The sequence below is a fragment of the Anopheles ziemanni genome, chromosome 2, assembly GCF_943734765.1.
Source record: "Anopheles ziemanni chromosome 2, idAnoZiCoDA_A2_x.2, whole genome shotgun sequence".
Classification (NCBI taxonomy): domain Eukaryota; kingdom Metazoa; phylum Arthropoda; class Insecta; order Diptera; family Culicidae; genus Anopheles; species Anopheles ziemanni.
This window is the reverse complement of record NC_080705.1, coordinates 18,125,474-18,265,934: the sequence shown is the minus strand read 5'-3', so window position 1 is coordinate 18,265,934 and position 140,461 is coordinate 18,125,474. Positions and strand designations below refer to the sequence as shown.

Genomic DNA, 140,461 nt, shown 5'->3' with positions numbered 1-140,461 from the left:
CCGACTTCATCCTCAATTCGCCGCTCGGCATGAGCGATGGGGACGTGTACCGACATATGGAGTCGGCCATCATGCAAGCGCCGGAGGCGCTCGAACGTCCCAAGTGGTGGCGCGACGTGGTACACCGAGATTATGTGCAACAGTCGAAGCTGTAAGCAACCGGTGGTGGAGTTTATATGGGTTCGCGGGATAACATTTTCGATTATATTTTAATGCGCTGTGGGTATGGCCGGGCAAAGAAAAATGGCATTCGCTCATAATTTGGGCTCGATCTTCCTTTTGTTAGGTTTTACTACGCATAATTTCGTTTCGACTTCTTTGGTATTGTAGTTTGTTATAATTATATAGCGTTGTTTTTTTTTTGTAATAAAAAAAAGACCAACTTCGAGCGGGCCCTTGGGTTAAGATTTTATGACTAACACTATCGATTTCTGCTTCGTCCCGCTGCGTTAAATATATCACCAAAGTTTATTACGATCGTTCGAAACAGAAAAATATTTCTGCATGGCTGCCGTTATGAGCCATTGTGCAGAAAAAAAGGCAGCACTTTTTTAAACGCCTCTCCCAGCCCATTCCGGCTACCCGGCCCACTCTCTCCAGGACAAGACTTTTGCTAACGGATTTCGTAAACAAACCATAAAACGATTGCTTTGATCGTTTCCCGGTCAGCGGGCTTGTTGCCCGCTGGTCTTAGGATGCTGTGATTGGATCCTTTTTTACGACCTACCTTTTTACCGAAAATACTCCGGTTGTGTTGGGGAGGTCCTTACGGGTCCAAGTATCATAAAAAGTAAAAAAACCGACGACGGTTGAACAGAAGAACATCCAACCGCTAGCTACCCTTAGGCCCAATTACCCCCGGGGGAAAGGTAACCGGCTTCGGTGGGCCAAAAGAATGATGGGTGGAGATTGTTTACGAAAAGCATCAGCCGAGTGGAAAAGGTAACAGTGGCTGGTGGGGGTAGCGGGAAAATGTGTAGTTTTTGAAAAACAACACATTTGCCAAATGGTAAACTGGACATGGTTGCTGGCTGCATGGATGGCAAAAGCGTACCTTTCGCGATACCAACATCCTGGGGAAACCTGGACATCCATCGCAGACATCCCAAAAGGCATGTATAATCCATGCAAATTGAACCTATTAAAATTAGCATTTGTATCCGTCCGTCACGGTACTCGCGACATCGACAGAGCACCGAAACTTTATTTATCCTTATGACCAGGTAGCTGTAAATCGAACACTGCGTTAAATCAGGCCAAAATATACGACCGCTGCTTACAATAGACACATACGGGAGCGAAATGAGTCCGGGCATGCGACATCGAGACACGGTCTGCACCGTTCCCAGCCTAAGCCAATAGGTTTATGGGTTTATGATCTGTTTACGCCATGCGGGGTGACGCCCTTCCGACGGCCAGTGGCCGTAAAATCCTCTTACGGTGACGGTTCAAGATGGTCACTTTCCTAAATGTCCCGTTGAACGTCACCTTGCTATCAACCATTTTCTGCAAAAATACAAAAGATGTTTCGATGTGGTGCCTGCTTGCCGAATATATTCGCCACATGGGAGCAGCAAATTTAAGAGATTTTCGGAACGGATGCCCGGCAGCGGAAGGGAGATGGAGATGACGATAAGTAATCCTCGTCCGAGAAGGTGACTGATTGGAACTACCTGGCACCCTAGCGGTAATAGTTCGGTGCGAATTTACGGTACAGTGCAGCTTTATAATCCTATTAATTTTTATAGACTACGGCGAAAAAGGCTCGTGCCCGGACAAACAACAATCGGACCCCCGTCGATCCGAGGCTAGACACCCGACCGGGATCCCGACTGATGAATCAACGGCGATAGGGTTTGCAAATTTGTCGATATCCTTTTGTATGATTAGGTAACATAACGTAATTTGACGTAACCGAGTGAGAGCTGAAGGAGTTTTGTAGACCGGAGGATTTCCATTTCTCCAAGTTACATAATGTAATGTATGTCGATGTTTCTCAGGAGGTGTCTAGAACTACTAGGATCGGTAATGTCCTTCGTTTGGCTACAAATTTGACGCCGACAGGAAGAGTTGTGGGACTTTCCCGTCAGGCTGCTATAGACAGAATCCTTTTCCGTCGCATCCTGTCGCTGTGTTGGTTACGTAAATAATTGGGCGCACTTTTTTTTTCGTAAAAGCATCACTTCCGGCGCCATTTACTAATTTCACCGTAGACCTCCATTATGGTGAAGGGTTTTTCCAAACTAAGGCGCAATGTTTTCTTGGGGGCAAACCAATGCCGACGCGTGCATTTGGTGATTGTGGAAATTCCCCATTCAAACTGACCGCCGGAAGATGTGTCCCTAAGATGGTGAGCTGAACGAGGAAGTTTGGATAGGATGATCATTAAAACGAGGAAGTTTAGGAAAACACCAGCACCAGCTTCCTGTCCGCACTTTAAGGGCAGGAAGTTCAAGATTGTTAGGTGCACTTCCTTCCAGGGTTACGAAAAGAGGTAAAATAATAGCAAGTTGTACTCTGAATTTCATTCCACGTCCGTTGGATCGAAGATATTCCGTGGGACGTTCTCGGCCATAGCGATGGCAAACTTGATGTTGTGTCTGATCGTCTATTATTCTTAGGACGAAACAACACCTCAGTCTGTCCTGTGAATTTGGCGAGAGAAATTCGATCCCAAAAACATAATTCGCCGGTGGGACTAGAGGCGAATGGAGTCGGGTTTGGGATTTTACGCGAACGCTTATGAATTAACGACCGCCGGCAACAAGACGCTACCTATTTTTTGCCCAGTAAAACTTGCCGACATTTTTCGTACCCTTTGGCGGTAGCTTCAGGCTCGAGAATCATGTGAGAGAGCATAGGAGTGGGTAGTCGCCCTTCGGCCAAAATTATTTTACGGGGTACGACGGAGTGGTCAGTGGGCGAGACTGACCAGCAGGTATTCGGCGCTGGACTGGAAGATCGAACGGGACAGGTAATGGAGGCAGGCAAGCAGACGGGCAGCAGTTTAGGACCCGATTGGGAATTCATTTTTCGGGAAATTACTTTTCGAAATCCCAAGCGAGCATCATCTCGGCCCGTCTCGACGCAATTGGATGGAATTCACGAGACGCTGGATTGGATTGGCGCGCAGTCACTTAATTAAGCCTAGTCTTTGGCCAACCGCTTGGCCACATTTAAAAGCAAGCCGAAGTCGCACAGGAGCATCACTTGTGTTCGATCCCGCCAGTCATCAACATCCGTCATCGATTTTCCGTGAAGTTTGAAAGGAGCGAACGTTTGAAGTAATGTCGCACGTGCCATCACATTATCAACCCTTGGGAGTCCTTAGAGGAGCGCTGCACGAAGGAGCTTTCCGACGGCCATACGATGGCTACTACAACCGTTCCGAGCGGCCACAGTCTTACTGGAATACGGAAACCAGAGTGTACGATCTTCGCTCGAAAAACAAATTCAACGGACGCAGCGGTACACCTTTCCCCGATCAATCCAGAGCCTACCAAGGATCGCAGTGGAATACGTACAACAGCTTTCAGCCAATTGCAGGACAGATCCAGCAATCCGTTGCCCCTGGTAACGCACCTAGCACCAGCAAAAAACGTCGCCTCTCTACCGTTCCCGACGACGAACCGTTCATAGACATCATAAGCAACAGGGTGGAAAGCCATGGTGGTCAGCCAAAACGGAAAAAGGTCTCCAATGGGCAGCCTCGTTCGATCCGGTTGATCAGCAGTTCGCCAAAATCAAAGCCAGTACCTCGGAAGTCTCCAATCTCGAACCAGCCCGTTGCGGTTCGGATCGAATCCATCTTCCGCAATGTGGAGTTGCTGGCACAAAGTTACTGGGACACCGGAAACGCGTTAAAGCAACAATCTGGCATGCGGGCTGGTGTGGTGTTGAACAATACTCGAATACGGACAGTGTAGGCGAAAGCTCTTTGTTGGAAAACTCTGTTTGAACGATTGTGTTCCTTAGCTAACAACTGTGTGTGGTGTCCGTCGATAGAGCGATAAGTTTGTAAATTACTTGTGGTTCGTAAAATGTATAAGATTAAAAATAAAATTTTATGTTTCTAGATTTAATTCATAAGACTTTGAATTGGAAGTATGAAAATGTTGTGCCAGAGAAAGAATGTAGCATTAGGGAATAAAATTTTCATTTGATTATGAGTGCTTAATTCCTGGCCCTGTTTTAAATGCTCCACCTTGATCATTTTTTTTCGATATAATAATTTTTACAGGTTTGTCAATTATTCAAAAACTGTTTACGTTTTTTTAAAGATTAATTTAAACTAATTGAATTAATTGTTTACCGAAAACTGGTTGCACAACCTAGCACTAATTTATGTTTAATTAGAAAGATGCATCCAGATCGAGAGGTCGAACCATTTCGAGTAGGGATTAATGAATAAAGATCAAAACAACTAGAAACGCTAGAGCGGCACACTGCACGACAATATTGTAACACGTTCAAATGGTTTGATACTCGTTTTGAAACACTCTTCTGAACTCTTCCTTGGTTGATCACCTTTCCACCGTATTTTAGATGACCATTTCATCTCCGATATCTGCGACATTCCCATACGGATAGAGTACATCCGAGATAGAGATGGAGATAAATGTGCCAGAAAAACAAAGGATAATTCTTTTGTTTTGTGCTACATCTGGCAGATTTGAATGCCTTTTGTGCCATGCCTTGCTCCATGCGAGAACAATACTCCCAGAGAAGCTGTGGCTACTTGGACTCGGGCGAAGTCGATCATTTTGCGCAAATCAGTGGTCAGTTTAACATCAACCGTCGAGGAAAGTAATGAGAACCAAACCGTGTGCACGTTACGTGGCCAGAGTGGTAGATCTGAGCCACGCGCATCATCCGGAGTCGCAGAACGGTTCACATTTGGTGCCACATCCAGTACAAATGGCCCCTATAAAGTCGCAATATACCACACCGGCGGTGGGCAGTCAGCTGGTACCGTTACCGATCGGGACGTTTTCGACCGCGGAACCGACCGCTGACTTGAGTGTGTCCTTGAGACAGCATCGCAAGAGAAAGTCCCCGGTGAAGGAACCACGGGTCACTCGCACGAAGCAGCGCACAAAGGATGGCAAAGTGTCAAAGGATGTGGGGCCAATGGCCGCGGGCGCTACCACCAACATACCGGCGTCTCTAGTGCAACCAAACACCAGCGGTGGTCTGTATAAAATTGACTTTTCCCGTCTGATCGAGCAAAATCTACAGAGTAGCCTGCTGCAGCAGCGATCAGCGTTGGCGGCGCACGGACACCCGATCGGCCGCGGAGGACCGGTGTTGGATCCTAGGATTGTCCACGCCGAACACACGCTCACCATGTGGAGGCAGCTTATGATGGCATCGGTTGCACTGCAGCGGAACCAGCAAGCGATCATGCGACCCCCGCATTCCTCACCGGCCGGCGTTGGCGTTCCGTCACCGCCAGTGGCCAGCAACGGCGAACGGTTCTCGATATTCCACAGCGTGGAGCTGATGGCACAAAGTTCCTGTCCGTCCGCGACGGGAAGGAAGTGTTAGTTGGAGTGTCCGTTACCCGTTTATGCCGTGGGAAACACGTTTCCATGGTTACAGCGCCTGGCGAGAAAAAGTGCATATTTATTTCAATTTATCGAACAAATGTAAACGATACTCAAATTTGTTTTGCTTGACGCAAAAACAAAACCGTTTTGCACAAATAGTAGCAGAATGGAGATGTAGGAAAAACGAATGTGAATTTCATAATTATCGAACAAATGTAAAAGATTCTCAAATTTGTTTTGCTTGACGCAAAAAACAAAAACAGTTTCTCACAAACAGTACGGGAATGGTAATGTAGGAAAAACGTTTCTATAGTTGAGACCTCGTGAGTATTGAATAATTATCGAACTAATTTAAACGATTTTCAAATCAGTTTTGCTTGACGCAAAAACAAAACCGTTTCTCTTATTTTCTAACAAAGCAGGAAAGTGGCGCTACGTAAGAGCGATTCGAAGAAAAATAATTTAAATTACAGAAGAAGTAACTAAGCACATTCATGAGCAGTAAATTTATAACTTAACAAGAACAACATGGTCAATATGAACCAGTAAATGTATGTAACGAACGATTTTACAAAGATAATGTTACATCAATTCGCCGGAATTGCACACAAAGAAATAAAAGAAGAATTTACGAACTATTTTAATTTTTCAAAAATTTATCTTACTCATTCCGACTACAAAAAAAAAAAAAATACATGTAGAACGCGAATTTTAAATACCCTTATTCAATTGTCTTCATTTTTCTTGATTTCGAGTATCTTATACCGCCGCTGGTAAACCCCTTCTCCCAAAATTGCCGCAATTCCCCTGGCAATGCTGTTTGTTTTAACGCTGTCTAATAAATGCGATCCCAACGGCCATTGTGTGCTGCCGAACCTGGCCGATTCCCTCCGTTCCCTCCGGACCAAGGACCAAGGAAATGGGTAGGGGAGGGCAGTGAAAGTGAAATTGACTTTTTCTTTGTTCGCCTCTTGCCGAAAAGGAAACAATAAATGAGCCCCGACTGACCCTCGGGAGCGTTAGGAGAGATGAGTTCTGTAATGTTGCTAATGGCTCAAGCCGATCGCGAAGGATTAGGGTGCGAAGGAGAGAGAGAAAGAGAAAGTAGTATAGGACATTTTAACGAGGCCTGGCCAAGGCCAGGTATAAAAGAGCGGATCGTCCCCAGAGTCCCGCATCAAATGACCATATCCAAATGGCCAATGTTTACATGAGAAATTAACTCTTTAAACCAAAAGGATAACATGTAATACTCGCCCATGCAAAAAAGGGGGTGGGTCGGTCCACGGGATCGAATTCATCGCTCCCTCCTGCGGGAGTACCTTCGAGGCGGTTCCACCAGGACGACCCACGGAGCAATGTGCACTGCGTCTGAGTCTGGGCCTCTGTACCTGCGCTCCTATCCTCCACCGATGGATACCTGAGTCGGGGGCACGCTCGCTAGCCCCCGAGGACACATAAGGAAATTAAGTGCGTGCGAAAACTAAACCTACCTCAGCGTTGTGGTTTTCTCCTTTTTTGGGAGGCGGATCCACCGATGTACCTATAACTGGGAGTTTTAACGGAAATTCACTAAGGTAAGTCCAAGAGGCCGAGAGAAAAAGTACTCGTACGGGACGAGGGGAAACTTAGGTACCGGCGGCATCTGTGCGGGAATGGCCGCGGGGCGTTGCGCGTAAATTGAAGGACAAAGGCATCTTTTTGCGGCGAACCGTGCAGTGGCATCGGGATAAGCTGGCCACAGCCGAGATACTGAGTGTGGTTCTGTACCTCTACCGAGCATGCCGAGAGTGCTTCTGAGATAAGTTTGTCACAAAAAGTATTGGATGATTCACAAGGTATAAGCTTTAAAACAAAAACCAAATGGGAATATTGAAAACACGACCCAGAGTTACCAACGTGTATGAAACGAACTTTAAATGTTTCAACACTTTTCATATTTTATTTGCGTAAGTTAGTTAAAATTAGTTAGTTTACTTGAGTAACCATGTCAATACTAGTTTTGATACCAAGCTTATGATTTTTACGACATATTAATCGGTTGCATTTTGCAAAGCATCTGATAGACTAAAAAACTAATAAAAACGAACATTTGCTGACATTTGAGAAGCTGAAATTAAATTACTGACTTTTGTCGATTTATTACCGCAAAAGAGTAATTTAGGTAAGTAACGCAGCTTTAAATTATCCAAAAACAGTAATTTAGATAAGTAAAACTAATTTAAATCCTTCGCTCATGGTACGAAAATTTAAATTTTCATAAAACTTGACGATTTGAAACAGCCGCCAATTCGCGAAACGCTGACAAAATTAGATTGTAATAAATTTATTCAAAAGATAAGTTTATAATTTTTTTTATCATATACATTTCAAGTCTTCAAATGCTTAACATGCGGGTAGCTGGCATTCGACGAAGAGCTTATATTTACATGCGCGTCTTTTTTCGTTGAGCAGTGATGTGCCGGCAGTGTTTGCGGCTTGAGAGTGTAATTTTTCTTGGTTTCTTTAAAATTCACAATTGCAAATTTTATCAAAAGATACTTTTTGCAAAGTGCAACAACCAGCATTTTGCCTTGTTTGTAATAATTGCATTAGAACTTTAAAAACACACACATTCAATTTAAAATGTGTAAAACGGAATGAGTGTACTAAGTATAGTGCAATAGAGAGCACAGTTTAACACGGGAAAGTATAAAAATAAAATTCAGGACATGTAAGAAACGAAAGTTCAGAAGAGTTTGAGAGAAAGCGGTTGTTTCTTGGAAGGGGTTTATCATTATGATTTTAATCAAGTTAATGATGCAAAAATCGAAGCGGACAAGGAACCATCGAATACTTAAAATAAATTCTGGCTATGGGCTGAATCACATCACAACCGGAAGAGTTGTGCACGGAAGATTAGGGTTCTTTATTGGAAGAATTAATGTCTCCACCCTGGGTACCCCGGCTAGTTGTTCGATCGGCATCGGATCTTTCTTCCCGCTGCCCACCGTGGCCAAAACTGGGGTACCTGCCCAGATAGGCAGAAGCAATAAAACCGAGCGGACGGTTTTAAAAAAGAAAGAAAGCAGAACGCGTATTTTAAAAACTACCCTACAGCAACAAACAGGTAAAAAGGATAACACGTCCATGTTCTGGTGGGTTTTTTTTTTTGTTTCTGCAGCTTGCTTGCTGCGGTTGGCGGAGTGTTGCCGCTAGGATGGGTCACTTTGTGCCAGAGTACCTGTGAGGTCGGTATAAATTACTGTAACACCGACCAGCAGCATCACAAATCAGCTTGAGCAGTCGAGGAGGAAACATATCGTCAGTAAAAGGATCGTAGCAATCCACGGATTACTCACGTGAAATGTACAACCAGCAAGGATACAACGGTGGTTCAGTGTACGGTGCGAGTTACGGCATGGATTACCAGCAGTATTACTATCAGCAACAGCAACAGCAACAACAACAAGTTCCCCAGCATCAACAAAGGATTGCCGGTGTTATGGGATACTATTCACCGGACGCGGCCGCCATGTTCTACAATCCGTACGTGTACGGCGCTCAACAGCAGATGGCACAGCCGCAACAGCCCGTGGACTACCAGCTAACCCCAGCTCTGTATCTGCTCAACCAGCAGGCCGAACTGCTGCAACGGTCACTCCATCGAACCACTCCGCCGCAGTCGCGCCCGGCAAAGCGGAACACATCCAAAGCGAAGGACCAAGGACCTTCCACCAAGGCACTTCCCAGGAAAACCCGAGGTCCCTACAAGCGACGTGCCAACAAGTCTCTCTCGCCGTCGACGTCACCGGCGCCCGAGCAGCCGGACACGTCTTCGGATCGCCTTTCCACCTCGGACGTCTCCGGAAGCAACAACCGATCGTCGTCATCGATACAGTCGTTGGACCAGCAACAGCAATCGGCGGAGCGGAAGCGGAAAAGCGATTCCTTCCTCGAGCTCGAGCAGCAGACGAAAAGGCAGTTCATCGATCAAACACCCTCCCCGATCGGCGCCAACAGTGGTTTGCTGCGGGAACGAAGACAGTCCATCTTCTGCAGCGTGGCACTGATGGCCGAAAGCTCCTGCACCAAACAGCGATAGGAACGAACCGGCGTCGATTACCACCAGAAGGGGCACGTTCCTTAACGCATCCATCGGCCGTGAAATGTGATTTTAGACGATGGATACACACACACACAGTCATGTTAAGTTATTAAGTTGCGAAAACAAAAACGATATCAAGGAGATTAAACTAATTTTTATGAATACAAAACAAAGTTTATGTGTTATTAATTTGGTGCATGGTATTTCTTTGGGGCGTTTCGGGTTTTGTTTCGTGGTTTCGAGATGTCTGCAGTTGCAAAGTTTTACTTTTCTTTAGCAAAACGAAAGGCGTATGTTTTCATTTCTCAACCTTTTTTGCTGTATTTCTGTATTTCTCCACCTTTTTTGCTGTATCCAAATATTCTTTCAAATGGTTTAATTGGTCGGTTAGTAATTTTTATGCATGAAAGTCAACGTTGTCTGTATATTTTCTTCCCTCGGCGTTGATGTACCAATTTGCATCAAGCATAACTATAAGGGAACACATTTTTCAACTGTAAATTGTCCAACATTCTTATACCTCCCAGAACAAAACCAAAATATGAACCTTCTGCTGGTAAGGTAATTCGACATTTGTTTATACAGTCGGACTTCGATTTTCAGGGGCCGAATTGACCTGGAATACAACTCCCGTATGCGAAATTTATTAAACTGTTTAAATATCAGCATTATTTAATGAAGTCGTCCTTACGAAACGCTTCACTTTCAACGAATGATTTAAGCAAATATTGCAATATATTAATAAAAGATATTCAATAATAAACGCTGCTAATTTTCGGCATAAACTAATTGCGTATTCGTTCACAATGCATTCGTTTGATATTTGACTATTTATTTAATTTAGCTTCACTTCCTAGCGCGATCTTGATCTAAGTCATTGATTATGCTGAGTTTATTCCGTACTGAGTGTTGATTTTTGGAAGTCGGTTCGACACCTCTACTTTCGGTTGTAGCCATCAATTGTGGCTTCGATCGCATTTTCGTAGAGTAGATAGTTATATTAGTTTGTTTAAGTGTAGGGGGACTAGAGTAAAGCTGAATTACTGAAGGAAATACAAACCAATGGTAGAAGTAAGATACAAGATAGTTGAGCAGTCATGAGTACGAACCCACGAACGCGAAGATCGTGGATCAACAATTTGATTAATCGCCGATCGTGAGTCTCATGGTAGTCGGTCACTATGCGTAGTGGAGTACGCGCAAACAGCAGTCAAATGCATTATTTACTTATCCTTGCTCGTGTCCTTCTCCTCCGAGCCGTTATCCTTGACCATCACGAGCAGCTGTAGCATGAGCAGCGCCTCCACCTTGTCCAGAGGATCCATGAAGCCACGCTGCAACCACTTGGGGATGGTTGTGCGGGCGTGGCTGAAGCCGAGCTTGTTTAGGATGTAATCGATACCGTACGGTTCGATCGATTTGCCCGCCCATGAGAGGAGTCTGCACGGGGAACGAGGAGAGGTACTGTCAGTAAACACGGTTAAACTCAACACAATACAAAGTTACTTACCGCACGGTTGGTTCCAGATGCCACGTCTTGCAGTTGAAATGCCTCCAGTCGGTGCGCATGAACGACTCGAGATCAGTCTTTTCCACCACAATGTTGACGTGTTTCCCCCCGGATCCTGCTCCACTGCTTCCGGTCGTGGTCGATGGAACACCCGTGGCTGTACCGACGGCACTACCACCTTTCTTCGATCCCAATTCCTCCGTCACCAACCGGTGCACTTTGGTACCCGCGACGGATGCCGCCATCAGCCCCGGAGTGGTAGAGGTGGTGGTAGGACCAACACCGGTGCCGCCATTATTGAGTGTCGTACTACTGCCCAGTTCGTTCAAATCAACCGCACTGCCACCGGCACCGATGGCAATCGATTGACTGGAGGTCGAATCTTGCGTGCCAAGTGACGACATCGATGGTGCCGGTCCCATCAGATTGCTCGTGCTGCTCTTGAGCTGCGCATGGGCCGTTTTAAGCCCGACCGAAAGCCCGGCCGAACTGCCCGCGGACGGTGGGGGTGGCGTGACTGTGGCGGGATTCGGCGACGACGACCGATTGTTGGTGATCGTGCCAAGCTACATGTGGAAAGTGGAGTCATTACTGTACCAGTGAAATCTTTTGATTTGATTTTGAATAAGCAAACACAAAACGTACCACTTTTTCCTTCTCGCTAAGGTAGGACGTAATGAGATCATGCAAGAAGAAAAAGGCATCCGCATCCACCGTCACGAAGATATGATCCTCGAACGCTGTTATGAAACTGCACTCCACCATTGGTTTATCTTCTGTAGAGCATAACAAAAGTACGGTTTTTTAGTAAATAAACAAACTAGCACTCGACTGCAGCCGAAGGACAGAACAATGCTTACGTGAAGTATCCGGCGTTGAAATGCCCTGCAGGTGTTCCGTTTTGAAGTGCAGCTGGAGGGTTGGCAGGGCGAATATCACCTCCCGATTGTGGTTAGGATCCTGCAGTTTCGGATGGGACGTCGAGCCCGGTCCCGAGCCGCGCGCACGTTCGATCGAGTTTGTATTGTGTTCTTTGTCGCGTTCGATCACCGGAAATCGGTCCACTGCTGAAAAGTTAAAATAGATGTAAAACAATCACACGAATTAGAAAAGTGTATAGACAGCTGCATCAAAACATGCAATACATTACAAGAAATTAGAACACGCGAATGATCAAAACCATTTAAGAAAGTGTTGGAAAAGTTAGAAACGATAACAAGTCGATACTTTATACGCTTTTTGCAATATGTAGTTTACTTTTTGCAATAATTAGAATATCTTTACTCTTTGATACCTCATAAATCTATCCAGTGAAGGCACTACTTACCATCGATTTCGCTGTTGGCAAACGCATAGTGGAACCACTCGTGCAGAGTCTTGAATTGCGGCGGAAAGATCACATTCCGCGACATCCGGACGACGGTCGCGTTCGAGTGGTGTTGCGGTGGCGCCTGGCTGTTCATGCCAAGTCCGAACGTGAGCGTCTGGATGATGTGCACCTCCTCGGTCGACTCGACGTGCTGCGCCTCGGTGGCAAAGTCGATGCACGGTTCCTTCAGGCTAAACAGTGCCCAGGACTTCGCCTTGAAGTTGATACCGTGGAAACAGGCGAGCGAGATGTTCTGTCCGTGTAGCTCCATCGTGCCGCCGAGCACGGTACCGATGTTGGACAGCGGCACGCCCAGCGTCGACAGCCACAGTCCCTTGGTTTGCTTGAGCGGCCGCTGCCAGTGGCGGTGGTGCCGGGCATCATGGATCGAGGCCGACGCTGACTCCGCACCAAACGCTGCCTTCTTCTCCTCCCGCCTGCGCACACTCGCCCGCAGCGAAGGGTTGGCCAGCCGTGGTTCGAGACTGGAGAAGACTCGCTTCGACGATTTGAACTGCTGCGAGAAGAACTCCTCCAGCTTGTAGAACATCTTCAGTATGTCCGCGGTGGTCGACTTGGAGATCATCATCTGCAGCTGGTCCCAGGAGAGATCGCCGTGGATGAGAATGATCGCTGGATAGTTCGTGGGGAGTTTGTTGCTGAAGTCGTGATCCTTGGAGAACTTCCACTCGTCACGTAGCTGCGCGTTTAGCGAACTAACCCGCGTCATCAGAACGCTCGTGCCCATGTAGTCGAACTTGAGCTCGAGGGCGTTCAGCTTGATGCCCACCTTGTGGTCGGGCTCCGAGCCGGGATCCTCCCGAATGTGTATGTATGTATCGATGCGATTCAAATCGATGGTGCCTCCCACGATTCCTCCCTTCGCGTCGAGCGATGAACCACCGAGGCCGACCCCGATGTACATGTTCTTGTGGCCCGTGCTCCCGATGCTCAGCCGTCCATCGCTACGGAAAGCCTTAGTCAACCACACGATGTTCCCCATCACGTTGCCCATGTTCATCTGCACGTTCAGCTTGGTAAAGTTGATCGCGAACAGCACCAGCGTCTCCCACGACGTCACCTGATTCACATCGGATGGAGACGACGTCGAGTCCAGGCTGGACGACTTCTGATCCTTAATGCGGGCCGTCGAAGATGCACTGCTGGCGCCACTTCCGCCATTCGTACCCAGCCCTCCGAGATGGTGCTTGTGAAGATCGCTTTCCAAACTCAACCGCAGTCGATCGCGACTCATCGTTTCCCCTTTGCCCAGCCCCAGACCTAAGCCAACATTGTCAGAGTCTCCACCAACACTGCCAACACCGTCCGTCGTGCCGGTTCCTTCCGGTATGGGCACTTCCAGGTCACACATGCTGGTCTGCTGCATGCCCAAATCACCGAGGAACATCCGCCGTACGATACTACGCCTGTACCAAGCCTTCGGAAAGGCGAGTATCTCCGTAAGCCGGCGCATATCGTACTTGAACGATGCCGAACCAATGTCCACGATGGTCGAGAAGCGTATCGTCGCCTTCGACGACTGGTCGGAGTGTTTCCGCGAGATGCCCGCCGTCTCGATGATGTTGATCTTCTTCGAGCGCGTTATGTGGAACTTTACAAACTCCACGTTGATGCTGAGCGAGTCCTTACGCTCACTGTCGGCCAGCGGGGAAAATTGGTGCGCCTCCTTCAGGTTGCTTTTCTTGCCCCCGTACGGATGGAAGATGTACACGTTGAAGTCGGCGAGGCAACCGGTGACGCTTAAGCCACCCGCTACCTTTCCTTCACCACCCGCGGCGCTCGTCGGGTTCGTCGCATCGCTCGGATGACTGGCCGTATCATCGCCATCCTGCCGGTTCGAGCTGAAGATGATGTCAAGACTCGGCAGCTGGAGCATGCACTCCACTCGAGACACCGGCAGGCAGGAGAAGCGGAAGGTGGAGGGCTGCATGTGGAAGTACACGACCACGTCCACCGGGAAGCTGGCGTAAACGGCTGCATAGTTGTGTTCCAGCATCTGCAGGTTCACCGGGTTAGAGGAGGCCCCACCGGGGACTGCTCCTGGTCCGGATCCGCCACTTCCACCACCACCACCACCACCTGCGCCACAGCTACTGCTGCTCAACCCCGCAACGCCTCCACTAATCTTCGACGAAGGGATCGGTTCGAGCGTTTGCTCCAGGAACTCCAGGATGTGCGGCGATATGATCGTTTCCTCCGGAATGCTCTGCAGAGTCATCCACGCGAACAGCGTGGCGCGTTTGGAGGCTAACTTGCGCGACACACCAAATGGATCGTTCGTGCTTAACCGCGGCGAAGCGTCATCTCCGCCGAGCGTTTTCGATTGATACTGGAGCTTCACGTCCAGCCCAGGAATGTGGAATATCGTCAGATCGACCAGGGCGGTATACGGCGCAGTGTTGTACTTCAGCCGGGACTTGTCCTTATTCCGACGCGGTGGAATCGGGCTGCCCCAATCCGTCGCACCGCCGGTCGAACGTTCCCGCTTGTGGTGCTTTCCGACCCCCGATGCCGAAGTGTTACTGTTCCCACCGACACCCGTCGTCGATGCAGTCGTCGATGTGGTCGTCGTCGCGTTCGTCGTGGAAGACAGCCGCTCGTCGTGAATGTCCTTGGTGTGCAGGACACACTTGCCCGAGTTCACCAGCACCTTGATGTCGAGCTCGAAGTCAATGTTCGGTTCCTGCTGCTTCTGCGGGTGGCTCGGGCTTTTCTTGCGCAGTTCCACCTGCTCACCATCGATCTCGAGCAGATGCGGCACGTCCGAGGTGGCCGAGCTCGAGTCGTACCGAGGCCAATCGAGCCCGGAGTCTGAATACGCCGCCACGTCCGAATCGGCACTGGGGAGCGACGATTGGCGCATCGTTTCACTGAACGTTACACGGGACGAGTTGGGAGGAATCTTCACCCTGAGGGACGCTGTCCGCGAAGGCCCAGAACTGGGCGATTCCTGCAGGCTACTCATATCGTCGCTTCCGGTGAACGGATCCATAACGCTACTACTAGTTCCGGCGCCACCAGCACTGATCACACCCGTTCCTCCGGGACCACCAATTCCATCGATGCAGCCGGCATCGATAAGATCTTCCCGGGTGGGCGATGGCGCAACAAAGGAACGGGAACGATTGGCGGCCTTTAGCATCGGTTTACGCATCGCGGGGCGTTTCCATTTCTGTAAGGAGACAAGGTGTTATAATTTAGAAAATGACCACATCAACAATCAACAGAGAATGGATTTCTGTTTGTGTAACGCTATGACTTTAACAACCGTAATTTTTATTATTTGCTGTAATTTTTAGAAAGTGTATGCTCATGATGTTTCATCGGTGATCGTCGCTGAATTTTCATTATTTCAATTTTAATTTGATTTCTCTACACAGCTATGCGTCAATCCTTCTGACATACTTCTTTCACACGAACAAACCGAGTCGTTCTGCTCCTCTTCCTGGCCAGTCTCAATCGAACAATCCCGTTTTTCGAAATCTTCATCGCAACTAGTAACTGCCAGGTTACAAGTGTCCACTGAATTATCCGTCGTGCTGTTCGGGTAGCCACTTTCGGAAGATTTGGTCTCCAACCCTTCGGGAGCAATAGAGCCAGCATCGATCGACTGCTGCGTATCTCGTTTATATGAAAGGGCATAACCGGGTCCTATGATGGCTGAAATCGGAAGGCTCATATCGATGTTACCTTCTGGTGATTCGTGCTGGGTCAACAGGTACTGCACAAAGGGACAGTTGCTCTCTTCGGACGAGCGAATTTCATTGATTCCAACACTTGGTCGATCCATCATTACGGATGATTTGCGTGGTATTGTACGTCCCTTTTGAACCTCCATACTGTTGCTATCATGCGTGAATTGCAATCGCTCTTTCAGCTCCATCAACAAAGCTTTGAGCTCCTTCAATTCATTTACTCTGTCGTCGGTATGCTTAACATCGTCAGATTCCTTGGACATATCCTTGGTCTCCTTCATAATGGACTTGCGAGCCCGAGGTTTTTGCTTCTTTGAGGTCTTCGATTCTCCTTCATCCTCCGTTTTTCGTTCGTCCTGATCCGACTCGAGCTTCGATATCACCGGTAGGCTGAGCTGGGCGCGCTGTGACATCGGTAGCATCGAGGACGAGTACGATGCGTCCAACGGCGCGATGCGTTTCAATTTGATTATTGCTTGCAGAGGAATCTTAATTTCTTCGATATCCCCGTCCACTTCATACATTGACCGCCGTAGATGCACCTGACACTGGTGTCCATCATCAACGTTTTGGCACAATAATTTTAGCACGATTTTAACGGACGGCATTGTATGTAATTTTGTCTAAACAACTTCTGTACGAAATTTGACTTTGCGAAAATGGTTAGTGACTTTAAATAAAATGCTTATGCAATGCTTACTTGGATGATTTTCCAAAAAGCCGTACATGAATTTGTGTGAATCTTGAAGTTCTGCCTTTTGTACTGCATAGGAAAGTAAGTGGAAAAAGTAGGCTAGCTCACACTAAATTCCGACATGCGTTTCATGTGTAGCCAATATTATTTAAAACAACAGAGTTACACAAACAGATTTTCATGAGATCATTAGAGAAAATAGTTTAAAATTCCGCATAGGGATATTCAATGTACCAACCTGTATCATATCGCGCCGGAAGTATTTGTAGTACACAGCTTGCAACTCCTGTAGGCGTCGCTCTTCGTTCTCGATCGTTTTCACCGACGCACCGAGCGTCCGGAAGTCGTTCACTATCTTCGTCTGCTCGTTGATTTCGTTTTCCATCAGCAGCGATCGTTTCTTCGGATCCAGCGTCGTATCAAACAGGAATGATGGCAGCGAGTCTACCGATTTGCGCGACTTGGCGTCCTTGCCGGCCGTCTGCGGCCCACCGGCATCGATGTCGTCACTATCTGGCGTGTCGGACGATATAGGCTCATCGTCTTCCGACCCGGTAAGCATCGTGAGCGTATGCCCCAAGGCCGACAGCTGCTTGCCGATGTTTACGTCCAGATGGATATCGACGCCCTCCATCTGCCACTTGACGTTGAGGAACCACTTAGCGTTGTCCGGATGTTTGGCAGCGATCGTGCGCGAGCAAACCTCGTACGTACCCTCGGACACCACGCAAAGGTTCATGATGCTGGCGTCGCCCATGTTCGGCTTCCACTCGTCCAACGAGGAATCGAAATCTTCGGCGAACCGTAGGCACAGTCCCACGAAGCGACCGTTCGACACGAGCGAACCGGAGCTGCACGCGGAAATGATGGTATTTTCGAGCGTTATCACTACGGCGCCTTTCTGCTCAAAGTCCTGCACTGAACGGTTGCCCCAGATCTGCGGGGGTTGATTGAGCGGCAGGCAGATCCCCATATCTTCGACCGTCAGCTGCAGGAAGAGCGTGGACAGATTGGCCGACGTAGCCAGATGATGGCTGATCTGGCCGAAGGGGACCTTTTCCAGCACTTGCTGTGTGGCCATCAGTACCTCCTTGTTCAGATTGGCCCGCTTTTCCGTCCAGTACTCGTAGGCATTCTTGTAGTTGAGCCACACCAGGATGGCCTTGTCGACGGCGATGGGTTGCACGTAGATTAGCGGCCGCTTTAGTGTGATGAGAACCAGTTCCTTATCGTCGTTGAGCATTTCGTTTTGGAATGCGTTCCGCAGCCCGATGGTGGTGTTAAAGAACGCGTGCTGCTGAAACTCCGGTTCGGCTTCGTCAAAGATAACATTCTTGATAATCTGCCCCAGCGAAAGGTTCAGATCGATCTGCGCCTTGCCGAACAGCTTGGTGTTGGACACGTCGGCGATGTTTTTCACGCGATTCGACAGATGCAGCTCTAGCAGACCCGTCTCAAAGCGCACGGCCGACGAACAGGGCGTTGTTGCCGTCAACTGTATGCGCTTCACACGAATATTCAACGAGAACAAAATACGCTTAATGGTCGATCCGTTTTCCTCCGACTCCTCCAGCCACAGTGGGACAGGTTTCTCTCCGCCGTACACCTTCTGCACCACCTCGTTCACCTCTTTCATGAACACCTTCTGCACGAACACCAAATGGTTCAGCAGATCCGTCGTGAGGCAACGCTCAAACACACCAATCTCGGCCGACGCTGACAGGTATCCGCCCTGGCGCAGCACGACCCCATCGATCGGCACCTCCTCGGAGGTGCTCTCGGGGATGTACTCGGCGCTAACGTGCACCGGTGGAAGCGCTATGCATGCCTCCGACGGAAGATTCGTTTCGGTGGTTTGAATTTTCGTCGTAAAGCTGAGCGAATGGTTCGGCAGGTCGATGGTGAACTTGGCCTTACTCCCGGTCACCCCGGTCGACGTGACGTGGTCCATTTTGTACTGCGCCTGCAACGACGGTAGCAACGCCGCACTGATAGACAAACTTTGGAGAATAATATTGAACTGCATCACGAGCGGTTGTAGCAGACCGCTCGGATTGTTTCCGGCACCGTTGTTCGCCGTCGCACCGGTCATGGTGCGTACGGTGGCCGTACTGTGCTTCCGATGGCTGCCCGCCGATGACGACGGTCCGGCTTTATCGCGCGAATCGCGTTGATTGTGGTGGTGATGATGATGGAGCGGCGATTCCGGTTCTTCGTTTTGGCGCGTAAGCCGGGACGAGGTGCGCGTTACTCGTAGCTCCTGCAGCGTCGACGAGATCTGCTTCGAACTGCGCGTCATCATGCCGTGCAACGCGACCGGATGCTGCGGTATATCAACGTTAACGATTCCAATCGACAGAAGTCCATTGTTTTTATCTTTACCACGGCGCGTGATACTCGAGTAGAGCGTTTGGCTTTTACCGATAGACACTTTCACTACCGTTCTGAAAAGAGGCCGTGAGAGGAAGAAAGAGAACGTGAAGGAAAAATTCACTAACAAGTCCATATTTTGCAGCTTGGGATCGAAACTTACTGCTGATTCGGTTGAACACCTTCAAGAAGCACGATCATCGCTCGACCAACTTGCCCCGTTAGGGAGCACTCGAGTGACGCAGGCCGTGACTTCTTCCGCCACGTCGTGCTGCTGTGCAGTGCGGTGATTTCCGCCTCCAGTTTCAACCCGCTCAGCGTCGCCAGCAACCGGGTACGGTGTATCTTGGCCACACCGAACACCACCAATCGGGTGCGTTCCGGTGTCACAATACCAACATCCTTCACGGTGCCCCCGCCGTTAGCCGATCCTCCACCGTGACCGATCAAATCGTCTTCATCTCGCATGGTTTTACTGTCGTGAAGTAAATTGTACTTCCTTGCCTTGATCTGTTCCACTGCATCCGGTGAAATTGAGACGCTAGAAAGGACAATCAAAATAAGCACGTTATGTTTTGGATCGATGTACCGCCTCGGATGGCTTACCGGTGGGCGATGGTTTTCGTCTCCGGCATGGCCGAATAGAGATCCAGTAGATGGTAAACCGTTTTCCAACACTTGGGTGTATCCAATATACTATGAATCGGTCCGGTAAATGTTGATCGGTCGAATGGTGCAGTGTAGTCTGTAAAAATACCAAGGAGATCAGAATGGTTTGAAGTGGAATGCATCGGCTCTTTCGCTGAATCGAAAAACAGTCGATAATCATTACCTCCAAAAGTACTCGAGAGGCCCCCGGTAAGCGAGTTCTTCGCTTCGAGTGACTGCTTCGACTGCGCATCAGCAAACGCCAGCCCCGTTGGGCTCGTCTTGATCGGCGTGTTGATCGTTTCGTTCAGATTCGTGTAACCCAGCTTGCCCTTCACGGATTTGCCGGTGCTGCGAAGCTTCTGCGCGAAACTATGCGGCCGATTGCGCGAGTTCGGGGACGGAGTCAGTGGAATGAGTGGCCCAAGCGTCGGCATCTTGCTCCTGCTGATCGAGTGACGGAGCTCGTGGCGCATGGTGGAGATGTCTTCGTTGAACTTATCGTATCGCTCGTCGGTGTAATCGAAGATGCCGGAAGTTTCGATGTGCGCCATCAGCGGTTCGTTCAGCGAGCCCATCAGCGTTGGATCGTTGATTTCCGATGCCAGACTCGATTCGTCCTTCAGCGGTGCACTGCGCTTCCCACCGTGGTCCGGATGGTCCCGCAGCTCGTTCTGTGCATCCTTCACGTTCTGGTACATGTTCGTAATCTGATGCAGAAGCCGCAGGAGCGGCATGTTGACCTGCTGCGAGATGTAGCGCACGTTCAGACTGAAGTTGATCACCGTGCTGGTGTGCTTTTTCAGCTGGCCGCGCGACACGTACAACATCGCCGGCTTCGTTTCGTCCGGGAACCCGTCGGTCATTTTTAGCACCTCCAACTCGACGCCGACCTGCTCGCAGAGGAACGCCGGCTGCTCGCCCGGCATGATGATCGTAAACTTTCCGTTGCCCCGCTTCTTGGGGTCTTTTTGCTTGCTGGGCTTTTTGCCATCTCCCGCCTCGCTTACCACGATATCGATCCGGATGGTGTCGAACGAACACACCAGCGAAAGGTTCGTGCCAAGGCTCTCCAGCGACGACACATCCTTGCTCGAGACGTTGTTGATCATCTGCTGAGGCATCACTCCGAGGCAGGTGAGCATCGGCTCAAAAATGAGGTGCGCATCAAGAATGCGATTGTTATCCTGCATGTACTTCACCGAATGAATTGCCGGACGGTTTCTCGACGTTGGGCGACTGCTCTGCTGTTGGAAAAGGAGAAACAAACGTTAACAGAATACTTGTCTTCGACTATTGTTGGTGTTATCACTTACGGTAGTCTTTTCCTTCTCCCGCTGCTTGGTGCTTTCGCTCTGCTGCTTCGCCATCCAAGAGTACAGATCCTCCTTGTGGTTCGCCGGGGGCGTCCAGGGTTTGTCCATCGAGTCGGACGAGCTGCACACGGACGGTACCGAGCCCTCGCGCAGTTCGCCATACTCCACGCCGACCGGGTCGTGGTGCTGGTGGTGCGGCTGATGCTGCTTGTCGAAGATGATCGGGAACATCTGTATGCTTGCACGCGATGGCGGCGCTGCCGGTGGAATGAAACTTTTTACCGACGATTTCTTCCGCAGCTTGCGGTGCGAGTTGTTAGTGGTACTGGGGGAGGTATTAAGGGAATCGCCCAGCCGGTGGCCGGTGGTGGCCATGTGCACCGCCGACGCCGCGGACGGTACCGGTGGTTCGCTGGGCACTTTGATTACTGCGAGCGGGACACGGGTTGGTTGGTATTGGTAGTGGTGGTGGTGGTGATGGTGGTGACCGGCACACGGAGCGTTTCGTTACGGGGGTTGGTTTTTTGTTCGGTTTTGTTTGTTTTTTTTTTTAAGTATATTTTAGGTTGCATATTAGCGCAAGGAAACCGAAAGGTAAGAAAATTGGAGAAAAGGAGAAGCAAAATTTCAGCTAAGGTTCGCCAAACTTACAGGAAGTAACACAATCTACGATCGACATCTACTTTATGTGTGTGTGCGTATGTGTCTCTGTGCGTGCATGTATTTTGTTGTACGTGACCATGTTAAGGTTCTTGTTAGGTCTGTCCATTGCTTATTTAATTGTTAGTTAACACAGCACACACGGACAGAAAAGGTCAATTAAAGTACACACACACATCGAATAAGTGTTAATAACTTTTTCCAGCTTTTCTTGAAACACAAAACACGCACACAAATCATCGAAACTTCTAGCTCTAATAAAGCAAACATGCACTGGAAAGCAACAAAACTGATTGGAACCGAATCGGAAAATAAGAAAAATCGAAGGCAACGCAAATATATATTGGTTATGGGATTGGGTTAAAACAGTGGCAAGCAACTTTGTTGGAACTAGGATCAGTGAGGAAGACGACAATGTGAGCATTAGAAACGGTGTAGCAAGGGATTGTGGGGGGGAATTAGAGAAAAATAGAGCACAAGAGAGAGAGAAAGGGCCGAAGACATCGCACGTAGAAGACACGTAGAAATGGTCGTCGGTTCTGGGATCCTTGAATCCGTAGAACCGGTTTAGGAAGAAAATGTTTACCATGATGCTGTTGCTGGTGATGACTGGTTCCGGTGGCGGCCGACGAGGCCGACTGTTGCTGTTGCTGCTGCGTTTGGATGCACTGCCCTAGCAGCATCGTGTGCTCGTTTTCTTCCCCAAGCAGCGGGTGATTTTCGACGATTCCGGCCGGATAATTATCCGTGTCGATGTCATCCGTATCCTCGGCGTCCTACGGTTTGAAAAACGTGTATTCAAAAGAAAGACCGGTGGTGGTGGAGGTTGGGACAAAAGAACCGTTGGCCGGGTGCTCGGAAGAATCGAGTCAATATGGAAAAGACATCAACTTGGTCGAGGGTAGGATATGTTCCGCGGACACACTTGGAGAATGTGGATAGGAAAATGTTTACACGACGTTGCGGTTCTGCTTCCGATGCGTTCAGTTCATAGACAACATATACCCATCCGCCTTGTACTAGTGATTCTATAGTGTGTTAGTGAATGATACAACAAGGAACACATGGTGGGCAAAACAAAAAACAGAATGTCCCCCAAACTTGTCACCCATTCCCCATAGGACATACCCACATTGCTTCACATAAAATTGTGCTTCAAAGCTGTCCGCTTTTTAAGTTTCGCCAAATCATCTATACCACGTACTTAAGTAAGTCATACACCCCTCACCACATTCACACGAACATGATCGAACAGAAAGCACATACAAACACACACACACACGCACAAACAAATAGACACAATACAACCACCGTGTTTCAAAAGGGTACGTAGATATCCTTTCAGAATTTTGCAGATAGTCTCTCTTGGTGTGTCCGAGTGTTTATGTACTTCGTGTGTACTTATTTGTAACCCTGCTATGGCAGTAGATCACGTGAATTTGGCGCGTTCGAAACACTTACCCCAAATAGGTTCGTATCGCTGCAAAAGGAAAGCAATCAGTGTGAAGTGGTTGAACATATTTATGGTATTGTTTTATGCTTGCTGCGTTGAACTCGGATACCTCTTATGGGTTCTCGATCAACTTCCCTCCCTCTCTCTTCCAGATGGAACGAACGAACGATGGTGAATGAGAATGGTTTGCTTTTACTTTTGGAACGGATGTTATGTTGCTTGAACAAATGAACGCAAGAGCGGCATACCGGCAAACGTGTGACGAAGACAACGGGGAAATTACGTTGTATGTTGTGGATGAAGCTTACAATGGGATGGAGAAATGTACAAATGATGGGTGGGTGGATGTGTACGGAAAATGGATATGGATGTGCTTGATCAGATGTACAAAGCTTTAACAAACGATATCAACAAGGGGACCAAGTGGTGTTGGGAAACACTCGATTTTGAACAACAACTCCTGTCCTGTTTCCGGAAGAGCGGATTTCGACGGATGACTGAAGACAGAGCGACCTCTGGGAGCGTTTGGGCTGTGCCGATGTGAACATACCTCGTCCTGTGGCAACGCGAACGTCACGTTGACCGGTTTCGCTAGCTTTCCCTTGTACTGGTGCTCGAACAGCATCGGATTGTAGAGTACATTTTTCCACTGACGACTCAATACGATTACGGCCTAGTTCGATGGTAAAAGGGCGATAGAAACGATGCGTTTAACCATCTACGACTACCAAAAGGAATTTAACAGACCTGTCTCATCGTGCTTAGCTGTGGTAGATACTGCTGCTTTAGAATGTTTTCGATTTTGGCGGCCGTCTCGTCCAGGACGTACTTCTGAAGAACCGTGCATAGTTGACAACTTGGGTCCTCCTGAAGCGTTTTGGCAAGCGGGGTAAACTTCCCACCGTATCGGCTCTTGATCGGCCGGTGCAGGGACGGTCGTTCCCAAGCGTCTGCCATCAGTGCCACCGTGACGGCTGTCCGCCGGATGTACATCGCCTTCATGAGGGCTACGATTTTGATCGCAAACCGATTGCTTGGGTTCATCCACGCGGTAATGGCCGGTGATGCGGTGCTTAGCAGGTTCCAGTCCAGTCGAGTGTAGTCGATCTTGCGCGTTATTGGTGTCCTCGGTGGGGCAGCAAAGTTGAACCACACCGTCTTGAAATCGATCACACAAGAAGAGGTCTTCCCGTTGTCGTTCGTGCAAGGTGCAACCGTACCAGTTGTGTTGGCGCTTCCACCGACTCGTGTTGCATCGCTTCCAGAACTACCACCAGCTGCCGAAGGCTGTTGTTGGCTAGAGGCGGATTGTCCCGGTACACTGGATGGTCCCGAACCTTGTGGTTGACCCGAGGGCTGCCCAGTTCCCGGCGGTAGCGGTGAATCATTGACCAGCGACGCTCGAACCGATGCCGGATCTACCTCATCCGGTACGATGATCGATTTAAATGACTTCCCACCGTCGCCCAGGATCGTTGTGGTAGTCGACGTCGCCACCGTGGTCGTAACCGTGGTTGTAGTGATAGACGATGTCTTTTCCTTCGACTTGATGTCGAACAGGGACGACCGATCCTTCGTGCCACTGCTACCGGCCTTCGGTGTACCGGGTTTTTTCATACCGAACTTAGCCAACGCTTCCGCGGCCATATTACCACCCGCTTCGTTGAGCAACGTAACTAGGTTGAGTGGGTTGTTCAGCGTGACGCTATTTTGGTTCGCCTCCGAGTGAACCGTGGTCGACGCCGGCAACACATTGTCCGCCTCGGGTTTCAGCGTTTCTTCGGCGTTTTCCGACTTTTCGAACTGCGATCGCTTCACTATTTTTACGCTCACACCTTCCAGACCACCTTCGAACATAATGTAACCGAGTCCGCCGGAAGAACTGCCTCCAGAACCAACCTCTCCGGGCACCACCGTAGACGGCTCTTCCGGAACGCGTGCGCAATCAAACATCGCGCGACTACGATGCGCCGGAATGGCCGTGATGACGATTTGCGAGTCAGTCAGATTGGCCGCTTCGTTCTTCAGCCGTCGTAGCTGCGCGTGTGCCTTTCCGATGTCGAGCGTTATGATCAGTTCCTCCAGCTGCTTCTCGGATGTTTCCAACAGAATCGGTTCGCCGGGAATGTTATCTGGTCGGGTTTGCGAGGATAGATGCGCCAGCAGGGCACGCGTGCCCCGTATCAGACCGCTCTTCTTCAAACCCCCCGAGCGCACCGTGGGCTGCGTGTAAACTGTGTGCATCGATGCCTTGGTGGTTTTGCCCAGGTGGAACCGCGTCGAAACGCCCTCGAAGCAGACGGCGAGCAGCGACGCGCAGCTGAGCTCCTGAACGTTGTCCAGGGCGGCGAACGAAATCACCTCCTCCACCACCGAGCTCTGGATGAGCGTGACGTTGATCTTTGGCAGCACGATCAACCCCTGCACCTGGGTCGAGATGCTTTCCTCGTACACGTCGGTCAGCACGGGGCCACCGGGCCCTTGTAGGTTCCGCTCCGCCGTGGAACGCTTCGAGTTTGAGTGCACCTGCGACCAGTAGCTGAGGGATTGATCCCGCTTCAAGATGTTGACCGCTTCGACCTTTCGTACACACGACGCATGGATATCGTTGACCACCGTCAATGGATGCAGCGTGGAAAGCGTCGGTGTTAACGATTCGATCATTCTGCAAGTAAAAGGGCAAGAAATGTAAACAACATTCATTCTAGTTTTACTTATCGACTATCGATGAGGAACATGATCTAGTCTTCATTGAGGCTTCAAATCTTAACAGCACAACAGATATCTCAGATAACCTAATTCGTTCAATCAACTAACTATACCAGCATGGTTAAAGTTGCGTATCGATATGTTATAATATACTTCATAGTGTTATTGCTTTATTGTACAGATTATATGTCAAAAGCGGAAAAAAATCATGGTGAAGTTAAGTTGGCTTCCGAAAACGAATTGCACAGAACAATCGAACTTATAACCAGCATGGACACGAATAAAAATGCCCTATCTCTATGGCAACGTTTGGCAAGGACCGATTTGGCTTCGTTACGGTATACGTTGGGACTTCGAAACAGGAAAAATGGTCTAGAAGAGAATAAAGACCTCAGCAGTAGCACCTTAATCTACCACAAACATAGTAGATTGGATGAAAATTCGAGAAACGAATTTTCCAACGGATTTAAATCTAACTAGGAAACCAATAAAATTTAACAATGTTGATCCAAAACGACAATCACAGATCAGAACACCTACCTTTGTAGTCCTTCGAGTAGCAACGGTGTCAACATCACGTCGACCTGTCCTTTGAAGCGCACCACAATCGAATTGCGCGTCGCTATTTCGCCCTGCGAACTGAGAAATTCGTTCTCACCCTCCTTGCCTTCCGCTCCTTGCTTATCGAAGCTGCTGCGCACAAGCACACTCGGGTCCCAGGGGTGCGGCTTGGGGAGCGTAGAAAAGCCTCCCGTCGATGAGCTGGACGCACCCCCGCCGGACACACCGCCACCAGCCGAGGGACCATCGTAGCGTGAAACGATCTTCACCTCGCGCCAGTTGGAGTAGGTATCGAAGTGCGGTATCAGTTTCCCGCCAATGTACACCAGACCGCCGTCTTCGTTCTGCTGAAAAAGCGGCATGGAGAACGCATCCGCACCGAGCGGCATCGAGCAGTGGGACCAGTTGGAGCACCGCACCTGCGCCAGGTGCGTCACGTAACTTGCCATCAGTAGGGGCGAGTCAACGATCGGCCGGTTGATCTGCATGTGCAGGTTGACGAGCGTGATGTCCTCCTGCGAGGAGAGTGCCGAAATGAACGAGCTCGACGACAGCGAATGCGATTCGGACGAATCCTGCGGGTCAACCTAAACACATCGGAAAGAGACAAATGGCCATCAGTATGCGACATAGTTGTAGACACACACGTTCTCGTATCTGCTTTACTTTCGTAAAAAGAAAACATTCATATGAAAGCAAACGGTTGTGCCAGGGGTGCTACATAAATTATCTCAGACTAAAACTTTGCACTACTTCTATTATATTGTTGTGAGGCACGAGTTCTAATGACCGAGTGTAGCGTACAACACTAGGTGAATATGAAACAATTATTACGTGTTATTTCACACTAGAAATGGGCCGCTATTGTGTGATACAAAGATTATTACAAAGTATTAAAGTATTATTTTAAAGTATTAAAAATTTCAGCATATCTTTTTTAAGTGTTTCGGTATATGGACATTATCAACCAACATACGGTTTCCAATTATTAACACTTTAAGTGAATTTTGAATAAAATAATTTGTTATTAAAAATCAAACTAAATAGTACATAATAGCAAAACAAAATGTAAAACAAATAATGCTAGCTGGTCACCGATGAGCAACAGATTAAAACGATAAGCAAAATACTGTTTGTTATATGCTTGGTTTGTTATATGCTGTTCAGTTACTAATCAACGGTGAATATATTTCAATAAATTGCTCCTGAAGCGCTGTAAAGCTCGCAAAACAACCGAAAATTAAGCGGATAAGAAAAATGTGTAATAGGTGCATAGGATAGGAAAACGGACTTAAAATATGTTTTTTTATTCTGCAGTCTCTCGAAGCATACAAACAAACAAAAGCACACTTGAAAAAGGACATTCACATAAAACCAAAAACACACACACACACACAGCCAGTACAGTCTCGTGTAAATGAGCTTGCAAACGAGGTAGGAGAAACACACTCTGAACAAAAATGAAGGGCAAACTGAAACCGTACAGATGTTGAAAGCGAAAAGGAAAGGACATACGATTCAAGCACAAGGATAGCAATCAGATACACTCAAAGACCGACTGCGGTATGCATTCAGGAAGCTCGAGGAAGCGAAATGACAAGAGAGAAATATGAAAAAGATGGGAATGGCTCTAGTTCAAGTAGCTAGTATCCATCACGCCACAACGCTTCCGTTTTCCAGTATTACCCGCATGCATACCGACAGTCGAATTTATACAAAAAGTAAAAAGAAAAGGAAAGAGAGAGAGAGAGATTTGGCTTGAAAGAATTTGTCTTTTTGTTTTCGAATTTGTTTCTAAGTTACTTTACTCACATCGTAGACTGGCTTAAAGTGGCGGAACTCGGGCCGTGGTGAAATGTTGCTAAACTTACGCAGCGGGGTCGCTAGACCGTGGAGCCGTCGTTCCTCTTCGTTCTTTAGCGGGGGGCCAAAAGGACAAGGGAAGTGTAAGGGGAGACGACCGACGGCCAGATGGACGAACCCATCCCCACACACCCATCATCACACACACAGTCAACAAACGTCCATCCAACGACAACAACACACACACGCGCACCCAAGCGTGCCGCACGTACCAGGGGAAACAGGTGGGAAGGTCGGAGTTGTGTGGAGTGTCCAATTTATACCAAATAGCCGATTGCGTGCGTGCGTGCAGTTTTTTTCCGTAGACATTTTGATATGTTCCCAAACAGTATGTTGCAAAACACGCCGTGCACCGTTCCGTCCGTGAGTGTTACGCCGGATGTGAATGAAACAGGGTGTTTGGGGGTGTAGGGTGTTTGTGTGTGTCGGGATGTCGTTGATGAGAAGTGGCGGTGTGGGGGGTTCGTTTGCGCAGATGAATTTTGTTGCACACGATTGATGACAAACATATGACATCCATTACAGTTGTGGGGTTGGGAGGGATAGAAAGTGATGAGATAGTTTGAGAGATTGGTTTGCCATGTGAACGTAACAGTAGTCGAATTGATAGTCGGTCGCCATATGGAGTTCGGGTTGCGATCGTCAGATTTGCATAGTAAGGACATCACAACCAGAACATCACAATAGCGCAGGAAAGAGTTTGGTTTTGTTCGCATATACATATAACGATATATGGGCGGACGAAGAACATTTAGAAAACAATAAATGACAATTGGCTGTTGTGGCTGCTGCAAGAGGTCCGTCATATAAGTAGAGGACGCTGCCCACGTAGAGAGAAGAAAGATTTTTAACTTTTTAAACCATCGCAGCAAACGCAGGAGTAAATATCGTTCTTTTCTCGCAATGGAATGTCGCTAAACTACAGAGAAGATCACTAAGGTTAAGTACTAGTTTTGAATGGAAAGGAAATGAAACGAAAAGTGTAGTTGTACTACTGCTGCAATTGTTCGCGCAGACTATGAAAGCAAACTTCAGCTTCAGCAAACATTTTTGCTAAGGACGTAAAAGAAATGCGAACAAAGGTAAACAGTAACAGAAAACGAAACTCTCAACTCGGCGTTTGTTTGGTGTTTGAGCAACGCTAAATGTATAACACTATGGTGTCCAGGTTCCTGTGTTTTCCGCTGGTTCGGTTCGATCTTGCAAAGGATCGCCGGCGCAAACAGTCCACTTAGTCCCGGATTCAACTTAGATCACAACTGAAGATAAAGGGCGGTGCGATCGCACTGCGAAGCAAAACTCACCAATTCTGCGGTCGACTGTGGTCGCATCGGGAGGCTCCGATGCTCGGGTGTGTGGATCTCGTAGTCGCTCCGGTGCGTCGACAGTCGTCCCTCCAGTTCGTTCGGCCCGACGATGCTCAAGTCAGAGGCGAACCGTTTCTTGGGGATGGCCGCCGCATGTGGATGATGGTGATGGTCCATGCCGCTGACACCACCGGCCGCCTTCAGGCTCGAGCTGCGGGATGCGTGCAAATCTTCATCGGCCGAGAAGAACGCTTCCGATGGGTTCTCGGACGTCAGCGACACCGTCCGTTGAACATCACGCATGATCACATCGTCCGAGGGTAGTGGTCGTAGACCGGACAGTGGTAGGATACCACCAAGCGATTGCTCCGAATCCGACGCCAAAGGATGACCGGGAGACGGTGCCGAGTGAGACATTTCCATCACCATCTGGTGCTGGTGCGAGGCCGGCTGATGCTGGTACTGCGACGCATGATGTGCGGCCGAGTAGTGCTGATGCTGATGATACTGATGCGGCAGGTACGACGACGACGACTGCGAAGGATGCTGATGGTGTTCGTCGTAACCGACAGCCGGCAGGCTGTCCAGTTCACCCTGCAAGTAGTCCGAGTAGTGCATCAGTCGAGAGTCCGAGGCGGAAGTGTTGGGAGCTTTCTGCACCTTGAATCCTTTCGCCGTTAGCAGCCGCGATTCGGAGGAGTCCAGCCGGCCCGGGGTCGGTGTTGATACCTTCGAGCTGTTAGTGGTCGTTTTAGGACTAGCATCGAGCAGCCGACAGTACGGGACATCGTGGGATATTGTGTTTTGTCTGCATAGCGATGGAAGAATGCGAGAGGGTGTTAACATTTGTCAAGGAAGGCTAATTCTTAAACATTACTCTAAAATTTACATCTGTAGGTAGTTTTATACAAAGTCTATCAACAATTTCAGATAAGACTTCACCTGGAACATACCACGCTTACTAGGGTGTACTATAGGTTCCTTTCCCCGGTATAATGGAATTAAGAAACCATCAAAATTCCCAATTTTGTCTGAGTTTTTGAACGATTTCAAGGAACCAATGGACGCTATAAAAACAAACTTTTCCAATAGTTAAATTCAGCCATAAATAATATCAACTTTTAGAAAAACTTGAAACTCTTAAACAACGAACAAGACAGTAACTCACCTTCCGCTGGTGTACGAAAAGCGTCTTCCTCGCGCACGATCCGAACCGTGCGGTGAACCGGAATCTTTCTCCTTGACCCGCTCGAGCGACGATTTGCCCGAACGTTCACCCGTTCCGGTGCCACTCCCACCACGAATCAATGTACTATTCGGTGAAATCTCGGCCGATGTAGCCTTCTGGGACAGCGTTGCATCGTGTTTCTGGGGCAGATGTGGCGATTTGCTGCTGTCCAACGTACCACAGCAGGCCGACGGAATTCCACCACCGTGAGCCGGTGGATGGCGGTGGCCGGCACGATGCAGACTTGGTTTCCCGATGTACTCGTAGCACTCCTGTAGCGACACTGGCTGAAGGCTGTACGGTGGCGTGTGGAACACCAACTGACCCTCGTGCAGCAGACTCTGGCCGAAGCCGTACTCGCGCGGGTTCGAATGGATATGGTAACGCGCGATGTTGATAAACTCCTGTATGTCCTGGGCGCACGGTTTGAAGAAACGTGGACCATTGCGGTTGCTACCGAAGAAGGCGCAGCCACCGACGCAACCGCAACGCACCGGGTCGCTGCTGGCCGACCACAGGAACCAAAGCTTTTTATTCCTTTCGTCGTGAACCTTCAAGTAGCTAAAAAGAAAAAGAACAATTGTCATCACTGATGTTCGCCACGGGGTTCTGTGGCTGTTCTAACTCACCTGTGCTGCACGAGATGCAAACAGTGCTCTGGTATTGGCAAGGCAGATGCAGCTTCGATAATGATCGGACCAAGCGACACACAACCAACTTCAAGCCACGGTTCGTTGGAATCGATGTCGCGTCCACTGTTGCGAGTCGAGTGAAGCGAAGCATACGGATCCTCCTTGTCGCGTCGATAGTGGACGGACGGGTCGTCTCGACCGTCGCGTCCCTTCTTGCTCGACGAGATCGACCCGTATGGATCATCTTTCGTGTGTTCCTTCGAATCCTTTCGGTGCGGTGGATACGGTGGTTCGACCACAACATTCTCCCGCCGGCCGGATGATTTCAGCATCATGCCAACCGACGAACCGGACCCGGTGGACGACACCATCGGCCCGTTCTCCTCCATCGTGCGGCGATAAATGTGGCCCGTCTCGTCGGACGATTTACGATAGCTGTCCTCCGGGGGTCCTGGCGCATGTTTGGTTGAGTTTTGATGATGCAACTTGGCCGATCGGCTGCTCCCGGTGGTGTTGGTGTTGCTGTGCGAATTACCACTACTGTACTGGCTAAAGTGGCCCCCGGTGGATACGAACTGGCGCAGTAGAATCGTTGGTACTAGCCCGGTGATGCCCGATTTCACCTGCTGGCCGTGCAGATTACAGGTGGCCAGCCGAATCGGCGATATCCACGTATGCATGGCGGTTCCATTTTCGATCAGGTAGAGATCGACCGCGTCCACGGCGACACGCGTCATCCGATACTTGATGTCCTCCGTCGATGGGCATCGATACTTTGCATCCTCCTTCGTATGCGGACAGGTGCTCGACGGAACGCCATGGTGACAATAGCGAATCGTTTTCGGCGACTTTAGCTCGTTCTCCGAGTCCATCGTGAGGAAGGCGAGCGTCTCCAGTCCCGTCACAACGTTACACAGCTGTGAGAGTGTCATCTTGCCGGAAAGTTTCCCTAGCTGGACCTCGAGCAACCAGGCGTACTCGAGCGTTTCGTCCTCCAGCTGGCGACCCTCGTTACTGAACATGGCGTGCCCACGGACCTGAACCGCCGAAAGCAGCAGGTGTCCCTGGCGTAGATGTTTATCCTTCGACGGGCGCATCGTGTTGTCCGAGGATATGAGAAACGAGGGACTCACGAGCACCTGCAGCTCCGTTTCGTGGAATCGCTTCTTCATTTCGAACCCAAGCCGCTCGATCAGTACGATCGGGCAGGGAGGATCGTTTTCGTTACAATTTTTCATTACATGTGCCTGTAGATCATGAATCGTAACGCTTACGATCACCTCCAGCGGACGATAGAGCCGGGGATCAAAACGTTTCGGCTTTTCATCCGGATTGAGGCTAGTCTCGGATAGCGACTTCGCCGGGTCATCCTTCGACGATGTTTTCCCATGTCCTCCACCACCGGCCAGTGGACCGGTACTGCGAGTGCCGTTTTTACTGTTCGAATTTTCCATATCCGTAAACGACTGATCTTCGCCGAAGATGTTCTCCTTCAGGTGAATGAAATTGCGCAGGATCGCCCCGTACGCAAGCATCACCGATGAGCCGATTTCCAGTTCCACCGACACCTGATCCGGCGGCAGCGTGGTCGGATCGAACCGTGGCGCACCACCCTCCCCGACCGTTGTCCACGCGATCGCAGGCGATTTGCGTAGCTTTGGGATGCGCATGGGACTGAGCAAGATTTCCTCCTTTTCCGGCGTCGTTATGTCCGCCTGTGGATCCGGCCCAAGCGGTGGCATCGGATGGTAGATGTACTTTATCGACAGTGCCACTATCGGCACGGTCCAGCAGTCGATCCATCCGGTCGACCGCTGGCACACCCTGCGCCACTTTTTGTTGATCAACTCGGAGCGCTTCTTGACGCTGCCATCTCGGGTCAGAATGCGCGCATTCTCATCCAGCGCCAGCAGTATCGGCCGGCTGCTCGAGATCTCCGGAATGTACATGCTCAAGTCCAGACCCTCGCCGTGTATCCAGAACACGATCGGGAGCTTGAGCGGCAGAAAATCGTCAAACGGCAGCGAGAAGCTGAGATCGAACAGATCGCCACAGAAGGCGAGATGGTGATTCTCCTGGTTGGTGCTCGAGCAGTCGATCCAATTGAATTCATTGCTAAGCGTTATGATTTCAAATTCCTTTAGAATGACACCGAATTTCCATGTGTACGGTACAAAGCTAAGAATGTCCGGCCGTGCCTTCGAGGCCCAGTCTTCGATTAGATCCTGGAAAAACTCCTTATGGGAGAACACGATGCAAGCCGTCGCTTTGCTGCCGGTCAGGTTGATAGTCCACTCTTGATGGTCGTTCCATTTTAAGGGATAGTGTACTCTACAAAAAAAAAAAAAATCAGAAAATACGAATTGCTATAACTTATACGGTTCAAGTGAAATTTAGTTCGCAGAATAAGTACTGCTATCGTTTTCCTATCAAAGGAGAATATGTTTTGTTAGTATGCACCACAAATTTGTGATTGAACTTTAAAAATTTCTGGAATAATTTCGCTTGAACTCGCGTCCCATGAATGAATAAAAAAAAAAGCCTCTACTTTAGCTCATTTTGAACATGCTTTGTGAATGATATAATAGCATTAACGTACAACTTGACTGGATAATGCGAGTGTCTTTTTAAATTATAGGGTGATGCTGGATAACTGCATTTCCGTTCCTTCACTATTATTATCTCCTTTCAAGTATCGGTTTTGAAGGGCCTATTTATGTGGTTGTACTCTTTACTCACTTGACGTTAAACTGTAGCGTTTCGCACTCTGCCAGACTGCGATACTGCAAGCTGGTCGTCGCCTCCACATGTAACAGCTGTCCGGTCACTTTCGTCGCAATACCGTCCTGTAGAATGATCCACGGCAGCGTCACCTCCAGGTAAGAACCCGCCCCTATGTTCACATGCACCGCGTTTGTTTCTTTGTTCTTGGAAAAAAGCACATCGATTGTGGCTTCGTTCAGCGTACATAGGCTAATGTCGAACGAACGCACCTCACGCCGATCGCCCGGCTTCGGGGGTTTGGTAACCGGCATCGGTTGATAGTCGGGTGGAAAGAAGAACCGGAACAAATGATCACGCTGCCGATCAGCCCACGGACCGTAGCTAAAGTCCGTACCTTTACCACACTTAATGTCAATGCCCCAAACGGGTGGTGCTGCTTCGACGACATCACCGTTGGCTAGCGTTAGTGTGACCGGTTCCTCAGGCACCACACCCGCTTCGTCCATGTAGAAGTACAGCTCCATCAGGTTGGACATCATCACCACAAACCCTTCGCCCATGTAGCGCGGTGGCTCATCGACCATTCCGGTGAACTTTGGGGATGGTGCAAGCAGAACCTTCGCATTTTCGACCTTCGCCTTCACAAAGTGCATAAAGTGGTCCAGCTTCGAGACGGCCGGTTTGGTGCTGTACACGCAGTGCGCTTCTTCCACGCAGATTGAAAGCGTCGTCGGGGTGAGCCGATTGCCGAAAGCAAACCGTCCCGAGCAGATATCGATCTTGATCACCGGAATCAAATCCCGCCAGGTGGTGGCCGTCATCGCCTCCGGGCGGGGCTTTTTCACTTTTGCCGGGGGCTCTGCATTATGCCGCTGGGCGTTCTCGTCGTTCATCATCTGTTCCTTGAACTTTGCGATCTCTTCCGCGCTCATGTCTTCGGTCGGAACGAGCACCGCCGGTTTCAGTCCGAATGTTTTCTCTAGCTTCGCGTAGAGATCCGACCGGTTGTAGATGTGCACCTCGAACCCGTTCAGCATCACCGAGAGTCGCGTGTCCGAGTGCGATAAATCCTCGGAGACATCCTTCGGGACGTACGAGCGCCACCAGCGGAAGATGAAGTACCCGTCCTGTACCCGAACGGTGTAGTCGAAGCACACGTACACGACGTCACGAAACATGATCTTCCCGGCCAGGGGGTTCACGTTGAGCGAGCCGATTTTAAAGTAGGCACCACGCACGTACAAACGGTTGGCCAGCTTCGTGATAATGCAGCCGAACAGGCGCGCGTTATAGAATGTGATGTAAACCACCCAGATGATGGAGGACAACAGCGACGCTAATAGCCAGAACATGTTCTGGTCCAGCTTCATATCCTCCAGCGGCTGGGTCATGTTGAACTGACCCATGCTCATCAGATCGTTGCTGTCGCTCTGGCCCGAGTCGATCAGGCTCATTTCGCTCGTAACTTCGTAACTCATTTTGATGCTTTTTGTTGAAGGTGGGCGGGGTTTAAATTCTGGATGTGTTAGTTCGACCTCCCGTCCTCTTAGAAATCCGGCGTTAGACAAAAACTAATTTAAAGCTGAAACAAAAGTGAAAAAAGTAATGATTAAAAGTCAACATTATGAGTGTAGCTTTAAAACATGCACTAAAACAGCAGTACATTTTATAGCATCCATTAAAGGAACAGTAATTAAAATGAGCTCAAACTCGAGAAATTTCCGAGAAAAGAAGAAGAAAAAAACGTGTTTCATAATGATTCATTCAAACACCTGCCTAAGGGGTTAGATTTCGTGTATTACGAATAGCAATTACGTAAAGATACAAACCCTGATAGACTTACGACATATGATTTTTTTGCCAAGGGCGTTATAAGAGAAACGTGTTTCGTAAAACATCCAGTAGAAAAATAATTGGCATCCAGACAAAACAATGCTTTTGTTGTGGAGATTTCAAGAGCGAAGCGAAAAATCAATAAAATACGTCCAGACGAAAAATGTAAACAAACCACAGCTGGCATGCAGCAGTGCGCGATCAGCTGATGAAATATACAAAAACATACTTTCCATTGCAAACAGGCCGGAGGGGTGATGGAAAAGTGAAATTTCCACGTTTCGAGTTTCACTCCATTGCGCCGAATTTATACATTCGTGGAGAATTAACGGAGCACAACAAATGGATGAAAAAATCTCGCGCTGACGCAGTTCGAACCCGGCATCGGGATCCAGGAAATCGTACACATTCTGCTGATATCGATTGCTCTGATAATGACAGCCGCAAAGACAACAACTGACGGGATGAAGAAACCCATCCGAGTGAAAAATCGATCGAAGCACCCGTCTGCGCGTAAGTGCGTATGGATGAATCGGTCACTAAGCTGCGACGGAACGAATAAAAGCAGTGAATCACAATCCCACACGTTAAGCCACTGTCGCAAGGTCTTATCAGCAACGATTGCGATACTACGCACTTGTCGTTGTGTGGAAAACTAACCATTGACCCCACACATCGATTCCAAGGTGCAATGGACAACGAACTTCCGTAATGGGGCGATGTCACAACTTTCGAAACCATTTTTCACCACTTTAGATGTCTTAAGTCAACTGAACTTCACATTCTTGCGGTTACCTACCTTAAACACTGTCTTTTCAACATAACTGAGTAACGCAATGAACTTAAATTGAAACGAAATTTCTATCAAAAACTAATAGCATCACAGATCGACTTGCAAACCTTGCCACCATCTTGAATTCTTTGATAAATTGACAGCTCCCAAGTGGGCAGGTCCCATTGTGTGTACAGGAAGTCCTTTTTTCCAAAATATTTCGCTTTTAAGATAGTGCAAAAGTTTGATTAATGATGAACAACCTGTTACTAATAGTTTAAAACAAGCTGAAACATTAATATTTACAATATAAGTCTAGATTTTGGTAAAAATCAAAAGAAACTTTCACTAGCAGACGTAAACAAAGACTTGGATCAACTTGTCATTCTCAGTTTGCTGTCAGTCTCAGATGACAGGAATTTGAAAATTTAGCCGCCTTTTCGGCGGCTAGCTGAAATTTATCAGCCGCAGCAAATCGACACACACATGCATAGCCGGCATCCAAAGTTTGTAAACAAAGCGAGCACGAATTCGAACATGTAATCTTTAAAAAACAGAATATATTGGAAAAACTTTACTTAAACAATCATCCATTTACTCCTGATTGGGTTTTCACTTTGTTTCATATTTCATTTAATGATTTTCATTCATAATCTCGGGTACGAAAAAATGTGCATCCAAGGCCACCTGTTGTTTTGTTTACTAACATATTGCCCCATTTCAAAACCAGATGGCGTTCTTCTGTAACAGTTTGTTTAGTTATTTTTGTTAATATTACCAAAAATTGCTAATACTTATTCCCAATAAGTGCTAAAATAGTCCAGAAGGGCTAATGAACTCGTTTCATTGTACTTACGAACGATTCGCAAATTGTTTCAATCACACTCAAGTGAGTATAAAGAGCCACAGTTCGATCCGGAATATTGAAAGCCTGTTCGAGTAAAAATTGATGATGGATAATCTTCCCACTACGATTTCTTAAAGCAAAGCTTCATAATAAATACATCAGTGCATGGATTATAAATTTAACATTCAGATGCAATGCATCACAAACCACACACGAAGCTATAAATAAGTTTAATGCACTAAATTTGAAACCGAGAGAGGCAGATGCAACCTGAAAAGGCCCAGTTAAATGTTTCTTTTTGGGTTCAACAGTTTTTAGGAACACATGTTTGAAAACATTCGCTGTATAAGCCCTAACACTCGTTTCACACAATGTTAATTGCCAAGTTCCATAGAAGAATTATTTTTTCTTCTAAAAACAACAGTTAAAAATTTAAAACAAAAAGTTATTCCAACGCACCCAATAACGCTAGTAACGCATGATAGCGCAACCAATCGTATCAAAAGTTTGACAACCAAACTGCAAGCCAAAACCGGTGTTTTGTTTACTTCCAAAATTTCACAGCTCCAGCAAGCGTTCTTGTGACTGTGTGAAAATGATTCATTGTAATTAGTTTTTAATTATAGAAAATGTGGATTAGATACGTTATCAGTTAATTGTCCATTTACCCTGTGCGTTGAAACAGAAAACTATAATCATTCGATCAAACTACAACTTAAAATAGGCATGGCAACATTGCTGGTTTGACCAACCATGTTCAGTAAAGTAAATAGTCGAAGCATCTACTGAAATCAACTGTTCGTATAAAGAAGTGCAGATAAATTACATCTGTTTATTGTAATAAATATAGAGTGTCACTCTATCATCACTTCGAATTCTGATTGTGTAGAAGCAGAGTGTAGTCTAGTAGAGGACAGAGGTATGTGCTAAAGGCAGCAATCTAGCGATTCGTACCCTCAACAGAAACCATGGATTACTATTACGATGACTACTACGACGAGTATTACGATCAGGCGGGCGTACCGGAGCGTTCCTTTAACCGTGAACTTAGCTTCGACGAAACCGTCAACAATTGTGTCCATCCATCGCTACGGTTTGCCGGAGAGTATATTGTTAATTTTATCGTCATTAACTTGACATTCTGCGTGTTGGTGCTAGCAGCGAAACGACTCTTCCCTGGCCAATTAAGGAATTTGCATGTACTCAGCTGCGTTTGTGGTGTGGCCCTTTTCTACCGAGTACTTGAGCATGGATACTATCACTTCGTGCAGCTAGCCGTCACCCTGTACGTTATGCAGTGGTTGCTGCATCGTTGGTTTAGCAAAACTGCCCGTTATATAAAGTCGCCTTTCATCCTCATCGCTTATGGAATCGGAAATCTACTACTGAGCGAGCTTCTAGAACCGTCGCCTGAAGCATGGAACCGCGTAAGGGGCACCCAGATGATCCTCTTGATGAAGGTGTTATCTTTAGCATTCGACACGGAGGATAATATGGCGCTGCGGAACCAATTGGGCGTGCTTTCATACTGCGGATACATCCTCTGTCCCGCCAACGTGATTCTAGGTCCGTGGGTCTCATTCAGTGACTATCTACACATTTGGCGAGCATCAGCCGGAGGGTTAGAATCCAAGCAAACCAGATCGACCGGACGTCGGATGCTGATTCATGTGTTCCGACTAGCGATAAACGCACTAATGGCCGTTGCGTTTCTGCTCACCTCTAACTGCATGATCGATTACCTGCTGGCACCGGCTGCGAATTGGAAATGGGTGCGAGCATACGGAAGGGCATTGTCGTTTCGCACCAGCCACTACTTCATCGCATACCTTTCGCAGAGTTCTATGCTCGCGGCGGCCGCGGATTGGAGCCGAGCGGACGACGATCGTTCACTGATGGTTCCTGTGAGCTCGCTGTACCGGGTAAGCTCCCCGCTGGCAGTGGAATTCCCCCGATCGTTGGTGCAGGTTGTGACGGCTTGGAATATACCGATGCACCTTTGGCTCAAGCGGTACATCTTCCGCACGACGAAGCGCCCATTCGGGACGGGGGCAGCCATTGCGCTAACCTACATCATATCATCGCTGCTGCACGGTTTGCACTACCGTCTGTGGATAACGCTGCTAACCATCGGCTCGTGGACGTACGTTGAGCACGAAATTAGGAAAAAGCTTGCCGCCATCTACTCGGCGTGCGTGCTGGTTGGCAAGTGTCCCGAGGCGTGTGTCATGCATCAGCATAAAGGAAAAAGTCTGTTCAGTATCGTCATCAATGCACTGTTTTTCCTGCTGAACGTGTTCAATCTGATCTACCTTGGATGCATCTTTGAATCGACCGAAGGCCCACCGGAGGAAGTCCATCATGATACGTCGATCTTTGGTCGCTGGACTGAATTAAACTATGCTTCCCACTGGTTGCTAGTATTTGCCTACTTATTCTATTTTATCATTTGATACGAACGTAAAACTTAGAAAACTAAGGACCAAACAATCGCCCATGAGCACAAATTCAATCAATTCACACGCTTCTATTTCAACAGATACGCATAATCCTTTCTTTGTAGTGTACCGAACAGTATTCTTGATCAATACTGATCTCAAGAAAAAAAAGCTTTTCCAACTCTATGTAAACAATCAGTCAATTTTCCCGTACCACTAACATAGTGAACACGCACAACCTAAGCAATGTGATAATTTTGGAGGAAAACCTAAAAAAACACTAAATCGCCAACAAAAAAAAAGGTTATAGGAGAATAAAAGTAATTAGTCACTAACAAATTGTCTTTAAGCTCTCTTATAAATAAAAGATAAAATAATTGAAGCAAAAATTATGACAAGCTTTGTTGGAGAGTGTACTAAGTGATATCACAAAAAAACGGATGAAAATTTCCCTCTTGACATTTCACTTAAACCCTTATCTTCCCTTCACCAATAGCTTTATCCCTGGATCAGACTACAATTAAATCATTGACCGCTTAAAACAAAATACAATCTTTAGTGCAAAACCACAAAGATCGCGAAAAACCCCAGGGCAAATAAATTGCGAGCGGTCGGAACATCATATAATTGCCCCTGAACACCGAAAACTGAAGCCAAAACAAAGAAACAAAAACGTAAAGAAGCGCACACGTAGTAACGCTATTGCTAGGCAACGTGCCGAGCGACAAAAAGTGCCCGTAAGATTATTTTTGAGCTGTCGGCGCAATAAGAAAATAGCTACACATTGCAAAAAATTGTCGCACGCGAGGGATGTGAGGTGGCGGGTTGGCGCGTCGCTTTTTTCCCCCAATATCCCAGGAAATTCGAGGAAGAGATCAACGTGCCTGACGCGGACACGATACGGTATATTACACCGGTAGCCGTATAAAAAGCTGACAGTTGATCGTTTTATTATGATGCCCACCCGTTCCGTTGTTCGCGGATTCGCAAATCTGTCTCTTCTTTTCGCTGCTAGCTGGTCGGTGTAGCTTTCCTTTCCGCTTTTCCTTCGATTCGTATGCCCCCCCTTCCCATTCCACATTCGAGGGTAGATGCCAACGATGGATGATACGATTTTTTTTTTGTTACGAAAATATGTCATTTTTACTACAATCGAGTGATTTGTGGATGAGGTTTTCCCACCGCCGAGACGGTTGGAACTGTGCGATCCGTTTCGCGAGGCCCTTCCGATCACAATGCAAAAAGAGAAACCGGAAAAACGAGCCTCTTCATTTGGATCTTCAACACGAACTTCCGCGCTAGCGGTATTGTTCTTGGTACAGTTAATAAAAGACAGCCAGGACTACCTCAAGCACCATAGATCAATCGAATACGAATTACGAAAGCGAAAGTACGAGCAGGCGTGTCCCTACCTTCGTTGTAGCTGTTTGCCCGGTTGCACTTGGCGCTTATATACTTTTCTCACTCCTGGGTTTTCCTTCGATCATGGGAAAGCGAAAAAAGGGGCGATCTGGGAGATCATCAGATCTTCACCTCGGAGCAACAAAAGACACGCGACATCCGAATCCGGCCTCCTACCATTCGCTCGTACAAACAATTAACTCCTCGGAGGACAGTAGAAATTCTCGAGGTTGCGCATTCATACACGCGCTACAAAGCATTATCACGCTGCAGGTCTGATAGGGTTGGCAATCAAAAATACCACAGAACAATATTCTTGTTGTTCTACTTCAAGGAAAAGAGAATAATCAGCGTGAAAATTGTTTGAAATATGATGTAGAATAACGTTGGTGCAACATGAGGTACCTTTCGATTGCAAAATCTACAACACAGCGACAGCGTCTTGTCAAGCGGAGCAGGAAATAGGAAAACCCATGGTTTCTGATCCTTGACTAAAGAAAAACCTTATGAAGGCGACAGAATAAGGAAAAATTGCTTACTTGAAGTACTTAGTACAGTTTGTAATCTGGTTTGGCCGCAAATAAATTTCGTCAATTAATCTTACTGTGGATGTACGTATGTAATTTTCCTCCTACTGGCCTTTTACCTTTTGCATAGGGATCTTGTGCACGATAGTTTCGAAATTATCTTTGCAAACCGTTCGTTGCCCGGGAAAGATTCTTGGCAACTCAGGTCCAATAACATCTCAGCTTGCTAACTCTACTAGCATCTAAAACCCGTTATGCTAGCAGTAACCGTTACCCGCTATCTTTTTAAATTAATCAAATGGGACTTTTTTCCTCTCTATTCTGCGGCGGCACGCAAAGCTACACACGCTTTCACTGTGTTTCCGCAAAATCTAAAGCCAGCCATATCGTTTCGGGAGTGAAAAGTACACGCGAATCAAACCCCTGACTCTACCAAACCCGGCTTGCCTCGAGGACACATTAACTAACCCTCGGTCCCACGAGGTTCACGTACGCTAAAATAAATCGTTGCCAACTGTACTGAGATCACGATCGCATTGTTTTGTTGCGAATCTGTTGTTGTTTTATGTGTGTGTGTGTGTTTTTAATTTTTTTTTATTAATCTGAATATGTTTTAAGTAAACCCGTTTGGCATACAGTTGCACTCAGTGCAGCCTTGGGGTTTTGTTTGCTACTGTCTCATTTACTTTTATTTTTTTAGTTCAGCCATTAAAATTTTACGTGACACTCGCACCTGTCGTCGGTTGTCGAGGTGTGCAGATAGGGAGCGAAAGCAAAGCAGACAATGAACATGACACCGACTGACAGGCAACGATGGTTGATATCGGATTGATATTTAGTAACCGTCACTATTATTACTGTGCTCAACTTTATGCGCAAAATAGACGCTTTGTATTTTACTTTGATACTGCCAACGGGTTTCCATTCTTTCCATCAGATCAATTAGCTTTTTGTAATGATGCACAACACGTGTAATCTTTATCCCTCATCTACACCACGCAGTTTTGCTGCTTAGTTGATGTAGTTTGACAGAGTGACAGCGTTTCTAAACATTTGACAATTGTTTCGCTTAGTAGCTACTAAAGAAAACTCTCCAGAGTACAAAAGGACTATAGTAATATCCATTACGTTGCTAATATTTGTGTATGCTTTGTTACCCTTTTACGGATTGCAGCAATACAAAAATTTACTCATAATATTTATTGAAGAGTTATTCAATGTAACGGAAACAGTTCCTTCCTGGATATATAGAATCAAGGGGGAAATAATGAGTGATTATACAATTTTCATTTTAATAATCATTGAATATTTTAAGCAGAAGACAACATTTCATACCACCTTCAAAAAACCCATGTGCCATTTGGGGAATGAGGATATTTATCGAATTTTTGGTTCAAGTTTAAATTTTCAGGCGCAATATAGACTACTGTTTAGAAATTACTATTATTGAAGGTGTATCAGTTCTCGAAATCAATGTTTTTTTTAAAATTAAAATTGGATACACATATAGATGATCGGATTTGTTTATCAAATGAATAAAACCAAGTTTAACATTATTTTAAACGTTGAAAGGATCCCGGTGTCATTACTCCGAAATTGACTTTGTCCTACTGGGACACGTCGAACAAATCGTAGTATAATATTTTTTTCACCTCCTTCTATCTTAGTCATATGACTACATCCCCCCAATTCGTTATTAACCAGAAAGTAGAAAATCCAAAGCATGCATGATAACATATGCATATGATAACGCCATTATTTTCCATACACCCATCGGGTTTTTCTTAATACTGATACTTGGAAAAAAAAATCATTATTCAAAAATTCAAAAACTTTTCTCGGGACATTTAATATAATAATGAACATGTTCCGCAAATTGTAATTGTGTGTTCGAAGCGACAACATTGGGGGTAAACTATTTGCAAGCAGAAGACATAAACGAATGACTCAACCAGGAAGCGGAAGACTTCTCTTGCCTCACGCTCACGGTTCAAACATTCCGGACAGGCAAAAATGCGTGCCATTGTCGACAGCTTGTTTGAAATAACTGCTCGTACAGCGGAAGGCTTATTAGTGAGCGATTCCAATCCACCTTCCTCCTTCCAGGGTGGAAGCAACCTCCGACCTCGGATCGAACAGTAGAGTTACAAGAGAAAGCGAGAGCGCGACAGGGAGCGCTCGATATCCTGTGACCGGCACTGGCGTTCCCGCGGCACTTTTCTCCCCGGGTCGCGCGGGTTGCGCGGGCAAGCTATTTCCACCCCTGGGCGTAAAATTAGACAGTCCACTTCATCAGACAGCTTTGCCGAAGCGCGCGCGCCACTCGCTGGGCCCGATGCTATCGGTCGCCCGCTTCGGTGTGTCTTTGGCCTCCCGCTGTGGCATTCCGTGGCCCGTCGACCGAACAAAGTGTGTCCTAGGCTCCTGAGGTGGGCTAATGAAGCTGCCCGAGAGGCGGTGGGGCCGCCTGGTGCCGCAAAATCGCCAGCAGTAGGCAGCCAGAAGAAGAAATGTGGCCCATTCGCCATCCCACTTCTTCTCGTTGGTGCTTGTTGAAAGGAGATTAATTTACGAAGCGTCCCACCCTGCCCCAAACCGCCTTGAACATCCCTTGAACGCTTCGCACCAATGATATATATATTTATTTTGCTCTACCGCTTCCTGTACCGAAATCTTTTTTCGTTCGGTATCCATTGCGCTTACTCCTCCTTTTCGTCGGCGACGGTTGCGGACCCCTCGCCGTTTTGCACAATTTCACCTCGCGCCAAAGGAAGCCAAAGCCAGAGGAGAATGTTGCCACCCCGGGAATGCCGAAATCAAAAGTGACAATCTGCCGACCAGCAATGATGATGACGTGTAGGACAATGCGTGCCATGACTTTTGGCTGTTCGTCTCTTGAGTTGGGCCTCTCGCGACTGCATCGCTTCCGTTATTCACCCACAGTAAGGAATGGCTATACAATTTATAGCCGATGTTAAATAATGCAAACGGATTTAAAATTATATAATAAAAGCTAAGCACATGCGAACAAGTTTCTAAGCAAACAAAGGAAGAACATTACATTACCAAAAACGCAGGTGTAAATAAATTTGAAAACGCAAAGGTTACTTTCTCTACAGACAGTCCTAATCTCTATACTTCAATCTACTGGTATAAAACAAAAAACAATCCTCTAGAGCAACCGAACAAGCAAACATCAGTCGGTCGTCAAGCCGAGCATCGTACATAAAAATAAAAGCGACGTCCGTACCTTATGATAGATTTAAAAACTTCATCGGAATGACAAACGAAGCGAAACAGTATGGTATTGTCGTAATTTTTTGACAAACACCATCAACATACACCACCCAGCCCACGCAGGCGGTACCCGGTCGGGCCACACGCACTAACCGCCCTGCAAGATGAAAGGTGGAAAATATAGTGACCAAAGGGTACAGAGACGACAGGTTTTACAACCCCCGTTAATCTGAACTATCCAATAAACCTAGCGAACAGGAAGTGACGGCAAAGCTAGGCAGAAAAAAATAAATTAAATTAAATTGAAAAATATCAACGAAACAATGGGAGGAGGAACAATTAAGCGACACAAAAGAATCTTATACTATTCACACTAATGTATCAAACTCGCTAAGTTAGTTGGCAAGTGAGTTTTTGAGCAAATAAATAAATAAAAAAACATAGTAATAACTAGTTTTTAGGTGCAAACAAAACGATGAATCTGGCAATCTTTCGCTGGCAAATTCCTTCTCCCCATCGGATCTGCACATTGTTTCAAGAAGCGTGCGCGCTCAAGTGCTTGTGTGTGTATGTTTCTCGCTCACATTGAGCCCGTGCCAATTCACACTTAATTATTTAATTCACGGTTAACTGCACATCCTTGTTTTTTATTATTAAACCCTCGTGCTCATTATATTTCCCTTGGGTCGAAAATAATACACTTTCAACTACGGACCGCACAATTTTTGGGTGTGTTCTTTTCCTTTTGCTCGTTTCATGTTCTTGCTCAATATGTTCGTTTCGTAAATCTTATTTGCTACGTTTTGTTGCTCCCCATCCCCTCACCCCGCCTCATCACTCCCGAAGCGTTGCGATACACGATGGGGAGTTTTGTTTTCTTCCAATGTTTTCCCGCTTTTGCGGCGTACGTAGGCAAAACTTTTGAGCAGGCTTAAACAAAACTCTCGCTTTTCCACCACGATTCGATCGCGATTAGGTGCAGCAGCAGCCGGAAGAGACAAACGCGTCGCTTCTTTCTAGCTCGTTATATCGCTTGATCTGCCCCAGGATCGCTTGATCTGCTGCGGCCCGCGACGTGACAGTATGGAAGGATCGCGTAGCTCGCACGTGTCCATGTTGCATTGGGGCCAACAATCGCAGCACTTTGGTGGGCCGACAGGGCAATGCGCAGGCGCCAAGCTGGGCAGCGTCCAAGCTCGTCGATAAATAGCACTAGTTTACCAAGGTTGATCTTTCTTAGCATGAATGCGAAGAAATTATTGTCTTTGCTGTATGATGGATCTGTTGATTAATATGTCGATAATGGGATAAATAATACTATTATTTTTAATTTTATCCACGACTTTGCTCCACCATTTGCCCAAGTTCGCTCTAAATAATTATAAGGAGACTATTATTGACTAAACTGGGACCCACCGACTGGCTCTAGACTGTATTCTACTCTTTGCCTTTTACCTGAACAATCAGCTTTGGACGCTTTACAGACTTTCTACATGATATTATTCTTATATGCACTGCTTATCTCGTATTCTGTACGTAATGCGTCTCTTAAATTCGATCGATTTTTATCAACAATTGATCCGTTGAATCGCTTTAAAGCCAATATTAAATAAACTCCTCATTTGTCCTGCATTAATTTTCTTTTAAATCCTTCGAACCGTTTACCTGTTTCCACGGCTCCAGTAACCTTTAAAACCCTCTTTTCCATGCTAAATCTCTTTACATCCCCTTAGATAGTTTCATGGACCGATGGAACCATTTGAAACAATTAATTAAAAACCGTCCCTTTTGGCGCCAAAACAAGCGGCGTTCGTCGGGAGCGCGTCAGCCGGCACGAGCCCCAAAACCGCGGAACCCTCGGTGCGCCCGTCCTGCGCAGACTCGGCAAAATCCGGGCGATCCCGGTGGAGCGCTCGGCCCGTGGACCCCCAGGCCGACGAAACGGGCCGAATCCGACGGGGCGTTGCAGGGTCGCGCGACATCTTTTATCAGTGCGCGACACCGGGCCGGCGCGATTTTAATAAAGGGAACCAACCCCACGGGTACCAGTTAAGATTGTTTTAGTCTTCGACAGAAGTTGGTTTAGACAAGTAATAGCCCTCGCCTATCTATTGCCGTTGCCGTTTGCCAGACCCCTTGTTAACCTGATCGCTCTCTCGTGTGTTGTTTGGTTATCCCTCGGTGTTTTTGTGTGTTCATTTGTGTGCAATTGTGTATTATCCTGACTTTCGGTGCAACTCTAGACCATCGCTGGCCGTCAGCTCAAATTTTTAGAATTTAAAACAGCGAACTAAACGAAATCCCATGCACGTTCGACCAACGAACGAATTTTTCGAACTCACTTTTGGGACCTCAAACTGAAGCAATTTTTCGTTTCCTGTTGTGCGGCTTGTGTCTGACTCTGTGTGCATCTACTTATGTGTGTGTATGTGTATTTGTGCGTATGCAGGTGTACCAGCATTCCACGAAACCCTAGAGGGCGAGCGTCAAGGCGCTGTGCGTTCGTAAATGACAGAACCAGCACAGTGCGTTGCGGTGTGGAAAAATCCATTCTCCTGCACCTCGTGTCCCATTTTCCTTTCCGTATCCGGTGCCTAATCTAATCATCGACCACTGCACATCACTAGCACCTGCCGTGTAATCTAATGGAAGCGTTTACCATAATACCTCTTGCGAGCTGATGAGATGCGAAAGGTTCCGAAGAAAAGAAAAAAAAAGATAAATGTATGCACAATCACTCACGCAGCTGAACGGATATCAATTACGCTGCCAAGTGTATAATAATGAGACCACAACACTTGTTTCGTACACCGCGGAGCATTGCGGCAACAGGGATAGGAGTTCCGAGAAATAACAGACTGATAAAGTGCCGACAATGTATCAGTTCGAACCGTTACACAGAAATTTGGAAATTAACCTAGTATAAAACATCTGTTACTAAGGTGTTGCATGAACCGGAAACCTTGAGCTTAAGACACTTCTATCAGTTAGCTTAACGCATGCCCAAAACTGTCCTGTTTTACTAAAAAACTTCACTAGAGCAAAGTGTAATGTAATGTGCATGTTTAAAAAACTACTCCATACTGATCAAATACGGTTGAACTTAGCTACAGTTTTGCTTGAGTGTGATGGTGTTCTTATAAATTTATTTCCCTTTGCACCAAATACTGCTTCCTATTTCTATATAAACTAATTTCTTTATGTCTCTCTCGTTCTTTTTTCGCCATCCCTCAAATACGCTTTCATTTATACTGAACATTAAATATTCGCACATGAAATGATAATGCTCGCTCACCTGAAACATGGATTCCCCAATTCTCACCACCCCTCGCCCCATTTTCATGTTCTGTGTAACCTCCCCATCTCCATCCGTGCAGTTAGTTTCAGAGTAGGATCTAAATTCCAAACACAAAACCAAAAACCAAAATGAGCTACTCGTGGGATCAGCGTGTTGAATTCATCGTCCGTCACATGTATGGTAAGTCTGAGAAGGAGATGGTTGTTGAAAAAAAACACCCAAACACACACACACATACACACACATATACGCATATTAAAACACAGACTCACAATTTCACCAGCACCAGGTGCAGAACATATTTCGTCAGCAGGCGTTAATTGATAGTTGTTGATGGTGATCTAGTTGCGCCATTTGAATAATGAGCTCCGGGAACGAAAGGAAGGGAACCTTCTGGGAAGAAACATCGCGCTTCGAATCCTTTGAGCGTCGGAGAGGATTGCTAATTACTTGATACACTATTCATCGTCCCGATGAGCCTTTCTATTCTTTATGGAAAGTGAGCTTTCTCCGTTAGCTTTTGGCGCTCGAGCGAAGGCTGTGGATTATTAATTAATCGCACTCCGAGACGCCCCAAAGATTTGATGGATAAGGTGGGATTAGCGATGCCACAGCGAGCAACAATAAGCAAACCCGGTCAACCCGGGCCTCGGCTGGGCTGCGATAAAAATACTGCACCCAAATGCCTAAACAAGGACAGCGGAACAAGGAATCATCCATGCGGTCGAACCTCGTAGCGTCCGAGGGAACCCTGGCCCGAGGATCTAGCGGTTTTTTGTTCTAAAATTAAAACATTAAAATGTTGATTTCGAAACGCCGGTACCGAACCAACATCGTGCAGAGACCACAAGGAGACAATCACCGTCGCCAAGAAGCGGGGGGAAAAAAGGACGAACAAGAAGAGATTTAAATAAGATTAATGTAATACAAAGGAGAAAAATGTACATTTCTCAGTTTCCGAGGTCGCCTCACCCCCGTCCCACCGCCAAGCGTGACCTCGGAGCAACACAAAAGAGCGCACGAGGCACCAGGAAGCGGCACGCGGCAGAAAGTGAACAAAATGTTGCTAATTTTAATTTGGCCCGGCACCCAATTATTTTTATAATCGCAAACACACCGCGCGACATACCCCGGGCCAGCGCTGCCAATCTGCCGAGCCGAAAACGGGCAGAAGATGGTTCCGCTTTCTCTGGTCATCCGAAGAGAAGGGGGGAAGTTGGAGGGAGGCGTAGGCCACCTTTTTCCCGGGATCGACCGACGGGCCTGGTCGGATTCTGATTGCGTGACCATTTCGTGACATGCCCGGCCCCCGGTAATTGTGTTTATGTCCGCAATTAATGACGGCGACGGACGGTGGGTTGATGGGCGGTTTTGCTTACCCCACCCGTCAGGGAAATGATCACCCTGGTAGTTGTCTTCGGCGGTGCGAGGTGATATGTCACCCGCAAGGAAGCGAGAAATCACTCCCTTTATGCCAATGCAAGAAATAAGACGCTACGGAAATGGAACGACGTTGCTGAGGAGCTATTTTTAGGTGCTTCTTAATTGTAATGTTTATTATCAAACACAGATGAGGAAAAAAAAATCCCCGTCGTTAGTTGCGACGACGGCGCTCGGTACGACACATTGTTATTTTCATCATCGCTCAACTAACACAGGCCAAGCATGTACCTTTTTTAAGCGCACTTGAGTAGTGCAATGAAATTATATCACATTTGTTTTATTTTCATTACTCGAGATTTTCATCAAGCTGACTAACGCTTGCTGGTGGGAGTTGCCAGTTGGTTTGCAGAAACAAAACCTACAAAAAACAACCCAAAAACCATTGATCGGCCCCTAAGGAAAGGGCCGCCACTCATGCCAACGACCAATTAGAGCCCGACGCTGCAGCATAAACCGTTGATGCTTTGAATCGAAACGATTCAATTAGGATATGCTGACACAACGGCGTCGCTAAAAAGAAAGCGAAACGTCAGAAAGTTCGCATAGAAAATTAACACGAAACATTGCTGTTCTGTCGGTGGAACGCGTATAGCGATGGAAAAACTTACCCCTGCCCTGCCCTATGAATTAACCCCACTCTAGGGGTTAAAATCTGGCTCGGTTCGGCGAGTTATAGCTACTAATTAAGTCTGCGCTTTTCACGAGTATTGCATGTTTTATTCATGAAATACACGAAGCTCGTTTTGATTTTTCAACCTCGCCAACGTTGCTGCTGTTGTTGCCTGGTATTGGAAACATTTTCTTTTTGAGTTCATGGTGAGATGCAGCGCGATAAACTATATCGAATTAATGTTGTACTAATTTAAATTTAATCGAAGGCACGCAACAACCAGGCGCCTCCATCATGGAGTTAAACAATCCACAAGCGACCAGGCGTCTCCATCGAGGGTAGAACAATCCACAAGCGACCAGGCGTCTCCATAATGAGTCGAACATTTTCGTGCTCTTGGTATTTGGTAGCGCATTTTACAGCCAAATAAAAGCGGAGGAATATTACAAAAATGCATGTTCCGTTAAAATAATACTGCCCCCTCAAATGACACAGCTCGGCACAAAACACCTGTTGCTCGACGATTGGACGATACCGAGCCAGCTGGAAAATTTCCCACTCCTCCAGAACTGGATGCTGGTGTTCGGCTCGTCTGCGATGCAACACTGTTCAACCGCAACGTGACGATTAAAGAAATTGCCAGCCGACGCAGAGCAGAAGCATAGTTCGGGGATCCGAGAAGTGCACAACATCCACAATATTCAAACAATAATATTAGCATGAAACGAGCATATGACAGCGATGGTCTTTTTCTTCTCTCATCATAAAGGGTAAATAAAATCAAATAAAATAAAATAGGTAATGGGCAGCTCCGCGTGAGTAAGTCGCTTTGCGATACCCCTTTTTCAACGTTTGTTGTTTTAATCCCTGTCAGAAGAGAGCATTACAATAGACAATCTAGTCCGCCCCTCGTCAAACGGGTGATTCCACGGTAACCTAATCCGTTTCCCCGGCCGCAGTTTAGGAAGGAAAAACATATCGAATCAACCGATCCGCAAACGGAAAATCGTGCACCGCAAGGCACAGCCTGCTGCCAGGGCTCTCGAGTCAAGCTTTACCGGCACCGGTACAACGGTCAATGCAAAAATTCAAAACAACACAAAAGCTAAAATGGTGGCCTTTTTCTTTTTCACTTGTTGGAAAGTGAGTCCTAGGGTTGCCGGCTTTAACGCGTCGGTTGCTTTACAGCGCACACGAGGAACTGCGTTGAAGCTCTGACTCATGACTGACTATAGCTTTGATGGCTGGCCAGGAGTGTAGGGGCAGGACTGGCGGAAGAGGGCCTCGGTGAATCTTGGTAGCGCGACCTTTGACTTTTAACCAATTCCGAGAGCTACCTTCGCCCGGGCTCCGAGCAGAAACTTCCGAACATTTTTGCGACGCTCGCCCCGCCAACGCTCGAGCCTTTTCCCGCTCAACCGCACACCGCCCTGTCGGTCCCCAGCTCAAACAACCCTGTTTCCTCCCTAGTATGGCACCGCTTCGCAGTTTGCCTCGCGGTGTGTTTTTCTCGACGCCGAGATAGTACCGCCACCGGGCGGTTTGTAGAATTTTCCACTTTCCACCGAAGCAGCACATCATCGGGTGCGAGTGAAGGAGGGCGGCGAATTGTTACTGACCAGTTCGCTGACAACAAAGAATGCAGTAGCCCTAAAAAGAAGCCGCCAAGTTGTTTTAGGATAAATCATACAACCCTGTGGCATTGGTTGTGTGTGCGAGTGAGGTAATACTTTTCCGGCATCGCTTGTCCTTGCTCGGCTCATCAATCTCAGCACTTCGGGACGCCGATGGGCACTGAGAAAACAAACGGCCGCAACCAGAGCTTAGAACACGCAGCGCTGTCAGTTGTATTTTATTATTTTGTTTTCTCGCGAATGTTCAGTACTGTAGGAGCGAAATCAGCACACAACGACATATCCGGCTGTATTCCATGCTCTCCTGGAAAAACAATCCACCCCCGAATTCCTACGAATATCCATCGAAACACTGAGCGTTACCGTGGAAAGCAGGAGTGACAGCGTTTATTGCAATGGAAAACAAAAGCACTGGAATGAATTTTAACGTAATCAGAAAATAATCTTCACTTAATAGATGAACAATTCCGGACATGAATTGGAGCACCGAAGCTTGCTTGGATTGGACGGAAGAACAACTTGTTGCCATGGAGTCCGCCACTTGATCCACGATCCATCCGGAAGGATTATTATCTCGGTTGTAATGCAATTTCTTCGGCAAAGTAAATCAGAACGAAGCCCGGCCGGTGAGAGGTTGTAAGCGTTCAGTTTATCTATCTTTCACTTTGATATTTGAAACCGTCCCAATGGTAAAGGAACGTTCTGCTCGCCGTATGACCTTTCCGCATTCGGTCTTGGACTATAGAAAACCCGGTCCAATCGTTCCGATTTCCTCAGGAAGCAGGAAACTGGGATGCGGTGAAGGTTCAATTTCCGTTAGTAATTTCCCCCCGTCGTCGGAGAAACGCGTTGCTGAAAAGAAGTTGTTTCAGCCGGCAAATTAAATACGTGAGACGCATAAAGCCGCCGCCGTTTACGGAGTGGCGTAATGAAGTGGAACGCTGCTGCCCACGGACGGCCAATTTCCGAGAATTAAGGATGAAAGTTATACGCATCCTTCCTGAACAAGCATCCCGTTTGTCCCGTAAATCTTTTCCTCGCGGGAAACATTCCTGCCGCCATATTTGGCATAGTTTAGAATACCTTGCCACAACCTGGAATGCACTAGCACTTGCATTGGTGCAGATTCAAAGTTTAGGGAAAAAAGCTTTTGCTTGAAATTGCTCGAAATGTAATTAAAAAACTTCTATCCACTTTTCCATGCTGTGGTAGTGGACGTTGGTCAATTTGATAAAACCAATGGTTGACCATATCCAAAAAGTTTTTCTATGCAACTATTGCTGCGACACTCATTGACCTTTTGTCCGCCAGTTCTCGCCACCCATTGCTTCTAATGACCCTTGCCCCTACATGCTGAAAAATGTATCAATACTTTGACAAAAATTACTTTGGCAGTCGAAAAACAAACTCGCCAAATCGAACAAGGTAACAAAATTCCAACTGTCAAACGAATGTACTCACCGACCACTTGAAGCGCGGGTAGGAGTCGTTCGATATTCGATATATATTTTCTTCTTATTTAATCTACCCTTCAGCGTCCCATTGGAGAGTTTTCATTTTTGTTTTTCCTCGCTCCTGCCACCGATAAACGATACTTTACCTTCTAATGGAGCTCCCCGTACGTACATCAGAGTACATTTTGACAAGTTGATTAAATTGAATTAAATCGCTTTACGAGAAATTGCTCCTCCGATTGCTTCGATGCAATGACGAGGAACAACGCGTCGGTAATGGTGCCCCGGTATCGTCAGCCATTATGAGTGGGCATCATCAAGGCAGGCCTAGTCGTCCTAAAATTCGACACCGCGTGGAAACTATGGGGCGCGCATCAAAAGCTCGTTAAAATTTCATCTTTTCCCGAAATGAACACCGACCCGAAACCATGTGTCATTGTGTGTTTTCTTGCGAGCGAAAAGAAAGGCAAAGGCGATGCGTACGAAGCCAACGAGATGTTAACGCGGAAACCTATCGAACACAACGCGCTGAAGCAGGATTTTCCGTATGGCAAAGGGTAATTTTTCCCACACAGGCATCACTCACTCAGCGGTTCCTTGCCGCCCATTAGATCCGTATCGAAATTTATATCAAGCGAAAATCGATCCCCGAAAAACATTAGGAATTTAGAACCGACGCTAAATCGCGCCATGTAAAAAATTCTCTTCAAAGTACCAAAAAGAACGGAGTCTTTAAGTGTGGAGTAAGTTGATGGTATCCTCATCAGAACCATCGTCCAATGCTATCCACACCGACTTATCGGAATGAAGACGAATAATAAAATACTTCCTAACGGCCCAACGGTTGGATAAGGAATATTTTAAGTAGATTGGGATTGGGAAAAGCCCTTGAAACTCGTTTTGCAAACAAATGTTGATTACAGTGTGCCAATCACAGAAAGACTGTTCAACACATCAGATACTAATGGTTCAATTAGTTAATTAATTAGAGTGAAAGTTTTGCTTTGGCATTTTCTTCTGCGTCAAAAATATTGCGCAAAGTCAAACCGTCCCTTCTCCTTCGCTGGGTACAGGAGCAACAAAAATGAAGATGTAAAGTATTTCCGACGTCGAGAAGCGGTACGTAGCAAGTTGGTAAAAGTAAAGGAAACCCCATTTTCGGCTGGGAAACATGCTGCGTGGAAAGTCAGCCCCCGTGGGTACAAACAACGGATCGATCCGTTCTCGGTATTTTCTTCCGATATGTTTCCAATAGGGTTGGGCCGACTCTTTTTTTCCCTATTCAGATACCGACCCGCCAGGCGGGTGGTCGACTAACCGTTAACGTGGCGCAAGGGATTGTTTTGCCTGCAAACTTTCTCCAAAGCCTAATGTGCTTTAAGGAGGAAATTAATTAAACGCATGTACCTTGGGAATCAGCCGACGAACATGATTACAGTAGTCCCCAAATCCAAATATAACAAAAACACTAAATATCACTCACCTACGTTTTCTAACGCACTTCGTTTGCTTTCTCCATTGCAGACATTGACAACAATGGCTTCCTGGACAACAACGATTTCCAGTGCATGGCTCTCCGTGCCACCGTCATCGAAGGCAAGGGCGACATCAACCCGGCCCGTCTGCAGGAATACAAGTTCATCATGAAGTCGCTCTGGGATGAGATCTCCGCCCTTGCCGATTTTGACAAGGTACGTTTTTTTTTTGCTGTTCCCATCGAACCAAAGAAAAAGTAAAAGCAAACACTAGAATTACATATTGGAATCCTCCCGGCTGGGGAAAACAAACAAACGTTCCCTCGCTGTTCACACCTTCTGACCGGTTGGAGTTCGCAGCTCATTTATATCATTCCCGGCAGCAACCTGTTGACCTCGCGCGTTCCATTCCTGTAGCTCGACTATGGCCCCGTATCGTTCGACTTAAATCTGGCTTTTGGAGAGAAACTTAAGTTATTAAAATATACCAAAAACCATTTAAACATCGGCAGTCCTATATCTTACCATCGTTTGTTGTGCGGAACGTGACAATTTTCTGTTTTCCTCCCACCGACTCTCAGCTGTTCTGCAACCGAAGGAAGAAAGTTTTCCAACTTCTTCTTCATCGGTTCCACTACATACCGTTTCACTCCCCCACTCGGCTGCCCACTTGTTTACCGGCAGTTGTTTTCCTGTTTTTCTTCTCGCAGGCAATATTTTAGTTGCCCCCCAGCGCGTCCGGGTCATATGGAAACTGCAAAAAAGAAAGTCGAACAAAACAAAATGGCATCTTGAGTGGCTTGTTCACCTTGGGGGATACGTTTTTCTCTTTACTATCCTCAAACTCGATTGTTCTCTTGTTGTTTTTTCTCCCTTGGGTTCGCTTGCATCCCGATGAGTTCCTAGCGCTGGTGTACTGTTTATTTGTACCTCTTGCCATTTACTTTTCCTCTTCGTGGTATTTTTGTTTTCCTCACGGTTATTCTCGCTACGACGGCGTTTTCCATGCGTCGATAGTAATTGATCAGCGCCAATGGTTATCCTTACGCGAAATAATTATCGCACCGTTGTTAAACGTCTGGTTAGGAGGAAAACGGAAGAGCCAACTTTTTCACGCACAATCGAGTCGATCGCGTGCACGGCAACACCACCCGGTCCCTTTCGAAACCTGAAGCAAGTCCCGGAAAGAAGTGCTTCTTGGCCACACCAGCCGGAGATCTTAATAAAGCCGGGACTAATTGTTTTGCACGTTTCCTTCGACCGTTTATAATTCTAACACGACCCAACGTGTCCGTTAGCGTCCGTTATTCGATCGGCTGCTGCAAGCAATTAAACCAATTACCGCGGCTGAAGAAGTAGTCGCCATTAGCGGCGGCGTTTACAATCGCTTGAATTCATCGCTATCGATTTGGAGAGTTTTACACGATTGGCGATTCCGCCAATTGGAAAATGGCGCCATAGTTCCAGGGTTTGCACTATCCTCTCTTACCTGGAGCGGAATTTATGATGAGGAGAACGGTCCAATTAACGCTGTTGTGACAGCAATTCTTGTCGGTGCCCTTTCCTACCCAACCGTCGAAACTCTGAGGATCGTCTCAATAAACCGGACCGGTCGTTACGCTTTCAAATCTTCGCTCACAAACGGGCGAAGGTGGAAGAAGATGATGATGATGATTTTATTTGTTTACCGTTCTGCAACCCACCAACCCACCCACACACGCACGGTATACATCGTCATTGAGTGCAGAAGAGTAAACAACATTTCCCAGATCGAAATTCCCAGCGCACCGCCGAATCCGCCAAAATGCAGGGAGGAATCTACCCCCGCCTTTGGAGTGTAAAACTCGGACAAGGTTTGGAGGAGAGACTACTCCACGTTTCGGGTTGCAATGGGCCGCCGGGAGGATTTATTTACTTTTACAATTTATATTACGCGGCTCATAATCGTTTTCCAAACTGCCTCCTCCTCGGCCTGCCATTAACACCGAACCTGTGCTAACGTGTGGCGAGCGTCGGTGTGTGCGTGCATCTGTGAAACGCCAGCGGTTTTGGGACACGTAAATCACTCCGACCTCCGGCACTGGCCCTGGCTTAGGGCCCAAAACCACTTATCACCGTGAACCGGACGGGACGTCAACCGAACGAACGCGATGTACGCACTCTGTCGTTGGCGTGTTGCGTATATTTCGAGACGGTCCAGGGTTCCCGGGACCGGTTGGAAACCACAGTTTCTGATGGAAACCAGCCACTGACAGACGGCCACACAAGTTAAACTCAGCAGAAAACTCCTAACCTAAGCTAACATTCCCCGTTCCCGCGTTCGCGAGGGGAAGTAACTTCCCTGTGCCAATTGTCTCTTCACTTTAACCTCATCTGCTACTGTTACTATCCAATTGCGTTCTCTTTCTGATGCACTTTTTCGATGTTTCGCTCTTCTTCCCGCAGGATGGCAAAATCACCACCGAGGAGTTCAAACAGGCCGTCAAGCAGACCTGCGTCGGCAAGCCCTACTCCGAATTCCCGAAGGTAAGTTTCCACCCACCGACAGCAAGCTTTCCATTGGGGTTTTTTCCTTTTTTTCTTACTTTTAAATTAAAGCTGTATAAAAATTTGATAACCGTCGACGCAATCGAGAAGGGCCAATCGGTCAAGGCATTGAAAATGCATGGAAAACCGTTCCGTTGGAGAAGCACCTTCAACCGGGCGCTTTTCTTTGCTCCTTTTGTTTCGGACGAACATTTACAACATTGGATCCACGAATTGTGAGATGTACACCGAAAGAGCGCAGAAACAAAACCGATTCCGTCGTGTCGGATCATGGGCTTTTATTTTGTGTTTCTGGTTCGTCGCCCTTCGCAACATCCTTGCCCTTCACCCGCCGGTCCCATAAACTGTGGCTAAAATGTGTATATATACATTTGAAAGTCTGTCGTCAAAGGGCCTGCAGGCCTGTGCTGTTCCAGCTGACATCCAGCGGCACATTTATACATATTTGATCGAGTTGGAAGCGGACCCGGGGATGTCAAACGGGCTGCCCGTTTTCCACTCTATGGTTTTCTATGAAGCGCACTCCGCGCGACGATTAATGGCCATGGGAGGTTCCGCGGAATCCCGGGGCGCGGACATTCTCCCCCAGCTTAAAGGTTCACGTTCACCGAACCCGTTCGACCCCGTGTTACACACGCAGGAGGTTGAAGGATTCACAAAAGTTGGTTTCATTTCACTTAAACGTGCTGAATTTCAGTTAACCATTCACACATATACACGCCCCCCGTGATTCCTCACGCACGCGGGGGGTGGCTAAACTAGCAAAACTTTGCCCCACGGTTGATTATCTTCCGTTAGAGAACTACGGTGAACAACATTAACTTTACGTTTTTGTTTGAGAACGCCGGACGAGAGAAATGGTTAGAACAATGGTACGCTCCAACGCGAGAGCAGTTGAAGCAAAATAAATTAAAATAACTGTTGGCAATGTGCTGTATTTGTAGAAGTAGAGTGAAAAACTGAACCTTCGATACAGGGTAACGAGAGTTTTAATTTGAAAAAAAAATGCTAAGATTGGACAATTATTCTTTCTATTGCCAAAAGAGTTAGAACTAATGTATATTTCTATGTATTATAAAATGATAAAAAGAATTGTAACCTCTATGAGTTATAGTAAAGAGTAGAAAAGTTAATAAAAGTTAGCAAATTCTAAAAGATACAAAAAAATTAAAAAAAAAAGTACAAAAGTCATGAGTAGCTTAGTATCCATGTTCACTGGAATTCCCGAATGGGAAAACATTATTATTGGAGTAGTATTTTTCTTGTGCATTATTGGATAGTGTTCCTTATACCATACAAACGAGGCAAACGAACCTAAAAAATAGGATTTCATGGAGAACAATACACTTGTTTGACTCAGCATTTCCTTTCGTCGAGGATTAATAGTTTGTAGTAGAAAGTATCCGGTTTTGTTTATAAAATATATCATGGGAGAAGATAAAATTTTTATATATTACACTGTAACTGAAGGACCGAGCTTAGGCACGTTGATTGCTATTCGATTTCACTTCCAACCAGCTCCCTTGACTTGGCTTCGGCTGGTATTGGTTGAGGTATGTAATTTAGCAAAACATGTAAAACGCCCTCGGAACAGCTGCCCCATCGGATTAGCAGTCGCAGTGGAATTGATGCAGCTGTCCATCAAACTGACACCGGACCGTAATTGGGATCTCAGGGGTGGTGCCGTGCTATTGCGCTGATGTGCAATCGTCGATTTGCTGTCGGCTAAAATTACCGCCTACACACGGAAGCCCCTTTCAAGGCCCCCTCTCCGTCCTCAGCCGTTTCGTCCGTTAAACTTTCCCGGCCGAGCCTGTTGAAAGCCTAACCACATCCGACAAATTCGAACGATGGCAAACTTTTCCGGTGTCGGGATGAGCTCGATTCGATTTGCGCGTACATTGTCTGCCCCATCAAGGGTCCGTCCCTCGGTGCGCTGAAACCGACGGCAAGGATTCCGTTCTTTTGGGCGGGCAAAGTTTAAAATAACACACTTCCAATAACAGCAAAGTCACGTTGGCTGCAAGAAAGCGCACACGTAAACTTTTCCGGTAGACACAACATGGCGGAAGTTTCATCGTGCGTGAAGGGGTGCGGTTTAATTGGAAGGGCCATTATCGAAAGCTCGTGGCCATAAAATATCGTACAACCTCACGACGACAACGCGTCATTACGTCGCGGTCCGATATCGGTTTCAATAGCGACGGTACGTAAATTAAGATTCTGCAACGAATGCCATGCCGAATTCTGCCCTATTGTCAATGTTATTGCATGGCATTGTTCCTGCCATGAATCTCCCATTTCACGGCCAAGTGATTAAATCACGACATTTACGTGGAATCGATTGCATCCATGTTACTGCGGTCTGTTAATTCGATCATTCTCATTCGCCAACTGCAGGCAAGCACCAGGGTTTCGTGAACTACCCGAGGGTTTCGGAGACCAGTTTCGTAGAAACCGCAAGGCTCCCTCTCTCCTTCCCCTGTCCTCCTTTTCATATTGCTGTTTAAATCAATCCGTCCATCCGTCCCACTCGAGGCTGGTATGTTTCGCCATCGAAACTCCGAACCGAACCGAAATTCTATTGGTTTCATATTCCGGTTCCACGTTTGTTTATCCGGGTCGCGGTCGTTTCATCCAGAAAGCCGTAGCCCGACCCCGTTAAGTGCGGGTGGCCATCTTCGGTCGGGGAGGCGGAAATACTCTGGGGAAAGGAGCCGTAAAATTTGATACTTTATTAAACTGTTTGTATAATCCACATGCGGCCCATTGCGATTGTTATTCCTTCTTTTTTCCCCTTTGTACTGGATAACCTGGGAACAACGAAACGAACAACGGGAGCAACTTGAAAAAAACCAGTAAATGGAGGTGCCTGGTCCTTTGTACGGAACATGGTCGATAATCATTCGTCCGTTCGTCTGCGTTAGTAAATTGTCTTTCGCTGAATCTACAAAAATGTTGAAGAAAAAATTAAGATAATTAAAAAAGTAAAACGCCTAAAAAAATTTGAGTTATGATGCCAAGCAATCGAGAAAATTAAAACAAAATAACCGCTTCTCGTTGGAAGTTCATCATTGGCGCAATATTCAGACAATAAACACCACGTGTCGGTGCTTGCTCCCCAAACATCCATCTTGATGCCACGTGTCTTGGGTCCGTCTGAGCATATGTTCCCCACTTGAATAGTGTTTCTCGAAGCGGACATCATCTCACATCGATACTCTGGTTGCGGCCACCTTATTAACGATCAAAATGTAAACGATTCCCATTCCGTCTCACATTTTTATCGGTTTTGACAATGCCGTGGAAGCGTTGGAGCGTTTTTGGGGCCTTTCGTTTTGTACATTCCCACTAGCGCTCGTCCCATTCCACCACCGCGAAGCGGAAGCAACAAGAAGAAGCTAAAAATATTCCCCCCAAAACCCCAAGGGCCGTGGGAAATGTCTTCGTCGTGGAAGGAGGAAAAAGAAACGAAGATACAAACATGAAACATAAACACATTTCTTTTCACTCGTCCGGGACCGACGGGTGGTGTGTGGTTCCGGTGCAGAAGTATTGTCTTTTGAATTTCAATCTTCAATCTAAAAATTTAAAACGACAACCAAGACACGCAACGCAAAACATTCCAACGGGCAAAACAGCGGCGACCGAAACGCCGTCAAGGCTGACAATCTCCCCCTCCGAATTGTAATGACAAAATATCTCACAAATCCTCTTTAAAAAAAAAAAGAAGAAAAACGAGAAGTCACCAAACGATAGCATTATTATGCGAACAAGTAAGGCAAGGCCGGCCAAGGTGGGTGGAAGAAGATCGGACGGCTACTCATTCGGAAAGCATCAGTACATAAATTAAAATTTATGATGGCCCGTACAACACGATCCTACGACGGGTTCGCGCTCGGCATGATGAACACCACGACGGGTTCTGCCCGTGGACACGACAGGTTCTCTCGTACGCAACGCTAATTTCACACAACACAACGCTGCGAAGGAAAATACATATATTTTTCAACCGCCTTCTGCTCTTTATGTTCAGCGTTTGGTCGTAAAATAAAAGTTGAACGAGGAAGTAGACCGTTTGGCCTAAGTTTGACCTATAGATTGTAGTTAGTAGCAACTATGAATATTCTGGTCAAACTATTTGATTGAAAGTGCTTCTATATTACTACAATTTACTCACTTCCTTTAAAGTGATCACTTTAGAATTTCAAGTCCCTCTGGAATATGTAATTCCGAGGGGTTAACTCATTTCGTGGATGTATAAACACGCCGGTTGCATCTGCATCCTTTCAAAGCGGCGAGCATTTGCAGATTCTTCCTTCGGCGTTTCAGAAATAATTCACCCAAAGTACAATAAACGTACGCAAATCCGGTAACGATCTCCCAAGTAACCTCGCCAAACATTGGGGGAAGTTTTCCTTTTCTCCGTTGCTTGGCTCCGTCCTCCCTAAGATCACCCGGCACAAGGTCGCCCGAAATTGAATCGTTTACCCTGACCACTAATTCGATCGGCCAAACGCGATGATGCTATCGCGATCGGTGTCTCGTAGCGTTCCCCACGCTTAAAATTCATATAAATAACCGGGTCACAACGCCACAGAGCCAACCGTGGTTAAACCGTGGGCCCGTTTCTGCCCCGGGAGGAGATGGATCGCATAAATCTCGTGAGACACACAAAGGTCCTCTGGTGTCTGGTGCCCCCCTGTTCGTTGCCGTTCAGAAAATTTGCTTCCACTCGATCGCAATGGTTGGTAATCGATGGACGCAAATGGTTAAAAATCAGCAAGAATTCTCCTAAAAAGCAGCCACGACTTCGGGCACGGAATGGGGATGTTAGGGAACTCTTTCCCTAATGCTGCTCCTACTAAAAGCAGTTAAATAGCCAGTCAAAATCAATGCTTCTGCTGCTTTGACCTCAAGCAACGTTGGCGGCAGGTCTTCGATATGGCCATATGGCAATGGGAAGGCTCCTCTTGTTCACTTGGCTGTAGTTTAAAACGGGCTGCGGGGGGAGGGAATTTTCCTTGCCATCATAAATCTTCCACACAATATACTGGCCTGGCGTAAAATGACCATTCTGGTGTCGGAGCCGGGCAAAAATCGGAGTCCACCCTAAAACATAAAGCAGGCAGGCCTGCATTTTTCCAACAGTGACCGTTTTGCTCCCTCCTTCCCGGGTACAAATCGTGGAGCTTGTGGAGACACTGAGCATTGAATGTCGCCTTTGAAATACCACGCCACGAAAATCGACGCCATGCCAGAAAATAGAAAAGAAGAAAACTTCTCGCTCTTTCTTGGCCGCCGGTGAACAAACGCAATGCGGAAGCACCGTTTGCAAATGTGCAAATTGATGGCATGCGATCGGAATGTGCACCGGAAGCCAAGCGCCCCGGAGCTCAGAGGGTAACAGGGGGGAGGAGGGGTTTGTTTTTCAAATGCTCGTTGCCCTGCGAATGCCAAGCGTAAAACTGGTATGAAAAAGGTACCACACACCACATGCCGAATAGTGCTTAAGAAACAGCGAGTGGAATTTCTGATGCCCGTAATCAAATAATTACCAACGAAAAACTACGGGAAAAACTATATTATCTTTAACCCGAAACGACTTTTTGCTCTGCCCACCCTTCGGGGAAGTACCATTCAATGGTGCGTGGAATTATGGAACAGTTTGTGGTAACGTTCCAAGGCTGCAATGCGGCATGCATTAGGTGGTGGAATAGAATTGGAACGGTTTTGTTCCTCCAAGCGATACTTTATGGCGTCGATCTTTTGTCCCTTGATTTATTTTCCTGTTGGCCCGATCTATGTTACGGTTATTAAACAATTTCCAACCTCTTAACCAACTCACGTGGAACGGCACGATAGCGTTTCGTTGGTACTTATTGAAATATAGACTTTCAAAAAACTCCTTATACTCAACTCCAATGTTTGCTTTTTCTCTTATTTCTTCCGTACAGGTAAGTCCGTCGGCTTTGGCCATACACTCCCATACTCCACCAGACCTGAAACGCGACGAAGAGAGATACAAAAAAAAGTGGGTTAGAGAGATAGACGGTGGCACTGAGACTGAACGAAGGTAAGGTGACGAATGTGAGTGTTTCGCCGTCGGGTAGGCAAACGTTGTTTGACGCGGCCGGGAAAATTCACCCGAGAACATCTTCATACTTTTCCGCGAAGGCAAAACGGCACCACGCATCGGGCCACGAACATCCACTGCGAAGGGAAGGGGGGGAAGAAATAGATGGAGTATTAATGCAAAGTAAATATAGAACGCGGAATTTAATTGTTCCACTCTTGGCGCACCCTACAAGCCCCCCCACGGATGAGAGCACGGTGCGCGGGAAGCTTTAGTGGAACAACATGCGTGAAGTTCAGAAATACACGAATCCATTGGCATTTTATGCTAGTGATTTTGGCGTGCACCCTAAATAGGATCGGGACGATGGAAGCTGATGCCGCTAGAGCATAGTATGTGTGTTTTTTCTTTTTTTTTTTTTTTTGTTGCGAAATGAATGCCCACGAGTTCCCGGTATCACGCGCCAAATTCGTGTGGTATTAAATTTGTTTTCCTCTGTGAGAACGATGACATATGATATGCCACCCTTTTTGGATCGCATTTTTTGTAAGATAAACACTGTGGGGCACCGCTTGGTAGCGTGGATATGAGTCATTATAAAGAGCAAAAAAACATCTTTCCAAAACAGACTGCGAAATTAGTTGCATTTTTCAGGAATTGTAATGTTATCGCTATTCTGTATAAATGCATCAGCATGGAAACTTTAAATGTTATTAGTATTTTTACCAATTGAAACTATTGCACAGTTAACCTTCAAAAAGATACCCTAAATGTGTAGCTATGTAGACTTTTATTAGTAAGATCCAAGACCCCTTTTCTATACCCTCAACGTTGAAGCATGGCAACCGTTAGGTTCGTTATGTTTATTGGTTTATTGGCTCGCGGACGCCGAAACCGACGAATAGCCATCAAACCCGTCCGTGCCCCTCCCGTGTTTGTTGGCCGTCAAACTGGTCCGATAAATTTGGCCAGCCGATTCCTCGCCCGAATATGGTCTATGAACTATCGACATTCGTGTATGGTTGTTTCGCGATACTATTCGGGACTTTTTATTTGCGTGACCTCGAACGCCTACCCGTGGGTACTGAAATTGTTTGCTCGATTCGCAATCGACACAGCATGCATTTGCCGGCATCAGCCGGCATTTATGGACCGTTCCTGCAGCAATCTCCAGTACCACCAACTGGCGCGCGATAGTGCGACCCTGGTTTGATTGGGCTGGAAGCCGCGTTTTTGTTACAGAAGGCTTTCATCACAAATGAAAAATTAGCCTTTAAAACATTATCCACTCCTGGGGTTTACCATAATCGATCAATCGTAAAAGTGACATCATGTGAGAGCCCGCTGGCACATCTGATTTTCTGAGGTTCTAATATCACCGTATAGAGGTAATGGGTTTTGTCGGCTTGCTGCGTCATCTAAGCTTGATTTTGTGGTCGCCGTGATGTGTGGTGGTCACATGGTGTTTTCACCGTACGATCAATGTTCTTTATCACAGTGGGGTACATCAGATTAATTTGGTAGGGCGTTTTAATGTCTCGCCACGAGCGTACGTCGCGGATTTCTATATAATTAAACGCGATACTGGTCTATGCTAAACAACATCGATCGGAAAATGCAAGCGGACAACGAAATGGAGGGTGAACCACTAATTTGGAATGCATTAAAAGGTTCTACCATATCGATTTACACTTATTCCATTTATTTCGTTTTCTCCATTAAAGAAGAAATAATTAAAAGCATTGTAACTAATGCTTATGATGATGAAAGATCCTTATCATTATACTAATAAGAAAAAAATAGGAAAATTATTTAATTCGAGCATTTGCTATGCAATAATTGTTAATGGTAGTTTTTCATAATTGGTATCTTGCCAGCAGAAAATTTGGTCAATATTTGTCACACAAGAATTAATACTAAAAAAGGATTTCACTGCGCAATAAGAATAGTAGGAACAAAAAAAAATTAACACTTTTTATGTACCACCGAGTGGCGTCAAAGAGAAAGAGTGATAAATATCGATCAGACGTTATGAGATATTCATCCTAGCACTTAATAGAAAAGCAATAGCAGTTCCTTCGGAATTCCACCCGGCATGGAAACGGATTGTCGTAAACGAAACCTCGCATGCTTGAGTCTGTGTCTATCTCCTAATTATCTCTTCGGCGTCGTTACGAGACAAAACCTCACGAGATGTGGTGAGTGTGATGCATAAACTAATACGGCTTTGCTATCTTTCACTCGCTGGTTCGCTGCACAGGCCATGAAGGCTTTCATTGAGGCCCACTACAAGATGATGGACATCAACAACGACGGTCTGGTCAGCATAGAGGAGTACCGTTACAACTGCATCACCAGAATCGCCGTCGATGACATCAAGCTGGTCGATGACTCGTACAACAGCCTGGTCAGCGTAAGTATCCGCAAACTATGGGAGGGAATGATGCTGTGGAAGATACGAGAAAAAAGACCTCAGCAACGCATTCGAACGATTGAAACGGGGATCGGCTTAGTTGCACAGATTCTATTCACGGTGCTAATACGCGATTTAACCGTTTTACCGTCACCACGAACAGGATGAGGACAACAAGCGCGGTGGCATGACCCTGGAGAGATACCAGGAACTGTACGCCCAGTTCCTCGGCAACGAGAACCCCAAGTGCCCGGCCATCTTCCTGTTCGGCCCAATTCCAGAATAAATTTGTTCCACCACCAACTCATCAGCTCAAAAGATCAGCATCAACATCTTCAACACACATCCACATAGAGTAGAGTCAGCGTTAAAAAAAAACCAACAGCATCAGTTTACCGTCGCAAATGCAACCGATGGCCACTGACTGCCACGACCAGTCGGCTAGCCGTCGGTGCCACGCTAGATGATTCCACCATCTGCCTGCAACAGTGCGTAGCTATTTATGCTTAGTAAAACATAGCTGAGAAGATGTACCACTAGGGAGGGGACAAATAGAAAACTGCTCCGGGACAACCAACACCAGCACCCGCGGCATAGGCGTTAGGGTCGATTTTCCATTGCAAATCGACTCACGCACACTTTGAACAACAGCGGCAACAACATCCTGATCACAGCAAGAACGGCAACCACCAGCAACCGGACGGAGCCCTTTTGGTACACTTCTCCACATCGTCCCGGTAAAAGAGAAAACAAAACCACACACTGTGCTCTAAATCAACTTCTATCCATCTACGTGCCATCTGTAGATTCGAAAACTAAAACATCTCACCAAACCGTCAAAAGTTTGGAGACTGCACACGTTTGTCTTTTCTTCTTTCTCCCCATTTGATGTGTTCCGATGTTTTGACGAAGCGTAGAGTCAGCGGCAGATAAAAGGGTAGTAGGTCTATCCCCCCGCCGAAAACACGCGTCCCGTGAACCACCAGTCCATCGGACGCCGTCGTTTGGCGGGCGCGCGGGATATGGCTGAAAAGTTAGGCTCAAAGGTGAAAATATAACAGCAACCAACTCTATATGAATCCTAGCATGTAGCGGAGACTTAAAAAAAACAGCAGGAAAACCAAGCAAGAAGGAGGAAAATGCGAAAGATCAGATGCAACTTTCCTCCCTCCTCCCGTTTGCATGGAAAGCGAAGAAGAAGAAACGGAATGGATTTTTCATAATAAAACAATTCATCTACCAACCAAGACCAACAGAGGATGTGAAGCAACTAAATTCCTGCTAAAGAAAAAACAAAGAAAAAAAACAGTACTCTGGCATGTTTGCACCTTGACACTGTCCAGACGCAAAGCGCACTGCATACCAACCTTGCATAACAGCCTAAAAATGTTACCCAACGACTTCAACAACACTAACAAATCAGGATGGTCCCTAAGCCATGGAGCAGTTACTTAACATCGAAAACAAAATAATGAACCGAAGGTTTTCGTTTGCGTTCAAACCGGTCAACCGTCAACCCACCATCCGGAAGGCTTTTGCGGGGAAAAGTAAGACGACAGGGAGAAGGAAAGGAGTTGGATTTACAATCAATCCGCGCCACTCCCTCGGAATTCGTCCAGGGGCTTGGTAGGGCTCCCCGCTTTCTCCCTAAATTCGCGTTGTCGTCTACGCCTTGCAAGATCGTCTTCATGGATGGCATTATTGTTGGCCGGTTCGGAGCCGCCGATTACACCCATTTTTATGCTGCACCATTTTCTGTTGGCTGCAAGCAACAGTAATCAGTTCATCCTGTATCTTCATTTCAAAAACAACATCATCATCCGCACCGATTTCGGGGATTCGCAGGTGGATGATGCGTGCGCCGTTCAAATTTTTTCACCACCATTTCTTTACCCGTCACCGCGTCGTCCTCGAAGATACTGTGAATGGACTGGATTTTGTTTAAAGGTTTTCACCCATCAAAACCAAACCACATTTTGAAAATTTGGAACCCGTACACTGAACAGAAAGTGAACAGGAATGAGAGCTACCACATTTTGTTTCTTACTTTGTTTAGTGATCGAACGAGCCTGGGGACCGGTTTGTACTTAATTCGGTCCTTTGGGTAACATTCATATTTTGTACATAGTACAGCCTTCCTATTTTTTCCATTACCAGTTACCGGAAAATGAGCCTCGCTTTTGTGTGTCATTTTGTTCTGGAGTCGGTAACTCGAACTGGAAAAATAATTGTTTTAAAAAAAAAGGAACTACCGATACAATCTCCGATCGCAGCTTGTAGGCTATTCTCACCATCCTTTTTTCGTATACATCCATTGTTGGATGTACACTACACTATAGTATGAAGTGGATTTTTAATTGTTTTCTAATTGAAGTATACGCAAAGGAAAAGCTTTACTGTTTTCTTTTTGTTTAACACTTTCTTCTTAACGCGGAACTACTAACCCTTAGTTCGTAGACGTTTTTCAGTGTTTACAGTGTTTTTTTTTTTCATTTTCCTTCATGTGTAAGCGCAAACCTAAAACCAAGGGATGTGAATGATAATAACCCAGTAAACAAAACACCCAAACCAAAAAAAAAGAAACATACATACATAAACTTACGTTATTCAATACCGTTTTAAATCGTACCGTTAATCAACTATTACTCTTTTTCTACTCGTAAAATATTGTTATTCGCCCATTAGTGTTAGCAACAACGGGACAGAAAAAAACATATTAATCTATATCTAAGCGTTGGAAACAAGTGTGTTAATTACTGTTATAGATGATACGTTTTTTTCGTTTTTAAGAAATATTTCTCGCCTCCTTCTTTGAAAGTTTGACAACAACTATGAAACAATAACGTTCTGTTTTTCTTTAACATCAGAAAACAGCTAAATAACATCGTAGTCTTAACAACATCAAGATTACCAGCAAAAACAACATCTTTTTCGAGGTTATGTCATAATGTTCGTTTGTAATACCATTCAATGATACCATCTTTAATGAAAAGAATAGAAAAAATAACATCAACGACAGCAGGAAGAAACCAAAATAAAACATAATAATACCATACTTTTACCGAACATCGATTATAAAAGTATAGATAGAGATAAAGTGTGTGTGTGAGAGAATGAGAGAGACTAGAGAGCAGAAGCAAATCCAAACTTAAAAAAGGTAGTTCGTTTTACAAAACGACCATCTTTAAAACCCCATAAGAACTAACTAACTGCAAAGTCGCGTTTGGAAATGCAAAGCCCCCAAAAGAACAATCCGTAAATAAACAACTGATAACGGAAAACAAAACTATTAATCACTTTCCTTGATACAACATGCCGATTACTGCCGATGTTGGTAGTAAAAGTTGAGAAGAATTCTACCCAAGGACAATGTTTTCTTCAATGATATGGCCATTGGCTTTCTAAACTAGTAGGCTTCGTATAAAAGCATTGTCCCGATTGACGAAGAAACACATTCAAACCAGTACAAACGAAAAGTTACTGAACAAAACATAGCAATCGTGGACCGTGCAGGAAAATTGGCTCCTTCATTCATTGACTTAAACTGATGCAATACACAACACCCTAGGGAACCCTCCGGCTCATTGCGCCCGCTGTTACAACACTCATTTGAAATTGACTTGAACATAGGAAATACGAGTTATACTCTGATTTGCCAAGTTTAAACTATTCCACCATTTTAGGACATCCACAGTTTTCATTCATATACTATTGGAAAACAAAAGCTAAATGCATGAAATTCGACAAACTTGAATAGAAAATGAGCGCGTTTAGAGCCCCATTTGCAAATCAAATGAAACATCATCTAACTCAACAGGACGTTTCAAAAAAGTTCTACCATTGCGTAAATTTGGTGTACTAGCAAAAAAAAAAAGTTAATGTACTCAAAGCAGGACGTAACCACAGACAATTTTAAATTCAAAGAAGGAGGAAGGGATATATACTTTTTACGAAAATTTATACTCCTAATTTTATTGCTACGAATAACTACAGAACACACGAGTCCACAACTCACATTTTACAAAGAAAAGGCATCCGGCCGAGAGCGTGCTGCCACCGGCAAGCCCTTGGGTTTCTAGAGCTTTTTTTGAAAAGAAGAATGGGAAGGACGTTTTTAAGGGAAATAGATTCCTTCAAACCTTTGGTAATTTAAGGTAAACACTGATAGACAAGTCACACGTTATGATTTATAATAGCGAAGATGAGGTAAGTAATACATTCTTATGTTAATTAAAACAAACAATCGATGACATGTTTGAAACAGGTAAAACACGAAAAACAAACAGTATGGAAAAAGAAAGAACAATGCACTCACCTGTGCTGCCGGCGGAAAAGGATTGGTTCGTCCTTCGTCGCGCTGGACTGCTTGTTTTTTATTCTTGTTGGCCGAATTCAGAATTTCTGCAATTCGTTCATGTGTCAACTTGAACTGCTGCGGAATATTGACCTGCGGGTTGTGAGGGATTTTTGTGTAAAACTCCTCAAAATCGAAATTACGCGCCAGTGCCCGTCTTATTTCATCCATCGTAGGTAGGTGCCCGATCTCGATACAGTAGAATCTGAAACGAGATTTACCAAGATGAGTCCTACAGTATGGCATGTTGATTTGAAAGTAAAATGTACAACTTACGTTGGATATCGTTCATTGAAGGTAGTTTTGTTTAATTGTGGCCGACTTCTGTAGGCATCATGCTGCAAAAGCAAAGGGTCAAGGTTAATGGACGCAAAGGCCGCCACAATCACAACTTACATCGTCTGGCAATGGATCCTTTCCAATCCATGTTGCTTGCACGTCCGACGCGAAAGCTTGATTCACATGTGTCAATTTTCCATCTTTGAGAACTATTTCTATAGCATTGTTCTGAAAATCATTTAACATGAAAAGATATCATTGAAACGTTCAAAAATGTTAACCCGCTGGTATGCGACGCTTACCATCTCATCGAAGTTAACTATGGTTGCACAAAACAGCTCAGATTTAAGTAGCATCTTTTGCAAATGATCGGAGTCTGCTCTGCGCCAAAAGTGCTTCCGTGGAACTAGGTACGCCAGCGATGCCCGAACTACCAGCACTTCGGGCTTGCTAAAAATGGATGCCAAATATCTAAGCTCGCTGATATTTACCGTTTCAATCCGTCCTAGATCGATCAAATTCAGCTTCACACTCTCCCCCATGAGTGGGCCAACGATTTTGGCCCGGTACCATGAACCTTCCCACTGAGCTGCACAATACAATCCACGCTGAGCTGTATCCTTAGTCAAATAGGATGATCGGTCATAGTGTTGTGAAGTATTATACTCCTGATCCAATTCTTCCTGCAATTTCTTAAACATTGCCATATGAAACGAACATCGCACCCATATGCGGTTAGGGTTGAATACGTTCAAAACATACAGCATTATCAGACTACCACGAGCGGCAAAAGTGCTCAAATCTGGCTCTGGAATGTTACTACTCAAATTCATGACGTTGGGCGGCAGTGATAGCATATTAATCCAATCCTTCTCGCTACCACCATTTGTCCTCGGAGCAACTGTTTCATTAGTATGATCGCAGGTAGCACGTCCTAAATATGGTTGGTTATTCTCCTGCTTAGGGACTTGTTTGACAATTGTCCTTTCCGGTACAACCGACTTTGTACTCTCTGGTACTCCGGTACTACCACGAGTGGCAAAAGTGCTCAAATCTTTCACTAGCATGTTACTACTCAAATTCATTACGTTGGGCGGCAGTGGTAGCATATTAATCCAATCCTTTTCGCTACCACAATTTGTCCTCGGAGCAACTGTTTTATGATTAGTATGATCGCAGATAGCACCTCCTAAATATGCCTGATTATTCTCCTGCTTAGGGACTTGCTTGACAATTGTCCTTTGCGGTACAACCGACTTTGCATAACCTGGTACAATCGACTTTACACTCTCCGGTACAGCCCACTTGCCACTCGCCGGTCTTTTATTTTCCCTCGGTACTGGTGCAGGCATCGGGTTCATCATGTTTATGTGCTGTTTAACACCCGACTGGCGCGTATTAGCTGGTGCATTATATTGTACATTTTCCGGGCAATTTAGCTTTCTACGTCCTTTAATGTTCCGGGGTCTAGTGGGGCGCTGCCTTTGAATCATGTCGTGGATGTGTGCCAGTGACGGAATTACAACAGCCTCAACAACCGCATCAGTCGGACTCCCATATACCTATGAACAAAATCGAACACGCAGAATATAGTATCTTTGCCCCACAATCGTTGACCACAATATCATTTTCTGTACATACCCTCAGTGCGTCCGGCATGGAACACAAAAAATCGTAAAGGGTTTGGTAACCAAACATGGCGTACGGTATCGGTTCTCCCACCGATTGGATATAATCATCTCCCAGAGATTGTATTCGAATTCTACGACACGAAGTAAGTAACGCGCGAATAATGCTCTTAACTTCCATTAAACTATGATTTGCTTTCTCCATCTTTTCTTAAAGAGCAAACAAAAAGGTCAATTATTTAGGCACTACAAACAATACACGCAGGTTGTTGTACTGTGTGCTACAGAACTAACGACACAATCGCATTGCAACTGCCAATGAAGCAAATTCCGGGAATTCAGCAGTCAAGTGCTTGCTGCTTTGAGTCGTGGAACCACTGGTGTAAACGAATTATGTTTTCACGTCCTCCATGACGTTTGAAGCAAATAACAAAGTTATCCACAATAAATAACACCTGTACACTACGGAATTTTCTAGTCGTAGCAACAACTTAACAACATTCTACATTCTCCCAATTATCTATTGAATATGTTTGCCTTCATACACGGTAGTGCATTGTTACAACTGAACGTCACTAGTGATGCTTCACACGAAATCCCACAAGCTATAGAAAACTGGACGGTAGGTTACTGTTTGCCTATGCATCTGTTTATTTACTGTGTATATTTTAATCCTACGCCACCGTTGTTTTCATTTCAACAGGGCCTAAAGGTGACCGAATATTACCTTACCCAAAATGGGCGTCCAGTTGCTTCCAGTTTCCGCAGTTTGCTTGCTGACGTCCCTTTGCGAATCAATGAAAGATTGGTCGGAGGAAAAGGAGGTTTTGGCTCGATGCTGCGAGCGATTGGTGCCCAGATCGAGAAAACTACCAATCGCGAGGCGTGTCGCGATCTCAGCGGACGCCGTCTGCGAGACATTAATGAAGAAAAACGGCTCAAGGCGTATTTGGAGAAGCAACAAGATGCGTCGGAAGACGAACGTGTGAAAATACAAAAGAAAATCGAAAAGTTACTCTCCAAACCGAAGCATGAGTTCGAGGACAAGGAATACGAACATCAGCGAAGCGAATTGATTGTAGAGACCGATGAAGCTTTGCAGGAGGGGCTACAAAAGGTGGCTCAACTGGAGCAAGATGTCCCACCCGCGGTCGACGGTCCAGAGCCAGAGGTGGCAGGAAAGCGGAAGCGGCCGAACTTGACCGCAATCAAGGCGAAGAAAAAGAAGACCACTCTTTGGCTTGGAAATGACGACTTGAGTTCTTCCAGCGAGACAGAAAGTGATTCCGGAGAAGACAGCGCAGCCTCCAGCGAAACTAAAATGTTGTCTAATGATGCTGTCGAACAAAAAAGAACAGAAGCCGTGGTTGTCTGAAACCTTCCGAGTATCATTCAAATTGCTCCGCATACTGTATCAATCACATGTAAAGTTTTACATAAATAACAATAATCATTATGTAACTAAAACATTTATTAAAATTTAAATTACGTGAAACAATAGTAGTTTCGTCTTGTGAGTTTTTTGTTAGTAAGCACATTCCCATTTTGCAAGCTTTTTGAAAACTATCTCCTTGTTTATTATGTTGTCCGATAATACGGTTGCATCGATCAAAACCACATTCAGGATATTCTGAAAAGACAACAAAAATAAATATAGTAAACCGGCACAATAGGAATACTATGTAGCGTTTACCTTATCCGTGGAGTCTTTGTAAAACATGTATAGTTCTTTTTTATACAGGGCGTTTTCAAGGTAATGTATCGCTTTATCCGTCCATTTTTCGTCCAGTGGTTTAACATTAGCTAACGATACTCGAACATACTGGGGCGGTAAAAGGGAATCTTGTTTTCTCATACGCTTTACATCGCGTATCGCGACTTTACACTTGTGCTCATAGTCAATCAAAAATACTTCAACAAAAGCATCAATAACCGGACCAGCGATCGCTACGCGATACCAAAACTTTTCGTATTTCGCGATGCAATACAGTCCCACCTTGGCCGATTCTAAATCCAGTTGCCATTCGGAATCTACATCCAACTCCCCGTACATGAGTTCCAAATCATCAGCAACTTGTGCTAACATTTCTAAGTGGCACATCAGTTGAACATGAATTTCATTTGGCGAATGCACTTTTATCACCCTTGCTCTTTGGATGCTTTCGGGGACTAATGTAGATGGCACTTCTGGCTCGGAAAATTTGTCGGCAAGGGTCATTGGTGTTGCAGACGGGATCGGTGTAGACGGGTCCTCCTCCGGATCGGTTATCACCCTTTCAACGATCTGCCCATCACTGTATTCGTTATCGGTGCATTCCTCAAGATCGATCGGACTTCTATTAATTGGTTCCTCCCTGTACATTTCTTCCGAGCTCGTACAGCTATCGTCCATTGGAGGTGGATACACGGGCCAAGGGTAAGCCTCAAGATTTGTCGGACTTCTATTAATTGGTTCCTCCCTGTACATTTCTTCCGAGCTCGTAGAGCTATCGTCCATTGCAGGTGGATACACGGGCCGAGGGTTAATGTAAGCTTTGTTATACGTTGAGCGGTATGCAGTGCTTCTGTTTCGCGCATTATTTTTTGAGGGTTTTCGACCGCTGCTTTTTTGCTGCACTATCATGTTCCTTATGTGTTGTGATTTCCCTGAACCAACGGGTAGCACCAAGGCATTGTCACCGCGGCCACGAAGCTGTACAGAAGTTGAAAAAATGTTCCGTGAAAACGTTGCACATGATTAAATCCGTCTTCACATTACCTGTACGGCATCCGACATTTTTGAGAGCATTTGGTCGAGCCCCTGGAAGCCAAGCATCTTGTATGGTATATACTGGCCTTCATGTTCCTTGTAATCCTTATTCAGTTGGGCCACCGTCAGAGCTCTCCCGGCGTAGGAAGTCACCATTGCTTTTATTATGTATTTTATCTCGTCCATGGCCATTGTGTCAATGCAAATAGAAGATTTTTTCCGTACACAAGTTTGCTCCGGTTATTGTACGGAAATTCGTGTAGATGCCCTAAACTTTTTTGTTGTTGCCTACACAGAATGCTGCAGCAGTTTGCTGAGGATCGGATGAAACGTGGGAGTGGTGGGGAGGGAAAAGAAATCCGTTTTTGTTTTTGACAACTAGTATTAAATTAACTTTTAGCATTGTTGGCTTAATAACTCAAAATCTCGATTTCCTACGAAAATGAAAATTTTTACTTTTATCAAAAACTACCCAACAAGACCGAAATAATCATTAAATTACTACAAAATTGTTCGAATATTTCGCTGTCTCCTGTCAAAAATAAATCCTTATGTCAATTGGTGATTTCTTCACTGCCAACCTCCTGGCAACACTGTTGGCACTACGACCATCTTTGACACCCGCGATTTTGGATGAGAAAATCTTGATCGAGTTTCCAATCGAACCCTCGAAAAAGGTTGCCGTTGTTAGTCGACCATACTATTGTTATTGCCGAAAAGCGCAGGTAAGTTATCCCAGCAATTTAAGGATTGTGGAAAAGTATTCCTTGGAGCCTTTTATGGGGTTTTAAATTCTTACATAACACTACACCCGATCGACCGACAACGTTCTGTCGTGCACAGTACTAGAAGAGCGAGATAAAAACACATTACCAAACAGAAACCATCCGGATATTTGCACGCGTACGAAATTGAATTATTGTGTAATCGGAAAGGCGAAACAAAGATAATTCAACTGTGCGGTGTTCAGCAATACCTTCACTATACTCACCCATCATGTCATTTGTGTTCCAGCAGCCATGTTCAAGTCCATCGTCCCGGTGCTATCTCAGGTGCCAGCTGAGGTATGCCTCGGTCAACAGAACCGTGGTATGGCCACGCTGAAGGCCATTCAGATTCGGTTGAAGTCGGTCAAGAACATCCAGAAGATCACGCAGTCCATGAAAATGGTGTCTGCTGCCAAGTAAGTAGGGGAAATCTCTCCTTCCACCAAAGATGCCGGGTTGCAGTACTATCCACTTTTTTTCTACAGGTATTCCCGTGCTGAGCGTGATCTGAAGCAGGCCAGACCCTATGGTGTCGGCGCTCAGCAGTTCTACGAGAAGGCAGAGGTGGTCCCGAAGGAGGACGACAACAAGAAGCTGTTCATTGCCATCACGTCCGATCGTGGTCTGTGTGGAGCAGTCCATACCGGTGTTGCCCGTTATATCCGTGGTGAACTGGCCAAGGATGCAAACATCAAGGTGATCTGCGTCGGTGACAAGTCGCGCGCCATCCTGTCGCGTCTGTATGGCAAAAACATCGAAATGGTCGCCAACGAGGTTGGCCGCCTGCCGCCGACCTTCCTGGACGCGGCCAAGCTGTGCAACGCCATCCTGAACCTCGGCTACGAGTACACCGATGGTAAAATCATCTACAACAAGTTCAAGTCGGTCGTCTCGTACTCGGTATCCGACATTCCGATCTTCTCGCTGAAGTCGGTCGAATCGGCGGAAAAGCTGCCGGTGTACGATTCGCTCGACTCCGAGGTCGTCCAGAGCTACCTGGAGTTTTCGCTCGCGTCGCTGCTGTTCTACACCATGAAGGAGGGCGCTTGCTCGGAGCAGTCGTCCCGCATGACGGCCATGGACAACGCGTCGAAGAACGCCGGTGAGATGATTGACAAGCTGACGCTGACCTTCAACCGCACCAGACAGGCCGTGATTACGCGCGAGCTGATTGAAATTATTTCCGGTGCGTCGGCTCTGGAGACCAAGGACTAAGCTGGCGGTCCGCTCCCGTGGGCACGCTGAGTGCAATGTACAACAGGCGCCGGTGATGGGCATGCGGATTTTCTTATTCTATCGTGTCCGCTGCTCGTCTCATTAATAACATCTGCAACAGCTACACACTTCCTTACGAAACGGCGAAAATCGTGCATAGATCGCTTTTGGAAATTATTATCAGTACCACGAAAGCGCGCAGGAAAATATAGTACCCTAAAAGTTAAACAGTCGAAATGTTTGATAATGATTTTGGTAGAATGCAATTTTTTAATATATCCGAAACATATAATCCTGCCGCCAAAAAAAAAATGACAGATGATGCCAAATCTGTTTGGCGATTATTGTATCCATTCCACAAGAATTAAATGATACTCCTTTCTCAGGTCGTTCTATCTTACCAGGTATACCCAAAAATCCCATTTACAGTTATGATATGGTTTTGAAAGTTCCTTCAGGTTCGTATATATATTCCCAAATGAAGTAAACTATAGAATACATATATTGTTTAAAGATATTTATTGTACGTGTAGTTTTAATTGATAAAACTTAAGAATTGTTGATTCAATTGGGAAATTTTTTTTTCGCTTCAGTACTGCAGTTGATTGATCGTATTTCGTTACATCTACAATCATACTCCTTGTGAAGGAGTTTAGCGTAAAACAAGTGCATCGGCCAATGAGCCGTTTCATTTTTACATGCCCTTACATTTGTGTCCTGTGCCTTCTACTCCTGCAAATGCGCTCCCGCTTGAATGCGCGGAATTTAATCACAAGATCGCAATTCTAGAACCTAATATAATATAAAATGATTAAGGCGTGTTAGATTTCGAAATTTCTCATTGTGTTTTATCTGTAGGTTTGTATGTTTCTGCATTACAGTTACCGGAGAAGGTGGAAATGAGTTAGCGAAGGTGCCTTAATGTAGAGAGTAGTAAAGAAACATGCTGAACGAAATCTCTTAATCCTTGGCCGGAACCTCGATGACTCGCGGTTTGTCAATGATACGCGCCGTACGGCTGCCTTTCTCAACGATGCCAATAATCCAGGCCTGGCAGCCCTCCTGTTTTTCGATGTCTTTGCAGTAGGCAGCCGCCTGCTCTCGGGGTAGACAGATCAACAAACCGCCGGACGACTCAGCCGAATGTCCCTGCAGCAATTGGAACATGTTTCCACAGGCCTTGGCAACCGCGGACATTTTAGCAATCACTGGCAGGTTGTGAATAACGAACGAAACCTCGTTCTTTTGATGGGACGCCAGTGTCTGCGCATGGCCGAGCAGCCCGAATCCGGTGACATCGGTGGCACCGTGTGCGTTGTACTTGTGCATCAGCCGAGCAGCTACTCGGTTAAGCCGCGACATGGAATCCATCGCCCGGTGGTAAGCCTTGCGAACGTCTTCCTCGGACACAACTAGCTTGATGCGGTTCCATCGCTCCGACTGATCGAGCCACTGGTGGGCACTTATGGCGACCTGCGTTCCAAGTGCTTTGGTCAGCACCAGCACATCGCCAACGACCGCATTGTCGGGCACAATAAACTCGTTCTGCTGACAGATCGTCGTTGCCACTCCGCCGATGGTGCACCACGGGTTGACTACGCTATGGCCACCGGTTACGCTCGTACCAGCTTCAAGAGCAGAATCCTACCGAAGAAAATCACAAAGTAGGAAAATTGTAAATAAAAAAAAACCCATTTTCCGAAAAATAAACTGAAATGTACCTTGAATCCACGCATCATCAAAGGAATAACGACATCTCTTTCCTTTTCCACCATCTTCGTACTGACGGCCAACAACATCAACATGTTGTCACACTCGGTGACTCCCATGGCATACAAATCGCTCAGTACGTTAGCGCAAGCAATTTTCCCCATCATGTACGGGTCATCGACGATCGGGTAGAAAAAGTCAGTCGTTTGCACCATACACAAACCACCGTGCCGCAGTGGAATAACCGAGCAATCGAGCCCAATCCCGATGCGGGGTGACGACATCGGCATGTACGGTTGATCCGGGTCCTGCAGGTAGTCCTGCTGCAATGCACCGACCAACTTCTCCAGCACCTCCTTCGGAACCTTGCAGCCACGACCCTTCAGGTCAGCAAAACGGGTTAACCGAAACGATGCATCCAAATCGTGTGCCGTTGGATCGAACGGGCGTCTGAGCACCAAGCCTGAATTACCGCCAAGCTCAAGCTGTGCCATCGGATCTTGGCCGTAATCACCCATTATTGCTTGCTTTGTTAAAATCGACGCACTTCACCGGTCGCTACTATACACCGCTCTGAAATTACAGAACAAGAATCATTGTATCAATCTAGAAGGCTTGGCGCTCCTTCGTCCAACACCATTGGTCGGCATGTGTTGTTATGTGCAGCAAAGTATGCTAGTTCGTACCGTAGTTTAAGCCGTCGTAAAACGCGTCGAAGAGATTCGATTCAGGACAATTCCGCAAAAGATTCGCAAAATACCGCCAAAACGAAACCCCCTAGCCGGCGTTTGTGTCCTTGACTGCCGAAGGCGTTTTGCTGGGAAGCGTCGTTCGCTACAATAGGATTATCCTCCGATCTGCACTGCAACACTGCTGGGCAAGATGGCGGCTGCCAAGATTGCTGGTTTTCTGCGTCACAGTTTCTCTATTTGAATTAATTTCGATTACGTTACACGATGTACCCCATACGCATACGGTGGGTTAAATATAATTCAATTCAAATGTTTTGGTTGGAAAAATAGAAACCACGAGCCGGAAAGCGGCAAACTAATTTCAGCACACGCGAAACAACCAGCTCGATCGAACACCAAATCTTGTTTAATGTGCAGAACGAAGCTTGGCTGGCAACTCTGCTGGCACTAGGTTTCTAGAAGTTTCCTTCCAGCTAAACCCTGGTGCATACTCGAGAATTTGTTGTGGTTCCCGGTGTTTGACATTTGCTGCCGGCCCAAAGAAAAGTATTCAAATCCTTCCAATGATCAAAAATGTAGCAAACTTCTTGAAGTTTTGACCCGATGGAATCCTGTTTTTTTAATTGTAAATTTAAATCGCCAATTAAATACACTAGATTTGGGAAGTAGTTAATTGCCAAAGCACCAACGGTGCGGCATAAATTTCCTGACCGTGCTGTCAAGCAACGATGGTACACGTCAGTTAAACCGTCAACAAATCCCGCGCCCGCCTTTCCCCCAGTTGAGAACCAAAAAAGGGATTTGTTTTTCATTGACTGCCTACGAAAACAGTTCGCTGCAGGTAAGTGCTGAAACGAAATCGAAGTCGTGGAACGAAAATTACCCGATAAGCAGGTGTAGGCGCCGCATTTGAGGTATTTGAATGGTTCACCACTAAACAAAGTTTCCAAATTGAGCGGCAATTATGATGTGTTTTAGTGAAAAATGAAGTCGTTTTCACGTTAGTACAATTCCCTCCACATTATCGATTTTTCCTTTGATAGGATTTTGCCAGGAAACCCGGACCGAGGACCACCGAAAGGCAGTAGTAGTGAGGCCCGGTAAGGAAAGTGGTTGTGATCCTTTTTTATGGTTCCAAAGAGCCCCACCAGCTGCTGCTAGGTCGTATATCGCAACCGTTTGTCCAACCACATACACGTGCCTGTGTGATGAGACGTTCGCTTGGAATATTGACATGCTTTCTGCTCGCGGCACTACTGCCCACCATAACGGCCGGTGACATACCGAAACTCCCTTCGCTCGGCGGCAAGAAGGACAAACTCAAGACTGAAAAGCTACCTCCGTGCAAGGCGTGCACGGTCCTGGTGAACTCGTTCAACGACGGCATCAGGCGGACTGAACGATCGAAACACGATGGTGGTGATGCGGCCTGGGAAGAAGAACGGCTCGGTAGCTACAAAACCAGCGAGCTACGGCTAGTCGAAATCCAGGAACGGCTGTGTCACGATGTGGTGCGTGGCGAGGACCAGTGCCACCAGCTGGCGGAAGACTACGAAACGCAAATCGAAGAGTGGTGGAAAAACCATCAAACTACACACCCCGATCTGCACCGGTGGCTGTGCGTGGAACAGGCGGCCGTCTGCTGCCCGGACGGTTTCTACGGCCCGAATTGTGACCCGTGCCCAACCTGCTTCGGCAACGGTAAGTGCAAGGGCAACGGTACACGCAAGGGCAATGGGAAGTGTGCCTGCGACGAGGGTTATGGCGGAGACAACTGTGATAGCTGTTCGACGGAGTACTATGAGGCGTTCCGGGATGAAGGGAAACTACTCTGTAGCCCGTGTCATAAGGCTTGCGCGACGGGAGGTTGCACTGGGGCAGGACCGAACGCGTGCCGCGTTTGTCGCAGCGGCTGGCTGATGGACAGTGCCCGTGGGGGTTGTGTGGATGTGGACGAATGCGTCACGGGTGCGCCATGCAGCAGGCAGCAGTTTTGCGTAAATAACGAAGGATCATACAGTTGTTTGGGTAAGTGTTTCGGATGGAAGTGTCCTAATGTTGTGTAATTTAAATTGTGTCCTGTTTTTACGCTCCCTAGCTTGTGATAAATCATGCGATGGCTGCAACGGCGATGGTCCGGATTTGTGTGACAAATGTGCGGAAGGATATGAACTGCGCGATGGAATGTGCACAGGTTCGTAGGAAAATTAATCGTTACTAGTTTCGTTTTTAGTTATATTATCTGTTTGTTGCATCATCTAGTAGTCCAAAACATTTTGCCGCCAGTTTTGTTACGTTGTTGAACATACTATGAAGCATAAGTTTTGGTTTGGAGCATGTGTCCAGCTTGTGTTTCTTGAGTCCTTTTGTTACGAAGTCTGTTTTTAAATTTGTTTCCCGCTTCGTGTGCTTAAATTGTATGCGAATAGACCCCTCTGCATGTAGCTCGGAGCTAGTGGCGGATAGTTGAATATAACTCCTATTTTCTGGTTCCGTGTGTCCATCCGTTCGATACAGATACATCCAACGAAAAGCGTACCCAGTACGCCAACTTCACCCGTTACCTTACCTACCTCGGGCTGTGCATTGCCACCTGCATTGTGCTGCAAAATTCGACCTGGCTGGCCGCACTGGTGGGACTTGCCGTGGCCATCTACATCTCCGTGTCGGAGTACTGGCTCAATACGACCCCTCAGGCACCGGGCACACCGTCGCCGCGTATTTTAGACGAAATTCTTCAGCAACACTAAACATACGAGGCTCATGATGTACGGCGGAGGTCGCCGCTTTTTCTTCCTTAACATCGCTCTTCTGCACACAAATAGTTGTCGGTTCAACATTATTTTTTTTCTATCTCCCCGGAGAAAGAAAGATAAAGAGATCGGACCGTAACGGTTGACTCGCATCTTCCATCTGGTTTATCGTTGTTCTCGATCTCACTCTCTACTAAGACAACAAACAGCCAACACAATACTGTGACACATCATCCAGACACTAGGAGAACCCCAATCAGACAAAATAAACTTGTTTTATCTCTACATGAGTTTTCTTACTGCAATTATCCACTACTTGCACCTATTAAACCCCTTAACAGATTCATCAGACGACGTGCCGTCCACGGATATGGGAAAGGACTCTTTAACCGACTATGATTCCAGTAGTGGGAAAGACCAACAGGCGACTGAACCTGAGGATACCGAGGATTCTCAACCGGCTAATGACGAACTGTAATTGTGGATTGCCGTCGAAAGGACAATGTGATTGAAAGTTATTTATCAGTTGTACAAAGCAGAGGAAACAAATAAACCAAATCCAACTTTATCGATATTTTTCAAATGAGTATATTATGTGATGGAACAGATGATAGATTTTGAAACAAAACAATAAAATGATCTAACCGAAACATGCAAGGAAAACGACTTACACTCGAGGAATTTTGTATTTTTCAATTTTGTTTTTCAATAATGTTTTTCGTATAGGTATACAAGAAAGAACAGATTCTAGTTTTTTTAGTACAATAAATATCCTTTTCCTTCCTGCCCATCCCGCTCCGCTCGCTCTTACCATGCAATCTTCCTCCAACCTTCCTCATACTTCGATGTTTTACCATTCGATGAGCTCGATTGAAAAAGACGACGATTAAATTACTTTAGTGGAGTAAAATTAACCACGGGAAAACTACGCTCCATTGCTTATCTCCCGACGAGGTCAAACGAGTTGAAAAAGAAGTTACAAGGCTTATGTTGCGAATGTGCGAATATAAATAATATTAAACATATATTGGAAGAAGAAAAAATCGTCCCTGTATGTCTCAGTTGTCTTTAGCGTTCACCGGATTGCTTTCGGTCAATGTGTTCTGGTTTGTCGTGCATAGCTTTTCGTAGGCGTGTACTGAATGGTCAACGTTTACCTTACTCATAGCTAGTAACACAAATTGAAAGAAAAGGAGGGAAAAAACGTAACCAAAACGAATCTTTAAAGTACTCAAGGCGCTTAAAAAGTGTAACCTTCCACAAAATGCGACACATGTATTTTATATACCCTTTGCGAAATCGTCCCTACAGTCCGGTTTTACCTATCTATAATTTCCATCACTCTACCAACGCGGTTGCCTGGCGACTTTTCACCACAACTCATATCTCCCCTCTTCGCCTTTAGAAATCTACACGTTTACAAAATTCCATATTTTTCCCTTCCATTTATTCCCTACATAGTTAATGCTAATCAATGTCACAGATACGCGCAAATTGGTTATCTTAAACCAAACAAAGCGAAAAAAACGATTGTTAACGATAATACATTACGATTGCTCGCACATTCGGACACTCCACCAAACCGTCGGACCATTGGACACGTGGAATTGTGAAAGACATTTCGTCGTTATCGAATATCCGATTTGGAGAAAAAAAAAACAAATAGAGAGAGAGAGAGTTAAAAGTGTACCATGCGTATGATTTGGGATATATAGCTACGGTTTGCGTTACGGTTGTGTGGTTGATTGCTTTGCTGGGTTAATTTGGTATATTTGTTGGATGGCCATCACACACTACGCAGATTATCGTTTTACTTTCACGTCTTAGTTGCATTCCGTTTGTTGAACTGTCTGTTTAATTGATTCTTCTAAAGTAACAAACCTCGGTACACATCTACATGTTTTGATTGTAAGGAAAAGTTAAAAGAACAGTTGTTATAGTCTCACCGCTTGCTGTGACCCCGCTGGTTTCTCTATAAGTTTACTGACGAATTTGGGGTAATACATGCGAAAACGGTTGCAATTTCTTTGTTTCTGGTTTTTCTTCTTCCATCCTACATAATCGACTTATTACAGTGTCGGTATTTATATGCCTTTTTCAAAACCCTAATCGTTTAATAGCATTGTATGCTGATGCCTATTAAAGACAAACCTAGACTTCCCTTCGTTTCTTGTAATAAATAAGCAGTTAAAATAAACACAAACAGAAAACGGAAACAACAAACCGTCGAGGAATTTAAACTCAAGTCGGTGCTGTTCCGGTTCCTTAACTAGACAGTTTTATAAGTTGCTTTTGGCCTTCCGGTGATCCCAGCGTATGTGGGTCCGTGTGAATCGCAACATGTTTGCTTCAGCCTTTTTTTTTGCTTGCTTTATCAGTTTTTAGTCGAACTGAATGTGTGATGCATTAAAACAAATTAAAAGAAGTCATTTCATCGTATCCAGCATAAGCGGTACATAGATCATTCCTCCAGCCAATACTATTCCGGGTTTTTTTTTCTACATTCAATGACTTTCACATGATTTTAATTTGGTTTCCAGAATGTCCCCGAAACGATTGACGTAAAACAAAAAAACAAAACCATCGCTCAGAGCGCACCGTCTTATCCTGCATTTTTTTTTCTTCTAGCCTTCGTTATATAATTCGTTTCCTATTGATGATTAGAGCTTACCGTTTTCGATACTATTATTGGTACTGATGTTGCCGCTGAGATCCTGTCGGTCGTTCGGCGTGGTTGCAGAACCGTTGCCACCATTAGTAGCGGTGGCAGCAGGAGTGGTTGGCGTACGGTACGTGTAAAGGCTTTGCAGTGGAACGTGCAACAGCTCAATGACCTGAGTGAAGTTGATTTCTGTTGATGCGAAAGAAAGAACCCATTTAGATTGGATAATATGACGACAAACGCACCCAACCCAGTAACGTACCATTCTCTGGCGTTATAATACCATGGCGGATAAGAAAGTCGATCACCACCGGGCAGCTGGTGGTCTTGAAGTCGGGCTCGAAGACCCGCTCCAGGCATTCGTGGGCGGGCAGGAGCTGAAAGTTCTGCACCTCGCCGTCCGAGTTGTCAGGCACAAAGTCTTCCGGCAGCTCGAGATCGTACACGAACTCCGTGTTCGGGAAGATGCCCCGTTCGCTTTCGAAGAAGAACGACACGCACCCGGCCGACACGAGGTTCTTGATCAGATGACCCGGTATCGACGCCTCCTCGGCCGCCTCCTTGACGGCCGTCTCGTGCACACCGTACCCGACTGCCAGCCCACCGCTCACCATGTTGTCCCACTTGCCTGGCCACGTTTGCTTGGTGTCGGAACGCTGCTGCAGCCAGATGCAGAGACCCTTCGTCGGGTGGCGCACGTAGCCGTTAATCTCCACGCCGTAGTTGCGAACACCGAACAGGCACGTGGCGGAACGGTCCATCTTGAGCAGCGAGCCGGATACAGAGGACTTGACGTCGTAACACTCGTCGCGCCATCCCTTCAGTGCCACAAACATGCCTTGCTCGCGGAACTCGCGCAGTATCCGATCCACCTGCTGTGAGCGCGTATTATAATCCCGGAAGGCGGGATTCAACTCAACAATATTCTACAAAAGAATAACATAACTCATTAATGTAATGGAATAAAAGTGTTTTTAGCTCTTTTTTAAGGTAAAATTTTGAACCCAATGTTGCTTAATTGTTCAGTTTAGTATAATTTAACGTTATTGAAACGTTTTCTCCTTGTCTCGCCAAAAGTGTATCGAAAATAGTTGTCATATCGTTATTTTGTAATTTTAGGCTTTTGTATTAAATACAGTATGTGTGCTAAGGAGTAATATTGAAATGAACTTTAGCGAATCCATCACTATTGCATAATAATTCTAAGCAGACAGATGGCCCACTTATAACTCCCTAGATAAGAAGCAATTATCGTAGGCATAAGAAATAGTTGCCATCTACACACGAGTTGACGCGCCAGGGCCTTTCGACATCGACTTTCGTTTTCAACGCCGACCGGGGCAATGTGCCTTGTCACTATGGGCAATTTGGCTTCCGATCAATATTCGTGACCGTTTGCCGCTTTTATCTCGTTCGGATTAGCTGAAGCCCCTCGCGGGCTCTTATCTCCACGCATGCGGAATGCTGCCTGCGTACCTGCTTGCCATGCTCCGGGGCGCGGATGTGGAATACTTCGGGATACTTGAGCAGCTGTTCGATCACATTCTGGCTGACCAGCCCGACCTGGTGCCCATCGACGACGAATGGCCGGCAATCGCCTTTCAGCAAACCTGTAGTTTGACGGGAGCAAAATAAAAGACGGTATAAGCTTGGTGGGTAATAAACGGGATATTAAGAAGGAAGGTGGAAGTCGAGCTCCATTACAATGATCGTGATTGTTCAGACACTAGACTTTCAGAACAGTGGCGCCACGTTGTACATAAGTAAACAGTTCTTTATCGGTTGTGTCAAACAGCTGATAAACGCACCAAGGGGAACACTGGTGGTGTTGGCCACCAATTTGCGGGGCTAAAATAACGTATGGTATGAATCAGCGAGTATGCTAGAGAGAGAGGTTAAAGCGAATCGTGCCAGCAGCAGAAGGACGAATGGGAAAACTGAACTTTGGCAACCGTACCGATGATGCGGCCGCTGGCGCCGTCCTAATAACCCATTCGTTCCGAAACAACACAACACACACCGGGAGAGATGGGCCGGGGGTGGAAAACGACACCATTCGGCGGACGACGACGGGTGGACATTGGACGAATAACGTGATGTGACGGTTTTTAATGAGGTTGTTTTCCCCTTCGGTGCGACATTTGGCCATTTGATTTGCGTTTGCTTGAGATGGTTTATTTTAAAATTTGTGTTCATATTCGTGCTCAACCTTCGCCATCGCAGCGTGTTCGCGCGGTGCGCGTTTCCTTCGCTGGTTCGATATTATTTATTTTGGAAACAGTTTGCATCATGCGCCTTTCGGGTTTGGAACGCATATCCTGTGCTCACACATGCATGTCGCGGTATCGATCGAGGCACATTTCTTTTTATTCATGACGCACCGAGTCACTTCACATATTTGCCGTCATTTGCGAAGAAACTCGCGTCGTACAATGTGCCTAGAAGAAACTAGAACGTCCCGTGGGGTGTTGTTGGGCGTGGATAATCGTTTCATCGTGTAGCATACATATGGCGCATATCTTGACCAAGCAAAAAAAAGAGGAGGTTGTTTGCGTTGTTCGAACCCGTTCGTCACCACTTCCCGTCGTTGTGGGATTGGTTTTATGCAATCGTTTCATTCGCACACCGGCACAATCTGTGACAGGCTTATTGGGCAACAAACAACAAATACAGCACACACTGCTGTTGCCACGATCGCGTGTCCCTCCGCACGCTTTTTCAGTCCGAATGGTTGCACTGTTTACTTATCTAGCGCAGCAAGCTGCGAAAATAACGCGTACGATATCACCAGCACCAAAAAGGGGTCGCTATTTTCACTGCCAAGTGGTCGCGACGGACGATTTTCGCTTACCATTCAGATAGAAGCAATTGAACTTCTGAGCGAGCTTCAGCAGTCGGGACATCTTTGGATCTGGCTCATCACTTGCCGTTGTCATTGTTGATGTTTTGAACGATGCCCTCCGCTGCTCGCTGATGGATTCGCGGTGTATTTGAGCTGTTGATAATTGGTGTGTAAGCTGAACTACGGCTTTGTGACTTTGGCTCCTTGATTTGTAGCAAGTTCCATGATTCAGTACCAAAGCCGCAACACACTATGAACTAGCCGTAAGATTTGCTTACTTTTTTTTTGCCGCACTTGTGGTCAACTTCTTACATTGCCGAATATCCGAGTTAAACTGTCGCATCAACAATGCTTGGAACAAGCATAAACTCAAGGTTACTGGAACGAAGCAATGCTCGCTTCAAGAGGTTGGATTACCGCTCACCTTTAATGTCTCTTTATCGTGATATTGTTGAGTACAAACAATGAATCAATTTTGAGGAATCGATGGTTGCACAGAAAGGATTGTTATTTTAAATAGTAATCAAATAGGTTAGTTGGTATGAATTTGTATTCGAAAATATTCGTTGAAGGTTCTTACAGGTTTTAATCAAGAACAAGAACTTAATAGGACTTGATAAGCAAGCTCTATGGTCAAGAGCTTTTGCCAGTTGTAGCGATTCGACCAAACTCATGAATAGCGGATTCTCCAGATTCAACACTAGTTAATTCGTAATACGAGCATTTAGAGGATTTCAGTGGATTAAATTGGTTCGAATGTTGCCATCATCTATTCCAGTGGTTGAATTTGATTTATTTATTTTCATATAAAATAAACGTTTTTACCTACGAATCCGCACGCACTGAAACAAAACTGTATAAACGCACAGCCTACCGCGGTTATTGAGAAATTGAAAAATTTGGAAATTAGTCAACCAAACTTCGCATCAAGTAGACTGGTTGTGTAAAATGTAACAAAAAAGTTTATAAATCAAAGGCAGCACCCATCTAGAAGCAATTGTTTATCAAAAGAGATGGGGTGCAGATGTGCATACGTTCGCTCCCGCGGAAAAAGGCGCTCGACCCGAAAATCGATACTAATTTCTTTTCTTAATTTTATTTTTTGTAGGAAGAAACCGTCTTCAGTTGGCAAATGCGTTTATTGCCAGAAAACATCAAAAAATAGGCGCAAAGGTTTCGATAAATTTTACACCATCCTTGATCAGGAGAAATATGGATATTCTGCGGAAGAGAAAGAACGAAGGAGGAACATTCCGGATCCAATCTTTTACAGATTCAGGCCTGTAAGTAGATATGAAAAGCTTTTTTTACAATAAGATGTTTTGCGAATGAAAAATAGTATTTAATCTACTTTCGTTTTTTTTTCAGGTTAAGCAGAAACCAAAACTGGGGGATATTATTGAAAATGAAGAAACTTTCTTCTAATGTCTAGCAGATTTTAGATAATAGATTAGTTATATTTGTAATTTTTAGATTAATTATGTATACAATAGTTAGATATTTTCTCTCTTTCTTTTCTCTTCATATCTTTTTAATACATGTTTTAATGCTTATCAGGTTAAAGGGAAAATGAAGCCTCGTGTGCCGTGTCCACTGGTTTTGCTGTATGAATACAGCCTTTGCCTCGGCACACGGGAAGATGTGCCTTGATTATGGCAATCTTCGCCGATGAAGCCCTAACTGCGGCAGGTAAAGCGGTAATAGCAGCCTCTTTTCCACAAACGTGACTTTAGAAATTCGATTTGATGCATTCTTTCTAACACTGCATATCTTCAGGCATTTGCTAGCATATAGGAATACTCTCAAAGAAGGACAAATTCTCTAAAACTAAAAAAAAAATTATGAAAAAGTTATTGAGTGTTCCTTTGGGGATGATCCAATCAGAATATTCCCAAAGAAGATCGATCTCTAAAATTAAAAAAAAAATTATTTTTTATAAAAAAATTATTGAGTGGTCCTTTGAGGATGTTCCGATCAGAATATTCCCAAAGAAGATCATTCTCTAAAATTAAAAAAAAAATTATTTTTTATAAAAAAATTATTGAGTGGTCCTTTGGGAATGTTCCCAAGGAAGATCAGTCTCTAAAATTAAAAAAAAATATTTTTTATAAAAAAAATATTGAATGGTCCTTTGGGGATGTGTTGATCAGAATATTCTTAAAGAAGATCAGTCTCTAAAATTAAAAAAAAAAACTGCAAAATTATTTAGTGGTCGATCAATTGCATACCTTTGGGGATGTTCCGATATGCCTTCCATATGTCTGAGAAAACGGTGTGCTAGAAAGAGTGCAATGAATTACATTTCTGAAGCTACGTTTGGTGAAAAGAGGCAGCTATTACCGAATTACCGGCGGCAATTAGGGCTTCAACGGCGAAGATTCCCATAATCAATGAACATCTTTCCGTATGCCAAGGCGAAGAATGATCTTGCTACTATGTAGTAGCAAAACCAAGAAACACGACGCCTGAGGCTTCATTATCCCTTTATCCAATTACATTTTTAGTATTCCAAACAAAAAAAAGATAAAAAAAGATAAAAAGAATAAAAATATTCATATCCCAGGAGTTTTCTTAGTGGGTAGGAATCCCACACTACCCATTCTCTTAGGAGAATGGGTGTCTTGATCGGGGATAACACTTGCCCTCCCGAACCAGAAGATCTTTCTCCTGGTAAAATAACAAAAAAGAAAAAAAAACTATTTCCCTCTTTTCAGAAACGAATCCAGTGCGGTGTATCGAATTTGGGGAAATATGTTTGAAATTTTTCCCATTACACAATTTTGAAAAAAAACGAGGAGGACGATTAAATGAAAGCATTCCTAGAAGAATGTATGGAAACGCCTTTTGAAAACAAAGTTTTCCTAGACATGTTTGATTCGATTCAATTTCTATTTGTCCCGGTTGACAAAAATTCAAATTTTTTTCAGCTGTCATGTGGTTACAGCAAGTTTTTCCATGGCAGATTGCTGGGACTCTTGCTGGAACTACATAGTACCAGCAACAATTTAAATTTCTGTCAACCGGGGTGTTTTTTTTTACGTATATATGTTGATATAGCTTCCAGTCACAATTGTGACAACAACGTTTGAAAACCGACAGCGTTTTCGCCGGTTTCTCGGCCACTGAGCTTTTGTTGGAACCTGATCGAAAAGCTGTTCGAGAAAGCATGTGTTCGGGAGACTGGGTTCTCTCAAGGTTCATTAAACACAAGAACATCAAGGTGTACGGCATAAATCGACGAATGTGTTTGTCCTGGATAACGATAATTTAAAAATTTGTCGCCCGTTTGATCACTGAACAGACAACTAAATAAAAACATGAGATGTAACTATACCGCTGAGGGATCAGCCTTTTCCTTGAAATCTACTTTAAAGGTCTCAAGTATCACATTGATGTTAAATATTCTACATCAAGATTTTTCAAATCGAAATATCATGGTAATATCCCAGGGTAACCCATCCCTTTTATGAAAGAGAAGAGTACAGCATTTCTCAGATATGGTATCAAACAAAATTATGTACAGACTACGCAGATCTAGTGCAGAATGCCGTACCTTCGACCACTTCATCGATTTTTACCATATGATTCCTCGAATATGTTGCAATATTCTTTGTTCCCCTTCATCGCATCACACATTTGTGGTGCACAACGAATTTTAAGACGTAATAACCATCCGGGATGGATCATAAAGGACTGCTTCTCCGCATAGATTTGTAGAGATATCGTCGAATTTCATAACATTATGGTGAGCATATCCTCAGCTGATGGCAAACGACGATTTCATCAGCAGCACGTCGAAGAAAGATGTGTTGTGCAGTGGGAGGTAAACAAAAAGTTGAATGTGTACGTCGAGCATCAAAACAATCCATCGCTAGGTGTGAGTGAGATCGACGGCGACGGCGACGGCGTACTCTGTTTTATTTACTGCGCGCGCTTGTGATCTCCGTATCCCGCTCTTTCACGCGCTTTTCACACAGCTTGCTGCCCTGCTCCCGCCGCTTGCGTGAAGCCTGTGCGTGGGTTTCCAATGCACTACAGCGTACAGCAACGTTCGATCCGAGCTCAGTCTGAAAGGAAAATTGGTTTCGAACAGGAATCTTCGCATCCCGCTCTCGTCGTCATCGTCGCTACAGCCAGCCAAAACGGACATTGAGTTTTTCCCCCAAAACTGTTGTGCAATAGAGGAAAAGGCAACCCAACACTGCACATCCGCTGCAGCCGCAGATACGAACTGCAACGCAGAGTCCACGCAACGGCTAGTTCAGTTTCGTTTTGCCCTCAGTCGCCTGGTACGGGTTTCTGTTAGTGTATCCTTGTTACAGGAAGTTGAAAACCGTACATCTCAAAGAAGAAAGTGCAGTCGATTTCGTGCAGATTCCCATTGCATCATCAAGCGAAAAACAGAACACAGTCATTGTTTAGCCCACAACAACAAAGTGCGCACCAACCGTAGAACAAAGGAGTAAAAACGGAACAACGGTGCTGAAAACTAACAAACTTTTTCCCCCCACAGCAGGCATCTGTGTTCGATCGATAGAGCGTGTGCATCCGACGATTTGCTGGAACGTTTTTTTCCTTCAGACTCACCTGCAAACTTAATCGAAGTCATTCGCAGAGATTCGTGTGATTTTGAAAACAATTTGAAAAAAGTGTGAACATCCGATCGATAATTGGATCGAATTTCCGACCAACCGTTTTCCCGCGAAGGCCATCTGTGTAAGCTTCAAGTACAAAATAACTTTTGCCACCCTCGCTTATCGCATTTTTTGGATCATTTCGTAGAAACTTTTCGATTCAAAGTGGTTTGATCCTTTTGGGAGGAAAAAAACAACCAATAACTTTTCTACAAAACTTGCCTCGCGCGGTAGTATTGGTGGAAAACAGCAATATCATACCCGCGTGTGTGTGTGTGTGTGTGCGTTTGTGTTTTTGTGCGCGAAAAGTGTGAGAGCGAGCGTATTTTTCTCTCTCGCACTCTCCGAACTACGCAGAGGGAAAAACAAAAACATTGAACGCGGACGATTATAAACAAACCAACAACAAACGGTGTCGTTTCAGTGGTGAGTCGAGCGCAATCGAGTCAGCGAACGCACTTAGTGAGCAGTGAGCAGCGGAAGCAGCAACAGCAGCAGAAGCAGCAAACGAAAGGAAAACTCCCAGTGCGCGCATTTCCCTCACTCTTCCGCCAAACACCAGCGTGTCGCTAATTCGCGTCGCACACCACCCCAGGAGCCGTCGATTCGTGTCTTACATCGCGTTCGCCTGCTGCGCATCCTTTGCAAGGACCTGCGTACCTGCACATCTGAATCACCCGGATCGTTTGAAGGCGAAAAACAGGGCCAAAACACAGCAGCCAGTGCATTTGTTTTTTACCTGCTTCCGCAAAAACCGTTTGCGCCCGCGAAACCCCCCGCGCCCAATCGTTTAAATGAGTGATATAAGTCAGAAATGTTTCGGCAAAAATGGTGGATTTTCTATAAGTTTTAATCAAGACTATACGTAAGTACCAAACCGCACGCAATCGCAGTGGATACCAGATATTTTTGCATGAATTTAAATTTACCCACTAACCCAACGGAAATGGACGCCCGTTGCATTAACGACGTAATATTCGGGGTTATAACACCCCTGAAATGTGCTTGTGCGTGTGTATGTGTGTGTGTATTTCTAGTGATTAATTTTAACTCTTGGAGCGTTGGCGAATCGTTTTTCATTGGTGAACTTTACTTCTTTGTGTACAAAACGCGAATGGTTGCACAGATGATGTTGGTGCGTCGATAGCATACTTTTTGTGCTAGTAGAGTCACGCACACTAGGCACTGCACTGGTGTGTGCGTGTTGATTTTCTATTGTTATCCCCCCCCTCTTTTACTACTTATACGTTCGGGGGTTTGTGTGTGTGAGTACGAGCGCCCCAGGAGCGGAAGTGTTAAGGACGAAGAGGTGTCCGGATTGATTTCTATCGGTTCGCAAAGTTGGCGCTTTGGGGTTTGAAACATTGATGTGGGTTTTTCGAAAACTTTACAATCACCACACCATGCAAATTAACCCTGAGAGTTTGAAGGAGCTGGAAGGGGGAGGGAGGCTGTGGGGGGAGAGGGATAAGCGTTTAAACTGAACAAACACTACCAGAGATCGTTTGAACACTCGATGCAGAAGCACTAACAGAGTTCGTTGTTTATCTTGTTTGTTTCGTTTTTGAGTGATATTTTTGGCATGGCCATTTGTGAACAACGAAGAGTCGTTGTCGTTGGGACGGTAAAGTGTTTTGAAGGAGAAGGGAGCGGTATTGAGGAAGATGGGAGGAAAGGAGAGACGAAAAGCATCGATAAACAGTTTTAAATTTGGATGATGAAATATGTATGAAATATCTAATGATTTCTTGTTCATCATTCGTCGTGTTTGCCGTTCGTAGTTTTTCTTAATCATGTTACTAGAAAGAAAAAGTTGATAGTTTAATTATTTTTTAAAACAACCTTCTTGTTGGTAGAAGCAACGTTTTTAACCAACTCCCTGTCCATTGTCCTGTGACGATTATTAAATGCAAATTTAAGTTAATTTGTAGCCTTCACAATTGTCAACGCTAAACACTTTGTCAACGGTGGATGTAATGCTCGATTGCTGTATACCATCATAAAGCAATGACCATCATTCCGCTGTGACAGTGACCTTCGTGCGCCCTTGCGATTGTTTCGCCTGTGTTGTTTATCGCAGAACCCGCGCACATCAAACAACCGTTCGCGGATGAGTTTCTTCAATGTCATATGTGAGCAACAGCGGTGGGGATACGTTTGTATGCGAAAATGTAACAAAAAAAGGAAACTCAAATCACAAAAACAATCAGCCAAGATGACCGCGAGATGCACTTGTCTTGCACTTTTTGCTTCGCTGCATATTCTGATGGAGCCATCGGTTGAAGAATGAGTACTCATTGTGCATTCTTCAACCCTCCCATCGGCCCACTTTTTAGTATCTCAATCCATCCTGGATTGCATATTGTTGTGTGTTTGTGGGGTTTTATTTTAATAACAGTGCCATCACAGCATGCTTGGTTACTTTTTTGGTTTGATAGAGTAAAGATGGATTAACGGTGAGGTGATGTGTTTCTAATCATTATCGTTAGTTTACGTTTTTAAAAAGGCAGTTATTTTCATTACGATTGGCAATTGAACAATTCTTTCAGCTGGGCTGCGCAACACAACTAACATATAAAGAAGTACGAAACAATCGTAACCATACTCCAAAAAAAGGGGTATAACTCCTCTGACTCAACTGTGCTCGTAGTTTTTGACCATTTGTAAAAGATTGCTTCGATGATGCATGTCAAAAATGCGTAGTAATTTTTTGTTGGCCTTGAGAAAGTTGGAGATTTTTGCTTTCCAACCAAACGGCGTCATCGGTGTGGGTATTGCTTCTTTCCATTTAAATGTCCACCGCCATCTGCATTTCATCATCCAAGCTGCGTTATCGGTCAACTAAAGGCGCGGGGGTTTGAACTAAGTTATTTGGTGGACCGAGATGGGGACATCAACATAACGTAGTACACGGTGCAGCATAAAAACAAGAAAGAAAAACAGCTGCCTAGCAGAGGAACAAAAAAAAACCCCAAGGAGGCGAGAAGTATCCAAGCAACACCAACACCACCAGTTTGGGTTTCGTGTATGTGAAAGCTGCCCCCGAGTTGGGATATAAACAAAATTTTCTCTTTGTTTACATTTGCTTTGTGTGCATCAGCTGAGCCAATTTGTGGTTGGCCTGCTTTTTTCCGTTCGCTGGCGAAGTGTTGCTGGGAGAAGGAACTACTTTTGGGGATACATTTTTCAATCCTATGCTCTTATACTCATCTGCGGGACTGGCTAAGGGCTCTCCCCATTTGGCCATTTTATGAGATGTGAAGGAGAGTACAAAGAGCGTGTAGTAGGGGTAGATCCAGTTGGGGTAGTTCTTTATGTTGCATACTCCGCTTGAACCGTCCTGAACTTTGTTTCTTCAGCCTCTTTGCCCTTTGGGCTTGAGTAAACATTACTAAACATCATTAAATTCGGTCGGATGGTGCGCTGCAAACGTTTTGCTGATAGTATGTGTCCGTTGGGCGAATGAGTGGGAGGATATCTGGTAAGAATTGTGTTTCGATTAGATGGAAAAGATTTTTTCGTTTAAGAATTCAGTAGATTTACAGCTACATACGCTTAATATGTTTTTTAGATCGTATGAAAACAAACAGCTCACTTCAAACACAAACACTATTCTCGTACATTTATCGTATCTGAAAATGAAACATCGAAGTATGTTTTACATGCAACACATTTACAAATTCGGCCATCGGTCGACTATCAGTTTTATCTTATCTACCGGACTTAATCTTGATAAGCAACACGATGTAATAAGAGTGATTAATTAATTCAATTGTTGCTTTAAAATTCATCATGAACAACCGGTCAAGGGCGGTCATGGGGTTTGGGAATTGAATTCATTTACATTGCGGATGCTTAATAGAATATTTCTAACATTATAAGTCACTGTAGGTTTTGTTTCGAATATTTTTTGTCATGTTAGAAAGGGTTAACTTTACTGAGATTTTGCGACGACATGCGATAATAGATCACGACACTCCGAGAGGAGTCTATGACGCTCAGGCGGTGGCCTCTGTGCAAAGCAAGCAAAACAACGTCCACTCCTTGCCGTTTCTTTGAACCAATACGACAGCGAAACCGAAACGCAACCAAAGTCGTCCGCGGCGTCGTCTCCCCTTGGCTTGCGTGTGTGTGGATGGTCAGGGTGGGGAGGGTGGTGGTGGGAGAGATGGACGGCGGTTCGAAGGCGGATGATGACATACATTTGCGCGTCATCGCGCGTACGCTTTCCAAGGCCTTTGTTCGGGCTCGAGTGGTTTTGCCATCGAACGTCGGAGCGCGGAACGCGCACGGGGAAGGGTGAAACGGTCGTATGCAGGGTGAGACCCGGGGAGGGGTTGTGTGAGTGAAGGAGTGGGAGACGCGCAAAGCGCTGAGCGCAATCAGCTGCGTTAAAGCTTTGTGGGCACGTTTCGTACCCTTCCTCAGGAAGGGAGAGGAGAGGAGAAGAGGAAGCGGAGACAGGAGGAAGCGGGTTGGAGTTCGCGAAGTGAGACGCGGTTTGTTAGATGGAAGCGAGTTCGTGGAACCGCGCAGCTAGGGGTGGGTAGTGCGGGTGGCGGAAACGATGAGCGAATCATACGTTCGAGCGAACAGGCTTACTAACACAATCACGCCCTCAGCTCGCTGTGCATACATTAACAACAGCGAGCCCCAACAACACAGAACATCGCGAAGGAGGGGGTTGTTTTGTGATCATGAATTGACAAGTGACCGGAATATAATCCAATTTGTCGAACCCTTGGAAATTGTCCAACCTTGCGCATAAGTAGGTTTTAGGACTCCAAAATAGTAACTGAAGAATTACATCAGGAAAGTTAGAGAACCCAATAGACATCGAAAGTTTATATCAATGGCTAAAATTATTTTGTACGTTTTAGAATTATCATGTTTTTGTTACGTTTTATTGTACATTTTTAATCTTGTCATATTTTTTATGTTTAGTTGTGTATGTAACTTAAAAAACTAGCAACACTAGGAACATTAGGTAGTCTGGGTTCATGTTATTGCAATTAGCATTTCAAAACATACATTGAAGTTGGATTGTGGTTAAACCAGGGATAAACAAAGAATTGAAAAATTAGTTTTAAATTACCATAAACAACCTCATCCGCAAAACATGGTAAGAGTGAAGTCAGCCCTCCGACCTGTGTTTGTTTGTTCAAGAAACGAATCAATCCGTTTTCACGGTGCATCCCTTCAAAGTGGTCCTTTTCATCGGGGGTTTAATGCAGTTTGCCGTAAATATCAATCTATTAAAAGCTCTATAGGCCATGCTATTGCATGTGCATGGTAGCTGCAACAGATTTTCCGCGGCCATAGTTCGGAACTCCCTTCCCCCCGTGTACCTTTGTTTGTGTACAATTTTCCGTCCCCCTTTTTCAATCTGGATCAGTTCGGTTGTCCGTTGTTCTAGTCACCTTTGCTTTCTCCCCTTTTAGTGTTATGGGACGCTGGGCTGATAAATTCCGCCTTAATTGGCACTCGTGTGGGTTTTTGTTTTTGCTAACATCGGACACGCATGTCGCATCAGTTTCCAGTTATCTGTGATGCGACTCATGTTTGTTTAGAGCCCCTGACCTTTTTGATGTCTGTAAAATCCATCGGTTTGAAGCGTTTTAAATTTCCCAGACACAGGCTAGGAATAATCAGTTTATTTTAATCGTTTGGCTGACATTTGCCTTGCCCGGTGGTGGATCTATTGGTTAGGAAATGATTAGTTTATGATGGTCTTATAACATTTACCCGGTTGGACGCTGTTTTGCCAAGCATTTGCGACAAGCTTGTCACCAGGATGAGGGAAAAAACTTTTCTGGCGAACCCGGAACGGAAAGGGCATTTGGACGATTTCGAACGGAAGGAACGCAATTACAATCCGATTCGATTTTGTAAACAGATAGAGAGCATTTTGTTCATTACCATGTTCCTAGAATTAAGTTTGCGTGCGTTCGGTGCCGTTAGGTGCGCCTCTCCGTTATGAAAATGGAGGAAAACGACGATGTCCGGTGATGGAAATCGAAACCATCGGGCGTAGCACACCCGAAACCGTTGAACCCCCGTCTCAAGAGTGTGTGAGGGTGTGGTGAAAAGGAAAAAAAAACGCTAAATTGGATGGAAGGGCAGGAAAACTTCGACGAAAAAACGCGAATAAGACGCCATCAACTCGCTGACTCGCACTCCGCAACAAAGCAAAAACATGAACCAAAGTTATGATTCAGAAGTTTGTCTGCCTGCGGGGGGAAACTGCAGGTGGAAGGATGGCAGTGGCGGACGGCCGGTTCCGACGCGCACTGATTGTGTAGAAAGTAATGCGCAAAGAAGAGAAACCAAGCAAAACAACAACAGCCCATACCCCCTCCCTCGATCAGGCCCTCCCCCTCCGACGATCGCGTCAAACAGCCTAAACATAAACATGACGCCATGACGCGCGATCGATCTCTCGACGTCTACCGAGTCGAAGTCGAATGTTTTCCGTTGCAAACTAAGAGAAAAAAAAGTAAAAACACGTACAAATGCGTAAAAAAAAGAAACTACCTTTTTGTCGGTAGTTTTTGGGGATATTTTGGAGCCACAACCACCACACGCTTTGGGTTGACCTCAAGCGATCTTTCACTCTCCGAACAGTATCTAAACATTGGAAGACGCTTCTTGCGGTCGTAAATCCGTAATGAAACACTGCACTTAACGGACCGTTTACTTGGCGTCGATCCAAGCGACGCTGGAGTGCGCAATACTTCTCGAAAGATTTTCATTTTCACAGCAGCTAGTTCTGGTTTTTTTTGCTTCTCTTTTCTTTGGGTATAGCAAGCAAAAATGTGTAAGGGTTTAGTTTATTACTCCACGGATAGCGGTAGCTGACGAATGCGCACGCGCGAGCGCACCCAACACCATATGGAACGGTTGTAGATTTATCGGCCGGCCATACAGCTTAGGCTGCTACTTTAGGCCAAGGTGACTTCCAATTTTCCACTAGACGGAGCCAAGACGGTGTGTTTGTGTGTGGTGTTTCCAATTCGACTTGCAACGGGCTCGAAGCTGAGATCAATCGCTTTAGAGAATTACATTTTTACATTTGTATTGTTGAAGCAAGGTATTAGACAGGAAAAACTCTTCCCAAACCTAGGAAAATAATTTCCAAAAACATTTTCCAAACATATAAACCTCATATAGAACATCTCTTAAGTATCGCTTCGTTAATTGGTTAGGTTGAATCAGGTGCTATTTAATCGAAACCCTCTAACTAGTTTTCGTTTAATCGAATCCCTTGTTGAAAAAGGTCAAAACAATTACTAATGGCTTCAAAACATACGTTTCGACTTGACTCGGAAAACGGTACCCATTTTGTTCGACCCAACGTCGATCGTAATCCCAACGGTCCGTTGGTTTGGTTGGCCTTCAAGAACAGCTGAGTTCAATTATTGCTTGGTTATGGTTATGGCCCTCTACCCCAAAGTGTGGCCGAAGTTCGAGCTCTATTTCCTTGTTTCATGAGGTTCTCCAGACCAAAATCTATCAGTACCGCCGAAAGCACCATCAAACCTGTTGCATTCGGCGGGGTGAGGCTGTAAATTGGTTATCTTTGCCAGCTGGGAGTGGATCTTTTTTGCTTGCTTTACGTGACTTTCACATTTATTTTGGACATACTTTAAAAATGGCCGCTGACGAGCGATGACATTTCGCTCGGATCATCCTGCCTTGATTCGAACATCTAGAGTGGTTTTTAGGTGTAATTAAATGAAAAAAAGGGTAAAGACGAAATTAACCACACTTAAACCAACCAAACGACAGGTAAAAAATGATCTACAAGCAAAAAGAACCAAGTTTTTTTAAAGCTCAATTTTATCGTTTGATCGATGACCAATAACAAACCAAAACCGATTCGCTCCGTTGTTATCCGTCCTGCCGGTTCAGTTTGTTATGGCCGTCCGCTTTTGGGGTGGTTGCAGTTTTCCTTTTTTCTCCTTCTTCAGCTTCACCCTGCTGCGTCTTGATGCACCGAAGCGCTTGATGCTTTGTTCTGGTGGTGGAATTTGGATGCGGTTTGGCGGACGCTAAGGCCCCACACTGCGCCTTGGTCGAGACTTCTAGACTGGCTGCGTTTGTGTGTGTGTTGTTGCCGTGCATTTGCGTCATCACGGCAGGTTGTAACGTTAACTGGCGAACGGATATGCCTCCCCGACGCGCGTCTCGCATCGATCGTCCGGGCGCGCACCTAATTCTGCCGCACAAATTAGGATCCGAAATAGATCGGGTCCGTCCGAGAATGACTGAGAATGTTGGTCGGTGCACAGGGAAGCGGTCCAATTTCCGAATTGATTGAATCAATTTTATTGTTATGACTATGTTGGTTATTGGTATTGCCATTGCACTTAATTTGCAAGCACACCACAGTTGGTGGATAGTTTTATTACTCTTTGTGCTGTCAAATGTTTACAGTTTTTATTCATTTTAAACCACACAATTAAAAGCAATTAAAAGTATTAAAATTAATTATTTTTGAGCTTCTTTGCAAATATTCTTTTCACTTTCCCTTGAGATGCATGTGAATATTATTTTTGAAGATAAATTTTGCGTTCTCTCTTTACTAACAACAGGCTAACGTATGATTTGTTCGTGGTGATACAAATTATATATACGACTTGTCTAAAAAAGGACCTATTAACACGTTGACTTCGTTGTCATCCAAAAGTGGATGACGGCAGAAATCAGTTCTAAAAAGTTTTCGGTCCATAAATAAATGAAAATGCAACATAAAAACTATAGTAATATCAAAAATAGGTTATTTGGGAAGCTAAGTTTTTGCATGGCTTTTGAAAACCATCGGTTTGACAAATATTATAAACCAATTTTAATTAAAAAGATTGTGCTATAAAATTGTGCCAAAGACGCTTGGTACTCAACGTGTTAAAATAGTTATCCTAATAGTGTTTTGTATAAAACCCCAACAAAATGATGACTACAACTATCATAGCATCAATTTTTAACAAGCTTTTCCTATACAAAAAGGCCTCCCAACGACCCAACGGTCCGCATTGAAAGCGGGAATCGTAATAGCACAATTGCGGCCCCGGGCCAACCAAGGCATGTGCATAGTTCATTGGCTCGATTATGAAATCATGATGAGCTAGAAATGTTAAATTGGCCACACGCGAACAAAACCCTCACGCTGCTGCACTCGATCTCTAGCAGCTAGTTCTCGTCGGACGGGCGGAAGATAAATGGAACGTAGGAACGGAGGTAGCTTCTCGATTGTCCGCAGAATGTGCAAGAATTTCGATCCGTCCGTCGTCTCTCTGTCCCCGGGCGCTTGTTGGCACGTGCGGTGTCAGTGTTTTCGCCCCGCTGTGCAACGAAAGGGCACATCCATCCGTCCTAGCCCTTTTCTTCTTGGTCTGTTTGCAAAAAGAATCCATCCCCGCAAGTGTCCGCCGGATTGGTCCTCAGGAGGAGATCCGATGTGTTCGGCGATGTGGGGTCCGCCAACTGATTGAGTTTAATTCCAACAACTAATGCCCGCAATGACACAGCGAACATCCAGAAGGGAACCCGACCAGACACGCGGGGATTTGTTTAGGGGAGCCGCAAGGTTTGTAAGTCCCGGTTGGATATGGTCGGCTTGGCGTCCATCGGTTGCAGGTGTGGTGCGCGTTACATCACGCGGTTGCATTTGCACCAACACGGTGTTCGTGTGGATTTCATCATGGTCCCCATACGGGTGGTGACCATCGCCACCGTCTTCAATGCGCTCTCACTTGTGGAGCTGTCAGCTGTTTGGGGACTCATAACACAGCTCAGCTGTTTTCGCTCTCCCCCGATGCACTCCCCGTCGAGTGGATGTGTGGATGCACTTGTTGGTAATTCTAAGAATAAACCCGACTTACAGCTTTGCTTGGACAAGGAGGAGCACCACACCGAGGGCCCACCCTCGGATGATGATGATGATGTTCGTGGATATGATCACATTCGTTCGCGTATGTCGTCGTGCCTGCAAACCATTAGCCGTAGCTCTGGCGACGCGAGTCGTTGTGGAATATCGCGTCAGATATTGGATGACCACAGCAGCTGATCGTTGGTCAGGAACAGGTTTTACACGGGGTTGAAGATGAGGTCGACCCGCGGGTCGTAGGACTTGTGGAGGAGGAAGGTGAGCTCCACGTCGTTAAATCGATGGGAATGGTAAGATGCAGATGCATATAATGTATGAGGTACAAGGTTTCCCTCGGTCCTACGATGCCTAGTGTACCTTGTTCGTATGTCGTAGTTGTACCGATCATCTGGTTGAACCCCAACTCCCCGACGCCGTTGACTGGTATGCACTCAGCTGGCAACTCGAGGAAGGTATAGGTATCCTTAGTAGCTTCGTTTAGTGGGCGTGAGTCGGGCCAAGGGTCGGGTGTACCACCTCACCGTACGTGTCCATGTCCGTGTACGGATGGAGGGAAAGCTGGATTGCCTTGTACCTCCCCCCGCTGAACCCCACCTGCCTCAACTGCTTCTTTTTTTTTCCTGTACAACACAGTATGGCGCACACGCTGCGTGCTACATGTGAGGGAACCCGTCAATTATTCACCTACGGGAGTGCAATTTACATAACAAAAAAGGGAGACCGAAAGGGAACGCGTGTCCGATTTTGTCATCGTGCCAATAATGAGCACCCGAGCACCGGGACAAAGCGGTCCCCTGGACGGGATGGGATGGGATGGGGGCGAAGGCAGAGGTGGCTGTAGAGATAACGCGCATGAGCACACAAAAGGTGGCCAGTGTCGGCTATCAGCTGTTGCTGAGTAGTTGGACTGCTCGAGAGTCATGACGAGTCATGTTTTGGATATCAGAAAAAAAAACGGGTCGCGACCAAGTCATGAAGGTTCCTGAGCTTCTCAAATCAGGTGGAAGTTGTTTGATGAAAGTTGCGTTGTTAGTAACTGCACATGTTGTGTTTAGTACACTGTAGTACAAGCTTGGAGGACCACTAATCATTTCAATGAGCAGACAGATTCAAAGCAGAATTAACACGTTGATTGCCAAGCGTTTTAGCACACTTTTTTAGTACATTGTTTCTTAATGAAATTTGTTTATAACATTTGTTAAACCGACGGTTTTTGAAGGCCAAGCGTACGCTTAGTTTTTCAAAGAACTTGTTTTTAATATTACTATAGCTTTTATGTTTTATTTTCATTTATTTATTGGCCGACAACTTTTCAGAACTAATTTAGAACAACGTGCTAAGTGTTGATGTCTATGAGTGGTGACTGTAACTTTTTCTTAAAAATATTAATAAACAATCATTATTAATAACTCCTCGGAGAGCGGCCAAGTCCCACCTGGAATGTCATGCACATTAAGAAGAATTATTAATATATAATGTATTTTCCATTTAGTAGATTTCAAAACTTATATTGTAGCAGAATGATCCTCAATTATTTCGATTCAACATTATTTGAGATGTTATGAGGATTTATTATGAATGTCTATAAGCAGATTCACTACCGTTTCGGACTACACTGACGGTCGGTACATTTGACTCCTAGACGTCCTAGAACTAGGTGTACCTTTATCAGTTATTCGTGTGAAATAGGGAATGTTACTGGCAACACAAACACTTGATATAAGTTCCTAATTATAGAAAGGGCCTTTAGTTTCGAACCCGATATTACGACCCTCGACTTAAATGGCGATGGTGAAGGACATTTATTTTCCCAATAACGATTAAGTTCTTTGTTCGTAAACCACTTTCATACGATATCAGAGTGTGAGACCAAAAAGAAATAATTTTTACAACCTTCTGGACTTTCCACGAATTGAGAATGAATGTGCAGGTTTTTGTTGCACAAAGAGGCGTGCACTTTAAAAAATAAAGAACCCCTGCTGCGACCCGCCGATAGCACGCATGACTCCAGGACGGTACTACTAGGCACGGGGTTCCTATCAGTCCTTCAGAGACATGCCGTGTTATGTTTCCGTGTACAAGAGCCGACCCTTTGCCGAGGTTGGTTCCACCTATTATCGGTCGGAACGCAGAGGGGGAGGTTTCGTTCCTGGTTTCGTTCAATATCAGTGCTGTGTAATTGCTCCACTTCATAGGCGGACACACGCGGACATACGAGTCTCGTGTCCGTGTGGCGGTTGGCAGTAGGGCAGCAAGATGTGTGGTGGTTGCTATTGGAGTTGGAGCTGGTAGAGCATGATGGTTAAGGACAAAGAAATGGTGCGAGCGTCACGGGCCCCATGTTTGATGACCTACTTCTGACCGAGTTGGCGATAAGCAGGAGAACAAGCAGGAACAGGATGTGCCAACCCCTGAGCATTCCATCTTTTTGTTGATTGCTGTACGGCCCAAGGGGTCAGTATTGATTGGTGGATTGGTCAGGTAGATGCTAGCGGCCGACCGAGGTCACTGACTGCAGTGAGGCACAATCTAGCAGGGCTAAGCTCTGCTCGTTGAAGATAAATCTGCACCCAACAGAAGTGCATTTTTGTGATATTATAGCCTTATCAAGGGCACTTTAAAAGCCATAAAACAGATCCATTTTATAACCCATTATTGATTGTTTGCGGTTCGACGAATGAGATAATCTGTAGTTTTCCCATCATCCGATTTGCTTTATACCAACTCTCATATGGAGTGTTTCGTAGGTCGTGCTTTTGGAATCGGAGGATTAGATTGGCTATTTGCGGCCCTCGTTAGCGATAATAATGCTAGGAAAACGAGGCAAAAACAAACCGATCCCAAGCAAGTCGGCTGAGGACTGAGACCAGGGCATGCCTGGTCGAATCGCTCGGCTCGTATTTAATCACGCGACCAACATGCGACCCTATTCCGCGCGGCACGACGACGACTGTGTCTTTTGGCGGATGAGGCAGTTTTGCTTGTTCACCTCGATGGTCCGAGGACGGTTGGTGGGTGGGAGGAAACGTAGATTGAGTTTGTTTACGGTCCTGCCCTGCCAGCCGACGTGAGCGTCTTATCTCGGCGGGAACTAGCGGAAGAGAATAGCACCCGCGGTCAACATCCTGTATGGATAAGGAGTTTTGTTTTGACGGGTTGGGGCGTACTCTCCTAATCGCAAGACGGGACGTGCCCTTTCGCGAAGTCAAACAACCGGGATTTGTGCATTGGAATGCTCTTTCATCTACTTGCTTTGAGAAGCACTGCCATTTATTGATTTGAAAACCAAAGGCCTCCAAACATTCACACATCTCCATTTTCGAACAGCTTTCGAACCGGCCCGTCCTTATCTTATCGAGCACAAGCGACCCCCGAATGGTTGACAGTACATTGAACTTGGACTTTTTTGGTGAGGCGAACCCAACCCAACCGATGTTTTGTTGTTCGTAAAAATTCACAAACCTGTTAGCGATTCGCGTCTCGCGAACGTCATCGACACACGGTGTTGGCGTATGTTCGGCCTCCCTTCCTTCCCCCAAACCCGGCTGATAATGGATGCATCGGATCGTTTTTTTTTTTTTTGTTCTGTTTGTCATTGCACCACATCATGGCCAACAATCACACTGCGGCAGGAATCGGACAGTGTGTGATAATGATAAGATGTAACATCCGATAGAAATTGACGTTCGTGTGAGAAAAAAAGTGCATTTAGTCACTGCACCGAAACCAGGAAAAGGGGAGGCCTGAGTGGCGGAGCAGGAGGCAAAGTCGAGTCGAGCGAAAAACAATTGCATCAGCTGATGTTTTTGTAGCCGCGTCGTGGTGAAATATTTGCCTTCCCGTCCCGGGTTTTTTTTTAAGTACACGAAGAAAGCACTATAATTAACGGGTTTAATAGGGAAGGTTTTTTTTGTTTTGAAGCGCTAGCATTTTCACGGGGATGAGTTTCTCCCGCCAGGGGGGGTATTTTGTTTTTAAACGAAAGGGAGAGAAATGTATTGGAAAATAAACTTCAGCCATCGATGGTTATGGCATCGATTGGTGAGGATCGGGAAATAGGTCAAACAGCATCATGCTTTACGTTCTCTTGCACGGTTCTGTTGGTTTGTTTTGTCTTTGAACGTGTTATGCATGCATGCATTTAATCAGCTGTTAGTACCATTCCTAGTTCTTGCTTGGAGTGATGATTTATAATCAATTTTACAAAAACATTTCTAACGGACACAACATTTGAACACGTTTTCATTAGACTTTTGCCTTCGAAAGGAGGCAATTGTTGCCCCTTCTTCGAAACTAATTAAAATAACAATCACCAAAGCGATGTGTCCATTAACGGCATAGTTCTTAAATTGAAATTCCAGTCACGTACCAACTGGCTGGGCCAAACTTATCATACCAGAACCTGGTCGGAATTGTTTTCCCAACACGACCAACCTGATGGTGTCCGGAACTTGGGACTGTGCTGATTTGTGTCCGTTTCTCACTGAACAAATGATAAGTGAAACGAAACGGAAGTAAACCGTGCGGCGGATGGGTGCTTGAAATGAACCACCTATTCACTGAAGGTCACGGTGGAAGAACGAATCCGGTTGGCAAAATCTTGTTCCTTCCTGGCACGGACCAACACACCGACATTCCGACCGAAGGCACAGGAACGAACTGTTAAAGCGATGATCTCAGGTACGGCAAGCGGTAGGGAAGGTTCTCGAAAGGGCACGGAAAGGTGGAAAATAAAGCCCGGAAAGCGAACGGAAACAGGGAATGGTTGTTGGGAAAGAAAACACGCCCGCAGGTGGTGTGGCGGTGGTGAATGTAGTCGTCCCTGTACCGAGGGTCATCCTGTGCCAGGGTTTTTAATGGATCGATAAAGTGAGCGCGACAAACTCGGAGCATACTTCCCGGGGAAATAAAAAACATTGTCCGGCTGCCCGGGAGAGATAGACCGGGAGCATAGAATGCATGCCTTCCCTTTTTAGTGTTGCACCAGCGTGTGGAGTGCATCGTTGGGAGTGCATGCATGTTGGTATCCTTATCGTCTCGGTTTTGCACATTGCACCGATGGAAGCATGTTGTTTTCCATGTTGTGAAAGGTAATTACGTGGGTTTGGTGGTTCGAAACAACACCGTATCGTGAAGGACGGCACACATTTCCTTCAGTAAAGTTAATTACGTTCTATAAAGGACCCGATGCGTTTCTTAAATCGTTGGGGATTCATTTTTGAAATTATGTTTCGCTGTTTATAAGACTCTTGTCATAACTTTTCGAAAGAAACAAATACAATTACTTACTTAAGTTAAAATTAAAAAAGTAAAATAGAATGTCTAAAATGTAGTCTGATTTTTTAACAAAACAATACAACTCAACCCCTGGCAAAGAAGTAGCAGAAGCAAGATTAACTTTTAAAAAATAATACTTCCAATTGGAAGAAGGTTGTGATCCTCCACAGTCTTCTAGGAGATACTTTAGTCATCTTCTAGAAGATACCACTAATAGTACATTTTATTTGAGCATTTCATACAGAGATTGCTTATAATCGGGGAACTGGACAAGTGTCTTTAAAGAACAAAATACACAAAAATGCAAAAGCGTACGCGTTTCTTGTATTATTCAAACTTGTTTTAATTCAGCAAAGTTGAGTTCTTTTGAAAAATTATGCACCGCGATCTGAAAACATCTTAAATTATCTTCAATCATCGTACATTTTAAACCTTAAACAAATTGGCAAGCTTTAAACTGGTATTTTGAGGGTAGTGCTTAAACACACTTCGACTGGAACAGTGTGCACCGATACACGACCGATCGATGCACCTTAAATCGCTGCACGTCGCCGAGGACGAGGACGTGCTCGGGAGCCAATTCAACCCAGAGTGCCACCATGGAATCGATAATCAGTTTCTGTCCGCGAATTCACGCCTTCTGCTATTAGGTCGCGAAGGGTGGCGTGTTCAGCTGCATCGTGTTTTGGCATTGACATTGAAATTTTACCAAAAAAAAAAAAAAAAATGGAAACAAACATTACCAGTGGACCGAGTGGATCAGCCTTTTAAAAATGGAAGAAGCGAAGAATCACGCGAAACAGATTCTGCTACAGTCGCGAAGGAGATTTGTCAAGTCAAGCGGGAGGGGTTTTTTGTGTTTTTTTTTTGTTGAGCTTCTTAATGTTCCGTTCTTGGCAACGGTATTTCCAATCGAGTCTGTATTTCGTGGGACACCTTTTTTTCCGCCAGCACGTGTTTGTCAGCTGTTGCCAGACTCTCGGAAGATGATTTAATTTTCAAAAAATCATAAATAAGCCCTTTTTAGTTGATCCGGGCCATCAGTCACTTCCGTGTGCCGCAAAACTTAGCGCTTCTTCGTAGACACAATTTCGGGAAACGAGAACTACTATCCATTCGTTTTTTTTTTGTGATGGCTTAGCTGGTTGTCCGTTCGGTAGGCAATGTTAATGGTATGAGCATGAACATGAGTCCACCTTAGGCAGCTGGCGAGACTGGTGGAACTTCTCGGTGTTTCGAGCTCTCGGCCGAGGGGGGGTTGAAATCGCCACTTTGACTGGTTGGTGGTGGCGCGAGCACCCTGTTCAAGGTTAAACCGTTTCACGGACGACAACTCGTGTGTGTGGCGTTGGTTGGTTGGTTGGTTGGTTGGATGCTCGAGCGCACACAACACTGACCATCACCCATTGTGGCACTGCTGCAAGATCACGAGTTTTTTTTTGCTCAAAGTTTTATATGGTGTGTTGGTGTACGCCATATTTATGGTCCAGCGTCTAGTGACTATCACCCCCACCCCACGCAAGTCGGTGATATTGTTCTAAACAATAATCCTCCACGGTCTAGCCTACCGTTTTTCCTCAGAAACACACGAACACAACACAATCAACCAGCGGCGTGGGTTTGGTTCTGTTATTATATCAGGGGTTGGCAAGCCAGAAAATTGTTATAGAACTTTAAAAAAAAAAAACCTAAAGTAAAAAAAACATGTTAAAAAACATTCCACAACCATTAATATCAAAAGAGAAATTGATCTGGAAACTCGCTGCACTTATATCCTCATGATATCTATTTGGATAAATTTATTCAAAGCAAAAGCTGCAAGAGAAAGCAGTACTTGTTATACAAATTATACTCAAATGGCAGATACTGTCGTTGAAAATATTAATTATTGCACAATAAACAAGTTGCAATGAACAATTTTCAATCGAAAAAGAGTGTAGCAAAGCCTAAAATCATTTGTAAGTGAACTTGGTTTATATAACAGAGTGCAATATGAAATGTATTAAATTTAAAAGTCTGTTTTCAATATTGTATGTACACGAAAACATCCTCTTTATGGTAAAATACTTCCAACGATGAAACAATTAGAAACACAGTGAAATAGAATAACAATGTATTGTATTATAAGTTTATATGAGAACAAAGTACGAACTAAATATAAATGAGAAAATACGTTGATAGAAGAAGTCAAAAGTAATCTATCTTAATCATTTTTGAGTATTTCTCTTTAAATTAAAATCTATGGCAATTAAGCTTCCTAAAAGTTAGAAACTCATTTGAGTTATCTTGCCCGTAGTTGTACTACTCCTGGGTTATAACGACCCCTGGTCTAAATGGCTGATCCCTCAAGCAGTGCGCTTCTGCCAGCTCGCTTGGATACGGTCTGAATAAATCTCAACCGTGAGCCAATCCCCCGTTCTTGGCGGACAAGCGGATTGGCCGGTGCCTCAAGCTGCTAATATGCTGCTCCTTGATGGGTTCTTTTGTTCTTCCGTGGTGCCCTTTTGCTTGGCTTCGCGACCGCGGGAAGTTCATTACCAAGGTCTCCGCTCAAGGGACTGTTGTCCACAACACGGTCACGGTCAAAGACCGGAGAGTGAGTGGCGACTCGCGGCTGGGAAACTCGCCACTGACGGCTTGACGATCGTACATACAGCATTGTCCGGAAGGCGAAGGGACTGGCCCTTTGGATCAGGGTTTGATTGTTGTGCGCGCTAAAATGACTGTCGTCAGGTGGAACGATCAAGCTGCGTCCACAGTTCACCGGGATCATCCACTGCTTGGAAGCTGGAAGCGTCTCATTTCGAAAAGAATGGCGGACAAAACAAGTATTAAGTGAGACTGTGGGGGAGAGGGAGGAAGCGTGTATGCGCATGGTCAGGAAGGTACAACAACGCAGGTGCATGTCGGTGATGGTATGCGGAGCTGCATGTTCGAGCTGATGACGAGCGTGTTGGGAATGATGCAACGACGCCTGTTACAAGCGCAATACGAAGGAATTCTCATATCATCATCATCATCAGAGCCGCAGTTGAGTTTTCTTTGTTTGACTTCAAGTTGAAGTTCGTGAAACAAACACCTCGACGGATGGCAACCAACCGAGGAACTGTTGGCCGCTAAAAATAAAACATAATATAAGTTGTTGGAAATGACACATTTAGGTTCATTTTGAACAAGGAACTGCTGATCTCACAAAAAAAGGCCTACTTTACAACCGTTGTCACTTATTTTCCCCTCAAAGCCTCCCACGATTGAAAAATGGCATTAATATTTATCAAACTGTTGTCCTGTTGTTACCTATTTTTGTCCGAGATTTAAAGGTTGTAAGTGGACTAAAAACGAAAATTATGGAAAATTATCAACAACATCAAAATTCACCAAAGTCTCAAGATTAAAAAATATAAGGACAGAATACCAATGCAACGGAGACATTCGAAATGCCAGACAATCAATAATAAAATACATACTAATTTGCAAAATCTGGTTTTTAAGCATGCGTTTATTAGTGTTTATGATCCTTAAAACTTTTAATTATCTAGCATTAAAACATTTCCCTTTTTATTATCTTGTTATCGACTAAAAACAAATGTATGACTAAGAGGCAAAACAGGGTGCACTTTTTCAAAAATTGGAGCATTAGAGACAAGAATACTGCTTTTGAGACGGACATTTCTGCCAACGACTGTATCTTGCTTTTGTTTAAAATTGAATCTTTATTCTTTTGTTTTTTCTTCGGTTCAGTTTCATAATACTACTATTGAAATTATATAAAATGTTAAGAAGAGAAAACCTAGCTTTTTCCCCATCTTGTAACAATTTGTGCCTTTTTTATGACTTTTCCAACGCACCTAACTAACGGGAAAGTACGATTTCAACGCATACGCTCTAAGATTTTTACCTACAACGCGCACAAGGGAACAACAAACGAATGCATTTCCTTATGCCGAGAACAAGGAGATCAAGGGCGAAGATGATCGCGGAGATTCTCCTTCGCCACGTGCGGATAGAGACTTCCAGGGAAAAGTCGTTCCTGAAACACTACATGCTCATTTTCTGTTTCGCATGTTACTCCTCCTGTTGGTCGTCCGGAGCTATGTGATTACGGCGCGTATCAAGTGCAGCAATTAGCTAATGCAATAGCATTGCGATGCGTTCCGTCGGACCGAACTGTCCGTCAGTGGATGGGATGTATTTCACTAAAGGGGAGTTGGTAACAAACACTGAACTGTGCACGCGCGCTCTTCCAGCTGGTATTGGTCTGATGCAATCGTAACTGCATCGGATGCCACCGTAACGGATGCATCTCTAGTCCCGAGAGAGGTCATTTGCGCATCCCCCCTCCCCCCAATAAAACCGTTAGATTTCCCATTCCCCCCTCCTAATTGGACTGGTCATTTTGTGGAGCTGTCCAACGCAGGGTTCGAGAGTCTTGGTTTACTCTTGCCTGAGGGACTTCTCTACGTAGCAGAGAAGAGTGAGTGTTCAGCAGGTTCCTGTATTCCTGACACATTGGGATCAGCTTTCGGTAGTCAATTTGATGCGGATCCCGTAGGGCCCAACATCGATTAGCGTTTGTGTACGATCGCGCAGTTCAAGACAGGATCAGCTTTTCATACGCTGCTCCCTCGAAGGCTTCTTCTTCCACGTCTGTCAATTACACCTGTCCATTTCTTAAGGACCTCTCGGGGCTAAAACCCCCGATCGCCGGTAGGGCAAATTAAATTCTCCCTCTCGCACGCTAAACACCAACCATCGTCGTGCCTATTTCTGCCAACTGTTGATACCATTTTACCGGACGCAAACACATCCATCCATCCAAATGACAAACGTGACGAGCGGCGACGATTTCCATTGACTCTCTCATTTCCATCCACTTGCATCCATGGCCGATGGTTCGGCTGGAAAATGGATAATGGCAAACGGGCACACCGTGGGGTTTACTTTACGGTTATTGCCGCTACCGTTCCGCGACAAAGTCACGTACACTGGGTTAATTTTATGCCACGGCACTGGCTCGATTTTCCACCCGACCAATAAATGCTGACTAATGTGAAGCGAATGGTCGTTGTCCTGGGGCGCAGAAAGGAATGTAAGCGACACCAAACATACGGGTGACGGGAAACATGCCATTGCTTGTTGAGTTGATTCTTTCAAAAGGAACTTGAAGCTTCGATTTTGATTAAAATATTTACGATACCGATTTAATACTTATGTTTACTTGTTCGGTTGATTTTTTTAAAAGAAATTGAAATTTTATATCGATTTAAATTTTTACACGTATAGAGATTTTTCTTAACAGGATGACAGCTACTAAAGAATAAGAAAGATTTTTCAAAGAGATGAACAAAGATGCTGGTGCTTGGAAGCTTGTTATTGTTTTTTTTGTGTTTCTTCTATTTACTTTTTATTTTATTTGCTTGTTTTTTTTTATTCTTTTTATTTGATTTTATTTTTTGCTTTGGATGTTTTTCTCCCCCAGGGGGGGAGTTTTAGATAGTATTGTAATAAAACATATTTACTTTTATTAAGTGACGTTATGTTTAGATTAAATTTTAGAGCTTTTTAGTAAAATGAGGGCTTTACTTGGGAGTAAAACAAATTCTCCAATAAGCTTTTTATGGTCAGCTTTAATAACCTTCGTTTCCCGACGAAACCGGTCTAGACATTGTGGCAGACGGTGGAAGATGCTTGTGAGAACTCACTGTGGACGATCGTAAAGGTCTGATAAGGATGATATCGCAAAACGGATGCAATATGTGTTCAACAACGCGATCCGAGTAGCGGAGAGTCATGGTTTTAATTTATTATCATTTATCTATTCGAGAGTGGTCGGACTTTGTACTAAATCATTTGAGCTGGCTAGAATGGATTGGATGTCAAAGTGACGAAGCGGAGTGGGTTGAAAATAATGGTGAGGAGGGAAAATATCTAACCTGCCCCCTTCCCATCCGGGTTTGAGCGTCCGAACAGAGTGTGTAAGGTTCAAGGAGAACGGCTGTTTCGGCTCGAGAAAAGAAAAGGGCGTCATGCATTTGAGCGTGAAACAATCCTAAAGGCAAACGTACGCAAAAACATACATCCCACTTTCCTTCCGACATACTCTGCATTTTCCATTTCGGAAAGCGGCCTCCTGGGGAGAGGGTCACATTTGCACGGAAAATCCCCAACCACCAATTACGTCACGCGATGCCGCGCGGAATGGTTTATAATTAGAACAGTAGGTTTCGCGATCATCTGATCCGAGCGCCGATCTTTCTCCTTCGCACGGTGTCATGACCTTGGCGGTGGAAGTATAGTTATTTTGTTTCTTTTCCTTTCCATCCCGTTACCGTTTTCCCCCGGGTTCCGGGGGAACGCGTTTTCCAAACTGCTTTTGCGGGTGGGTGGGAATGCTTGTTTCCTTCCCGCCGCCTACATTTGGAGGAATCTGTGGAGGGAATGTGTTTATTTTAAAAATAACCTTCCCCTTGAGAGGTGGCGGCAGTGGTTTTGATTGATGCTTATTTTACACACAAACTGGTGTTTTTTTTTGAAAATTTGTTTACAAACACGCTGAGGAAGTTATTTAAAACTAAGGTATCATATTGGAATTTAAATTTAAATACAATTTGTTTCAGCCTGAACAAGGCACGCAAGGTGGTGGATTATTGTGGATTCACAAAGAATCGAGATGTTCAATCCATCCAGATGAAGATTTTTAATAAATGAAATTAAAATTAAGATGATATTCTATTGATTTGAACATCAGTGTCTTAGCCTTGTTAGGAGAAACAAATAGTTTATCCAACTGTACTGAAATTTCTTCTTATAAAAAAACTCCAGAATTTCGACGATATTTTTCGATAAATTAAAGGATTAAAAATGACGTTATACAAAGTTGGTTTTATACGTGCGAAAACACGTTTGAAATAAGTCATCAATAAAAGTTTTATTTTATTTTCCTTAACAACATTGTGTTACCAAGTGTGGTGTTTCACACAAACGCACAAAACTCGTTGCCAATTTAAATGCACAGTTAAGTAAACTAACATTCGCACCGAGAACAAGCAGAAAATAGGCAAAACCGAAACCACCCCGTCGGTGCTCGCGTAAAATGCAGCGTGGTCGATTTTTAACGAACCCGATGCAATAACCGCACCGCCACGATACAATGACCGTTGCGACACAGATAAAGCGGTGCAGTGGAAAACAAAAGGAAAAACCCAAAATGCTGCTGCACCTTGGCCAGTCCGCGGTTTCGGGTTTACCGCCGTTTTTGGCGCGGTTAATTTCTTTAACCGACAACGGTCGCCGAGATGACGACGCGCAAAAGGACAAAGACGACGCGTCTTTGTGGCAAAGGGGTGGGATGGTATTTCGCGCCCCACGCCGCGACTGTTTTATTGTTAAAACAGATGACAATGTGTGACGGGGTGGTCGTGGTGGTCGGTTGGTTGGCTCGCTGTTTTATCCATTGTGCAACAGGTCGTTGCTTGGTGCTCCACAATGACGCTTCGATGGTGCGTTCGGGGTGATAAATTTCCGTTCTACAATATAAAACCATTTGCTGGGATATTTTATGCTTCAGTAAATCAACGCAACGAAAATAAGCCACTAATAAACGTTTCCCTTGCTCCGGTTTTCTCCCCCCTTAGATCGCTTTCCGTGGTATCCAAGACGGGATATCGACTGTTCTCGCTAACGTCCGTTGATCGTGTCGACGAAATCTTCTGCAGCCATGACGAGGATACAAAGATTGCCGAGCGGCTGTTCAGCAGCAGCCTCGTGGCGGTGGTTACCGCCAGTGAACCGAACAAGCTTAAGGTAGGTGCAAACCCCCCCCCCCCCCCCCGCCCCGTTTTTGGCCAAAGCCCCCCGAACGAGAGTAAGGGTGCGCAAGCTCTGTAAATCGTTCGCGAAACCGTGCAGCCCGCGTACACCACAGAAGCGAAGGCAAACCAATTTGTTGTTTGGTCAAGTTTATACACAAAACGGGTATGAAGCAAACCCGTCAGGTTTCCTCGCTCGCTTATCGCGCGCTGCATTTGGGTTTGCAAGCGGTTTGCCCACCGGTAGGAAATCGTAAGTGTAATGTTAACACAATTCCGATTAGGTACGGGTGGGGAGAAACATTTACGAGAAATACGAAGTAATGAAGAAAATCAACCGAAGGTTTCTCATAGGAAAAAGAGGAAAAAGAGGGCAAAAGATAGTAAGGGAATTGAGATTAATATAAACGTAGAGCAAACAAAGAAGAAACTCGCCTTGAGTGTGGATGTCATGTAAGAAAATTAGTGAAAATAAAATTAATACATAAAACGGCAATTGAGCACGGAGTATTGATAAGGAGCTTTATTACCTCTTTTGATTGCCAAAGGCGACAATTTTTAAATCGAATATTGCGTCTATGATTTACACAACTTTTCGTCAGACTGATCTTCAGGCTGATCTTCCTATGATACAATGGGAATGATGTAGAAGTTCTTGCTACGTTATTTGGGAGTAATACAAATTGGTAAAGAAAATAAAATTTTAAAATCACATTTTATAGATCCAATCTAATATGATTGGGCAAGACGGGGTTAACAGATAATGAGATAATTTATGTTCAAAATAATTCTCAAAGAAGTTATAAGTTTGGGCGAGGATTTTTATATAAAAAACAAGCAGTGAATTATAAGCAGCAATTCAAAGAAAGCAGAGCGGCCAGAAGTATGTTTGCTTCACGCAAAAGAAATTAAATTTATTGTATATTTCAAATGTCAAAAGGGAAACTTAAATTTTTGAATCACTATTAGAAGATCTAATAGGAACAAGAACAGCCTGGAAAGTAATGAACGATTCGAACTCAATATAAGTCTCAAAAACGTAATAAGTGTGGATGAAGAATTATAAAAAAATAATCAGAACCATTAAAAGCAGCAATTCAAAGAAAACGGACAGAACAGAGGCTCGTTTGCTTCATGTAAGCTAAATACATTTTTGTATTTTTTTTTAAATCAAAGGAGTCGGTGAGAAATATAGTTGAAAAATTACAACGAAGATTAATAAACCAGAATGACGTTTTACACGGAATGAACGTATCAGAAATCTAAGACGAATCATGATCGTTTGAAGATTAAAATGTCGTAAGATTAAATGTCGAACGTGTTAAACAGATACAACGTATGATTTAGTAAAATTTTTCTTCAAAGTAAAATGACCATGCTGTTATTCCTGTGGGTTGATAATCATTCAAAATGCCACAAAGCAAAAGCCGCGATGCAGATCGCAATGATAGACAAAGTTTTTTTTTTACGTTTTACAACTTACATGGCCTTTCCCATATAAGGCTCACAGTGGGAGAGTGACTCAGTTTCGATGATTCGATCGCGAAACCGGTATTAGTTCTAGAAGAAGCAGAAGAAGAAGGTAGAAAATTACAGTGGTGACCTTTGGCAATTGGCGTTCAGGTGCATGAGACTTGAGACTAAAACCAGCTTCCATTCGCTCGTTCCCGTTCGCAGGTGTGTCACTTCAAGAAGGGGGCCGAGATCTGCAACTATGGCTACCCGTCGGAGATCCTGTCGGTGAAACTGAACCGATCCCGGCTGGTGGTTTGCCTCGTGGACAGTATTTACATTCACAACATCCGTGATATGAGACTGCTACATTCCATCAAGAGCATGGCGCCGAACCCGAGCGGGCTGTGCACGCTGTCGCTGCTGTCGCACCTCGCCTACCCGGTGTCGGCCGAGTGCGGCGAGCTGCAGATCTTCGACGCGGCCAACCAGCTCCGGCGGCTGAAGCTGCGGGCGCACGACTCGCCGCTGTCGGCGCTGAACTTCTCGTACAACGGCGTGCTGCTGGCGACGGCCTCCGAGAAGGGCACCGTCATCCGGCTGTTCTGCGTGAAGAACGGCCAGAAGGTGCACGAGTTCCGGCGGGGCGTGAAGCGCCACGTCAACATCGGCTCGCTGAACTTCAGCACGTGCGCGAGCTTCGTCGTGGCCAGCTCGAACACCGAAACCGTACATATCTTCCGGATCGACCCGAAGGCGATCGAGCAGGCGGAGCGGCGCCAGAGCATCGCGGCCGATGCCGGGGCCGGCAGCAACCACAGCAGCTCGAGCGACGACGACGAGACGAACGGTGGCGCAACCGAGACCGGGTCGACCGTCGGCGGTTGGGGCATGGGCTTCCTCGCGAAGGCCGTCACCAACTACTTGCCGACGAACGTCGTGACGGACGTGTTCACGCAGGATCGGGCGTACGCGACGGTGCAGCTGGCCGAGGCCGGACTCCGGTACGAGTGCGTGATGGCCAAGCTGGAGAAGGAGACGCGCCTGCTGTTGGCCTGCGAGGATGGCTTCCTGTACATCTACAGCTTCGAGGACTCGAAGGGTGGCGAGTGCAAGCTCATCCGGGCCCACGATCTCCGTACGCCGTTGCACGGCATAACCGGTAAGAGAAAGATAATGAGACCTACAAGTGCGATCGGCAGGATTTTAATCGTGTTCCTTCCTTTCCTTCCTCTCCGCCCTCTACGGTTTCTCCTTCAGAAGTCGACATCGTTGGCAATGAGAACGATGAAAATACCAACAGCCTAAACGTGAACAACATGACCAAGTCGATGATGCCCGCACCGGGCACGTACGCCGGCGTACTGAAGGGTCGTCCTGCCGACAGGATGTCAGGTTAGTTGTCCGTCGTCGAGGACGGGATATCCTGTACGCAAAAAAAAAAAAAAAAAATAGAGTACCCTTCCCCCCTGCTCCGATACAGATGAACCGTTTCTAAAGTGAATCTCTTTCTCTCTCTTCTCTTTTTCTCCATTCGACGATCGACCGATCGATGGCGTTTTTAATTATCTCTTTCGTCTCGACAACATTCTACCAACTTTGTGATTTCCTTCTTTTTATTTTGGTCACGGTTCTCTTATGTTTTCCACCCCTTCCCCACCACTCTCTCCTTTTCCTTTACCTGCCTATGTCGCCACCTTCTCCAACCAATCCCACCCTCCACGTGTTATTATTTGTACCGTTTTTTTTATTTTACACACTTTGCACACACTTTGGTTCCATGTTTTCGTTTCCGTTTCCGCGGGTCGCTCCGTTCTCTCGATTTCATTCCAGCAGACTCCGACTGGTGTCACGATCTGCGCGAGGCGGTCGAGTACCCGGTGAAGGTGACCGTACCGATCTACGACGAGATGCAGTTCCCGCCGGTCAAGCCCATCGCCGTCGAATGACTAGTGGGAGGAGGTCATTCCGCCCCGGCCCCTGGAGGGAGATCGAATCGAACGGCCACCACCAACAGCAAACCAGCATCATCCAAGTGCGGCGGACGCAAGGGTTAAAGCAACCATCTAACCCTTCGATTAGACATGTGGTTGGCTGACTTCGGGTTTGATCTTCTTTCGGACACCATAACGATGATGAAGATGACGAGTGGCAAGCGTAAATGAAAGGATATATCGTGATGTTGACTTCTGCTTACATAGCGAGCGGGTGGGGTTTTGCAATGCGCGGGTCTGTGTGCGCATTGAACCATTGTTTTTATTTTCTTTAATTTATTTTTAAACGCATCTCTTCTTAAGGATTAAGTAGCGAGAGAGGGGAAAGGTGGGCTCGAGCATCTACAATGCCGGCAATGTCAAGCCCGCGTGCCCAATGGACATTTGGAAAAACATGAAACCATTCAAAAGGGACAACCAGCTGAGGCCGCTTTTCTTACGTCTGTTGCTTTATTTTGGTGTATTCCCCGTATCAGAAGACGTCCAGCAAACTATGTTAAACTAACATTACTTGAAGTAATTTCGGTTCGGAACAATCCAATCAGTTAATCAGCGTCTATTTGGTTTGAATGAAAACGAAAATGGAAAAAGAAAAAAAAACAAGACAAAAACAGGTTTACACTATTCGAGGATCGGGAGGCAGAGGATAGGGCTGCATTACAAAAAAATTATTTTTGTATTCTATTTACAGGCAACGGAAAGAATAAAGATAAAAAACTATTGCAGCCTGGTCAGACGAGATGAGAGAGCAGTTTCGGTACTTCATTTAGGGTCAGTAATAAGCAATAACAAAATCATTCAAAAATAAACACACACACAAAATCAAGTTCAATTTCATACACTAACTTTGGACACTGCTCGCCGTGTCGGCGCAAATGTCCTTTCGCAAAAGGATCCGTACTTCTCTCTACCATAGTGTGTTTCTATAAGTGCGTGTGTCGGTAGGTGTGTTTTATGCGCGCGTGTCGCAAACCGTCGTGATGATTTTGTTTCACTTCCGTTGAGTTGACTGTCAACGAACAAAATTGTCATTAAATTCGCTCGATCGAAGTTAGTATGTAGTAAAACACTATGCGCAACAGTTCGATGGTGGACGAATAACGAACGCCCCATATACTGAAAACCAATAAAAGTTACACCGTAGCACGGGATTTATCCTTCTTACGCGATCGCGCGAAACCTAGTGGACAAAAAAAAAAACGCTGCAACATGCAATAAGGTTTGAAAAGGACACACCCCTTGAGGAGCATCGGTTGCCACATTGGGCAGTGGCACGTGTTGTGGCAAGCAAATGTAAGGGAAGTGGAAAACAAAACTACAGAAAAAAACACACACACAAAACATGTGCATGTATAGTTTATTAAATGTCAATATCCATGGACGGTTGGATAAAGTTCATTGAGGAAATAAAACGCAAAAAAACGACAAACTTCTGCATGATACCAAAAAACAAATATTAAAAAAAATAATGTAAAAAGTGAAAAAAGCGAAAAAAATACTCATTGTTAAGTTAGTGGTTTAAGTACATGTATTTTTGTTTTTTTGTATGCGGGGCTCCCTCCCCCGCTGTTTTGCTCTATCGTTAAAACACCTTACCGTGCGGCCGAATGATTTGTGTGCAGAAAAAACAAACAAGGGTGGGAAGGTTTAAAAAGCGAACACCTGGGGACGGAAACGTGGAGTGAAATACACCATTTAATTTATTAAAACAACCGAATCCCGTATCAGTTTATGTGCATCGGTTCGAAGGGGGGAAACGGATGTTCTCAAGCTCTGTACATATAAAACACGTTCATAGGTCTACGCTTACAAGTGCATTGCGTACATTTTATTTGTCCGTTAAATCATCTGTACTTTGTGTTGTTTTTTTTTCTTTAAAAAAAATAGTATTTCTTGTAGTTATATCTAGTTGTTGTAAATTCTATGACGTGCATTGCGTAAACTGTCTTGCTTCTGGAGGCGTGAAGTTGATTTCGTTATCACACCGAAGTATTATTTTTCTCCCTTTTCAACCTTTTCGACCGAAACGGGGCTCGTACCTATGTTCCATACGTTTCTATATTTTTTTCATCTTCTGGCGGGGTACCGTGATGCACAAGTTTAAATTTTCCAACGGAAGGAAACGGAAACCGGCAAAACGGGATCCCAGCAAACATCTGTGAAGGTGTTTGAAGCACTACAATCTCTGCATGGTCGGCTTCCTTTGCAATCTTTCATCTAAAACAATAAAAACCCCGCCATTGGAGGCAACTTTCAAAGGAGAAGAGGAACATGATCAAGATCACGTATAACAAAACTCCCGAATGGATAACCATGTGTAGACACTTTGTGCACTCATTGCGCCTACTACTAGTAGAACAAAACAAATACAAAAAGTTGACAATGAATGTAATTTGAAGAGGAATATAACGTGCAGACAGAACAGAAGAAAAAAAAAACAAAATGGAATGAAAACAAACAAAAAACATATGATTATAAGGCAATAGAAAAAAATACATTAAAAGAAACACTGACATATGCCTAATTGCTTAACTTTCATTACATCTAGAAAATGAATCATTACACGGTCGACTATCTCACGGATCTTAACTTACTTAAGTATATCTACAACCGCTGAGCGGTTTTGGTTCGCCGAAGCTCCATCCGAAACCGCTCACGGTTGCTCGCCAAGCTGGTCCAATTCGTCTACACCGTCCTTCCACCTAATTTTAAGCCTACCACACCGCCTCTGTCCCTTGGGACAGCCTAAAAGGACTTTACGGCCTGGGTCGTCCGTTGCCATCCGCATGACATGGCCAGCCCACCGGAGCCAGCCGAGTCTAATTCGCTGTACGACAGTGGGTTCTCCATACAGCTCATAGAGCTCGTTACGGTTTTGCCCCCTGGCCTGGCTCGGGTCCGTTTTGATTCTATTTTCGTTGTGCGACGTTGATTCGCAATACACCTCCTTCGGAAACATGTTATTACATGTTTGTAGATTTTTATTCAGTTATGTGGTACTAATTGATCCAATCGCCTCTCAAATTACTGTTACACCATGCCATGAGCTTAGATAGCAATAGCATTGAAAGCGAGCGAAGGGAGGGGGAAAGTGAGATGCAGACAATTTCTACAATTTCTACCTTGAGCTTAGATAGCAATAGCACAGTTGAACGAGCGAAGCGAGCACGCAAGAGAGATGCACAATTTCTACAATTTCTACCTTGAGCTTAGATAGCAATAGCAAAGGTGAACGAGCGAAGCGAGCACGTAAGCGAGATGCACAATTTCGACGTTCCGGTTTTCCCACGCACTTTGCTGCTGTAGCTAAGGATACTAAGGATGCACGATGGAAGGGAAAATTTTTCTTGCGTTCTGATTGGTTGCGCGGTTTGATGAACGTTGAATGAATTTTTGGTAATCGATGGTTACATTGATTATCGATGGTTACTTTGCCGAAAAATAAAGCAAAGCGGAAGACTGCTATACAGTTTCATTCAAAAGTTTGAAATAGTTACGAAATGAAACGTTTTCGTGATTTTAGGGACAATTTCGAATCGAACATTGCATTTAATCTTGGGAAAGGTGGTTCTTCAACGTGATGAAAACAACCAACGCAAAATAAAACTACATCCATAAGGTTGGGCCCAGTAAACGGGCCTTTTACCGGGCCCTGCAAACGGGCCGTATTACCGGGCCACGTAAGCGGGTCCTGTTAACGGGTCGTGACACCGGGCCATGTAAACGGGTCCTGTAAACGGGTCCTGTAAACGGGTCCTGTAAACGGGTCCTGTAAATGGGCAATGTTACCGGGCTCTGTAAGCGGGCCGTGTTACCGCCGTTTACCGGGTCATGTAAACGGGTCCTGTAAATTGTTCGTGTTACCGGGCCCTGTAACCGGGACCAGTCAACGGGCCGTGTTACCGGGCCCTGTGACCGGGTCCAGTCAACGGGTCCTATAAACGGGTCCTGTAAACGGGCCCTGTAAACGTGCACTGTAACCTGGCCCTGTAAACGGGCCGTGTTACCGGGCCCTGTAAACGGGCCGTGTTACCGGGACCTGTCAACGGGTCCTCGAACCGGGACCTGTAACTGGGCCGTGTAACCGGGCCGTTTTACCTAGTAGAACCAAATTTGAGAAAGTATTGGTGTAAATCCCAAAAAAAAACCGTAGAACGCTGAGACTATGAAAAGGTGAAAGTCCTACTGCCCACTCTTTGGTAAAAGAGGTTGTATTTAGTAACGTTTGAAGCGTGTGATTGCCCAGAATATTATATAAGAAATTGTTTACAATTAAAAAATGATATTGATTATTACTAATAATTATTCAATGTGCCATTATCAGGAAGAAGCTTTACGTAGTTTCCCTCGTTTAAAGTGCACATAGGCACGATGCTTTGCCACGTCCGCTTTTCCGTAGAACCGTTTGCTGCAGAGGTCACAGGGAAATTCCTTATTCCCCGTGTGCCGGTTTTCGTGGTCCCGCAGCATGGACGCGCAACGATAGGCGAGGGTGCAAAACTGACACGTGTACTTCCCGCTGTGTATTTGCATATGCCTTTTGAGGTATTTTTCCAGCTTAAACTTAGCACCGCAGTGACATGAGTATGGCATCTCGTCAGCGTGCAGCTTCAGATGGTCTCGCAGATAGAAAATTGAATTGAATGCTTTACCACAGGTGAGACAAAGATGCTTGGTGGGGGCCACCGGCGGGCCGTGTTTTCGTGCGATATGCTTCTGTTTGGCCGTTTTGTTGGCGAACTTTTCGTCACAATGGGCGCACGCGTAGATCAACGCTTGGGTGTGAACGTTTTCGTGTGCGAGCAGATGCGATCGTGTTGCGAAGCTCTTGCCACAGGTCGCACACTGCAGCGAGCGCATGCGCATGCACCGTTGATGCACCCGTACAGCGGAATCGGATTTGTAGCATCGATAACAGATGTTACATCGGGCCGGTTTCGCGTCGTCGTCGGGGGGTGCATTCGGGGCGTGCACCGTACCGGCATGGACCATCAATTCGTGCTCGCTATCGAAGGTTTCACTGCATCCACAGCATGTTTGCTTTTTTGAGTCTTCACCGGTCGAGTCGGCTTCGGCATCCTTTACGGGCGGATTTTCATGCTCCCGTTTTTCGTGGCTCATCCTGCTGTACGCGTTGGCAAACATTTTTTCACAATATTTGCACGAAAAGATAAGTGGTTTTTTTTGTTCTTCGCCGGCCGATTCAGTATCGGTACCCTTTACGAGCGGGTTCTCATGCTCCCGTTTTTCGTGGCTCAACTTTTTGTACGTGCTGGGAAACAGTTTTCCACAATATTTGCACGAAAATATGAGTGCCTTTTCGTGCGTATTTCGATGGCGTACGAGGGCCGAAGCACGACCGAAGCGCTGGCCACATATCGTACACGCAAACCGACGGTTGCCCATGTAGACCTGATGATCCCGACACGACCGTTCGGATGAATACCAGCTATAGCAAACGTTGCACTGCACTGGCTTGTTGTCGTCTTCCGGTGGCGCATTTGGTGCATGAACCGAAACGGAATGTTCCATCAATTCATTCTCGGTTTCGAAGCAGAGCATACATCCGCAGCAGCTAAACTGTAGATCATCCAGTAGCTCGGGTTCAACAACCTGACTCGCTTCCACCTCGTCCGGTATTTTATCGTGTGTGCTTTTATGTCGCAGTAGCGAAGAAGTTCGGCCAAAGCGCATACCACACACCGGACACATAAACTGACGGTTGCCCATGTAGACCTGATGGTCCCGGCAAGACCGCTCGGATGAATACCAGCTATAGCAAACGTTGCACTGCACTGGTTTGGTTTTGTGTGGCGGGGGCGCATTTGGTGCATGTATCGAATCGGAATGTTCCATCAATTCATTCTCGGTCCCGAAGGAGAGGGTACATCCGCAGCAGCTGAATTTAAGATCATCCGGTGCCGATGACACCACGTAACACCCTACGTCGGTTGATCCATTGTCGATCAATTCCTCGGTGTAACTGTCGTCGATGCTTGGATTGGTTTGCATTTCTTTACCATGAGCTTCGAATCCTTCATTCTCAACACTATTTGCTGTAGAGTTGTTTGCGGCATCACTTGCTATCTGTGCGCCAATCGAGGACTTTTTCATCCACAGATGCTGCAGCACTTTACGATGCTGCTCTATACCCCGTTCTGTTCTTCTAGAGCAGTAGCAAATGTTGCACTGGAATGGTCTCGTTGGGTCCGGTGATGGTGGATTGAGAGCGTGTGTTAATTGCGAATGCTCCATCAAATCCTGTTCAGTTTCAAAGCTTGCAGAACACCCACAGCATTTGTGATTTAGTAGGCTATGGTCCGATGGTTTGGTTGTGTTAAAAGATGTGCCTGTATCATTTGCAACATCGTCCTCATTGATTGAGACGGGCGAAGCCTGTTCAGTTTCACTCACACATGAAGGACTATCTAACTGTTCTTCGTAGTGATCAATTTCTATATCTTCAATTAACGCAATGTAACTTTCAATGCCGGAAATTTGAACGGTTTCTTGTTCAACATCGTCCTCCACACTTTTTTCGGACGCTGTGTCTAAAGCGTCCAGCTGAAGTATTTGTCTAAAAGGTGTAGTTATCGTTACTGGGATTGATTGGACAAACTTTCATTAGTACATTAATACTTACGTGCAGTTTTGTTGACTTAGGTGCTCTTGTATAAGCTTCTCCGATGCGATGCATTTGCGACGAAAAGCTACGGCGTCGATGAGGTCCAATTGGCACTGTATACAGCAGAAACTGGGCAAACTGTTATCGTCCTCCACCTGGGTTCAAGCAGAAGATATAGCCCAAATCAAGTCTTTCGCATTCTAGAAGCTTTCAAAAACCTTACCGTCAGTCCTGTTAGTTCGACGATCATTTCTGCAATGGTCTCATCTTGATAATTGGTTTCAAAAATATTCACAAGCTGGTCCATCGATTGTTCACCAGTGCAAGTTCTGCACAGAGCGTTTAGTGCCATATTTTCAAACTAATGTAGAAATGAAACCGAACGGACAATAGCAAGTATATTTCCTGTACACTGAATTAAAGATCAATCGATTTGTATTACAATTGTTTGCGTTGTTTTCATCGACCACAGCCGAATCGGAACAATTTTCCCACCTTAAACTTGACAGAACTAGTGATGGCATTCTGCGAATCAGGATTCCGAAGATTCAATCCAAAAGGGATCATCAATCGAAGCGTTCGTTACGAAAGATTCAACACAACCAAGGTGTATAAATTAGAAGGTGAAGTCGTCCAGTGTAAAATGACATTTCACGACTTGACATAACACTTCTGGGGTATTCATATGGGTTTTGAGGGGGGGGTATCGGAAAAGGATTAGGCTTTTGACATAACTCTTCTCAAATATGGCACCCCTTCCAAAGCGACATAAAGTCACCTTCTATATTTATACACCTTGCAACACAACCTGGTATTTTCTGCTGAAATAACAAACTTTAGAATTGGTGAACCGATTTGTACATGTTACTCCCGAAATGAAAGGTCTGCTCAAGACACACAACTTTGTGTTACAATAGATCTTTCCATATTTTCTAGTTGTTAAGAAAGTTAATTTTGTGGAAAAGAGACGGCAATCTACCTGTTCCAACGGAACAAGGTGCTCAATATTTCGATTGGCCATTTAGGCAAAAATTTACCAATTTGTTTATGACTTTTGATTCTTTGAACCGATTTTCACGTTTTACTCCCCAAAAGAAAGGTCTTTTCAAGCCGCTCAATTTTAACGAAAGTGAGATTTTCCAGGCTACTTAGTTTTAAGCACGCATGATATGACGGATTGGGATTCGGATCTCAGAATGGATTTGGATTCGAATCCCTGCAGGAATTCAGTTTCCCCATCACTTTCTGTGAAGGCTGATTCGCACGTCGGCAAGTGCAAGTGGCAAGTAAGCAGGCAAGTGGCAAGTAGCCGTTCGCACTGCAGGCAAGTACTTGCCGGTAACTAGATCACTCACACAAGTACACAATAACGATTAAATTTTATTTTACCATTATTTCATCATCAATAAATAAAAATATTGATCAACGATACGATCAAATAATATTTCTCGAACATTAGTCGAAAATTGTCCTAAACAAATCACGAAAATGAAACAGTTTTTGTTTGACATCTTGTATTTACACGAGTTGTCAACCAATACATCCACCTACTTGCCTGAAAAATAGACTCGGTTCTATTCCACTGGCAAGTAGCTACTTGCCACTTGCCACTTGCTTGGTCCTGATTCGCACAGGGTAGGTACGCGGCAACTTGCCACTTGCACTTGCCACTTGCCGACGTGCGAATCAGCCTTGAACGAAACTGGCAGCAGCGTTGTTGACAAGATCAACACATTCACCTTATGACAAGGGTTTATTGAACAAGCCTCAAATACCTTGGTCTCAGTTTGAAATAATGGTTGAAATAGCCACTTTATGAATTGATAATTTTTAAACTACAGTTTGAAATGCCGTCTGCAATGTTTCCATGAGCATGAATACGTTGAAATGTGTTGCTTTTTTTTTAAATTTATTATTGGATTTACTAATATTGTAGTTGATAATCATGTGATTCTAAAGTAAATCTCAAGAGATTATAATGAATTTCGATTCGTCGAAGCCAAATTTCTTTTCCAATTCTGATTGCATTCAATTGGTTGCACCAAAACCAAATAGACCGCAATGTACGCTACTTTCCATGTCAGATATAAATTTATCATTTCATTATGATGATACCTTAAGAAAAAGAGAAGAAAGGAATTTTATTTGTTGTTAAGATATTTATTTGCAAATTATACGACCCTACACGAATACACCGCACTTTAGATGATGGAGTTAAAAAAACAACTTTTTTTAAAGTTGTTTTTCTAGCTCTATTAGTTTAGGATTTGATTTGTTAGCCTGCTTTCGTTTCTTTATGCGGCTTTTCGGACCGTGCCATTTGGCACGATGTTTTCCTAATTGTTTTTGTGAGTAAAAACCTTCATTGCAGACGCTGCAGAAATATTCCTTTATCCCGAGGTGCCCGTTTTCGTGTCCTTTAAGAACACTTGGACATCTGAAGGTAGCTTGGCAAAATCGGCACGTGTTTCGACCGGAGTGTGCCTTTGCCATATGGCTGTATAAGTAATGCTTCATCTTGAATGCTGCGCCACAATAACATTTATGTAACGGTTTGTCTTCATGCAGATTCATATGTTCTCTAAGATAGCTCGCGGTAGTGTAAGTCTTTCCACACGTCGGGCAAACATGGCTCGCCTGTGCTCTGTGCGTTAATCGTATATGCTTCGTTCTAGCATATTTACTGTGGAAAGTTTGCCCACATTGTCCGCATTCGAATTCCTTTGTGTTGTGCACTATTTCATGCATGTAAAGGCTCGAAGGTATGGAGAATATTTTTCCACATATCGCACACTGATACGGACCCTGGGCATTCTGGTGGCGGTGCAAATTAATTTCCGTTTTAAACGATTTGTAACAGATATTGCATCGAACTGGCTTCCGTGGGTCTACCAGGGCTTTTGGGGCATGCACCGTTTGTGCATGTTGCAGTAATTCATTCTTCGTTCCAAAGTCAGAACCGCATCCACAGCATTTGGATGACTTTTCCAATATGTGTTCGTCTTGTTGAATATTGCCTTTTGCTTCCTGCGTTTGTTCTTCATTGTTTGGCCTTTTCAATATATGTTCGTATCGTTGATGCTGTAATTTCTGATAAACTGAAACAAACAATTTGCCACAAAATTTACACGGCAGAGTTGGTTCTTTGCTGTGCTTGCCTTTGTGTCGTACTAAGGCATAAGGAACACCGAATTGTGCCCCACAAGTAGCACACTTATACTTTCTTGGGAGCTTTTTGTTCTTATGATCGTTTAAATCGTCCTCTGTCTTAAACGTTTGATAACAGATGTTACATTTAAATTGGTTGCTAGCATCTGCCAAGCGTGTTTTTTTAGCATGCACGTGATTTGCATGTTGTATCATCATATCATCCGTATCAAATGTTCTGCCGCAACCACAGCATACGTGGTTGACTGAATTAATATCTATTATTTCATTGTCAGCTATTGGATACCTAACTCTGCGGTTCAATATGTTAACGGGAGTTTCACTCTGTTCTGGAATCTTGCGTATTGTTTCCGGGGTTTGTTCTTGATTGCTGCCAACTGTTTCCTTCGTTTGTTCTTGTGTGTTGCACATTTTTTCCTGCGTTTGTTCTTCATTCTTACCTATTTGTTCGTTCCTTTGTTCTTGATTGTTGCATTTTTTTTCATGCGCTAATCTTCTATATACAGATACGAACCGTTTGGTGCAATATTTGCACGGGAAAATATCTTCTTTATCGTGCTTGTTTTTGTGTCGCACAAAATCAGTGCGGGCCTTGAATAACTTACCACAAGTCGGGCACTTATATTTCCTTTTACGATTTATCTTTTGATGGCTCTGCACAAGGCCTTTGGTCTTAAACCAGGCGTAGCAAATGTTGCATTGGAAGGGTTTGATTTCACTAGCCGGAGCAGAGTTTGGGGCATGCACCAATTTGCCATGTTCGATTAATTCTGCCTCGCTCTGGAAAGTTCGTCTGCACATACAGCAGCCTATGACTTCCTCATGGTTTAGCTCTTCGGGTGCAACAGCAATTCTTTTGGACACTTGTACTAAACGGGTTCCAGGTAAACTGACGAAACAGAACTCAGCACTTTTCCTAGTGCTGTCGTCCTGTCGGTTTCGATTGGATGCTTCGCCGTTGTGACACTTCGCAGCGTGCTCTTGTAGAGAACTAAAGTCTACGAAGTTAGTTTTACAAAAGCTACATTGGTTATTTTCAAACTCTGCAGATGCCAAAGATTCTTCTTTTGTACCATTCAAACTATCTTCGGGGTTTCCAACTGGGGGATTTGAGATATATGTTTTACCAACACCAAATTCTTTGTAACCATCGTCTGCTACCATGCGTTCGTTGATATCTTGAGCAGTCGTTGATGTGATGTTCAGTTTGTAATGTTTGTAATTATCCTTTTCGAATGATATTTCAGGTGGTAGAACGAGCTCATCACTTTCGAGTTCAAGATGTTCTACATCGGAACCTTCCTGTTTTATGTGATCAAAATCCACGCATCCATGGGCTCCAGCTTGGCTAAGTGAAAAGAAATAGTTCGAATCGAATTATACAAATGAAGTCAAACATAAATCAAGAGTTACTCAAACTTACACAAAAGTAGACTGCAGTAAGGCCCTCATTATATTATCTGAATAGATGCATTTACGACGAATAGTGATGGAGATAATGAGGTCTGAGTGGCACTGCACACAACATAAGCTAGGTAAACCATCATTTTCCTTCACCTGCGTGAGGGCATCACACATTATTTTTGTAGGAAATCTGTTAGCTGCATAAGGAAGCCGAAAATGTTACCTTCAATCCTGTAAGTTCGATTATCATTTCAGCAATCGTGCCGGGATGGCAATTGGTTTCAAAAATATCCACCAGCTGATCCACTGATTTCTCCTGACTACAAACACGGCACGGTGAATTTGCGGACATGTTTGAAGTTAATCTGATGCTGCCGTAGTGCGTATTTGTTTATAACGGGTTTGGCGAGCAGAAAAAGTATGATTTTATCATCAAAATGGAAAGAAGAGACCACTCGATACATCAATTAGATAAACAATTCAAGGAATATTAAAAACATCGCCTGCGCATGACAGGTAAAATGTTTACGTTTTTAAGTTTTCAGTTTGGTTGCGATGATTTCTATACACCTTGAAGCTATTAAGGCCATTATTGGATTCCGACGGTTTTCTCAACATGAACTTTAAAAAGTACATTCAAAACATTACAAAAAGCAACTAAAAATGCCGCTAATAAAGTTTTCAAAAGTGTTGTTAATTTTTTGTATGAGATATAGAATGTTCGTGTCGACAAAGTCGTCGGTATTCTATAATGTGCCCTTATGTTTACCTGCAGAGTTCTTCGATGTTGTGAGTGTGACAGAACGATTTATAAAGTGCGGCGTGCTACTTGTAAACAAATAAGTATTTCATCTACTGCTGCCTCCTTCGTGGCGTAAAACTATCTTCAAATATGTCCGCAAACATATTGTGCCGAGTTTGTGCTAATGAGCAATCAGTTGAAAAGATGGTCAATATTTTCGTAACCAACGATCACGGCGAAAGCATTGCCACTTCGATCATTGAACTAACAGGATTGGTGGTAAGATTCAATGCTTCATCCATTTCAAACGGAATTATAGTGAATGCAATTGTGTTCTTCATGTAGGTAATTGAAAATGATGGTTTACCTAGCTTATGCTGTGTGCAGTGCCAATCAGACCTGAGCGGTTCCCTAGCAGTCCGTCGCAAATGCCTCGAATCAGAAAATGCTCTAAAAGTCATGCTTCAAATAACCCCATCGTGAGTGTGAACATATGTCCATTAGCTATTTAGTCATTTTTTACAATCCCTTCTTTTTTTTTTAGAAAACAACACATTCAGGAACTTTCCATCGAAGAAGATCGGAAACCAGATTTATCATTATTAATGGAATGTAGTGTTGCAAACGAAACAAGCCCAAAACGCACATTGAATCACATATGCTGCGGATGTAGATCAAGCTTCGAGACGGAAAGTGAATTGATGAAACATTCCCGTTTGATACACGCCACCAATCCACCTTTGCCAGACCCAACGAGACCATTCCAATGCAATGTATGCTATCGATGGATCAAGACACAGAAAGGTGTAGAGTTGCACAAAAGACGGCTTCAAGTAAAAAATTCAATCCAGCCATTCGAGAATCCCTTCACTGCGTATGATGAGAAATCGATAGCAAATGATAATTCTAATATCTTTGTTGGAGAGTTTGCCAGTGTTGATGGCATAAAACAAGAGGATCCTATCGAAGTCGATGTTAACAAAAATTTGGAATGTAGCATTTGTCGAGCATGCTTTCTAGATGCAAGCTCATTCGATGAACATATCGAAAAGTGCAAACAAGAAGCAAACATTGGTTGTATTGCAGTTGCCAATAACATCAAAGTACCGGGTGATACAGCTGATGATGCACCCACAATAAGAGGAGTAGATAAATACTATAAACATGATGCAGCCAAATCAAAGGATTCAACTCGGCAAAGGCACACATGCTGTGGATGTCTAAAAAGCTTTGACACTGAAAACGAATTGATAGTACATTCAAAGGCAGTACATGCCCCTGATGCACCTGAACCGGACGACGTAGCTCCATTTCAATGCAACATATGCTACAGCTTGCATCAAACAGTCCGTGCCGCTCGGATTCATCGGTCGCTTACGTGCCTGCGTAGCTTTTGTTGCAAGGTGTGTCAAGCATCGTTTAAAAGTGCTGCCGCCCGATTAAAGCACCATCATAGATATCACACGGACCAGCCCACGCAGGCTGTTTCAATACGGAAGATCAATAGGCGTGTTGAAGGCGTAGAGACATCATCAGTAAAATCTCAAAATGGTTTAGCAGAAGAATCAAACAAAACGAAAAATGTGTCCATGCCACCAGGTTCGAGTCAACAATATGATCGTGCTCACGGTTCCAATGCATCTACAACAAGTTATATACCAGCAGAAAACGACGATGAAAATTGCAGTGCAGAATCAAAGGATTTAACTCAGGAAAAATACAAGTGTTGCGGGTGTCTAGTTCAATTCGACAATGAAAACGAATTGATGGAACATGCGCAAGCCGTACACGGCTCCAATGCATCGAAACCGAACGAGACAAACCCATTTCAATGTAAGGTTTGCTACCACTTGTTTGACACAGTTCGTGCTATGAATATCCATCGGTCCCATTTCTCCCAGCGCAGACGTAGCTGCAAGGTGTGTGGTGCATCGCTAAAAAATGGAATCGCCGTTTTAAGACACCAAAAATGCCTCTTAAAACCCGAGAACCATTATCCTTGTAGGCTTTGCGGTGAAAATTTTACCTATTGGATCTCTAGAAAAAAGCATGAACAAAATGAGCACCACGATACAATCGAAAAAAGTTATAAATGCTGCGGGTGTTGCACTCAGTTCCGTACGGAAAAGGAACTGCTGTACCATAGCCGTTCGGTACATGCCCCCTGGGCGCCACCGCCAGCCCAAGGGAGACCATTTCAATGCAAAACCTGCTATCGTAGTTTTAAGACTGCGGGTAATCTAAAAACCCATGTGGATTCAAAAAAATATTCGTTTCAGTGTACAACGTGCGAAAAACAGTTTTCATGCTATTCCTCCCTAATCCGACACGAAAAGTTGCACAACAAAACCACGCGCCCATGCAAATACTGTAGGGAAACATTCTCAAATAGATTCGAATTAAGGAAACATGAATATGGTGTCCACAAAGAAGAGCGAGCAAATTTACTGCAACACGTTTGCTCTGTGTGTGGGAAAACTTTCCGCAGTGCTGATTACCTTAGAATACATACGAAATTGCATGCTGATGCCACACCATACAAATGTTTTTGTGGTGCTCAGTTCAAGCTGAAAGTATACTTAACATCGCACAGGAAAACGGTGCACAATGAAGGGCACACTTGTAAATACTGTAAAAAGAGCTTTCCCTACGCTTCCTTACTGAAGGAACACGAAAACCAGCATAGGGGAAACAAAGAAATTCAATGCGAATTTTGCGGTAAAGAATTCTACACGAGCTCCTCTGCCAGACACCATATGCAGAAAGTACACGGGAAAATTAAGAAACGTGCTTAATGAATGGGGGAAAAGCAAAAGGAAAAAACAAACAACGTACTAAATATTTTGAAATGTATACCTTGCTGTGCATTCGTCTCAAACGAAACGAAAAAACTTGTTTAATGGATTCAGCTGAACATTCTAACATAACTACATATGTATTCACTTATTTTAAAATGCGCATGACTTCTTTTTCCGATTTAACCAATAAGTCGTTGTAATGTTTGATGTTAATAATAAAACCAAATAAATTTCTAAAATCAAACCATATTTTAACGTGTGTGGAGAGTTTGAATGAAATCAAAGGTCTTTTTAGACACATAATTTTAAAGAAGTAAGATTTTCCTAAGTCCTGGTACTTCGAGAGAATTCACTGTTATGGAAAAAGGTAGAGTTATCCCTAACGGAATTTTTAGCTGAAGCAGTCAAATTATTGATAGTTTTTTAGTAGCTGAATCAATTTTTACACTTGACAGCTTGATAATGAGAGAAATGTTAAGCCAAGAAAATTTAAGTTTTTTTCAGTAGTTGAAAAATTTCACGAAATATTTGATCGCACGCAAGATGCAGGGCTTTGGTAAAAGCTTGGATGCAAAAGCTAGCCGAACATGATGGTTTTAATTTTAATGTTTTAAATTTATAGTAGTAATTTTAAATAAGTAAATTAGTAAAAGTAGTATTTTTTTATTAGTAGATGCGAAACGTTTCATGTATAATTTTCAGGTTTAGTTATAGTTATAATTTATAAAAATAAATTTCGTAAAAAACATGGGATTCTTGAGCTGGGATTTAGAAATAGGGATCTGTTAACTCCGAAGCACCGTAGGAAATTAATAAACATTTGCCCTTCTATCTTTGTCATTCAATCTTTTCCAGCGGTGACCCCTATGGCAGCTGCTTCCAAACGCGTGGCGAAGACGTTTTGTATTTGTAGACTGGCTTGCGGTCATTTTTCTTCATTTGATTTCTATCAGTCAATAAGAAATTGAAGCGTTCATTGCTATCCGTTGAATAGAGATAAAGAAACCTTCAGCCACCTCATGCTCGGTTGTCACCCGCATGCAGTTGTTCTTCTTCCGTTCGTTGCGGTTATTCTTGAAACGCATGCCAGCATAGGTGCGGTTCTGGTTCCACCACACCAGCACACAAACGGGAAGCTGCAACTTGCACCATGCTGATCGAGCAATCCTTGACGGGTATATTACATCGCAGAGTGAAGAAATAGTTATGGTCATTGGTCAGGGATACCTCATTAAAGGAGGATTTAAACCAACACCCCGTCGATGCCTGGGCATCATGTCGTTTGATAATGCTCGCCCTTTTGCTTTTTGTTTAACTGCAAAAAGCAAAATAAAAACACAGAGGGCACAACTCCTAGTGTTCGAGATGCTGACCCCGTACGGTGACGGTATCCTTCCGGAACAGATGGTTTAATATATGCGCCACCTTAGCCCTTGTGAGGTGGTCCTGGGACACCCTCCTGCGTTGTCCGGCACCCCGGCATGAGACTGTGTTTGGGCTCGTGCTGCGTCTATTCGAACGCAAACTTGGCGTGACCAGTGTGTTCCCAATTTCTTAAAGATGGCTTCATTCGAGGAAGTCAAAATTTCTGCACGGCAAAATGAAGACAACGCCTAGGATAAATGGGACCTGATGGCCATTTGTTTGATTGAAACACCAATCAGTTCTGTCGCACAAGTAATGCTCCTTGCAGGCTTTGACCATGCTTTTGCAGAAGGAGTGATCGTACGGCCAGTGAGTATAGCAGATGCATCTTTCCGTTAATGTTTTCCATCGCAAAAACCTTTGACCAATAGTCCACTATTGTTATCGATGAAACGAATGGGCTACAATGACAATGTTTACACGAAATATATGCACGTGCTCGTTGCGGTAGGTAGTTTCGATAGGAGTGCAGAAGGAAAACGAGAAAAAATCCTAGCACATTAATTGCCATCACTGATTGCAACGAATGCTTCCTACCAAACAGGAGTTTCGTATGTGTTTGGAATGAAAATGAGGGTTTTGATTTGGATTTGGATGGATATTTAAAGCAAATACGTATTGGCCAACATTTTTTTTTGGTTATTTCGTTAAACTAAAAAGTCTAACAGCAGTCATTTTAAATGATTTGTTGAATAGAACAAACTACAGTTTATCAACTTCTTAGTTATTTAAGAAGAATTAAGATGTAAGGATCTGTGCAGTTAAGAAATCAGTTGAAAAATTGTCGACTTAATACAAAGCAACAGATCAGTAAAGAGGCAAGATTAACTGAAAATAAATATTTTGTCTGTTGTGTTTTCTCTTCAAAATTCTGTTTTCAATTCAGTTATATCAACGTATTCCAGTGCCGCCCAGCGAGCCCCCTAGAGGTTCTTCTACACTCTCAACAGTTTTATTATTTCCACAACACCGGGCAACCAATCAATTTGCAGCCAAATTTATGATCTTTATACCATAAATACTTGTGTAGCGACATCGTCTAGGAACAATGTACAGGGGCATAATAAATTTTAAACTATTTCCAAACCATGCGCTCCGTGGAGTACATAATTTCGGTCGTGTGTTGTTTATGCTTGTCGTGCGGCCTTTTTCTCCGGTCCACGAGATTATGTAATGAATAAAGATATTCTTCTTCTGCGTTATTGGTCGCCCGGTTTTCTGTTGTTGGTTAACCGAACGAATCTATTTTCTTCTATTTTGGCATTTCTACCTTTCATTGATTCAATCGTTCTCAACTTTCGAGTGGTGCCAAAAAGCATCTTAAAACGATCGAAATAGTTTCAAACTGCAAATGCGGATCATTATCCTTTGTCCCGAATGAGAAAGTAACATTGGGTAAGGCAGAAAAAATAATTAAGATTGATGGGTTTATAAGGAACTTCAGGCAGTTTGTTTAGCCCTTGCCCAGAGGCGATACAATCGTCACTTCGAATCGCACACACCGATATCGACATAAAGTTTGCAGATCGCTACCGACTCGTGGCCATCTTGGGCGGCCAGGGATCGCTCCAGTCAGTTCTGTGCCATGTCCACACTTTTCCTCCCTTTGCCTGTGTGTGATTTGGACCCGGGCTCAAGAAAAGGTCCTGCCAGACAGCCCTCCCCAGGTGGCATTGGGTGAATGGTGGTGTTTTGTTGTGTACACTATTGAACGCACTCGGCGGGATACTTTAGAATAACGCTGTCCAGGGATCTGGCTGGAATCATACCGAGTATTAGGAAAAATTACAAGAGATAGCAAGAAGCTATCTACGGTACAAATCGCGAAACGAATAGAATCGATCCTTGATGGTATAGTAATTTTTAATGTAATCTATGGTTTAATAACAAAAGCGTTGGTAATATTGGTCTTCAGGGATCATTATTTGTTCAACAACATCTTGTACCATAAATCAGACTCCTAATGAGAATGAAAACGTTATCACATTGTGAAGGCTCTAAAAGGTTAGAAAATTCTTGCCAGTTTATATGAAATCATTACCTTTTACTTTGGTATTTCATGTAGGTCTCTGTTGTGAAACATTGTAGTTGATTTGTTTTACACAACCGTACGCACGGTGAGTTTATTTGAGTGTTTTTTGGCGTTTTATTTCCTACCCTTTTGCCAGGTTTGTGGTTTTTCTCTTCTGCTGCTACTGGTTTAGCCACACTTTGTATTCATATTCATCGCGATGCATTTTACTGAAAGAAGTGATTTTTAAATACGATTCGTAATCCGTTGGCAAAATAAACCACACGCTTTGGGTGAGGGTTTGAAAATAAAATAAAAATTGAAGTAACAACCCGCGTCGGTTTTAGGACAACCCATGGTAGCTGACAACTTCCAAATGAAGACACCAAGGCTGGGAGCTTAAGGATGAAAGCGGTTTGTGCTTGTGGCTGGAAAATCGTAAAAAAGGGAGCACCGTCCAAACCGAACAATAGACGCGCTCAGTTGGGGTGAGCGTGTTGGAAAGATGTGAACAAAAGGTGAAAATTAATTTCTGTTCCGATGATTTCAACCCCGGTCCCGCTTAACGACTCGTCAAACAGTGAACAGACGGAGATGATGGAGCTGCGGGTTGCGCTGGTTGGCCGGGGCCGAAGGGACAGTAAGACAAATGTGCATCATTTCGGGCCGATTGCAACTGCAACAGATGCTGCAACACAAAAAGCCCACGCCCGCCAACGCCTTCCCGAAACAGTTTACGTTTAATCCGCGCAAACAGAGGGCTTCGAAGTTGGTATCCTTTTGGAGCGACCTTGCTCAGGTGCAGGGCGTGCTTTAAGGTTCGTGGACGGTTCTCGGAAACGCATCCCGGCGCAACAATCGGGCCAATGAAATGGGCGAAACAAATGGTGGCCCGAATAAAGTTGTGAAATTTATGACACGTTCGTTGCCGCCGCCGAAACAAGTGCCTCGGTTTTATTTCCCGGCTTTTCTCCGCAGGACACTCCGGGAGTATTCCAGCTGATTGAGTTGTGTCTCGCGCGGGACACCACAAAGCAAGTTGCGGCGTTTTCGAGAAACATTTTTCGAACAAATTCCACCGACGCGCGCCGGTGGTGAATGTTTTATTGCTTTCACACCATGCGGCGGCGTAAATTCGTTTCGAAAGGACGAAAGATTCCTTAAAGCGGAGGCGTTCTCCAGTTTGCCGAAGGCAGAAGGTATATGCCAGAGTATATGAGGTTCATTTGTTTTACAAGCTGCTAATCAATGCGCTCGTGTGGACACTTGACCTTTGGCCGGCTCCTCCTTCGAGGGTTTCGTAAAACACCTTGAGCCAAGCAAATTGATTTCACCTGCATCGGTTTTATGCTTGGTAAGAAACAAAACTAAAAACACAAATCAATAAAACTGTGAACACATTTGTAAGCAATTAACTGCGACCGGGAGAAAATTGTTTGTGAGTGATTTTCCCTTTGTTTTATAACGTAATAGATGTTTTCTATTCGGAAAAACGAGAGAAAGATTCTTCGTCATCCGTCCCCTTCGATCGACACTAATAAATGAGTAATTTTCGGCATCAGCGCCTTCACGTCTTCCCCCTAAACGTTTCTACTACCCTACGTTCTCTAGAAGGCGTTTTTGATCTTATCACTCAGTTAATCGGGCCCTTTGATACCGCGTTTATGCTTTAGCTGGCGAATTGTGGATGGAAAGCGGGAAAATTTACCGACTGCAAGTCAATTTACATAATAGACAAAATAGGAAGTTAACTTCCACCAATGCTCGAACAACTGTTCCAGATTGCGACGAATGATAACGGAGCGTTAGTGAGATTTGTAACGAACTTTAGAAAAAAATAACAGTTCGGCGAAAGAATCTGAAACTTGTCAATTGTTCTTGAAAATCTCGCTAAATTAGTTGAAGAATACCGATAGTATCAAGGATGTTTCAAAACACCAAGGTTCGCGAACAGTTTTTCATTCTTTATCCATAGTTTACAGTGTTTTTTTTGTTACATTTTTAGGTGGGTTGGTTTAGGGGAAATTAAATTTACATACCAGCGGTAATAGAATTTTCCAGTATCGTTTTTGAGTTTTTTACCCAAATCTACGACCCAAGACGAACCCTTGAATACTCGCACGAGAAAGTGAACTGACAGTAAATGAAGAGTAAGGATGAAATTCGGAAAAACAGGAGAGTAAAAGGGAGAACCAGAGCCGCTTTGATTTATTCAAATTTGCAATTCATTTAGCGAGCCCTGACTTCAAAGGACCGGTAAAACCCCGGTGCGATACGGATCGCGCACCACACGTCGGGACGGGGAAATGCTGCCGAAGGCGGCGACCAGGGACAATTGAGTTTTAGATTCAGTTTTCTCCTACAGTCACCTCGATTGGATTCTCTCTGTTTTTTGTTTATTTTGAATTTCCCTTAAGGCTCTGGAAGCATCACCAGGTTTCGGCAGCAACGGCAGCAGTCAATGGTTCCGGGATCTGGCGGAAAGAGCGTGCTACCAACGCGTGTGCTCCGGATGCATTGCTGTCAGAAGAAAGTAGGACCGTTTCCTTTCGTTTAGATACACGGACAACCCAAGGGATGTTCGGCCAACTGCTTGAAAATTTGAATGTTTATGCTCACACTGCAATTCGCACTGTAAAATATGATAAAGTAACATTGAAGACAGTGAAAGAGAGCAAAGTAATAGAAAGAGAGCTGGTGACAGAATTATTGAAAAAAGAAGAAGAAAGAGAGATTAAAAGGAAAAGGAAGGAACGTATTTTTAAGGAATCACAATTTTATTATACTGTATGACGGTAAACACAGCAGTAAAAACCCATTTACAGCGTCAAATCGGAGCTCCGGTCTGCCTCGGGAGGACATTTTCCTTCTTTGCCTTCTGCTTGGTAGGGAAATTCAGGATACACCACCATCTCAACAGCTTATGCTTATGAATATGATACCGATCGCCGATGTTGGAAGGACGCTCGCGGCGGATCCCTTCTTGCCGCACGACTTGTACTGGCGTACGACAAGCCAATAAAACACACGAATTCATCATAACTTCTGCATTTGGGAAACTGGTAAACGAAGGCCAAAACCAGGATCGCAGGCTTTAAGGATCAATCGAGGCGGGCATTGAAGCGGGCGATTTTTCGATGCTCTCTCGTCGAATTGGAGTTCGATTTTCCTTTTCCTTTTCGGAA

At 45.0% G+C, this 140,461-nt stretch overlaps 15 protein-coding genes across 17 annotated transcripts in view; 9 read left to right on the top strand and 6 right to left on the bottom strand.

The window, feature by feature from the left end:
• The window catches only part of LOC131281073 (peroxisomal acyl-coenzyme A oxidase 3), a 2,748-nt gene extending 2,534 nt beyond the window's left edge, over window positions 1-214 (top strand). The window contains exon 4 of the mRNA XM_058310326.1: window positions 1-214. This exon is cut by the window's left edge and continues 247 nt beyond it. Coding sequence (XP_058166309.1) covers window positions 1-155 — 155 coding nt within the window. The 3' untranslated portion in view covers window positions 156-214.
• An 8,681-nt stretch (window positions 215-8,895) lies between these two features.
• On the top strand, window positions 8,896-9,633 carry LOC131293099 (vacuolar protein-sorting-associated protein 36-like). Its single transcript, XM_058321179.1, has one exon. It carries the CDS (start codon window positions 8,896-8,898, stop codon window positions 9,631-9,633), a length of 738 nt encoding a protein of 245 aa, XP_058177162.1.
• Window positions 9,634-10,471: 838 nt separating this feature from the next.
• LOC131282165 (bridge-like lipid transfer protein family member 1) lies at window positions 10,472-35,965 on the bottom strand. The gene is made up of 20 exons (XM_058311570.1): window positions 34,412-35,965; window positions 31,670-34,003; window positions 30,981-31,601; window positions 29,810-30,620; window positions 28,455-28,556; window positions 26,622-27,229; window positions 24,120-26,037; window positions 23,923-24,045; window positions 22,506-22,695; window positions 21,260-21,687; window positions 20,128-21,190; window positions 19,902-20,040; window positions 19,459-19,836; window positions 17,164-19,369; window positions 12,474-15,708; window positions 12,007-12,213; window positions 11,792-11,922; window positions 11,386-11,712; window positions 11,147-11,328; window positions 10,472-11,076 (listed from the first exon to the last, which is right to left on the bottom strand). The coding sequence occupies exons 1-20, from the start codon at window positions 35,872-35,874 to the stop codon at window positions 10,860-10,862; spliced, it is 16,683 nt and encodes a 5,560-aa protein (XP_058167553.1). The 5' UTR covers window positions 35,875-35,965; the 3' UTR covers window positions 10,472-10,859.
• A 2,765-nt stretch (window positions 35,966-38,730) lies between these two features.
• On the top strand, window positions 38,731-40,346 carry LOC131281329 (protein-serine O-palmitoleoyltransferase porcupine). Its single transcript, XM_058310655.1, has one exon. It carries the CDS (start codon window positions 38,817-38,819, stop codon window positions 40,299-40,301), a length of 1,485 nt encoding a protein of 494 aa, XP_058166638.1. The 5' UTR covers window positions 38,731-38,816; the 3' UTR covers window positions 40,302-40,346.
• Window positions 40,347-48,877: 8,531 nt separating this feature from the next.
• On the top strand, window positions 48,878-66,687 carry LOC131281270 (sarcoplasmic calcium-binding protein 1). The gene is made up of 5 exons (XM_058310545.1): window positions 48,878-48,929; window positions 55,415-55,581; window positions 57,811-57,891; window positions 66,249-66,401; window positions 66,565-66,687. The coding sequence occupies exons 1-5, from the start codon at window positions 48,878-48,880 to the stop codon at window positions 66,685-66,687; spliced, it is 576 nt and encodes a 191-aa protein (XP_058166528.1).
• A 2,435-nt stretch (window positions 66,688-69,122) lies between these two features.
• On the bottom strand, window positions 69,123-75,666 carry LOC131293098 (uncharacterized). The gene is made up of 8 exons (XM_058321178.1): window positions 75,421-75,666; window positions 74,356-75,354; window positions 74,227-74,292; window positions 71,337-72,596; window positions 71,152-71,262; window positions 71,032-71,093; window positions 70,717-70,960; window positions 69,123-69,128 (listed from the first exon to the last, which is right to left on the bottom strand). Exons 1-8 carry the CDS (start codon window positions 75,601-75,603, stop codon window positions 69,123-69,125), a joined length of 2,931 nt encoding a protein of 976 aa, XP_058177161.1. The 5' UTR covers window positions 75,604-75,666.
• On the top strand, window positions 73,110-74,060 carry LOC131282949 (splicing regulator SDE2). The gene is made up of 2 exons (XM_058312501.1): window positions 73,110-73,284; window positions 73,366-74,060. Exons 1-2 carry the CDS (start codon window positions 73,192-73,194, stop codon window positions 74,035-74,037), a joined length of 765 nt encoding a protein of 254 aa, XP_058168484.1. The 5' UTR covers window positions 73,110-73,191; the 3' UTR covers window positions 74,038-74,060.
• Window positions 75,667-75,999: 333 nt separating the features above from the next.
• On the top strand, window positions 76,000-77,630 carry LOC131282707 (ATP synthase subunit gamma, mitochondrial). Of its 2 annotated transcripts, none has more exons than XM_058312238.1 (3): window positions 76,000-76,136; window positions 76,429-76,594; window positions 76,664-77,630. In XM_058312238.1, exons 2-3 carry the CDS (start codon window positions 76,431-76,433, stop codon window positions 77,391-77,393), a joined length of 894 nt encoding a protein of 297 aa, XP_058168221.1. In that variant the 5' UTR covers window positions 76,000-76,136; window positions 76,429-76,430; the 3' UTR covers window positions 77,394-77,630. The 2 variants fall into 2 exon arrangements, with proteins under 2 accessions (XP_058168221.1, XP_058168222.1); XM_058312239.1 differs by having other exon boundaries at window positions 76,012-76,136; window positions 76,426-76,594.
• Window positions 77,631-78,324: 694 nt separating this feature from the next.
• On the bottom strand, window positions 78,325-79,671 carry LOC131281673 (inactive selenide, water dikinase-like protein). Its single transcript, XM_058311024.1, has 2 exons — window positions 79,115-79,671; window positions 78,325-79,037 (listed from the first exon to the last, which is right to left on the bottom strand). The coding sequence occupies exons 1-2, from the start codon at window positions 79,619-79,621 to the stop codon at window positions 78,354-78,356; spliced, it is 1,191 nt and encodes a 396-aa protein (XP_058167007.1). The 5' UTR covers window positions 79,622-79,671; the 3' UTR covers window positions 78,325-78,353.
• Window positions 79,672-80,525: 854 nt separating this feature from the next.
• On the top strand, window positions 80,526-83,116 carry LOC131283734 (cysteine-rich with EGF-like domain protein 2). 2 transcript variants are annotated; one of them, XM_058312791.1, is made up of 4 exons: window positions 80,526-80,636; window positions 80,839-81,823; window positions 81,894-81,989; window positions 82,313-83,116. In XM_058312791.1, the coding sequence occupies exons 2-4, from the start codon at window positions 81,004-81,006 to the stop codon at window positions 82,543-82,545; spliced, it is 1,149 nt and encodes a 382-aa protein (XP_058168774.1). In that variant the 5' UTR covers window positions 80,526-80,636; window positions 80,839-81,003; the 3' UTR covers window positions 82,546-83,116. The 2 variants fall into 2 exon arrangements, with proteins under 2 accessions (XP_058168774.1, XP_058168775.1); XM_058312792.1 differs by lacking the exon at window positions 80,526-80,636 and adding an exon at window positions 80,640-80,709.
• Window positions 83,117-85,019: 1,903 nt separating this feature from the next.
• On the bottom strand, window positions 85,020-88,365 carry LOC131287857 (uncharacterized). Its single transcript, XM_058316947.1, has 4 exons — window positions 88,062-88,365; window positions 86,687-86,820; window positions 85,473-86,136; window positions 85,020-85,399 (listed from the first exon to the last, which is right to left on the bottom strand). The coding sequence occupies exons 1-4, from the start codon at window positions 88,144-88,146 to the stop codon at window positions 85,209-85,211; spliced, it is 1,074 nt and encodes a 357-aa protein (XP_058172930.1). The 5' UTR covers window positions 88,147-88,365; the 3' UTR covers window positions 85,020-85,208.
• A 5,115-nt stretch (window positions 88,366-93,480) lies between these two features.
• LOC131281827 (WD repeat domain phosphoinositide-interacting protein 2) lies at window positions 93,481-119,058 on the top strand. The gene is made up of 5 exons (XM_058311183.1): window positions 93,481-93,551; window positions 115,484-115,652; window positions 117,335-118,271; window positions 118,370-118,504; window positions 118,943-119,058. Exons 1-5 carry the CDS (start codon window positions 93,481-93,483, stop codon window positions 119,056-119,058), a joined length of 1,428 nt encoding a protein of 475 aa, XP_058167166.1.
• A 4,342-nt stretch (window positions 119,059-123,400) lies between these two features.
• Window positions 123,401-126,073, bottom strand: LOC131293097 (zinc finger protein 595-like). Its single transcript, XM_058321176.1, has 3 exons — window positions 125,952-126,073; window positions 125,747-125,883; window positions 123,401-125,680 (listed from the first exon to the last, which is right to left on the bottom strand). Exons 1-3 carry the CDS (start codon window positions 126,033-126,035, stop codon window positions 123,424-123,426), a joined length of 2,478 nt encoding a protein of 825 aa, XP_058177159.1. The 5' UTR covers window positions 126,036-126,073; the 3' UTR covers window positions 123,401-123,423.
• Window positions 126,074-127,960: 1,887 nt separating this feature from the next.
• LOC131293096 (zinc finger protein 501-like) lies at window positions 127,961-130,474 on the bottom strand. The gene is made up of 3 exons (XM_058321175.1): window positions 130,320-130,474; window positions 130,024-130,244; window positions 127,961-128,826 (listed from the first exon to the last, which is right to left on the bottom strand). The coding sequence occupies exons 1-3, from the start codon at window positions 130,472-130,474 to the stop codon at window positions 127,961-127,963; spliced, it is 1,242 nt and encodes a 413-aa protein (XP_058177158.1).
• Window positions 130,475-132,099: 1,625 nt separating this feature from the next.
• On the top strand, window positions 132,100-134,059 carry LOC131288461 (zinc finger protein 345-like). The gene has a single exon (XM_058317599.1). The coding sequence runs from the start codon at window positions 132,632-132,634 to the stop codon at window positions 133,835-133,837; it is 1,206 nt and encodes a 401-aa protein (XP_058173582.1). The 5' UTR covers window positions 132,100-132,631; the 3' UTR covers window positions 133,838-134,059.
• Window positions 134,060-140,461: the final 6,402 nt, after the last annotated feature.

Coding starts and splice junctions, on each gene's coding strand:
- LOC131293099 (XM_058321179.1), top strand. CDS start 8,896: ATGTACAACCAGCAAGGATACAACGGTGGTTCAGTGTACGGTGCGAGT.
- LOC131282165 (XM_058311570.1), bottom strand. CDS start 35,874: ATGAGTTACGAAGTTACGAGCGAAATGAGCCTGATCGACTCGGGCCAG. Junction 26,038..26,621: donor CTACTCGAAGGACTACAAAG/GTAGGTGTTCTG, acceptor TTTTACTTGCAG/AATGATCGAATCGTTAACAC. Junction 19,370..19,458: donor GGTGTTCAACCGAATCAGCA/GTAAGTTTCGAT, acceptor GCCTCTTTTCAG/AACGGTAGTGAAAGTGTCTA.
- LOC131281329 (XM_058310655.1), top strand. CDS start 38,817: ATGGATTACTATTACGATGACTACTACGACGAGTATTACGATCAGGCG.
- LOC131281270 (XM_058310545.1), top strand. CDS start 48,878: ATGAGCTACTCGTGGGATCAGCGTGTTGAATTCATCGTCCGTCACATG. Junction 48,930..55,414: donor CATCGTCCGTCACATGTATG/GTAAGTCTGAGA, acceptor TCTCCATTGCAG/ACATTGACAACAATGGCTTC. Junction 55,582..57,810: donor CCCTTGCCGATTTTGACAAG/GTACGTTTTTTT, acceptor TTCTTCCCGCAG/GATGGCAAAATCACCACCGA.
- LOC131282949 (XM_058312501.1), top strand. CDS start 73,192: ATGTTTGCCTTCATACACGGTAGTGCATTGTTACAACTGAACGTCACT. Junction 73,285..73,365: donor AAGCTATAGAAAACTGGACG/GTAGGTTACTGT, acceptor TCATTTCAACAG/GGCCTAAAGGTGACCGAATA.
- LOC131293098 (XM_058321178.1), bottom strand. CDS start 75,603: ATGGCCATGGACGAGATAAAATACATAATAAAAGCAATGGTGACTTCC. Junction 75,355..75,420: donor AAATGTCGGATGCCGTACAG/GTAATGTGAAGA, acceptor ACTTCTGTACAG/CTTCGTGGCCGCGGTGACAA. Junction 72,597..74,226: donor ACATAATAAACAAGGAGATA/GTTTTCAAAAAG, acceptor TTTTGTTCATAG/GTATATGGGAGTCCGACTGA.
- LOC131282707 (XM_058312238.1), top strand. CDS start 76,431: ATGTTCAAGTCCATCGTCCCGGTGCTATCTCAGGTGCCAGCTGAGGTA. Junction 76,595..76,663: donor AAAATGGTGTCTGCTGCCAA/GTAAGTAGGGGA, acceptor TTTTTTCTACAG/GTATTCCCGTGCTGAGCGTG.
- LOC131281673 (XM_058311024.1), bottom strand. CDS start 79,621: ATGGGTGATTACGGCCAAGATCCGATGGCACAGCTTGAGCTTGGCGGT. Junction 79,038..79,114: donor TGATGATGCGTGGATTCAAG/GTACATTTCAGT, acceptor TTTCTTCGGTAG/GATTCTGCTCTTGAAGCTGG.
- LOC131283734 (XM_058312791.1), top strand. CDS start 81,004: ATGAGACGTTCGCTTGGAATATTGACATGCTTTCTGCTCGCGGCACTA. Junction 81,824..81,893: donor AGGATCATACAGTTGTTTGG/GTAAGTGTTTCG, acceptor TACGCTCCCTAG/CTTGTGATAAATCATGCGAT. Junction 81,990..82,312: donor GCGCGATGGAATGTGCACAG/GTTCGTAGGAAA, acceptor CGTTCGATACAG/ATACATCCAACGAAAAGCGT.
- LOC131287857 (XM_058316947.1), bottom strand. CDS start 88,146: ATGACAACGGCAAGTGATGAGCCAGATCCAAAGATGTCCCGACTGCTG. Junction 86,137..86,686: donor CCCCGGAGCATGGCAAGCAG/GTACGCAGGCAG, acceptor ATTCTTTTGTAG/AATATTGTTGAGTTGAATCC. Junction 85,400..85,472: donor TATTATAACGCCAGAGAATG/GTACGTTACTGG, acceptor TCGCATCAACAG/AAATCAACTTCACTCAGGTC.
- LOC131281827 (XM_058311183.1), top strand. CDS start 93,481: ATGAGTGATATAAGTCAGAAATGTTTCGGCAAAAATGGTGGATTTTCT. Junction 115,653..117,334: donor GTGAACCGAACAAGCTTAAG/GTAGGTGCAAAC, acceptor TCCCGTTCGCAG/GTGTGTCACTTCAAGAAGGG. Junction 118,505..118,942: donor TCCTGCCGACAGGATGTCAG/GTTAGTTGTCCG, acceptor ATTTCATTCCAG/CAGACTCCGACTGGTGTCAC.
- LOC131293097 (XM_058321176.1), bottom strand. CDS start 126,035: ATGGACCAGCTTGTGAATATTTTTGAAACCAATTATCAAGATGAGACC. Junction 125,884..125,951: donor TCGAACTAACAGGACTGACG/GTAAGGTTTTTG, acceptor GCTTGAACCCAG/GTGGAGGACGATAACAGTTT. Junction 125,681..125,746: donor CTAAGTCAACAAAACTGCAC/GTAAGTATTAAT, acceptor TACACCTTTTAG/ACAAATACTTCAGCTGGACG.
- LOC131293096 (XM_058321175.1), bottom strand. CDS start 130,474: ATGTGTGATGCCCTCACGCAGGTGAAGGAAAATGATGGTTTACCTAGC. Junction 130,245..130,319: donor TTACTGCAGTCTACTTTTGT/GTAAGTTTGAGT, acceptor CTTTTCACTTAG/CCAAGCTGGAGCCCATGGAT. Junction 128,827..130,023: donor TTACAAAGAATTTGGTGTTG/GTAAAACATATA, acceptor TGTTTGTTTCAG/TTTATCAGAAATTACAGCAT.
- LOC131288461 (XM_058317599.1), top strand. CDS start 132,632: ATGCCACCAGGTTCGAGTCAACAATATGATCGTGCTCACGGTTCCAAT.